Source organism: Phocoena phocoena, chromosome 4 (genome assembly GCF_963924675.1).
Source record: "Phocoena phocoena chromosome 4, mPhoPho1.1, whole genome shotgun sequence".
In the NCBI taxonomy this organism is placed as follows: Eukaryota; Metazoa; Chordata; class Mammalia; order Artiodactyla; family Phocoenidae; genus Phocoena; species Phocoena phocoena.
Genome location: NC_089222.1, coordinates 145,635,236 through 145,775,162, shown reverse-complemented (window position 1 = coordinate 145,775,162; position 139,927 = coordinate 145,635,236). Strand labels below are relative to the sequence as shown.

At 57.6% G+C, this 139,927-nt stretch overlaps 2 protein-coding genes across 3 annotated transcripts; one reads left to right on the top strand and one right to left on the bottom strand.

The window, feature by feature from the left end:
* The first annotated feature begins 53,595 nt into the window (after positions 1-53,595).
* On the top strand, positions 53,596-70,266 carry SLC19A1 (solute carrier family 19 member 1). Its single transcript, XM_065876365.1, has 5 exons — positions 53,596-53,808; positions 57,830-58,598; positions 58,676-58,868; positions 61,656-61,797; positions 70,042-70,266. The coding sequence occupies exons 1-5, from the start codon at positions 53,620-53,622 to the stop codon at positions 70,264-70,266; spliced, it is 1,518 nt and encodes a 505-aa protein (XP_065732437.1). The 5' UTR covers positions 53,596-53,619.
* Positions 70,267-74,573: 4,307 nt separating this feature from the next.
* On the bottom strand, positions 74,574-122,108 carry COL18A1 (collagen type XVIII alpha 1 chain). Of its 2 annotated transcripts, none has more exons than XM_065876760.1 (41): positions 120,707-122,108; positions 110,638-111,185; positions 103,896-103,985; positions 103,078-103,137; positions 100,966-101,095; positions 98,551-98,627; positions 98,007-98,183; positions 97,657-97,683; positions 96,475-96,537; positions 96,302-96,388; positions 95,942-95,995; positions 95,629-95,787; positions 94,748-94,810; positions 93,852-93,878; positions 92,586-92,717; positions 92,171-92,233; positions 90,897-90,923; positions 90,052-90,087; positions 89,534-89,605; positions 89,190-89,225; positions 88,837-88,926; positions 88,330-88,359; positions 88,222-88,248; positions 87,976-88,038; positions 87,656-87,730; positions 86,750-86,776; positions 86,502-86,555; positions 86,175-86,249; positions 84,825-84,893; positions 84,242-84,284; positions 83,697-83,759; positions 80,268-80,311; positions 79,900-80,022; positions 79,174-79,327; positions 79,017-79,090; positions 78,498-78,626; positions 78,051-78,083; positions 76,714-76,959; positions 76,275-76,472; positions 75,679-75,794; positions 74,574-74,787 (listed from the first exon to the last, which is right to left on the bottom strand). In XM_065876760.1, the coding sequence occupies exons 1-41, from the start codon at positions 122,106-122,108 to the stop codon at positions 74,574-74,576; spliced, it is 5,277 nt and encodes a 1,758-aa protein (XP_065732832.1). The 2 variants fall into 2 exon arrangements, with proteins under 2 accessions (XP_065732832.1, XP_065732833.1); XM_065876761.1 differs by having other exon boundaries at positions 121,415-122,108.
* Positions 122,109-139,927: the final 17,819 nt, after the last annotated feature.

The window sequence follows — 139,927 nt, the reverse complement described above, 5'->3', positions numbered from 1 at the left end:
TCTTCAGCAGAGGGATGAAAATGAAAGCCACGGTGAGACGCCACTGCACACCCACCAGGATGGCTGACGTGAAGAAATCGAACAGCAGCACGTGCAGCAGGGATGCGCGCCCATCGCTGGGTGGGGTGAACGGCACGGCCACGCTGGACGCACCGGCGGTTTCTAGTGTCGTCAAATCCGCCCGATGGCCCAGCAATTCTCCTTCTGGGCATTTACCCCAAAGAGACAGGTGCCTGTGTCCACAGAAAGCCTCGACAAGGGTGTGCAGAGCGGCCTGCTCATCGCACCCCCAAGCCAGGAACGAGGCCAGCGTTCAGCAAGAGGGAAACAGACGCACTCGTGGTTCGTCCCAGGGCGGGATGCGTGGACGGAGCTTCACGGCGTTCTCCAAGGTTAGGCTGAACCAAGTCAGGCCCAACAGAGAGCAGGCTGTGGGCTTCCGTTCACCTGAAGTTCAAGGAAGACCGCGCTGCCCGCGGCGCAGCGCCGGGCCCACGGGAAACCACGAGTTGGTGTGGGGAGGAAGCGCCCACCCCTCGGGGGTGTGGTGGGGGTCGCCCCCCTTTGTGATGGATCCTAACCACAGAGGCGCCGGTGGGGGGAGGGGGACCAGCCACGCCCTCAAGGTGGGCCACAGACACAGGACAGAGCTCTTCCTGGGACCCTTCCCTGCCGCGTCCCTGTGCCACGCTCGTGGGCCGTGTCCGTGAGTCCCCACACAGTCACCTGAAGCCCCTCCTCCTTTCTCCCTGTGCTCCCACTGCTGCCTTTAGGGAGGTCATGAGGGAGAGCTTTAGGGTGCATCCCAGGACACAGATGATGGGAAGGGGTCTCGATGGAGCCAGCAGGGATGCACACCACCCAGAGCCCCCGAATGAAAGCCAGTGAGGCCTGGGTGGCCCCTCGCTGGGGAGGGGGCTCTGGGCTTTTCAGTTACAAGAGGATGGCTGCTTTGGGCCAGGCAGGAGGCCCATGAGAGCTCGAGCCTGGGAAGGAGCATGGGTGCCGGGCGGTCACGGGTGGGTGCCCTGGCTTTGGCAGTCTGGACCCCTTCCTGCCTTAGGGGGTCCCGTGTTTTGGAGGCTGGAGCCAAAGCCAGCCTGGTGGGAGCAGCGCTGTGTCCCCAGGTCCCCTGAGCTCTTCCTACACCACACAGGCCTCCCTGCAGTGTCCTCTGGGTGGCGCTGTCCACCAGGGGCCAGGGTCTTCGGATGCACTTGTAGTGCCCTAGAGCTGCGCGGTGACACGGCACGTGCACACGTGTCCGTATCAAGACACTGCTTATGACCGCATGTCCCCGAGCAACATGGACACTCACGCCTGTCCTGCAGTCTGTGCACTCCTGCCACGTTGCCAGTTTGAGACACAAAATACTGCACCATTTTGTCTCCCAAACTTTGCTCATTTCCCCCTAATTGGGGTGTCTTTCTTTATATAAAACCACAAGCGGTAGCCTAGATTGGCGGTCAAGCCAACAGTGACGTCTGCTTGGAAGACAGAAGAGGATGTGAGTGCCTCTGGGTTCTGAGAGGCCTGTTTCTCACACTTTGGCCTTGTGAGACTTGGGTGCACTTCACATGTGCTGACAGCAGGTGGCGGCCTGGGGCGGCAGTGAGGACCTGGGGACTGGGGAGGTGGGACAGGGTGGATGAGCGCGTCCCCCGCGTGGCCGACGCGAATCCTGTGGGGGGATCATTGCCACACTCAATAGTTTTCCGGGAGCGGTCAAGGTAGCGGCGTATCTTCCGAAGACTCGCACGGCCTCTAGGCGAGCAAGGGCGCATCCCCAGCCCGAGTCTACAGCTGGGTGTTCTGTTCACTTTTGCTTTAAATATTTCATGGGCCCCTTTGCTCCAGAGGCTTCAGAGGAAACGCATGCTGTGTCCTTGTCAGCAGCCTGGACCTCCTTTCAGAGCAGGACGCGGCTGCTTCCACTCAAATCAGAATGATCGGTCCTGTCAAGCAGAAGCTGGCTGTCAGGAGTTTGTGTTTCTAAAGTATTGCCTGAAAATGAAATTAACTGAGCACTCTCGCAGTGCGGGAGGGGACGCAGAGGGACGGACGGGCCGTCAGAGGGCACAGCCAGAGTGCTGGCCCCTCCCCTCCCCATGCGGGATCCCACGAGTCTGGGTTGGGCAGGGCATGCTTCTCTGGGTCTGCAGCACAGACCCCAGCCAGTGCCTGCTTGGCCAAGCCAGCTACAGGGGGGACTCCCCAAACTGGGCCCACAGCTACACGTCTGGTCCGAGAATGCCTGCCGGGGCCTCTAGTCCCTGGGGACCTGCGGGGGGGGCGTCTGCCCAGGTGGACTGAAGTGCCCAAGCCCTGAGATAAAGGGGAGAGCTGTGGACCCCTCCTTGTGCCTCAGGAGGGAACAGCTGGACGTGTGGCCACCACGCCCACCCTGCAACGTCCACCTCTGCCCAGAAGTCCCTGCAGCTGGATCTCCAGGAGCTGATCAGACCCGTTGCTGCTCCCATGGCTCCACCAGAAGGGCCCAAGGCAGAAAGACAGGTCAGCTCACATGCTGGGGCACACACACACGTGCACGCACACACGCACACAGGCTCACGTGCAGACACACGGATGAAAGGGAGTGCTTCGGGCGAAGGAAGAGGACCCCAGAGGGAAGCCTGGGGGTTGAGGAACAAATGAAGAGGGAGAGAAAGGGTGAACAAATAAATAGAAGCGAAAGTTGTGAACAGTGGTGAGTCGCACTGCGTGAATGTAAGTAGATTTACAACACAGAAGAGCAGGGCTTCCCCGGCGGTCCAGTGGTTAAGACTCCACGCTTCCAATGCAGGGGGCGTGAGTTCGATCCCTGGTCGGGGAACTAGATCCCGCATCCCGCACAGTGCAGCCAAAACAAAACACAGAAAAACAATACGTGTGGGGCAGGGGTGAGAACCGCGTCCTGGCGTGGCCGCCCGGGAGGTGACGGGACAACAAGCTAGACTTTAACGAGTCAGAGACACACGTAATCCCAAGGTGACTCCTGACAGAACGGTAAGTTATAACTGGCCAGCTAATAGAGGATAAGCCTGGACTAAAAAAGAACCAATGAAGAAATGGGGAACAGGTGGGAAAAACCAAGACAAACGTAGCGTGGTGGATCTGAACCCAAGTAATTAAGCTAAGTGTGGAACAGCCGAATGTTTCAGTGACAAGGTAAGGCTTTTGTCAGACTGGATCTGGTGGGAGACACACCCTAAATATGAGAGAGCAGACATGCGTGACCCCAGAGAAAGCTGGCAGGGGCGCGTCACCACTCTAGCGCATGTGTGTGGGGACACGGAGGCCAGGGCCCTGCTGGAGACTCAGGGGTCCCTGCACAGAAGATGGGCACCCACCACAAGAGTCGCTCCCAGCCCAGCCGGGAACCTCAGCTCGCAGTCCCAGCATGCGGGAAGAAAAGCCACAGTGCCGACGGCAGGAAGGATCCAGCGGGCAGGACATTCAAAACATCTCCCTTCGTAGCTGACAGACGTGCAGAAACACGAGTGCGGCTTGAATGGAACAGCGGCCTCACCGGCGCAAAAACAACTGTCCCCGAGGCATGACGGCAGCCAGACCTGCAAACCGGTGGCTACGCAGGCAGGTTTTCCTGCCGTGAAGTCATCCCACCCTCTCGGGACCACCACATCTGATGGCAGGTGTTAGTTTTTAATTCGTTGTCAGGTTTATGTAGCTACTTTTTAAATTTTAGGCTTTTGCCACCCTCTTTCACGCGTAAAATCGCTACCGGTTTTCTTTTGCTCGTGAACGGGTCCCACATATGACAGCTGCCTCCTCCACCCCTCACCTGTGCTTCACCTGGGCTTTGTTTACGGCCACAAGTGTGCCAAGGTGGGTGTGACCGCAGAAGGCAAGGGACATGGTTTCCCTTTTCTTACTATTTCAAGCACTATGGTAATGCGCGTCCTCATGCGTCCGTGTGTGTGCGTGTGTGTGCGTGCACGTGGGCGAGTATTTCTCTGGAACAAATACTGGAAACAGCAAGCACCGCTGCGTGGAGAACGGGCGTGTCTGTGGGTTCCCGCCCAGACACCTGGAGGTCAGGGGCAGAGAGGAGGGCCTGGGCTTCCCAAAGCAGAGCGGTGAGTGAGGACGGGCCCAGAAGAAAGGCCGGCCGGGGAAGCAGAGCCAGAAGTATGGGGGCAGGGAGACGGGTGTGGGGAGGTCGGGGTCTCCCCGCCGGGAAACGAAGGTGTGCGGGACGACCCGCCGGCTGGTGGGGGCTGACCCCAGGGGAGGACACAGTCTCCTGCCTGCCACTTGGTAGCCAACCACACCAGACCAGAGACCTGAACACGGAAGCCGCCCATGGGGTCCCCGGGTCACTGTGAGACACCAAGGAGAGGGACGGGCAGCAGGACACCGAGGGAGGCTGAGTCTAAGTGGGTCACGTGGTCAGCTGTGTGAATACGGCGGCCTGGGCCTCCCTCCCAGCAGAGCGGCTGGCCCTCCCCTCTCCCGGATGCATTCTCGTCTGAGGACCCGTGCTTCCCGCCCTGCACGTGAGCCCGGGACTCTGCCTCGGGTCCCTCCTCACCTCTCCACCTGCGGCCCCGCGGTACGCGAAGGCCCGTGCTCCCAGCAGAGCCTTTTCTCCCACGCCCGGAGCCTAATCCGCCAACCCACCCAGTTGCCCGTCTCCCAAGCTTTCCCACACCCCACCCTGCCCGACGTCTTCCCTGCACCCCTGGGCCAAGCCCCCATCAGGGCTTCTGGATTATTCCCAGAGCCTCCCAGGCCCCCACCCTCCCCCTACAGTCTGCCCTTAATGCAGTGACCAGAAAGACCCTCCTAGAACTTAACTCAGATGATACCCCTCTGCCCCCGTCCCCTACGTTTTCCCAGTTCTCAGAGTCAGCACCTACATCCTCCCTGAGGCCACGGGCCCCACATGAGGCCCAGGCGCCCACTCCAGCCACACTGGCCCCGCCGTGCCTGCAGCCATTGCTCACACCTCGTCCTGCCCAGCAAGACCATTCCCAGCCCCAGGCTGGCTGTCCTGCTGACCCCCCGACCCACGGAGCCCCCAGCAAGCCCTCGGTCTTCTCTAGCTTGGACGCAGCCTCCCTGCACAGAGCCCTGGTGGCTCCTTCACCTTTACCCCAGCACGGAGAGCCCCCCCCCGCACCACCGAGAGCAGGTGCTCGGGCAGGTTGTGGGGAAGGACTGGACCCAGCCCCTCTGCTGGAGACCCTCCTGACCTGCCCCTCACCCCACCCTCATCATGACCTTGCCCCTGCCCGTGCAGCAGTGCAGGGGCCAGATTCCCACCCCCACCTGTCCTCAGTCGCCAGGTGGGAGAAGATGTACTCACCCTTCTGGTGGCCTCTGCGGGCAGTGTGGTCCCAACGCAGCCAGGTGGGTTCCTTCCTGCTCCCAGCAGGGGGTGGGGTCTGCGGCCAGGGCAGCAGAGAGGGAGGGACAGCATCAGCAAGATGGGCCTGTACCAGGGATGACCTCCCGGGTCTCCCAACAGAACCCTCAGTGAAGAACCCCGGGCTTCAAGCTATGGGACGAGCCAGGACCTGGGGCCGGAGAGGTTGGCTGTCCAACCCCAGCAGGTGGCCCAGCGGTGCGGGGGTGAGAGACCCCGGCTGTGGACTGGGCAGCTCCACTCTACCCCTTATACCTGGAGCCCCGTTGTGGGTCCTCTTCTGCCTGAGGCTCCCTGGGGCTGCCTCTACTGCCCCAATCGGAGCCTTCCTCTCAGAGGCCCTGGCGCGTCTGCCCGGCCTCCCTGCATGCCAGCATGGGTTCCACAGTTTGACGGAGCAGAGAACCTTCTGTGGCCCCATCAGACCATCCAGGCAGTGCTGGGGTATGAATATTTTATCGGGCCGTGCAAACATGCCAGGCTGCATTTGCAGCTGGGGGATGACGGGCAGAAAGAGGGAGCTAATACCTCGTCTCTGCATAAATCACTTCCGGTCCTGCTGCAAGGGCAGGTGGGGGCACCTGGGGGCCACAGTGGGAGCAGGACCCCAGCATGTGACATACCCCAAGGGGCTGCAGCCTTTGAGGTCAGGGAGGGCCACACGAGAACGGGGCAGGCGGCTAGGAGGCCAGTGTCCTCACCCCAGTCGGGGTGCTCTGCACAGCCCATCCTTCCCAGGTGGCTATGGTCACTGCTGTGCAGGAGGTGTCGATAGTGCAGCGGGCTCTGCCAGCTCTGAAAGAACATGCACAGAGTCCTGAGGCCCTGAAGCAGGTGTAGCTGGGTTTCCTGCTCCCCAGTGGCCTGCCGGGCCTGCCCCTCAGAGCAGGGCTGCGAAGGTGTGACCTTCAGGAAGGCCTGGTTCAGTCCCGCTCTTGGCCAGGTGACCAGGGCCGGCTGACCAGCCTCGTGAGCCCTGCTGTCCCCATGCATAAAATGGGCGGAGGGCACCCGAGGATGGTCCACGCAGACTCCCCAGCGGCTACTCCTCCTCCGGGGCAGTGAACGCCCTTCTGTCTCCATCTCCACTGGAAGAAAGTGGGAAGGGAGCAAGGACGTTTCCCAGGAAAACAAGTGTCTGCTCTTCCCACTGAAGACACCCTTCCCGTACCGAGCACCCAAACATATTGGAAACGTACTTCACGATATTTTTAAAGCACGGCCAAACTGGCCACGCGCAAGGGAAGCAGTGGGAACCCAGAAGCAACTCGGTGAGCATGCACTGGGGTCAGAGGGCCCTTGTGACCTGAAGCCCAGGCTGCAAAAGGCCCTAGTGAGGGAAGGGAGGCCTGGAGCCTGGGCAAGGATTGGGGTCCAGACAGAGACCCCCACACAATACCAGGTGTCCCAAAGGACCACTCACTCAAAGGAAAACCCTACCCCCAGAAGGATCTGGGTGAAGCAGGAAAAGAAAGCAGTCAGAAGAAGGAGAGAAGACAGAGGTCTGCCCTGAGGACTATCACAAGAAGCCCAGCTCACACAGCTGCAGGGCCAGCAATCACGCCACCTCGAGGCAAACCAAAAGCCCAGACAAAGGTGTAGTGCAATGTGGTCCCAAGTTGGGGGTGACTTGCTTAAAGAAATGAAAGAAGGCATTGGAAATAGGTGGGCAAGAGATATCAACATTGAGGAAGCAGATATGGGAAAAGTTATAGAAATAAAAAAGGATAAATGAAATAGAAAACACAGTGAACAGACTAAACAGCAAATTAGATGCAGATGTGTGTAAAATTAGTGAACTGGAGACCATATTCAGAGAATCACCCAGAATGCAGCACAGAGAAAGAAAAGAGAGGAAACAGTCCCTTGTTGGTAGTTAGCATTTCATGTGGAGTAAAAGGCTGCATGTGGCCTATCCGGGCTCCAGAATAAGGAAGCAGGTAAAACGGGGCTAAGGAATGTTATGAGATTGTGAGCAAAAAAGACATCATTCATCTGACTCCAACATTTTAGTGGATGTAAGCAGGGTAAACATGGAGAAAGGCATGCCTAGATACACCATGCTGAAACTGGAAACTTTCAAAGACAGAAAGAAGATTATAAAAGCAACAGAGAGAAAAGAAACAGAAACACAATTAAATAAAAATGAGACTAATGTCTCAACAGCATCAGTGGAAGCATAAGACAGTGATCTTTTTAAAGGCGGGGGAGAAAATAACTTTAAACCAAGAATTGTTCCTCCCATAAGACTGTCTTTCAAGAATGAGGGCAAAACAAAAACACTTGTAGTTAAACAAAAACTAACCACGATGAGATACCTGGGTCCAGGTTTACTCTCCCACCTAAAATAACTATAAAGCCAGACAAAATAGGAAATAAATCTTTTTTAGACACTGGACACTAGGAAGAATTGGATAGTGATCTCTGGGATCCCAGGAACAAGTGAGGTGAGCCCTGCAAGTCCCCCTGGCTTACTGTCCTGCCAAGTTGGAGACTGAGTTAGGAGTTGGGAGGCCAAGGCAATTAGAATATGCAGTGCTGAGTACAAGAGATGAGGGGGGGGCTACAGAGAGGGGGAAGGGGAGGTAACTGCAGGGGGTCCCCCCACGTCCAGGGCTAAGGTGATCTGTGCACACATGTGGAGAAACTGTCTGTACCCAGGAAAGGGGCACTGCAAGGGGTAGGCAGAACAAACCCAGGAGTTCACACAGGGCCAGGGTAGTTCCTGTTTCCTCTAGCCGGACAGCAAAGACCTCCTAACCGATGGTGGGGGGTGGGGGCTGGTCATAGGGGCCTTCACAAGGGTATCCCCTCAGCAACAGGGCTAAATTAGCCCCAGATGAAAGGACCCACATTAATGAAGCTTCAAAGCAAGCCTCAGAATGACCCCAACAAAACCCCCAAATAGTTAAAGTAATATCGATAGTTCAGCACCCAACAATATCAACCCTACAATGTCTGGGGTTCAATTTAAAATTACTGCCCATGGAAAGAAGCAGGAAACTGCGATCCATAACTAGGATCAAAGTCTACTGACAGAAACAGACCCAGAAAAGACATAGATGATAGAATTAGTATCTGAGGACATTAAAATGGGTTTGATAACTGGATCCTGTATGTTCAAGAAGGTAGAGGGAAGTATGAACGTGAAGGGGCGATTTTAAAAAAGACCAAACCAAAGTTCTAAAAATGAAGAAAACATGATATCCTAGACATAAGATAAAAATCCATCTGACAGTCCTGAGTCCTTTAATGAGTGTGAATTAATTGGCAGCATCCCTTTCTTTATTAATGGCACATAAAAGAGTGGTGCTGTCCTAAACTGAGTGAAATATGGCCATAGTCTATCTCAACCTACGTGGCATTTACTTATCCCCTTTAAGATATAACTGGCGGGCTGCCCTGGTGGCACAGAGGTTGAGAGTCCGCCTGCCGATGCAGGGGACGCGGGTTTGTGCCCCGGTCCAGGAAGATCCCACATGCCGCGGAGCAGCTGGGCCCATGAGCCATGGCCGCTGAGCCTGCAAGTCCGGAGCCTGTGCTCCGCAACAGGAGAGGCCACAACAGTGAGAGGCCCGCGTACCGAAAAAAAAAAGATGTAACCTGCACTTTGCTTGTTTGTTTATTTCTTTTTCACTTTAGGGTCAGGTTGGGAGCAAGAAGGAAAGTAACCTCCCTCCTTGACACTTATTCACTCCAGTGGGTGCTGAAGGGTCTGAGTAAACCCCAGGCTATGTAAAGCGGGGACTCTACACAAGGCTCTGCGGGAGAAGGGGAAGGTGGAGTGAGACAGGAGCTTCAAGGCAAGAAGTCAAGTTTGGCTGAGGAGGATGGAGAGCTTGGGCTGGGCTTGGATGAGGACCACTTGACCGGTGAAAGGTGGGGCTTTCAGGTGAGAGACCTGGCCTCCACCAGCCCCAGTGTGAACGAGGAAGGGCAGCCTCTGTGTGGCCCAGTCCCGCAGGTACACAAATTAGCAAGTGGGCAACGCCTTTGAAGTGAGGAGCTACCAACCCCCTGGCCCATCAGGGAGCTGCCGGCGAGGGGGAAGTCAGCGGGGGCACATGGGAGAGCGGGGAGCATGGCCTCTGTTCCAGAGCAGCAAGAGGAAGCCACTCCCGGGGGAGATACAGTGCGTGAGCTCGTGGGTCTGAGGAGAGAGACTTCCAGGCAGAGTGTCACGAGGGCTAACTGGTTTCTCCTAGCTTCGTAAAATAAAGTATGGATGAAATAATGAAGGAACTTTCTGGTCTTGAGCAAAATTTAGAGGAAACATAAAGGAGTCAGGATTTGGCTAGGTTCAGTGTTGTTTCTTACGTGAGTCCTTAAACCAGCAAAATGTGCTCAAAGCAAGAAAACGCCCTGTTACAGACTGAGTGTGTCCCCTGCAAGTTCACATGTTGGACTCCTAATCCCCAGTGTGATGGCAGAAGATGGTGGAGACCTTGGGAAGTGATTAGGGCATGAAGGTGGAGCCCTCACGTGAATGAGATTTGTGCCCTTCTAAGGAGCTGAAAAGACTGGAGCTCTCCCCTTCCACCAAGCGAGGACACAGCAAGAAGACTGCTGTCTATGATCCAGGAAGCAGGTTCTCACCAGATGCTGAATCTGCCTTGACCTTGGACTTACTAACCACCAAAACTGTGAGAGATAAATTTCTATTGTTTATAAGCCACCTAATCTATGCTGTTCTGTTACAGCCGCCTAAACTGATTGAGGCATGACCCACGGCAAAGATCAAATTCAGAGGCTAGCCAGTGAAACACGGCCCTGGGCAACAATCAGATTGAGTGTGGCTTTCATACCATTTACTGAGCCTGCAGAAGGACTGAAGGCTGAGAGGAGTGTCAGGACATCTTTTGTCCAGTGGAGCAAGCCCTCCCACCATAAGATGCATAGGTAATCCACAAAGTTTTTAAGAGCATTGTAGTGCCAGAAGTGCTGTCACTTGCAATAAAAGGGACAGTTTAAAATGAAAAGAGGTATCTGGGACATCAACCACCTATGCTCAGGAAGCAGGTTAAGAAAGGTGCTCAGGGGCAAATGTGGGCCATTTCTCCTGGAAAAGGGAGAATGACTTTGAGAGTCAAGAACACGGAGGCAGAGGCAAGGACAGAGGAAAGCCCTTCTAAGGAGAGCACTCAGCCCTAATCAAGGTGCGTCTCCTGCGTCTTGAGCAGGGGCGCCAGTGCCCTGGCAGCTGGATTTCAGCTGTGTGGATCGTGGCTCCTGTGTGTCCTCACTTCCTGGCGCTTTGATTAGGAGTGTCTATCCTGATCATCCTTCCTCCCCAGTAAGCTGGGTGTGGAACAGAGAATTTGACCCTTGTAGTTCACAGATCTCCAGATCAAGATCAAGGGAAACTGCACCTGAGGAAATATCTCAGAAATAAACTGGAAGCTGTCGACTGAAAAAAAAAAAAAAACCACAGCCTAAAAGTTGAGAATTATGTTTTTTGTTTGTTTTTAAACAGTATGACACTTTTTAAAAAAATTTTATTTATTTATTATTCTATTTTTGGCTGTGTTGGGTCTTCCGTTTCTGTGTGAGGGCTTTCTCTAGTTGTGGCGAGCAGGGGCCGCTCTTCATAGTGGTGCGCGGGCCTCTCACTGTCACGGCCTCTCTTGTTGCAGAGCACAAGCTCCAGACGTGCAGGCTCAGTAGTTGTGGCTCACGGGCCTAGTTGCTCCGCGGCATGTGGGACCTTCCCAGACCAGGGCTTGAACCCATGTCCCCTGCGTTGGCAGGCAGAGTCTCAACCACTGTGCCACCAGGGAAGCCCGAGAATTATGTTTTATTTGGTGGCATACTGAGGACTTAAGTCCAGGAGCCAGCCTCTCAGATAGCCCTGAGGGACTCCTCCCAAGAGGTAAGGGAGGAACCTAGATGTATAGGACTTTTTGTCAAAAACAAGCAAACAAACAGGTAGTCAGAACTTCAAAAGATTACTGTTAAAGAAAGACATCTCAAGTTAATGATTTAGTGCTTTACTATGTATGGGAAGATGCAAGAGTCTGGGCTCATTGAAACCATTCCTTTGATATGAACTTTAGCTATCTGGGGCCAGTATCCTGCTTTTCTCCATCCCGAGTCCCCTCAGGGTGCACAGTCGGGCGGCTACAGTGGCTTGATGGCCGCAACATTCTTTGTTTACTGGTATGGCAGGGGACATTCTGTGTCCACAAGGCACTTTGTGGACCTGCACTTGTTTTATATGATGAGACTCTGGACTTAAGCTGATGCCATAATGGGATGAGACTGGGAGGGGGGGTCGATTGGGGGAAGCATATATATCACACATGGAATGGACCTGAATACTGTAGTCTGAGTGTGGATGTGACATACTCTATTTTTCAAAAGTGGCCACAGGAGCGTCCAAAGCCACATGAAGAAACTTGCCACACCCTTGTCCAGACGTGGGGCTACTTCTCCACCTTACAAACAGTCCGATGAGGCAATAGAACAGGTGTTCATGGTTTGCCTGAGATGGACGTATAGGAGAAGACACATGAGTGAACGCAGGGAGCCTGAAATTGACCCAGTGGAGGAAAGCACGCTTTACTAGAACAAACAGATTTGGAAAGTGACATGAGGGGCTATATTTTCTAGGAGACTCCTCAATAAAGTCAAGCTCTTCAGATTTATGGTATTTTAACTATATTCTATTCGTCTGCCACTTACAAAGTCTTCAAAAGTGACCTTGAATGTTTTGAAGTATTTCCTTAAAAGATCTGTGTGCCCTCAGGCTGGGTCACGGGCTTCCTTTACTCCATTCCAGTGACAGTGTGCTGTGGCCATCACTGCCCCATCATCGACAGTCTTGACTACCCAGATGGACGAGAGGGTCAGCGGCCCATCGCCATCCAGGAGCTTGGGTTTTTAAAGTCCCCGTTCTGTATAAATACTCTCTCTGTTTGTTTGCACAAATGCTTTGTTTCAGGTAGAACCCCCATAGGAAAATAGATGTCAGAGAAGGTCTCCAGCCCAGTCAGAGGTCAGAGGGTTACAGCAGGCCCCTGAGTGTCCCAACTCCTGGCCCGAGGTCTCCCAGGGAATGTCAGAAGGAGCCCCTAAAGGGATCCAGGACCTGGGACCACAGATGAAAACTCCCGGAAAAGGCAGCCGGGGAGGGGAAGGCCCAGCACAGTCAGGGGTCCTCTGAAGGGGAAGGACCCTTGGCTGCCGGGTGGCCTCCCTGCAAGGCCACCAGGATCCAGCCATCAGAAGCTGTGTGAACCACTCCTGAGCCTGGGCTTAGCCCCGCAGCCAGGTCAAGAGCCCCACAACTGCTCAGCTCCAGTTTCAGGACGGGGAGGTCATGAAGTAGTACCTGGGGGTTGCAGTGGGTGCTGCATGGGTAGCGGAGGGACAGAGATGGAGCAGGTGAGGGGCACATGGGGGTGGGGGGTGCCTGTGTGTGTGGGAATGCATGGTGAATGTGTGCAGAGGTGTTAATCCGTGTGTGTGTGTGGGGGGGGTGGTTAATAGCTTGAATAGTGGCCCCCAAGTTCATGCCCACCCGGAACCTGTGAATGTGACCTTATCTGGAAACAGGGTCTTTGCAGATGTGATCAAGCTACGACGAAGTCATACTGGAGCTGAGTGTCCTGATGAGAAGAGGGACATCTGGACAGAGAGACACAGATGCAGGGAGGAGGTCATGAGAAGATGGAGACAGAAACTGGAGTGATGCTGCTATAAGCCCAGGAGCAGAAAGGGACGCCTGGAGCCACCAGGAGCTGGAAGAGGCAGGAAGGATCGTCCCGCAGCCTCCAGAGGGAGTGTGGCCCTGCGGCTCCTGGATTTGGGGCATCTGACCCCCATGGGTGGAGGGGCTGGGGATCCAGCCTGCTTAGGGCCGGGAAGGCCCCCCTGGGACAGAGGCGGGCTTGCGGCAGGGGTGGCGGCCTGTGACCGGCCGAGGCAGGTGGCCTGCGATGCCCAGCTCACTCCTTTATTTTGTGGCTGAACCCAGGTCCCTGTGCCGGTCACACAGTGAGGCCAGACAAACCGAAATGTAGGAGTTTGGATCAGAGAAAGGTTAATCACAGGGCTGAGCAAGGAGAGTGGGTGGCTCGTGCTTGAAAGACCCAAACAGCGACGGCTTTCAGAGAGGGCTTTTTAAAGGCAACATTTGGGGTGAGGCCTGCAGGGTGTGCGGCTTTCTTCTGATTGGTTGGTGGTGAGGTCACAGGGTGGTCTTCCAGGAATCTCAGTCATCGCCTTCTGGTTCTGACCGGTCTGGGGGCTGTGTGCTCGTGGCCATCATGCAGTTAACGTCTTCCATCTGGTGGGGATTTTAGTATCTGCAAAACCGCTCGGGAACGTACGTCAGACACTGTTTATCTAGGTACCTCAGAGAAGAACTAAGGATTCTGTGGCTGCCGTATGGCTGCTGTATTGTTTAAATTGTCACCACTTCTTCTGACCCAACCGCTCTTTTCTGTTACTACGTGTTCACATCCGTTCAAGCATTAATTCTCGATCCAGGATTTTGCGACTCAGGGGAGGCCTGGGAGACCACAGCTTTTCTTTTCAGGCAAGAGGCAGGTGGAGGACATGGTGGGTGGGGTCTGTCCCGGGAAGGCCCCAGGGGGTGTTGCTTGGTTACAACGTCACTGTCCCGGAGGAACACCACGAGCCCCCGCCCCCTGTCACAGGGCTGCGTCAGGGAGATTGCTCCACGTCGGGGACGAGCAAACCCAGGAAGTGGGGGAGAAGCCGTCCTGCGGTGGGGATGGGACCATCCCGAGGCCCCATCACCGCTGCAGGCAGAGTGGACCCCACCCCAGACGTGCTCGGCTGCAGAAGAGGGAACAGTCAGGCGTCCCGGTCGTGGGGGAGGGGACTGTCCTTCCAGAAAGACAGGAGACGGAGGTAAAGAGGGAGGGTGCATGTGGGTGTCCCAGGAAGTTCAAGTGTGAGAGTCTGAGGGGGTGGTCGCAGATGAGACATGGTGGAGACCAGGTCAGCGAGTTGGGTGCCTCCCACCCCGCCCCCGCCCAGACGCAGAGGAAAGTAAGCGCCGTGAAAGTTCTTAGAGACACAATCCCACACGAGTAAGGACTGTAGACACTTGTGAAGAATAAACAGAAACAATGTAGATGGAAGAGAAAATAAACAAAGACCTACTGGGAAGATTTTCCCTGGGCTGAGAAAGGCCCTGTTCATGCAGATGGAATGTGAACTGCGTTGCTTTAAAGAATCAAAGCAGAGAAAGACAGACCTGTGCTGGGAATGTGCGGATTACAGGAGCTCCAAAAACATCCCGCATGGGTCCAGTGAAGGAGAAAAAGACCAGAGAAGGGAACCAGCTCATCAACAGGTGCTGCAGTCCGCCCGGCGGCCCTCCCCCCGCATGTGTGCCGTGCAGGGGCCTGTGGGGGGGCTGGGTGTAGCGCCCCGGCCACCCCTCCCGGCTGGGGACCCAGCAGGTGGCCCAGTGTCTCCCCCTCTGCAGGTGAGGGGATTACAGCTCCTACTCGTGACGTTGCTGGAACACGAAGTGAATTCCTCCCATGAGGATTTGGCAGGTGCCCATCACATGGTAGATGCTCCCCTGCAGGGCCAGTCCTGGGTTATTACATTATTGTTCTCTGTATGAACGAACCGGCACAAGGTAAGCTTCAGTGGCCTGAGAGTTCAACCAGCTCTGGTTCTAGAAAACACACTTCCCAGCCGGTGTCAGATGTGACCCTCTAAGTTTCAAGAAACAGGATGCCCAACTCAAACTGGTCTCAACATGAACCTGCTAATAAATCCTGCCTGCTGCGGCAGGAAAGGCCAGAGCAGATCAGGCTTCAGGTGTGATGTGGTTAGGTTTCCAGACCCATCCCTGCAAATACCTGTTAATGCAGCCCTCCACCTGTCAGGCTTATCCTCCGGGTGGCTGCCCTCATGATGTCAAAGTAGCTGCTAGTTCCAGTCTTCACACCCACATCCAGGGCCTGAGCGTGGGGTGGGGTCTACCTCTTCCCGCTCTTCATCCTCAGACCCAGGAGACCAGGAGCTGCTCTCAAACTGCATCCCTTACCCCTGAGTCCAGGTGAAATCTCCTGTCTCTGCTGAAAACAGCCCCTGGTGCTGTTGTGTCCTGGCGTGTTCCCAAAAGCCTGACCTTTGACTTTTGACCCAGCAGCACAGTTCACACTAGGAGAGATTTTGCTTCTTCTCCCTGGAAGCAAAGCTGCGGGGACCCACGCAAGGCTTTCAACCTTGCTGGTGTCTTCACCGACACCTAACTACTTTTACATCATAGGAAACAAACATCCTTTCTTTTTTTAAACGTTATGAAAGCAGCATATCAGGGTGCAAAGAGCCCTAGAATGTTCAACTGGAGGGGAATCCTCAGTGCAAAGAAGAGAAGGCTGGGCCCAGGGAATAAACTGTGTCCTCAAGGTCAGGGCGGCAGGAATAGAAGAGGATCTTGCCCCAAACGAGCTCATTCGCAGGGACCTGTGGGCACAAGCCATTTCATGAGTCAGAGGCACCTGCGCCTTCCCTGCTTCTCACACTGAAAGGAGGAAGAAAGCCCGGGCTTTACGGAGGGCACACTGCGGGTGCTGCATGTTCGTCCCTGCAGGAACAGGGCAGGCACCTTGCTCCGATGAGCACGCCATGGGGACCCCACCCCCATCAGACTCCCGCGGGTCCGGGTCCTGGTCCTGGACGGGGTGGCAGGGCCACGTGGGTGGAAGAGGGTCTGGTCTGACTCCGAGATTGAAACTCCTCCCTGGTATATGCTGGCCAGCTCTTGCCTTGGCAGCTGTGTGAACCTGGCAACCGGAGCGAGAGAGGCCCATTTGACAAATTAAAGACGTGACGAAGGAAAGACATCTCTGGAAATTTCCACCCAGTCGCAGGGGACCAAATCCGGTCAGCCCCATCAGGGCGGCGAGCAGGTGGCCACGTGTTGCCAAGAAGCTCAGCGGGGTGCGTGTCCACTCGGAGGGCTCGGGAAGCCAGTGCTTAGCAGGCTTAGATTTTAAACACGAGACACGTTCAAAGACAGAACTCAGAAGACATGTTTGTCTTAAAAATTATGACTCACTCTCTCTGAGCTCTTTGCTGTGCAAAGAGGTCGGATGGAATTGAATCAATGGCACAGTTTCCTTAAGTTATTATTTATGTTTGCAGATTTGGGCATTTTCAAAGTCCATTTATCACTTTAAAGCCCAGAGAGAAATTTTACACACTTTGGGGGTAAAAGCAAGAGGCAGCACTGTGGCCTAAAGCTCCTCCAGCCCTGTTCCCATGCCTGTAACACTGACAATTCACAGATTTTTACCAAAAAGCCAAAGTTCCAACTTCTTGGATCGTTTGTGCTTCCGCCCGCGGCTTTATCGAGAACACAAATAAACCGCCCACTTTTTTTTTTTTTTTTTTTTTCCCGGTACGCGGGCCTCTCACTGCTGTGGCCTCTCCCGTTGCGGAGCACAGGCTCCGGACGCGCAGGCCCAGCGGCCACGGCTCACGGGCCCAGCTGCTCCGTGGCATGTGGGATCTTCCCGGACCGGGGCACGAACCCGTGTCCCCTGCATCGGCAGGCGGATTCTCAACCACTGCGCCACCAGGGAACCTAAACCGCCCACTTTTAAAGCGTGGGATGTGATATGTCCAGGCTTGTGAGTCGAGCACTGGAGCCAGGATCGTGGACGAAGTCACCCCAGAGCTTCTCCCCGCCCCTGAAACCTCCCGTCCCCAGGCAACACCTACCCACTTCCTGTCACCACGGTTACGCTGTATTTTCTAGAAGTTCACATAAACGGAGTCATCAGCACGTTCACCTTTGGGTCTGGCGTCGTCACATGACTCAGCACAGGCACTCCAAGGCCCCGCTGAGGGTCAGCCGTCTCCTCCCTTATGGCTGCTTGGCCTCCCCACCTACGGCTGCCCCATGTTCAGGGTCACCTAGTGATGGACACCAGGCCGAGGTCGGGTTTGGGACGATTACAAAGCTGCTAAGGACGCAGGCTTTGTTTGGACGCCCGGGTCCCACGGAAGGTGTACCTTGAAAGTTAATTTGAAGGAAGAGCCGGGTGCTTCCCAGAGCAGCTGTGCCTGCTGTGCTCCCACCTCCCCGCCAGCAGCTGGCACAGTCGGCTTTTTTGCCTTTAGCCTCCTAGTGGGGTGTAGAGTTATCTCACTGAGCTTTTAATTTGCTTTTCCCAAATGAATGATAACACCTTTCCATGCGTTTATTTGCCATAGGTACAATGCTTGTTCTTTCCCCTAGTATATACTTTGTTCTTTTTGTAAAAAAAGAAATTTTATTTTTGTAACAGTTTAAGATTTATAAACTGTAAAGATAATATAGCAATTTCCCACATACCCCCCGCATTTCCCCTGTCATTAACATCTTACATTAGTACGCTGTATTTGTTACATTTAATGAACCAATATTAATAAACTATTATTGATGAAACTAATACATCGTAGTTTATTCAGACTTCCTCAGTTTTCCTTGGTGTCCTTCTGCTGTCCCAGGACCCCATCCAGGTCCCCACATGATGTGTAGTCATCATGTCCCCTCAGAGCTCCTCTGGGCTGTGACAGTCTCTCAGACCTCCTGTCTTTAATGACCTTGACAGTTTTGAGGACCAGTCAGGCATTTTTCAGGACGTCCCTCAGTGAAGACCACAGAGGGGAAGGGCCCGTCTCATCACGTCCCCTCCGGGGTGCGTGCTGTCACGTGACCTGCACCGTGGACGCTGACCTCGGTCACCTGGCGCAGGTGTGTCTGTCAGGTCTCTCCGCTGTGCAGCTGCTCCCCCCTTCCCCACTGTCCTCTGGAAGGAGGTCGCCGTGCACACCCCGCACCCAAGGACGGGGGACGCTCCCCTCCCCTCCCCGAGGACGGAGCGTCTGCAGAACCACGTGGATTCTCCCGCAGAGCAGATTCCCTCTTCCCCCGTTTCCTTATCAATCACTCACCTACGTCCGTTTGGACCCGTGGGTATTTATCTTACGCTTCGGGCCATGATCCAATACGACTTTGTCCTGTTGCTGAACCGGCTCCAGCTCTGGCCCCTGGGAGCTCCTTCGGTTGGCTCTGCTGTTCCCCCGACACACCCATCCGTGGAGGCTGTTGTGTTTCGTTTCCGAGCACTTTCCTCCCTCTCTGGCACGAGGTGCTCGAGGCTCATCCCGGGCATTTCCTGCTCCTGTCCGAGAGTCGGCGTTTCTCCAGGGAGCCCGGGTCCCTTCCGTTGGAAGTGGTGTAAGGAACCAAGGTCTGGGCGCTGGTGTGCCGACCGCGGCTGCGGTGTGCTTGCTTCTCGGCCCTCTCGGCTGACAGCAGGGACATGCGTGTGTGTCCTGACCCAGGTGTACACAAGCACACCTCGTTTTATTGTGCTTTGCAGACATTGTGTTTTTTGGGTTTTTTTTATATTTTATTTATTTATTTTTGGCTGCGTTGGGTCTTCGTTGCTGCGCGCGGGCTTTCTCTAGTTGCGGCGAGTGGGGGCTACTCTTCGTTGTGGTGCGCAGGTTTCTCATTGTGGTGGCTTCTCGTTGCAGAGCACGGGCTCTAGGCATGCAGGCTTCAGGAGTTGCGGCACACAGGCTCGGCAGTTGTGCCTCGTGGGCTCTAGAGCACGGGCTCGGTAGTTGTGGCGCACAGGCTTAGTTGCTCTGCGGCATGTGGGATCTTCCCGGACCAGGGATCAAACCCGTGATCCCTGCACTGGCAGGTGGATTCTTAGCCACTGCACCACCAGGGAAGTCCCAGACATTGTGTTTTTGACAAATTGAAACTTTATGGCGCCCCTGTGTCAAGCCATTCTCTTGCCACAATTTTTCCAACAACATTTGCTCACTTTGTGTCTCTGTGTTACATTTTTCAAAACTTTTCGTCATTATTGTATTTGTTATGGTGATCAGTGACCTTTGACGTTACTACTACAGCCTTCTGAAGGCTCAGGTGATGATTAGCAAGTTTTATCAATAAAGCATTTTTAAGTTACGCACATTGGTTTTTATATACATAAAGCTATTGCACACTTAATAGACTGCAGTATAGTGTAAACATAACTTTTATACGCACGGGGAAACCAAAAACTTTGTCAGTCACTTTATTTCGATGTTCACTTTGTTGTGGGTGCCTGGAACCGAACCTGCAGTATTTTCGAGGTATGCCTGTACACGTACCTAACATTCTTCCATGTGTAGCCATCTGCACCCTCATTAAGCTAAACAGGAGTTCATACTGATGCCTCTAACTCTAATCCACCACCACATGGATCGTTTTAGCCTTCCCCCCTTCCTTAGTTGTAACCTCCCCCTCAAACAATGAGACACCTGGCTCCCACAATCTCATCCACTTAATTGTTTAATTCCAGTGTTGAAACCAAGCGGGACCCTGCAGGGCATTCCCAGGAACAGACCCCTGTGTTCCCTGTTTCTTGTTTGTAGAAAAGCCTTAGCCACCTAAGCCTCTCCTGACTTCCAAAAACCAAATTTAATCAGAAAAGTGAGAGGGACTTCACTGGCAGTCCGGTGGTTACGACTCTGTTTCCACTGTGGGGGGCACGGGTTTGATCCCTGGTCAGGGAACTAAGATCCCACATGCTGCGTGGCATGGCCAAAAAAAAAAAAAAAAAGAAGGAAAAGAAAAGTGAGAAAACGCAGAAACAAAGGAAAACAGTCAAGCAAAACAAAATAATAACACTTTAGCCATAAAACAATGTCAAGGACACTTCCTTTCTCCTCAAGGGCTGTAGATAATATCCTGATGAATATCCTTGGGCTGTTCTGCAGAAACTAAACCCCACCAGGTGGAGGAGGTTGACTGCAGGCTGACCACCAGCACGTAGACTCCAGACATGATGGAGTCAGAAAATTGATATTTGAGGTTCCTGAAATATCACCCTGTTACCTCACCACCAACCAGTCAGAAGAATGTCCCTGAGCTGACCATGCTCCCTGTGACCCTCACCCCTAATGTTGCCTTTAAAAACCCTTCTCTAAGGGCCATTGGGGAATTTGGGTCTTTTGAGCAAGAGCTGCCCATTCTTCTTGTTTGGTGTCCTGAAAATAAATGCTGTACTTTCCTTCACCACAACCTGGTGTCAGTAGATTGGCTTTGTTGTGCATCAGGTGAGTGGACCCAAGCTGGATTCAGTAACAGTATTCACGGACAGCAGTACCAGAATTGTTAACCCATGCCTGCAGGAAACAACTTTATCAAACTATGCATAGTTTCTTTGGCCTTTGGCCTTACAGATTCCACTTGTCTATAACATTGGTCATTCCTAAGGAGGTCAGTGTCCCACCCTCCTCAGTGAGGATGCTTTATACATCTGTGATACAGTTAGATTGTTTCATCACATTCTGGATTCCATCCTGAGATTCCCCCAACCTCCTAAATGATCTTTTAACTTGCATACAATAAGGTGTACTCTTTGTGCTGTAAAGTTCTATGGGATTTGACAAATGCATAATGTCGTATATCCACCATTACAGTTTCATACAGAATAATGTAACCATGCTAGAAAAAAATCCCCTTTGCTTCACCTACCCAATCCCTAATCCCTCCTCACAAATTCCTGGCAATCACAGATCTTTTTACCATCACAAAATTTTCACCTTTCCCAGAACGTCATGCAATCATAATTACATAGCGTGTAGCTTTTTCAGACTAACTTCTTTCACTGAGCAATATGCATTTAAGATTCATCTGGAATGCTTCTCTGTGGCTATTGAGATGACCACATGGTTTTTCTTAATTTCTGTCTGTTACTGTGTTGAATCACATCAATTGATTTTCAAATGTCAAACCAAGCTTGCATTCCTGGGATAAACCTCACTACATCACCATGTATTTTCCTTTTTACGTACCGTGGGGCTTGATTTTCTAACATTCAGCTGAGAATTTGTGCATCTACATTCAGTCAAGGAGAGAGTGAAGTGAATATTTAAAGTATTGAAAAAAAACCTCCACCAACCTAGAATTCTATGTCTGGTGAAATTATCCTTTAAGAGTGAGGGAGAAATAAACACTTTCTCAGACAAACAAAAATTAAGGGAATTCATTGTCAGCAGACATGCTCTACAAGAAAATTTTTTGTTTTTAAACTTCTTCAGGGAGAAGGGAATGATATAGGTCAGAAACTTGGATCTACATAAAGGAATGAGTGTTTAAGAAGGAATAAAGGTAAATTAAATCCTTTTCACACTTATTCTTAATTGATCTAAAATATAACTGTTTAAAGTAGTAATAATAACAATGTTTTAGGTGACTCAATATACGGATAAGTAAAACAGATGACAGCAGTGGTATAAGGGATGGGAGTGAAATTTGGGAACACTCTGCTATAAGGCACCGCCACTGTACGTGAAGCAGTACAGTGCTAACTAAAAGTGGGCTTAGGTTAACCTTAGATAAACCTCACTAGGTCATGTTTTAATGTACACTGCAAACTCTAGGGCTAACACTTAAAATATTTTTAAATCAGAAAAATTGATATGCTAAGAGAGGACATAAATGGAATTATGTAAGATGTTCAATTAAAGCCGAAAAAGTAGAAAAAGAAAACCTCACATTTTGACAAGCTGTGTATTCACCTTCATCCTGGTTAAAATACTCGCTAATTTCCCTATACATATTTTTCTGACTTGTGGGTATTTAGATATCTGTTTTTAGTTTCTGGATATTTGGAGGTTATCAAGTTTTGTTATTGATTCTTAATTGATTTCCACTGTGGTTGGAGAACATACTTTGAATGACTTGGATCCTTTAAATTTATTGAGAATTGTTTTATGGCCCAGAATATGGTCTATTTTTATAAATTATCTATGTGTGGCAAAAAGATTGTGTATTCTGCTGGTGTTGGGTGACATATTCTATAAATATTAATTTGGTCGATAGTATCATTCAAGTCTGCTATGCATTTAGATGTTCTCTGTCCATTTGTCCTCTCAGTTTTTGAGACAGGGTGTTGAAATCTCCAACCATAATGGTTGATTGGTCCACTTTTCCTTCTGGTTCTATCAGTTCTTTCTTCCTGTGTTTTGACACTTTGTTATTAGGTACATAAATGCTTAGGGTATTAAGTCTTCTTAATGAATGGATCCCTTTCTTATTACAGAATAACGCTTTTTATTTCTTTCAGTGTTCCTTGCTCTGATATCTACTTTGTCTGATGTTATGAGTCGCTCCAACTCTCTTTTAGATAGCATTATCATGGTATGTATTCTTCCGTCCTTTTATTTCTAACCTATTTGTATCTTTACATTTAAAGTGTTTTTCCTGTTGTCAGCATAGAGTTTGGTCTTGCTTTTTTATCCAGTCTTACAATTTCTGTTCCAATTGGAATGTTTTGGTCATTAGAGCCTCAATGTGATTATTAATATGGTTAAGTTTAAATCTATCATCTTACTATTTATCTTAAATTTGTCTCATCTGTTATTTTTTCCTTTTTTGCTTTCTTTGAGATTAATAGAGTTTTTTAATTTCATAGATCTTTTATGTTGGCTTATTAGCCATAATTCTTGTTTTTTTTTTTCTTTTATCTGTGGCTCTAGGGTCCATAGAACACATCCTTAATTTAACACAGTAATATTATGTTACAAGAGTACATTTCCACTTCCCCCTCCCAGCCTTTGTGCCATTGTTGTTATGCATTTTGCTTCTATGCTTGTGATAAACCCCATAATACACCCTTATTTTCTTTAAGAAGTCAGTTATATCTTTAGAGATTTTAAAAATACATCTTTTCTTTTTATCCATATATTTTCCATTTCTGATGCTTTTCATTCCTTTGTACTGATTCAGATTTTCCTTCTTCTCAGAGGACTTCCTTTAATATTTCTTATGATGTATGTCCACTGTTGTGAAGCCTTTCAGTCTTTGCATGTCTGAAAAAGTCTATTTCACCTCCATTTTTGGAAGACACTTTTCTTGGGTGTAGAATTCTTGGCTGAGTTATCTTTTGGCACTTTAAAGATGTTGCTCCGTTGTGTTCTTATTTGCACTGCTTCTATGAGAAGCCTGCTGTCATTCTTTTCTTTGTTCATCTGTGGGAAAGTGCTCTTCCTCCCTCTGGCTGGTTTTAAGATATTTCTCTTTGTCACTAGTTTTGAGCACTTTGATCATGATGTGCCTTGGTGTTATTTTCTTACTATTTCTTGTGCTTGAGGTTTATTGAGATTCTTGGTTCTGTGCATTCATGTTATTCAGATATTTGTCCTTGTACCTTTGGGGACTTTGGGGACAATATTAGAGGACTTTAACTTGTCACATAGCTCACTGTTTTCTATTCATTTTTTAGAATATTTTTCTGTTTCATTTTGTATAGTTTCTAGCACCGTATCTTCCAGTTCACTAATCTTTTCTTCTGCAGTGTCTAACCTGCTGCTCTTCCCCTTCAGTGTATTTTTCACCTGAGACATTTTAGTTTTCGTCTCTCGAAGTTTGACTTAGGTCTTTTATATCTTCCATGTCTCTCTTTATCATGCTTCCTGTTTTGTTCTACCTTCTTGAATATAAAAATATAGTTATAATAATAGTTTTAACGCCCTTCTCTACTAAATCTGTCTTCTTTGTCATTTCTGGATGTTTCTATTGACTGATTTTTATCCTCGTTTTCAGCGGTATTTTCCTGCCTTTTTGCGTGCCTTGTAATCTTCTATTGGATGTCAGGTATCTTGTTTTCCCTGCATTGGATGTTTTTGTGTTCCTAGTTATCATGCTTCAGCTTGTCCTGGAATGCAATTAAGTGACTTAAGTTTCTCTCAAGACTTGCTTTCAACTTTTAATGCAAAATCAGAGCAGCCTTTAGCATAAGGGTTGCTTTTCTCCTTTATGGAGGCAAAACCCTCTGGATGCCCCATGAACTCTGCTCAGTGCCCCATGAATTATGAGGTTTTCCACTCTGACTGGAGGAAGCAAGCACCATTCCTTGAGCTGTGTGCACTCTGAGGGTTGCCCCCTCTTCTCCTTTGGCGGTCCTCTCCCTGGCTTTGTGTACTGTCCTCGCACACACACGGATCTGTGCTCACCTCAATTCTGGATGGGGATCCTCTGCAGATTTCTGGAATTTCCTCTGTGCAGTTCGTTTCAAAGTAGGACCCTGTGCTGTGGTTCCTACCCGCCCTCACCTCTTGGACTCCCAGATTTTTCATCGATGGGGAAACCTGTGGGCTCTGCCTGGACTTCCTTTCCCTGTGCTGCAGCAGGAACTCTCCTGCCCTGACCTTGGGCACTTCTGGGTCACACCTCTTTTGTTTCTCATCTCAGGGAACACTTATGCTTCCTGTTTTCCAGTGTCTGAAAACTGTTGCTTCCTAGATTTGTCTGTTTTTTCCATTGTTCCATGTGGGAGAGTAAGTCTAGGCTCTGTTAGTCCATCTGAACTGGAATTGGAAGTTGTCAGAGCTGGTCTCTTGAAAAACCTCCCAGAGGCCATCCTAAGTTTCACACAGTTATGGGACTTCCCTTTGGCATGTGGTACGTGTGGTGAGAATGTGTGTGTGGGGTGTGGGATGTGTGTCTGTGTGGAGTGTGTGTGACGAGGGCTGCCTGGATGTCATTTTCCACAGAAATGGCTTTTGGTTCAGGCCTGATAATTTGCCTTCGAATCAGAGGGAAAGCCTGCTGACTCAGTGCACACTTCTGCAAGCTTTGTCTTCCTTGGCTATAGGTGCTCCCACCCCCGTCCTAGCACAGGGCCCAGCGGGGCAGCTCACACCCACTGGGCAGAGTGGGGACAAGGGAGGTGGTCCATGTTCCAGACACGCCATGTGCAATCCTGGTCAAAGGGACCCTGTAAAATCAACATGCCAGGGTCATGAGGAAGGACAGATGTGACACGAACAGAAATTGCTTTTACTACAAAAGGATGGCAAGCTATTAAAACAAAATACTTACATTTTTATTTTATTCTTTGCTATTTTCAGCACATAAAGAAGGTCGTTAATTGTTCCTTCTTTCTACCTCAGCCATGATTATCAGAAGCCATTTACCCAAAGCTGCGTGTTATCCAGATCTCACCCTTCGGCTGGCAGACAAACGCCACGTGGCTCATGTAGCCATCCACACTGCGGGGCTGATTCACCACTGCAGGGGCACCACCGTGAGCACCCAGCACGTCTGCCACTTCCTTCTCCAGGTGGTGGCGTGAGCCCATCCCTTGCCTGGGGCGCCACTGTCTTGTGGCCTGTGTCCGGAGTGGCTCTGGAGGAGGAGGCCATGGGGGAGTGACCCTGGAGAGGGGCGGGGGGCCACAGTGTCCCCAGGGCTTCATCTGACCATCAGCGCCAGGCCCCTCTGCAGGACGGCTGCCCATTTCACACTCCACCGCCCCCGAGGTGTCCCAGCAGCCCACATCCCGGCCAGTTTCCCACACTTGCCAGTGAGCCAGGTGAAAAGCGCTGTTTAACCTGCACGCTGGTCCTCCAGGTCCCCCTTACTGCTCTGCTCACACACGTCCCTGACCACTGGGGCTGTGCCCTCTCTGCTGACGTGTGGGTGTTCTCACACCTGCAGTGCTCTTTGCTCTGACTGTCACCAGAACTGGGCGTCATGGTTAAAACAAACCTCTCCATGCACCCCAGTCCCACCTCTACTAGGGCCACTTTGACAGCAAACTTTATTTCCTTGAAAGGATTTTATAAATATCCTTGTGCACCAGTGAAATGGTGAATGTTCAAGGTGGTTAGTTCTTCACTGCTGTTCAGAAGAGAACTTGAAGCTCCTGTGTGTGGGTTTGGAGCTGTCTCCCAGGCTTTACCGAGGGAAGGGGGAGGTGGACACAGTCCGCCAGCAGCCACGCAGAAGACGAGGGGGCCATGGACGCGTGTGCCACCTGGCACATTTGGGGTGGATTCTGCCCCTGGACCCAGGCTGTCTGTCGGGGGCGGGGTTGGGACGGTGGGACCCGGGCAGAGAGGGGACAGGTGGGAGGGAGACATTCACCGCATCACCTTTTATACTTTTTGACATTTGAATTATGCAAATACACTACCTATTCAATAAAAGAAAGACAAAAGAAAAAACCTGAAAAAATAGGTTAAACTTTTAAAAAATCTTTGCAAGTTGGATTGTCAAAACACGGCCTTCTCATGACTTTTTTTTTTTGCTGTACGCGGGCCTCCCGATGTTGTGGCTTCTCCTGTTGCGGAGCACAGGCTCTGGACGCGCAGGCTCAGCGGCCATGGCTCACGGGCCCAGCCGCTCTGCGGCATGTGGGATCTTCCCAGACCGGGGCACGAACCCGCGTCCCCTGCATCGGCAGGCAGACCCCCAACCACTGCGCCACCAGGGAAGCCCCTTCTCATGACTTTAAAGTGACTCTTTTTAGTTCTTGTTTTGAGCTGCCGCCATCTCCATCGTGTGCGCGTGTTTCAGCACGTGTGCTCCCCTTTTCGTCCTTGGTCCAGCAATGCTCATCAAACACGGGAATGCTCAAACACGTGCAGACACACCCACTGCCTGAGGACAGCAGCCCCACCTGGCGGCCCCACGCAGACCTATTCCCAGGGAGCCGGGGGCTGCAGTCCCCTGTGGTGCTCTTTGACCTAAAGATGTTTTCAGGTGAATGTAGGCACTCCCGACAGTCTTTTCCTCTGTGATTTCTCCCTTCGGCCTCCCCAGATCCATTATTGATGTTTATGTTAAAATTCGATTTACCTGGAGTTGTTTTCTGTGTGCTGTGAAGTTTGAGTCTACCTTCCTCTTCTTCCCAAGGGCTGAGCGTCCCACTGCTGCCCCTTCCCCGGGGACGTGTGGCAGCCGCCTCCCCACAGCCCGTCCCAGCTCCTCACATCAGCACCACTCTCTTCCCTGAAGCTGCTCTTCCGCAAACAGAAAGTAATTCCGTTACACACGTTTATTCGGAGACATGAGCTTTAGAGACAGCTTTCCGAGTTGAGAAAAACACATTCCTTGTATCCTGATGGACCTTGTACTGACTCTACAGATCCGTCCTGGGGGAAAGGCAGCTCGGCACCCCGAGCCTTCCCCTGGGCTCCGGGTACATCTTCTACTCACGTAAATGTCCGTCCGAAAACTTTATTGTTTCCCCATATGTGTTCTGCACATTTCTTGTTAAGTTTTTTTCCAAATATCTTATACTTTATTCTGGATATGTCCATACATATACATATTTTTTTAACAAGTTACTTTACTTAATTCTCTTATGATTCTAACATTTTTCCAAGTGTCACACTTGGCTCTCGCGGGTGGTCTAAATCTGCAGCCAATGGCAGGGGAGTAGCTCCGGTGTGGGCCACGGGACTTTCGGACTCTGCCCGGCGTTCCCGCCCGGCCACACGTCGGGGGCCCCGTCACGCCCTCTGCTTGCCACCGCTGCCTCCCCGGGAGAAGCCACAGCCCAGGGATGGGGCAGAGGCAGGAGTGGCAGACCGTGACCTCTGGGCTAACGGCTGCACCTTGAAGGCCAGGGACCAGCTCCTCGACCTCTTTCGCCCTAGGTCCCTGCGGTCGCCTCCGGCACGGTGTCCATTCTTGCCCTTTCCGCTGCATGATGCTGGGTGGGGATGCGTCAGATCCGGGACAGGGGAGGGCTGGAATGGCTCGAGCCTCGAGGGAGTGTGTCTGGGCAGCTGAGGAGGGGGGCTCTGGCCAGCGCTGCCCGCAGATCTGTCTGCGGTGATGGAAACGGCCCACGTCTGCGCTGCCATTCACATGTGACCGAGGGCCTGAAACACAGGAACTGGACTTCAAGTACTGCTTAATGCACTTGGCGGGACGCACACAGCTAGTGGCCACTGTGGTGGACAGAGCAGGTCTGGGGATGACAGGAAACCTTAGACAGCCGGCTGGTCCAGGCAGGACCACAGTCGATGGGGCCCCAGCTGGGTTTGGGCTGAAGGAAGATCTGCGCACAGGATACCCCATGAGGAGGGCGGAGGGGACCCCAGTGGGGGTCGGCAGAGAGCAGGGACGCTGCTCCTTGTCTCGGGCCACGTCTAGGGCCCCCAGGGGACCGTGGCAGGCCAGCTGGTCCTCAGGTTCCCCTCCGTGATCTTGTTGTGTCTGGATGGCCCCTGTCACAGCCCTCATGGGAAGTGTGGATTTGGGACCACCATGGGGCAGGGCGGGTTCTGTATACGAGCTGGTGGGGAGGCCGTGTCACCCGCCAGGGTTGACAGTGGGGTCCCCGGGGCACAAGGCCTGGGGTTGGAGGCGGGGACACGGCCCCGGCGGCCGGTCCATCCTCTGCTCCTCTGCCCTATTTGAAGAGGCGAGAGTCATTTTTCCAAGTTGAAAATGCAGCGCTCCCTGGCTAAATGCACGCAAGCGGCTCAAGAGAGACAGGACAGCACCGTGAGGGACATGGCTTCATCCCCACGTCCAGGGGCAAGCTGGCTGGTGTGCCCCACGTGGAGGTGGACGGTGGGGGCTGGGTGGCCACCCCGCCTGTTCTCGCCCCCGGACCCGCTTCACTGCTTCCAGCCAGACAGAGCCCCGGAGCAGAGGCAGAGAGATAGTGGGACCCTCCCCTGGCTCCACGGCCGGACCCCCCTCTTGGACCAGGGCAGGGCAAGCAGAGCACGGCCATGGCCAGAGCCCCTCGGAAGGAAGCCGTGTGGACACACAGGCCGTTCCATGCTGTGTTCCAACTGCCTAGCGAGGTCTTTTTACCTGAGAGCTGCCACCCCAACTGGGTCTCAGGAGGAATCAAGCGATGTCACACTCCACCCGGACGGACCCCTGACCCGCAGCCAGGCTTCAAGGTCTCTTGTCACGGATGCCCGGCAGCCTCAGTGGGCCCGTCTGGTGCCGGGTGCCCAGAGACAGCCCCCCAGCTTCCGCCGGCGGCAGCCTAGCCAAGCAGGGCATAGCCCACACCCCAGCAGGACAGTCGTGCCCACAGCTGCCCCAAGAGAGCGAGAGAACTCGGGGCTGGGCCTTGCCCTCTGTGTGCCAGCGCCTCCCTGCACCGGGTGCCTGGAGAGGAGAGGCCCAGGGTGGTCAGAGCACCCTAAGAGGAGGCTGGGCCGGCCTGGAACCGTCTACTGTGGTCATGTTATGCCTCCAATTAGCCCAGTCGGCCTCCGGGCCCCATCACTACGTGTGGGTCTCGTGCTGCCTGTCCAGGACCCCCACTGTCTCCCTGGGGCTCTCGGGGCCCCCAGTGCAGTGAAGCAGCTGGGGTGAGTCCTTCCCGCCCTCTGGACTCAGTTCAGGATTTCTCAGTGGCTGGGCCTGGAGGCCGGGGGCTTGCAGAGTGGAGCCGGCAGCACCTGAGTCCCAGGGTCACCCGGCTGAGGTCCTGCCCGCCCTGCCCGCCTGGGTTTCGAGAGACCAGCTTGTGAGCCATAAACCTCCCCGGCAGCAAGGAGGCCCTGGACTCTCTCATCGGAGCAGGGCGAGCAGCGATCTGCCGGCAAGGCTGTAAAAATATCCCAGGTAGGTGTCCCCAGGGTGCACCTTCCAAGGGCGGAGCTGGTGTTGAAAGTGTAATGAGTAACAAGTGAGACACCGGAGGCCTTTCCCCGCCCACGCCCTCAGGGAACCGAGGCCGGGGCAGCGGGGTGCGGTCACTAATGCACCTGCTTTCCCGTGGCGGCATCTTCTGCTCCTGCTGAGGGTCTGTGTTGTCAGCTAAGCCCCAGCTCCTCGTCTGAGCTGGACGCGCTTGCCCCTCTTGCCACCTGTGGACCATCAGATTCTCCCAGGACAGGAGGGCAGAGGGCGGTGAAGACGGCGATCACTAGGGCCCTGGCACCTTCCGGGGTGAGTGTCGCCATCCTGTATCTGGTGGCCCACCCTGTGCCAGCCTCTCCCCACCTGCCGTCCACCTGCCCCAGGTGAATCAGGATTGAGTCACCTGAGGGGCAAGGGCGCTCACACAGCTCCATCCGCACCCGTGGCCTCCATTGGCCCTAGGGGCCACAGCAGGCGGTCAGCCTGGAGACCCAACCCCAGGCCAGCTCAGGACACAGAATGAGTCCCCACCCCTGCGCCAGCCCTGAGCATCCCTCTGACTGCTTCCGTGAGCGACCTCGGGACGGGTCTCTGCACCTAACCCCTCTCGGCTCCTCTGCTGTGGCCACACCCCTCTTGGGGACCAAGGCCAGAGCTGGTCACTCTCGGGCAGACGGTCATGTGCCAGTGGACCCCCGCCCCACCCTTATGCTTGCTGCCTTCCCTCCCCTGTGAGTGAGCAGAGACCGAAAGGTCCCCCCTGTTCCTGGTGGGGGGCACGGGGCACGGGGTTTGGGACCAGGCAGGGACAACAAAGCTGCCAGCCGGCCCCTGGATTCACCCCGTGTGGACCAGAGGCCTGGGGCGTGTGGCAGGGGTGACAGGGTAGAGCCGTGGGGGGAGGGGCAGGGGTCCAGGGGCACAGAGGGTGCGGGGGACCAGGCAGCGGCGGCGGGCTGACCCCCAGGAGCCTGCGTGGAGGGGTCTGGTCTTGCTCCCGTCCACCAGCAACTCCAGAAGGCCCCCGTTTCCTGTCCAAGCAGGACTGGGGGAAACTGGCCATGAGGCACCTTTTAAATACTTGGCAACGTGGAGAGACAGATGGGTAGAGGCCGAACCCAAATCGTTTCTCCTGTACCCTCCGGGCTCAGGCCCTTCCCGCTGGCACCGCCACCCACCCGCCAGTAGACGGCGTGTCCGTGTGTCTGGTGCTTTAGTCAGCTCCGTGCTTTGAACGGAATTCAATTAGATTTAATTAGTACAAACTTAATCAATTTTAATCAGTTTTAACTAATTTAAAATTTTTATTAGTTAAAAATCAGGGCTTTCACATAAAAATGTCAGATAGCAGACCCTTGGCCCCTCTTTTCCCCTGCGCCAGCTTCTTCCTGCTTCGAGGCTCTGACCCACGACCCGGCTGCCCTTGGGCACCAGGCTCCTGCCCACAGACAGCAGAAGGGCCAGAGAGCTCACCAGGCCACTCTGCTGTGCCCCGTCCCCTCTGCCCCCAAAACAGTGGGAAGCAGCCGGAGAGATGGCCCCCCTGCATGAGGCTGGCCAAGCTCTGAGGCTTCTCCTTGGGCAGAGGCGAGGGGTCACCTGGGGCAGGTGAGGACTGATGAGGGCCAGTGAGGGCAGGTATGGGCAGGTAAGGGTGAATGAGGGCCAGTGAGGGCAGGTATGGGCAGGTAAGGGTGAATGAAGGCCAGTGAAGGCAGGTATGGGCAGGTGAGGGCAGGTGAGGGTAGGTGAAGGTTAGGTGAGGGCCAGAGAGGATAGGTATTGGCAGGTGAGGGCAGGTGTGGGCCTGCGAGAGAGGTGAGGTGGGGTGAGTACAGGTATGGGCACGTGGGGGCAGATTAGGGCCAGTGAGCACAGATATGGGCAGGTGAGGGCCTCTGAGAGCAGGTGAGGTGAGGGAGGGTAGGTATGGGCGAGTGAGGGCCATTGAGGGCAGGTGAGGGCAGGGATGGGCCGGTGAGGGTCACTTTGGACTCCCAGCCTGCACTCGTCCAGGCCCTTGTCTTCCTGCAAACCCTGCTTCCAAGGTTCTGATGACGCTCCTGCCCGTGGACATTTCTGGTGGGCGTCATCTCATATCTCTGAGCACTGTTTATCCACTGACCCCTCTGCCGACAGATTGTCCCCCCAGTGTCCTGTCTGTGACCCCCAGGGCAAGGCATGTGCAGAGCCCACGACAAGCAGCAGTGTAGCGTGGTGGGGTGGCCCAGTCCACCCTCCTTCCTAGAGGCGGGATACGCACCTCGCTGGGCCCCTCGGCTTGAGGAGAATTCCCACTTGGCTACTGCCTTGAGCAGAGCCCCCCGAAAGGCAGGCACGTGGTAAGCCTGACTCCCTGACCCCCCCCTGGCATCCACAGGTGTCCCTGCATCTGCCTTTCGTGGGGCCACTGCTGCTTGTGAAGCAGGTGATGTCTGCACCCCGCCCACTCTCCACTTCCCACGGCTACGCCCCTTCCCTCCCGACCCGCCCCCACGGCCTCTCCGCACCTGCCTCCTGCTTGCTGGCTCCAGGACCCAGGGCCCTCACGGTGGGCCTGCCTGGCACCCCATCCAGCACCCCTTAGGCTCCCCAGCGTGGCTGTCGTGCCTTGCTGCCTGCGAAGTGGGGCCCCCGAGGCCAGGAGCCGCCTGCCACCTGGTGGTCACGTCCCAGGCAGGGCACGTCTCAGCCACCTTGCTTTCAGAAAAGGTAGTAGAAGAGAAGCCAGCTCCAGAGCCGTTTACTTAAACGTTTTAAATGGGCCAAATAACAGGGTACCAGGTTTTGGAAACATAAACCACGGACTAGCCCTCTAAATCCGGAATTCATGACCGGGCCCTTCAGGGAGGAAGTGTGGGCTGAGATTAGGGAGTGCTGACCCCCCGGATTTCCCATCGAAAATGATAAGAAGGTGTCATGTTAGGATTTGGTAAATCTGGACGGTAGGTTAAAAGTGAAATAAAATAAAGTAGGGAAAACCCCAAACACTAGAAAGCAGGTTCACCTATCAGCGTGTCAGTAACAATAATAGGAGTCAAAATAATGGCGGCACAGCAGCCCGAAGTGGAAGCTGCCCCATCACGGACAGATGGACAGACAAACAAAACATGGTCCGTCCACACAACGGAATATTACGCAGCCTCAAGAAGGAAGGACAGTCTGACACCTGCTATGACGTGGATGAACCTCAAGGTCATTGCGCTCAGTGACGTGAGCCAGACACAGAAAGACAAATGCTCTCTGATCCACTTACATGAGGTCCCGGGAGGAGCCAGATTCGTCGGGACAGACAGCAGGATGGTGGGGGCCAGGGGCTGGGGGAGGGGATGGGAGGGAGTGTTTCATGGGGATGCTCCAGTCTGAGGAGATGGAAGTTCTGGAGACGGATGGTGGTGATGGCTGCACAATTGTGCAAATCTAGTTAGTGACCCTGAGCTGTGCCCTTAAAAATGGTTAAAATGGTGCATTTCATGTTATGCATATGTTACCACAATAAAAAAGTAATAATAATGGCCAGGCCCAAGGGTGTTGGTGCGATGCGGACCCAGCCCTGCTGGCGGGGTGGGTGGAGACAGTAGGTGTGAAGGGGCAGCCCTGCAACCGTAACTCCTCTGGGACTCCGTCCTGGCGGGTTGGCAGGGGGATGTGGCCTCAGGTATGGCCACTACAACCTGATGCGGGGCCTGTCACTCAGACGAAGCTTACACGTGCGGCGTCTCTGGTCCCCGTGGCCGGGACGAGCAGAGGGCGCCCGCAGGACGATCCCAGGGTGCGCAGGGCCCGCTCCCGCCCCTTCTGTGGGGACCGGTACCCCACTGCCCTCTAGCCACGAGGCACCGAGGGCCCTTTCCTGGTCTGGGGCTGGGGCTGGTCACCCGCCCAAGGCAGACACCGCCGGCCTCACACACAGAGGGTCAGGATTTATCCCCAAGGTCGGGTGGGCTCCTTCCCTGGGACGGAGGAAGACAGCGGACGGAGACTGCTGGTGCCGGGAATACACACGTTTCCAACGTGGGAGAGTCTGTTGGCTCAGCTCTGTCGGGAGGAAAAGCTTCTTGTGCCCCAGGTCTTGTGTAAAAACCAACAAAGCAGGGGTACATGTCATGACCTGTCCCGCCACCACCTGGGTGCTGGTGCAGGGTGGGTGGACGGGCAGGCCCCGTGTCGCGGAGAGCCCCGAGGGGGCGATGAGCTCAGCCCGGGCCTGAGGCGCACAGCGGAGGGACCCACTCGGGGCTCAGCTCAGGGGGCCAAGGAACGGCTCGGGGATCGGGGCTGCTCTGGGCAAGGCACCTCCTCCTGTTCTGGGGACGGCGGCGACATGCTTGTCCCTCCCCCCAGATGCTCAGGAGGTCTGCGCCCCCGGGCCGGGTCTCTGCTCGCTTGGACACTGCCGGGCGCTGGCCCTGGGCCGAACTCCACGTGCGCAGCCTGCCCTTCCAGCAGCGCCCCTGGGCAGCGGTGCCAGCCCGGTCCCCCAGAGTTCCCTAAGTGTCCCCAGGACAGACACAACACACAGCGGCAGGCAGAGCTGGTTCCTCGTTCTCTGAACAGAGGAGCGAACCACACAGCACAGAACTGCCAATGACACTCACTCTGCCTGAGGGCCCGGCCTCGGGGCCGCGCCTGCTCACTTGTGCCGAGTGCCCCCTCTTCTGGGTCCCGGGACGTGGAGGGGGGACAGTCCCTGCCTCCTGGGGCTGCAAGAGGGGCCGGGGTGGGGGGGACCAGCAGGTGACAAAGACACAGATCCACAGGGGAGAGCACCTGGCTGTGCACCTGGGAGCAGGGGGATGGGAAGGCCTCAGGGGGAGGGGCAGGAACGGGGAGGGGCGGGGGAGGGGAGGAAGCACGACTGACCCTGGAGTCTCTATGGGCTGGACCCAAGATCTGAGCTCTCTCAGTTTCTTTACGCACTCACACTCACGCACGTGCGTTTACACACACCCTGCACACAGGAAGGTATGAACACAGCGGCCATGTGTGACCCCGAGTTTGCTCTCTGCCTCTTCCAGACACAGCAGTTTCTGTGTCAGGATGTGGTTCTAGCAGCCTCGTGGTGTCTCCTGCAGCCCTGCCCCCACCCCCAGCTTGTACAGCCCAGCCGAGGTCCCGCTGACGACTCAGGGTTTGCTTTCTGAACAGCACAGTGCTTCTGTCTGATCAGGGGACCCCTAAGTAGCCCTCTGTCTCCCGAGGGTTTGGATGCTTTGAACACAGAGGAGAGAGCAGTAGAGGGGCTGTGTTGCCCCTCGTCAGTGAGAAGGCCCGGCCCCCAAGCAGACCTGAAACATCCAGCAGGAGGGTGGGCGGCAGCGAGCCCCAAAGGTCTGGGGTGGGGGGGGCACTGATGCCCAGGAGCAAGTCCCCTCCCCACCCCGGGCTTCCAGTCTCACCAGGCCCCGCCCCCACCCCCACCCTCATGGAACCTGGGGAGGTTGGGCCTCGTCTGGCTGCCTTCCCACCTCCCCATGAAGCCCTGAAGGCAGGCGGTAGCTGAGCTGGTCATCCGTCTTCCCGGGAGCCTGCGAGCTGAGGACCACGCTTGTCCCCTCTCTACCTGGCTCGTCCGCCCTCCATGGCCTAATCCCTAACCCTCCCAGAGCAGGGCCCACTGCAGCACTCTTAGAGCAGCACCCCTGCTGGGGCAACCCCTGGGCAGCCACAGCACAGCGTCGGGGGAACCCCAGGCTGCACACACTGACCCCATCCTCCAAGTCTTCCGACAGTCACTGCTGCAGACTGATGGCTGAATAGCCTGTCTAACGAGAGGTGAGGGACTTTAGACCCCTACAGAGTCACAACGAGGCTGTTTAGAAGAAGAAGACTATCAAGTGATAATAAGAAAGTGCTCAGAAGACATTAAAGTAACCAGCAGGAAGAGAGCCAGTACAAGGTAGAATTTGAATGTGACCATTTCAGAGACTGCCCTGCCTGGTTCTCATTTCCACAACACGGAAGAACCCTCTCGCCCTCTAGAAGCACTGGTGTCCTTAGCCTTCTCTCCCACATGGAGTGACACCCTCGCTACATGAAACATCTGGGGGTAAGAGGAAATCACTGGCAGTGGACACTGGCTGCAAACAAGCTATTTTTAAAACTCCCATATAACATAATTCTTAGTGGCCAGAGACCGGATGCTTTGCCTCTGAGGTTGGGAACAAGGAAAGGATGTTTGTTCTCACATGAGACTTAAAGTGATGAGGCAAGGAAAAGAAATAGAGGCATAACAATTGGAAAGGAAAAGTCTCTATACACAGATGGCACGATTGTGAGTACAGGAAAGTCTAAGAAAGCAATCCAGAAATACCAGGATCAATAAGTGAACTTAGCAAGGTTACAGGATACAAAGTTCATGCAAAAGTAAACTATATTCTAGGAGCAAATAATAGGTAGATAAAAATTTTAAAACACCATTTACAGTACCATTAAAATCATAAAATATCTAAGAATTAATTTAATGAAAAATTGCATGTTCTTTACACTGAAAACTACAAAACATTGCTGAGAGAAATTTAAAAGTATCTAAAAATGGAGAGATGTACCATGTTCATGGATTGGGAGGCTCATTGCTTGGGTGAAAATTCTCTCAAAGTTGGTCTATAGACTCAATGCAATCCAATCAAAATCTCAACAGGCTTTTTATTTTGTAGAAATTGAGAAGCTGATTCAAAATTTATATGACAATGTAAGGAACATTGAATAGCAAAAACAATTTTCAGAAAGAAGAGGAAAGTGGGAGGGCTCAGACACACAGAAAATCAAAGGAAATGAATAGAGTCCAGAAAAAGACCCACACATACACAGACAACTGACTTTCAACAAAAGTGTCAATATAATTCAGTTGGGGAAAGAATAGTCTTTAGATCAGATAGTGCAAGAACAGCTGGGTACCCACTGGGTACCCATTTCCACAACACTCGTCTGAAATGGGCAATGAACCTGATGACTAAACAGTCATTCGCCACTTGGTTCTATGAGAATTAGGTCACCGACCGCAGCAGTCCTGACCTTTAACACAGCCTGAAAGGAGTTCAGGGCAGAGATCAGGAATGAGGTGCTCTGGGTGAAGGGCTCTGGGAAGACTGGAAAAACAGGATGCCAGATGGTTAGATATTTTCAGGAGAAAATTTTATGAACCCAATCCTTGCATCTTCCTGTACCTAGAAAAGCAGTAAATCCATTAACACAGGCAAATTCTCCTCGCGACCAGCAGCAAACTTCTACCGAGATAGGTGCTTGATCGCACATATTGCCTTCACCAAAATCACGTATATACTGAGCTCCCCGCTTTACCTCTTCAGAGCGGCTCCTCAGAGCTACTGAGAGGCTGTCTCCTGGGCTATAGTCCTCAGTAAGTCCCCAAATAAAACTGAACTCACGACTCTCATGTTGTGGTTTTTTTTTTTTTTGCAGTTAACAAACCTCAGTTTAAAAGCTAAATCTGTAAAACTTCTAGACCTGTGTTGTCTGTTTGGGGAGCCATTAGCTATACATCGTATTTAGATTTAAATTAATTGAGGTTAAGTTAAAAATTCAATTCCTAGGCATACTTCTAGTGCTCACACATATCTGGTGGCTGCCTGTCGGATGGCACAGACATGGGACATTTCTGTCATCACAGGAACATCTATGGGACTAGGTTGTTATACAAGAAAACATAGCAGAAAAATTTCCCAAACATGGGATGGGCAAATATTTCTCAGGATACAGCAAGCAATATTCATGAAAGGAAAATGGATGGACTAGGCTTCATCAAAATTAGATCTTCTGCTCTTTAAAGAATACTTAAGCAAACAAAAGGACAAGCCACACCTGGGGGAGAATATTAATATCCTATGTATCTAACACAGAACTGGTATCCAGATACATAATAATCATTACAACTCACCATAGAGAAGACAGATATCCTGTTTTTAAAATATGCAAAAGATTTGAATGGCACTTAAAGATACACAAACTACTAATGAACACATGGGAACGTGCTCCATATCACAACAGTTTGTTAGAAAGGCTGACATTTAAAGAGATGACATCACTCAGTGTTGACAGGGCTGTGGACGGGGCAACGGTACAGCCTCGGAACACAGTCAGGCAGTTTCTCGCAAAGTTAAATGTGCACCTACAATCAGACCCGGCAGTCCTCTCTTTTTTTTTTTTAAATTTATTTTTTAGATCTTTATTGGAGTATAATTGCTTTACAATGGTGTGTTAGTTTCTGCTTTATAACAAAGTGAATCAGTTATACATATACTTTTATGTTCCCATACCTCTTCCCTCTTGTGTCTCCCTCCCTCCCACCCTCCTTATCCCACCCCTCTAGGTGGTCACAGAGCACTGAGCTGATCTCCCTGTGCTATGCGGCTGCTTCCCACTAGCTATCTATTTTACGTTTGGTAGTGTATATATGTCCATGCCACTCTCTCACTTTGTCACAGCTTACCCTTCCCCCTCCCCATATCCTCAAGTCCATTCTCTAGTAGGTCTGTGTCTTTATTCCATTCTTACGCCTAGGTTCTTCATGACACTTTTTTTTCTTAGATTCCATATATATGTGTTAGCATACAGTATTTGTTTTTCTCTTTCTGACTTACTTCACTCTGTATGACAGACTCTAGGTCCATCCACCTCACTACAAATAACTCAATTTCGTTTCTTTTTATGGCTGAGTAATATTCCATTGTATACATGTGCCACATCATCTTTATGCATACATCCGATAATGGACACTTAGGTTGTTTCCATCTCCTGGCTATTGTAAATAGAGCTGCAATGAACATTTTGGTACATGACTCCTTTTGAATTATGGTTTTCTCAGGGTATATGCCCAGTAGTGGGATTGCTGTGTCATATGGTAGTTATATTTTTAGTTTTTTAAGGACCCTCCATACTGTTCTCCACAGTGGCTGTATCAATTTACATTCCCACCAACAGTGCAAGAGGGTTCCCTTTTCTCCACACCCTCTCCAGCATTTATTATTTCTAGATTTTTTGATGATGACCGTTCTGACTGGTGTGAGATGATATCTCATTGTAGTTTTGATTTGCATTTCTCTAATGATTAATGATGTTGAGCATTCTTTCATGTGTTTGTTGGCAATCTGTATATCTTCTTTGGAGAAATGTCTATTTAGGTCTTCTGCCCATTTTTGGATTGGGTTGTCTCTTTTTTTATTATTGAGCTGCATGAGCTGCTTGTAAATTTTGGAGATTAATCCTTTGTCTGTTGCTTCATTTGCAAGTATTTTCTCCCATTCTGAGGGTTGTCTTTTGGTCTTGTTTATCGTTTCCTTTGCTGTGCAAAAGATTTTAAGTTTCATTAGGTCTCATTTGTTTATTTTTGTTTTTATTTCCATTTCTCTAGGAGGTGGGTCAAAAAGGATCTTGCTGTGATTTATGTCATTGAGTGTTCTGCCTATGTTTTCCTCTAAGAGTTTTATAGTGTCTGGCCTTACATTTAGGTCTTTAATCCATTTTGAGCTTATTTTTGTGTATGGTGTTAGGGAGTGTTCTAATCTCATACTTTTACATGTACCTGTGCAGTTTTCCCAGCACCACTTATTGAAGAGGCTGTCCTTTCTCCACTGTACATTCCTGCCTCCTTTATCAAAGATAAGGTGACCATATGTGCGTGGGTTTATCTCTGGGCTTTCTATCCGGTTCCATTGATCTATATTTCTGTTTTTCTGCCAGTACCATACTGCCTTGATTACTGTAGCTTTGTAGTATAGTCTGAAGTCAGGGAGCCTGATTCTTCCAGCTCCATTTTTTATTCTCAAGATTGATTTGGCTATTTGGGGTCTTTTGTGTTTCCATACAAATTGTGAAAGTTTTTGTTCTAGTTCTGTGAAAAATGCCAGTGGTAGCTTGATAGGGATTGCGTTGAATCTGTAGATTGCTTTAGGTAGTAGAGTCATTTTCACAATGTTGATTCTTCCCATCCAAGAACATGGTACATCTCTCCATCTATTTGTATCATCTTTAATTTCTTTCATCAGTGTCTTATAATTTTCTGCATGCAGGTCTTTTGTCTCCTTAGGTAGGTTTATTCCTAGATATTTTATTCTTTTTGTTGCAATGGTAAATGGGAGTATTTTCTTGATTTCACTTTCAGAATTTTCATCATTAGTGTATAGGAATGCCAGAGATTTCTGTGCATTAATTTTTTATCCTGCTACTTTACCAAATTCGATGATTAGTTCCAGTAGTTTTCTGGTAGCATCTGTAGGATTCTCTATGTGTAGTATCATGTCATCTGCAAACAGTGACAGCTTTACTTCTCTGATTTGGATTCCTTTTATTTCATTTTCTTCTCTGATTGCTGTGGCTAAAACTTCCAAAACTATGTTGAATAAGAGTGGTGAGAGTGGGCAACCTTGTCTTGTTCCTGATCTTAGTGGAAATGCTTTCAGTTTTTCACCATTGAGGACCATGTTGGCTGTGGGTTTGTCATATATGGCCTTTATTATATTGAGGAAAGTTCCCTCTATGCCTACTTTCTGCAGGGTTTTATCATAAATGGGTGTTGAATTTTATCAAAAGATTTCTCTGCATCTATTGAGATGATCATATGGTTTTTCTCCTTCAGTTGGTTAATATGGTGTATCACACTGATTGATTTGTGTATATTGAAGAATCCTTGCATTCCTGGAATAAACCCCACTTGGTCATGGTGTATGATCCTTTTAATGTGCTGTTGGATTCTGTTTGCTAGTATTTTGTTAAGGATTTTTGCATCTATGTTCATCAGTGATATTGGCCTGTAGTTTTCTTTCTTTGTGACATCCTTGTCTGGTTTTGGTATCAGGGTGATGGTGGCCTTGTAGAATGAGTTTGGGAGTGTTCTTCCCTCTGCTATATTTTGGAAGAGTTTGAGAAAAATAGGTGTTAGCTCTTCGCTAAATGTTTGATAGAATTTACCTGTGAAGCCATCTAGTCCTGGGCTTTTGCTTACTGGAAGATTTTTAATCACAGTTTCAATTTCAGTGCTTGTGATTGGTCTGTTCATATTTTCTATTTCTTCCTGATTCAGTCTTGGCAGGTTGTGCATTTCTACGAATTTGTCCATTTCTCCCAGGTTGTCCATTTTATTGGCATAGAGTTGCTTGTAGTAATCTCTCATGATCTTTTGTATTTCTGCAGTGTCAGTTGTTACTTCTCCTTTTTCATTTCTAAATCTATTGATTTGAGTCTTCTCCCTTTTTTTCTCGATGAGTCTGGCTAATGGTTTATGAATTTTGTTTATCTTCTCAAAGAACCATCTTTTAGTTTCATTGATCTTTGCTATCTTTTCCTTCATTTCTTTTTCATTTATTTCTGATCTGATTTTTTATGATGTCTTTCCTTCTGCTAACTTTGGGGGGTTTTTTGTTCTTCTTTCTCTAATTGCTTTAGGTGCAAGGTTAGGTTGTGTTTTCGAGATGTTTCCTGTTTCTTAAGGTAGGATTGTATTGCTATAAGCTTCCCTCTTAGAACTGCTTTTGCTGCATCCCATAGGTTTTTGGTCGTCGTGTCTCCATTGTCATTTGTTTCTAGGTATTTTTTTATTTCCCCTTTGATTTCTTCAGTGATCACTTCGTTATTAAGTAGTGTATTGTTTAGCCTCCATGTGTTTGTATTTTTTACAGATGTTTTCCTGTAATTGATATCTAGTCTCATAGGTTGTGGTCGGAAAAGATACTTGATACAGTTTCAATTTTCTTAAATTTACCAAGGCTTGATTTGTGACCCAAGATATGATCTATCCTGGAGAATGTTCCATGAACACTTGAGAAAAATGTGTATTCTGTTGTTTTTGGATGGAATGTCCTATAAATATCAATTAAGTCCATCTTTTTTAATGTATCATTAAAGCTTGTGTTTCCTAATTTGTTTTCATTTTGGGTGATCTGTCCATTGGTGAAAGTGGGGTGTTAAAGTCCCCTACTATGAATGTGTTACTGTTGATTTCCCCTTTTATGGCTGTTAGCATTTGCCTTATGTATTGAGGTGCTCCTGTGTTGTGTGCATAAATATTTACAATTGTTATATCTTCTTCTTGGATTGATCCCTTGACCATTATGTAGTGTCCTTCTTTGTCTCTTCTAATAGTCTTTATTTTAAACTCTATTTTGTCTGATATGAGAATTGCTACTCCAGCTTTCTTTTGATTTCCATTTGCATGGAATATCTTTTTCCATCCCCTCACTTTCAGTCTGTATGTGTCCCTAGGTCTGAAGTGGGTCTCTTGCAGACAGCATATATATGGGTCTTGTTTTTGTATCCATTCAGCCAGTCTGTGTCTTTTGGTGGGAGCATTTAATCCATTTACATTTAAGGTAATTATTGATATGTATGTTCCTATTCCCATTTTCTTAATTGTTTTGGGTTTGCTATTGTAGGTCTTTTCCTTCTCTTGTGTTTCTTGCCTAGAGAAGCTCCTTTAGCATTTGTTGTAAAGCTGGTTTGGTGGTGCTGAACTCTCTCAGCTTTTGCTTGTCTGTAAAGGTTTTAATTTCTTCATCAAATCTGAATGAGATCCTTGCTGGGTAGAGTAATCTTGGTTGTAGGTTTTTCTCCTTCATCACTTTAAATACGTCCTGCCAGTCCCTTCTGGCTTGCAGAGTTTCTGCTAAAAGATCAGCTGTTAACCTCATAGGGATTCCTTTGTGTGTTATTTTCCCCTTGCTGCTCTTAACATGTTTTCCTTGTGTTTAATTTTTGACAGTTTGATTAATATGTGTCTTGGCATGTTTCTCCTTGGATTTTTCCTGGAGACTCTTTATGGGGCTCTTTGTGCTTCCTGGACTTGATTAACTATTTCCTTTCCCATATTAGGGAAGTTTTCAACTATAATCTCTTCAAATATTTTCTCAGTCCCTTTCTTTTTCTCTTCTTCTTCTGGGACCCCTATAATTTGAATGTTGGTGCATTTAATGTTTTCCCAGAGGTCTCTGAGACTGTCTTCAGTTCTTTTCATTCTTTTTTCTTTATTCTGCTCTGCAGTAGTTATTTCCACTATTTTATATTCCAGGTCACTTCTCCATTCTTCTGCCTCAGTTATTCTGCTAATGATCCCATCTAGAGCATTTTTTATTTCATTTATTGTGTTGTTCATCATTGCTTGTTTCCCCTTTAGTTCTTCTAGGTCCTTGTTAAATGTTTCTTGCATTTTCTCTATTCTATTTCCATGATTAGGATCATCTTTACTATCATTATTCTGTATTCTTTTTTAGGTAGACTGCCTATTTCCTCTTCATTTGTTAGGTCTGGTGGGTTTTTATCTTGCTCCTCATCTTCTGTGTGTTTCTCATTTTGCTTAACTTACTGTGTTTGGGGTCTCCTTTTTGCAGCCGGCAGGTTCACAGTTCCCATTGTTTTTGGTGTCTGTCCCCAGTGGCTAAAGTTGGTTCAGTGGGTTGTGTAGACTTCCTGGTGGAGGGGACTAGTGCCTGTGTTCTGGTGGCTGAGGCTGGATCTTGTCTTTCTGGTGGGCAGGTCCACGTCTGGTGGTGTGTTTTGGGGTGTCTGTGGACTTACTATGATTTTAGGCAGCCTCTCTGCTAATGGGTGGGGTTGTGTTCCTGTCTTGCTAGTTGTTTAGCATAGGGTGTCCAGCACTATAGCTTGCTGGTCGTTGAGTGAAGCTGGGTGTTGGTGTTGAGATGGAGATCTCTGGGAGATTTTCGCCATTTGATATTACGTGGAGCTGGGAGGTCTCTTGTGGACCAGTGTCCTGAAGTTGGCTCTCCCACTTCAGAGGCATAGCACTGACTCCTGGCTGCAGCACTAAGAGCCTTTCATCCACACGGCTGGGGGGCTGTAAGTTTTGCATTTTAAAACATCTCTGTGATTATATCTCTCTGCACCTGTGTGAGGGAATCTGAGTTCAGACATAAGAAGAGTATTTGCCTTCTCTCCGTCTTTGTCCTGTGCGCCAGCAGCGCCCTCCAGCCTGGGATTTCTGTGGGCTGCCACATCCAGGGCACGGCACTCAACAGTGAGAAAGAGGACTACGTTTGTCCAGTCCACTCCTAGGCATCTACTCAGATGGCGTGAAAACATACATTCACCAGAAAAACTCGTGCACAGATGTTTGTAGCATTTTTATCTATAACCCTTAAAACTGGCAACAACCCAAACGTCCATCAAGGAATTAAGGATGAACACATGAGGTGAATCCATATAATGAAAACTATTCAGAATAACAAGGAAAGAACAGTTGAGTGAATCCTAGAAGCACCGCTGAGTGCACAGCCCACCTTGAGTAAACCCTCTGCCCTTAAAACCCTGTCCTGAGGGAAGCAGCTCAGTGCTTGCCTGTGGCTGGGAAGGGGCTGTGGGCTCTCTGGGTGGATGGACGTGCTCTGTATCCGGGTGGGTATAGAGGTGGGCTGGGTGCTGTCAGAACACATTGAACTGCATACTTCAATTTATTTCACTGCAACTTATTGCATGTGAATTAAACCTTAATAAACATGATTCTTTAAACCCTGCACTGCCCTAAGTGCTTGAAAGGTCATGGGACCCCCATCTCGCTCCCTCATCTCCTGGGGTTCCAGCCCCAGCTTGTTTGGACAGGGGAACAGGCATCGGGAGAAGAGGGTAGTGAGAAAGGGGGTCCGAGGGAACAAGATGCTGATGCCGGGAGCAGCCGTGGGTGATGGGGAGGGCTACTGCCTGGACCCTCCCCAGCCAGGAGCACAGGCTGCCAAGTGGACGGGGCGCTGGCACCCCGGCCCTCGGTCTCAGGTCAGTCCCGGTGCCCTTGGAGCCTTGAGGTGCGTTGGGGGGAAGGTCAGGTGCACTCCATGTGACTTATATGCATCTCCCACGGAGACCATCCCCCCCCCCCGCCCCTTCTCAGCCCCAGGGCCGCCCTCCCAGGCCACAGACCCCCGAATCTCTCCTGCACTTTGGGGTCGATCTCTCCCCAGAACCCAGGCTGATGCACTCGGATTTCCAGGGGTGGCCACGAGTGGTCGGGGCAGAACACTGAGCGGTGCCTGGCCCCACCTCACTGCCCTCCCTGTCCCCGTCTCCCCAGCATTCTGACAGTGTCCCCCAGTTGCCCTCCTGCCCACCTGGCCCTGGGGATGCCTCCTGCTGGTCTGAGTCACCCTCCTGGTTTGGGGCCTCCCACCTCCCGGTGTGCCCCAGGGGGCACATGGGCCTGGCTCTGGGGACCCCTACCTGAGCCACAGCCAGGGGTCCTCGCCCACTCCCTCCATGGGCTGGATCCACTGCTGACACCACTGCCATGTGGAAGTGAGTTATGAAGGGCCTTTCTCCTTGGAGTTTTCTTGGCTATTTTATCTTATTTAGTCTTAGAAATGAACTTAAAATTTATTTGCCAAGTTTCATAAAACAGACCACTCCTCCTGAGATTTGGAGCAGACCTGCATTAAATGAAGAGGCAGTGTCTCTGCAGACTGAGGTTTTGCCAGACATCGTGGTCTCCCTCAGTTGTCACACTCAGGGGGAGGGGCTGTGCACAGACCCCCAACTGTGAGCACCGTCCTCCAGCCCAATGGGGACATTTGTTTTTACTGTGTTTCTTGGTCAAATTGACAAGCATTTGACAAGCACTCCTTATGCCATGTTATTTTGATTTTTTGAGGAACTCTCTTTTGGATTTTTAAGAAATCAAGTTTTATTTGCTTTCCAGTTAATGAATTTCTGTTTTTCACCATATTTCATTCTTTTTTTACTTTCTTTTGTTCATTTTGTTCCATTTTTGTTCTAGCTTCTGAGTTAACTGCTATGTTTCTTTAACTTTAATAGTACCGTTAGGAAACGATGAACATGATCTAACAGGGAATTCTCCTGGGGCCCTTTGTCCGGGCCCCACCCACGTTGGTGATGGGTGTTTAGCCACAGAAGCCTGATTTCCTCTTCGACCTGTGGCTCACGTGGAAGAACAATTGAAAATTTTCAACCAGTCGGATTTGATTGCTTTTTTGATATCATTAATATTTATGAATATTAGTTTTATGAAGCTAAGATCTGAGAATATGGCCGAAGCGAGTTTTCATTTTTTGAAATTGGTTTGAGCTTTGATTTGCATCTTGATTTTGGGTCATCTTTTAAACTTTTCCGTGGGATTGTGGGGAAAAAATGTCTATTCTCGCTATGCATACTGCACTCTATATAAAAAATAGTATCAAAATTGCTCATAATGGGACTTAAGTCTTCTACACACTCACTATGCAGGTTCCATGGGGATCTCTTGAGTTTGGTCACAAGAGTCAGCGTCCCCTCCATGGCTGGATGTGGCCACATCCTCCCTGCATATTCCTGTACCCCGTGCAATACCATGTGACTCTTAGGACTTCTGCACCAGGCGGGGTCTGGGTGAGAGGCAGGGGTGGGCAGGGCAAGTCCCACGGAACTCAATGCATAGCTCAGACCTCCGCCTGTTGTCACCTCTCATCCACGGGCCAAAGCCAAGGGGCGATGACTCCCCCACCTCCCCCTGGGCCACGTACACCTTCAAAGAGACCTCTGTTCCCAACAGCCCGGCACCCACCTTGGCTGACATGTCTCAGCTTGTTTGCTCCTGTCCTGACACAACCCCGCCAGCCAGAGGCTCCGTGACTCTGGAGTGGAGCAGAGGGCACTCAAACATCCATTACACCCCTGGGGGAGGACAAGGTCCCTTCCCTGATGTCCTGAACCCCCAGTGAGGACATTCCTGGTCTCCATCTGAAAGCAATGCTGCCCACAACCGTGGGCCCTAAGCCTCAGAGGTGCCCTGACTCCCAAGTCCCTCTTCCTGTGAGTGGCCTCAATCCTCCTGAAGTCCTCATCCAAGTTTTCTGGGCACCAGATACCGCAGTACACACTTCGTTGGTGAGGGCTGAACAGATGCCCAGAATGCGAGGCAGCAGGGGCCGATCCATCGTGCAGACCAGTGCCTCAGGGCGAGAGCCTGGGCCCCTGGCCTGACCCTGTGGTGGATGCGTCCTTGGGTGCCTTTCAGGGAATCTTTCCAGAAGGTGTTTGTTAGAGTGCCTGTGGCATGCATGTGTGCCCGTGTGTGTGTGCCTACGTGTGCTGGCATCTGGTCTCAGCCTTGCTTCCAGAGGTGACACATGATACCGAGGCCGAGGCTTGGGGGAAGGCACGGTCCATCCCACTCGCCAACCAGGCCAGAGGCCACAGGCTCCCCAAGGGGCCCTGAGCCTGGGGCGGCCCAGGTGTGCTGGGCGGGTCCAGGGCCCTGTGTCCCTCCCACGCCGAGCACCTCCGGTGTGTCCTGGTCTCCACCCCCCCGGTCTCTCTGTGTCTCTCCATCTCTCTTCCCGCTCCTCCTTCTCTCCATGCTCCCACACCTCTCAGTCTGATCTCACTCAGCCCGGGTCACCGTGGCTCCTGTCTCCTTTCCATGCCCCCTTGTTGGGCATTTTGCAGTCGAGGACAGTCAGCTCCTCCGGTCTGTGAGGATCACATTCCTTCCCCACTGTCTCCTCGGCGCAGCGCAAGGCGACCCCACAGCCCATCCCTGGGCCCTCCTTTCGGGGATGGACCATTTCCCTGGGTTAGGCGAGGGTTTCCCCGCAGAGCCCAAGGGGCCTGGGCAGGAGCTGGCAGTGGGGAGAAGTCCACCACCAGACCCCCGAAGCCTGGGCGAAGCCCTTTGGGAGACTGGGTGCCACAGACCCCCAAAGATGAGCCTCCCTTGAAGTCTTCCCAGGGGGAGTTGTGCCCCGGATTGGGACCCCGGCAGGCTGGCCTGCACAGCGGTGAGCAGGCCCCTCGCTATCTCAACCTGGACTTGGGGTGCGGGGCTCTACGTGGTGGTGGAGAGGGAAGGGGATGGAAGGGGGATGGGATACACTCTGGGGGGGGTGTCCCAGGAGGTGGTGAGCTGGGGACACCTGGAGCTGACAGGCTGGGGCACCCCATCGCGGGGAGACAGGGCTGGGTGGGCCAGGTATGGGGTGGGGGCTGTCATTCACTACAACTGCTGAGCGTGCCTGAACTCCCCTTTGAGAGGGGAGGGGTCTCGTGGGGCAGTAGACCCTGGACATCTCTGTGAGCAGGCATGACTGGAGCCTGCAGCCTGGTGAGGCTGTGGTTCAGCGCTGCCGGGCCCATCCTGACCCCTCCCGACCATTGGTCCACCCAGGGACCAACTCTCGCTCCCTCTACGACCCCCGCGGCAGCTACCCCGATCCTGCATGGAGCCGGCACGTAAACATCTGACGAATAGACTGTTAAAGCCAAGAGAACCACTTAAAGCTACGATGACTGAAGCACGAGATCCATCCTCCAAAATGGCCGCTCGCCCCAGGCCACTTGATTCTGCACGTCTCTGCTTGGCAATCCCACTTTCCAGCCAGCTGCACCTGCGGGGCCTCTGGGACCCTGTGCCCTGGCGTCCGGGCTGCTCCTGGCAGCAGGATCATATCCTGGACTCTGGAAGCCCTTCCCTCTTCCCGTGGAGGAGCGGCCTTCTGGTGACAATGCCCATGGCGTGCCGTTGGGCACCATGGCCCAGCCAGACACTGCAGCCGCAGCTGGGCTGAGCCCACCCGAGACCCCTTCGGGCCAGTGACACCCCCCACCCCGCCCCAGGCCCAGCTAATGCAGGATCCCTGAGCTCTGTGTGGCCAGGGATCACAGCAAGGCTTGGGCTCTGGTACTCGGACTCCACGCATGCCCACATGCCAGAGAGACCACCGGGTGAGGGACTTGGGGGACGGAGCTCCGATTCTCACTGTGGGCCTGCTCAGGGGCAGCTGATCTCTGCACACCTGTGCACACCTGTGTGTGCCATGGGCGCCCACCCTTCCTGTCCCGGTCCCAGGGTGCTGTCCTTCCTGCTCCCCAAGGGGCCGCACTGCTGGTCTGGGCCAGTTCCCAGACTTGGCCAATGGCAATGGCTCACTGGTGCTGGGTGCCCTGTGGCCACGCTCCTTTGTGCCATCCTTTAGGGCAGCGGGAGGGCGAAGCCACTTTCTGAGGTTGTGAGGCCAGCTTCCGGGTTCTCCCCCTCCCAGCAGAGAGGAGTGGGGAACAGTGGGGCTGCCAGAGGGGCTGCTTCCCACTGCTCCAGCCTGAGGGTCACAGCCTGGGCACCTGCAACCTCCCTGCCATGACTCAGAGGCCGGCATCCCTCACTTTCACGGGCCTCACTGCACCAGACAGGTCAAGTCCAGGGGGGTCAGTCCTGCCGTGAGGAGCGGGGAGAGACCTTGGCCTGTCGCCTTCCTGGGATCCCTCCAGGGGACCTTCTGCTAGGTCCAAACAGACCTCTGGTCCGTTCCTTTGTCTTTGTGCCCCTCTCCCAATTTACTCTGCCTCCCTCGGGGAAGCTGAGCCTGTGCCTTGTTGGAGTCCCCAGTCAACCACCAGAGCAAGTGTGGGTCAGGGTGATCCGCACAGACGGCTGCGTGGGGGGGAGGGTGCCCCTTCCAACCCCACAGTCCTGTCTCCTGCTGGCTCAGTGACCCACGTCCCTGGCTTGAGTTTGCGGGTTGGCTAGGAAAGGAACATCTCAGAAGGAATGAACCGAGAAGAAAACGCACAGGGTGGCGGCGGGATAGGCTGTGCAGAGTCAGGGGCTCTGCACTCGTCGAGGGGCGGTCACAGCTTGCGGGGCGCGGGGGGGCGGGGGGCGCGTCTCTGTCCAGGTCCGTTCCCGGAGGCCTCCAGCACAACCCCGAGCTGTGATCAGTATGACCAGAGCCAGGCGCTGCGGGGGTAGGCGCCAGGGGTGCGCGAGGAGTTCGGGAGGGGGCTACGGAGGGTGCGGCCGGGCGTTTGGACGCACGGGGAGTAGCCCGCGCTGGGCGGCCAGGGGCGCGTGATCGGGGGCGGCGACGCGATGGGCTGGGGTGGGGACTGAGCCCCGAGTCCCGGGGCGCGGGGCGTGCGCGCGGGGCTGCTGCGCCCGTCCCGCGGGGACCTCGGGTGCCACGGTGGGGCGCGTGTCAGAGACCGTGCAACTGCTGTCCGCGGTGACGTGCGGCGGGGGCGGGACCAGGTGCGCCCCCTCCCCCAGCCTCCCGGAAGCGAGCCGCCGCGGGGCATTGTGGGCAGTGTGGTCCCTTCTAGCGCCAAGCAGCGGAGGCCGTGAGCGCGCAGGTAGTGGGGTTCCCCTGTCTGCTGGAGCTCCGGGGGCGAGGACCGGGGGCTGCGGGAGGAGTGTCGGGGTGGACGGGGGCCGGTGGCTCTGGGGCCCGGGGAGAGCACAGGGCGCATGGGCCCCTGGTGCCGGGCTGGGCGCGGGGGCGCTGGCGCTGAGTGAAGGGGCGGTGAGTCCCACGTGCAGCCTCGCCCCATGTGGGAACCCAGGCGCACGCTCCAAGCGTCTGTCACCTTCGGTCTCCGCGCGGGCCTGTGGAGAAGCCCCCGGTGCGCTTCTGGTCTCCAGCCAAGCCACTGTCGTTTCCTGCGCCTGGAGTCTGTAATTGTGAACAACTTCCCCTTGGAACACTTCCTGGCGCGGTTGGAGCCCAGCGCTGGAGGCTGTCCAGAGCAGTGGGACGCTCTACACATCTACGGGAGGAAAGCTATCCCCCGGGTCCTATCCGAAACACTTGTCCTGAGTGTCCAGGTGTCCGCCAGGCACACACGTGTGTTCGTGGGGTTCCTCGCCACGTGGGGATCCCCGGCCGCAGGTCTCAGATTACAGGCTGGAATCGGGGCCAGCTCGGAACTCCGGAAAGCATGCAGAAGCAGCCGTCTCCCAGGCTGCCCACAGTGCCGGAGCCGGAGTCCTTGGAGCTCCCTGAAGGGGGCCCAGCCTCGCTAGGGGAGAACCTTGCTCCGCGTCCGCCCTTTCCTCTGCACCCCCATCCCAGGCCCCAGTACAGGTGGCCTTTCCTCCCGGGGGCCCTGCTGCTCCCGGGATGGGGCCACGCAGCTCCCCGTGACCCTGCGGTCCAGCCATGGGCCCATGAGCTGGCAGCCCTCCACTCATTTTGGAAGCTTTGGGCAGCGCGTCCGGTGGTGCGGAGCCAAGTGTGGGAGACTGTGGGAGGGACGCACCTTCCAAAGTGGGCCCCGCCTGGTGTGGCGGGTGTCCCTGTAGTTCAGATCAGTGCCACCGCTCACGGCCCCGGGTGGTGGTCCCGCAGCGGCCACAGTGCCGGCTCCTTGAGGCCTGGCCCTCCTCTCTTCAGTGAGGCCTGTAGGGGCGTTTCCGCCTGTGACTGGTGACAGAGGTCGGCGCTGCCTCGCGGCCCCCTCCCCGCAGTTCTGCCCTGGGTGCCCCGGCAGGGGCCCCCTCACCGTGGGGAGCCAGGGGTGCTGGTGAAGGGCAGGCCCAGGACTGTGCCCCCCACGAGAAGTTGGAGGAGGGCCTTATGTGGGTGGAAGGGACAGATTTTAAAGCAACGCCCAGGAAAAAACGTCAAGCAGGAATGAAAGTGGCCATTTCTGAAGGGAGCCCCGGGGGTCTGGTACCTTCTGTGCTCCTTGGCATCCTCACTGCTGTGTCTGCTCCCCTGGCACGGGGCAGGGGGAGGCTGGCTCCAGGGGTCACTGGGCCGCCACGGGACGGTAGAGGTTTCCTAGGATAGGCAGCTGCCTTTGTCCGGGGTGGCATCTTCACTCACGTCCTTGGAGAGCGGGTCCCTGGCACCCGGGCTGAGTGAGAAGCACAGAGGTAGTTTGAGTCCCTCTTTCTGGTGCGTGTAATGGCCCTTCCCAGCCCCGGTGAGAAGGCTGCCTTCCTTCGGCCACCCCTTCTGGGTGGCAGGCCTGAGGCTCAGGGGCTCCTTGAACAGATGTTTTCGGAGACAGCAGGTAGAAGGCTCCCCGTGCAGCCTGGGAGACCCGCCAGCCAATGGGCTGCAGCCCAGAGGCGAGACCATGTGCATGTGAGCCCAAGGTGAGCCCCTGGCCCTTTGCTTCCTGTGATCCAAGAGCAGAGGAGGCCTGGGTTTCTCCCTGCTGGCTGGGGGAGGCCCCTCCTTCCTTCCAGCTGTCCCGTAACTCAGGAGGAAGGTGAGGGACTCCAGCACTGAGCACAGCGTCCCCAGACTGTAGGGGTGGGGCTGGGAGGGAGGGGGCGCAGCTCGTGGGACATGTAAACCCCGTCCTTCAGCCCTGCTCCCCGGGTGTCAGCAGACACTGCCCCCTACCCCTAACCCCCCCGCCCCCTGCCACAGCTCCCTGGCCATTGCAGGGTGTGGACCCTTGCATGTCCTTGCTTCTGGGGGTGGCGGTGGTCCACCACAGTGTTGTGACCCTGGAGGACTCCTGGGACCCTCAGGGCTGGGCCCCGGGGCCCTGGGGCCCATCTGCGTGTCGGTGGAGGTGGAGGCGGGATTGCGGTGTTGGCCTGAAATGCTGGAGGCGGAGCTCTTATCGGTGACGAGCTGGGAATCCCGAGGCAGCAGCTCCCTGCGTGCTCACCTGTTTGGGCGTGTCTGGGGGCCGTGTCAGGGTGCAGAGTCCTGGAGTGTGTCCGAGACCTTCAGACACACTTGTGACAAGCTCTCACTGCAGTCTCAGAAGCACCGCCTTGGGGTTTCAGAAGCCACGTGAGTCCAGGAAATAGAAAGAAGAAGCTGGTGAGCTTGCGGGGTTCTGGTATCTGAGACTTCCGCCCCGGGATTCGGGGACGCCAGGTAGGGAAGCCTGTGTCGTCTCTTTGAGCGCAGGGGCCCCTGGGGGACAGGGAGGGTGGGGCGCGCTCCTGGGGACCCTGGGCTTGGTAAATTCTCGGCTGCTCGCCCCACACGGGGTGCTTGTCTGGCGGACAGTGTGCATTTCTCTGGCGCCCAGGGGGCAGTGCCCTGGGAGTGGGAGAGTGAACTTGGGGGACTCCTGGGGCTGGAGTGGGGGACCGTGTGTGCACCCCCTGCCCCAAACATCAGAGTCTTTCTGCTGGAGCCATTTGGCCTGTGTGCTCTTGGGGACCACACCTCCCGGGGGGAGGGGTGCCGGGGGAGGGGCCGGGTTCCAGCCCCCGTCCTAGCTGGTGTTTTGCCTGGCCCTTGAGAACGTTGGGACCTAGAACCCTGTAACTCCTGGGCCACTGTTGACCCCCTCACCCGTACCCTGCCCCCATTGTAGCTTCACAAACAAACCTGCCAGCCGCAGCTTCTTCAGGGGGTTACTGCTGTCACACAGCAGCCCCCCATTTTCCCTCAGTCTCAGAAATAAACACAGGAGGAAATAAGAACAGCCGGGCTCTGACTGTCATAGTTCCCCTTGCTGAGCAAGGGCCAGGCCTGTGTTGAAATCGTGGTACTGGGGTGAAGTCTTACTCTGCCCTCGGTGGCCCCTGGGGGTTCTCGGCCCCCATCCCCGACCCTGGACCGTGGTCTGGTGTGTGCCTGGCCCGGCAGGTCCTCCTCCTGCCACGTCCTCTGGGCCATCGCGGGCGCGACTGCTTCTCCTCTGGGCCTGGCACTTGGACGTGCCTGGTGCTGGGACACAGTGAGGATCAGGCCGGCAGACCTTGCGGGGGAGGTGCGCACAGCCCAGCACTCGCACGTGAGATGAGCCCGGTGTCCCCGGGGACCTGGATCTTAAATTGCATTTAGTTTTCATTACTTAACATTTCTGGGCCCCACGTGGTTGGCAGCCACCCTGTGGGAGCTGCAGCCCTGGAGCCCCCAGAAGTGGTGGCAGTGTGGCCTGGCTGGGCCTGGCTCCTGGGTCGTCACAAGCTCCAGGTTGGAGCACGGGGCTGGGACTGGGGCTGGGGCTGAGGCCTCTCCACCTTGTGAGGTTGAGCCCGATTGAATGACAGGGGGAGGAGCCCTTTGCAGCCAAGTTTCCGGGGGTGGGAGACGGCTGCGTGCTGTCTGCTGAGCTGCCCTGACTCTGGCTCTCCTTCCCAGGTACAGAGTCCCCTTCGGTCTCCTGCAGGGCCACCGGGGACCTGGGCAGCATGGCCCTCTCCGGCCCGGAGGTGGAGAAGCAGGTCCCGGCGGAGCCCAGGCCGGGCCGCAAGCTGCAGTCCTGGTGGAGCCTGGTGTTCTGCCTCTGCTTCTACGGCTTCATGGCCCAGATGCGACCCGGGGAGAGCTTCATCACGCCTTACCTCCTGGGCCCCGACAAGAACTTCACGCAGAAGCAGGCACGTGGGTGCGCGTGTGGGCGGGACGGGCCGGAGTGCGGGGGCTGCTCGGGCTGCGGGCGCTGGCGGCTACCAGGTCCCCGCTGTTAGAGGGATGACGGGTCCGGCAGAGGGGTCCATGCCTGCCGTGGGCCTCTGAGGGGAGAGCGCAAGGGGGCCCCCGCCCGCCCGCTGGGCCCTTGCTTCCAGCAGAGGCCTGTTTGCCCAAAGGGATTACGGAAGGAATTTGCCTTTTGCTCAGAACAAGGACAAAGGATCTCATTGGAACCTGACTAATAAGCTTATACCCGACGGGAGTTTCTAGGGTCAAACGTGTAGTAGAAGCAGCAACAGGCAGTGTCCCTCCCTGTTTCTGTCTCCATAAAATAAAACAAATCCAAAGGGCTCAGAGGCCGTTGGTTGATGAAGCTCACGGTCAGGGCTGTGGTCACCACACCTGCTCGACCTGCCTGAGGACCGCCCGCCACCCCAGAACCTGGCCCCGGCCCGCCAGCCCTGTCTGTCCCCTCCAGGGTGGCCGCCGGCCTCCACACCCCCTGTCGCTGGCCCCCGTTGGCTCCCACCTGGATTTCCCACTTGATTTCTTCAGGGAGCCCCTGCCTCTCCCTGGCCCAGAGCTCGGCCCCAACCCCTCACCGACCCCAGAATTAAGTCACATGGAGTCGCCGTGCAGATGAGTCCTGCCCCCTCAAAGTAGTCCTCTTGGAAAATGGACACACCAGGGTGCCCGGGCCGCGTGCACAGGCTCAAAGCTGTGTGTGTGTGATTGTGTCTGACCGCACGGCCAGCACTGCAGCCAGAGGGGTCACTTCCCAGGTGAGTCCGGGGTGGGGGCTTGCCTCCCTCGAGCAGCCGGTCTGGCACATCCCTCACTCACTGATTGGCCAGTTCCCTGGACACCACTGTGTTCTGCAAGGGGCTGTCTTCCACTGCGGAGATGACGTAGGAGTGAGTGGGAAGCTCCGTGAAAGTAACAAGAAGGAAAACCTGTCATGAACTCCCCCCACCTGCCCTCTTAGCTCACACAGTAACTGATTAAACAGTAGGTCGCAGAAATTAAGCCACCCCCCAGGCCTTGGGCGCGACCAGAGGATGGCAGAGGCCCGTCTGGGAAGAGCCCAGTGGGTCTGTGGCCGTCCCACACAGATTCGGGCTGCTGCCACCCAACTTGCATTCAGGGCCTCAAACCTCAAACAGAGGGCCTGCCCGCCCCTGCCCCAGGGGTCTCCGGGGCCTCCAGCTCGTCCCTGGGGGGAGACGCTGCTGCTGGTGGCCTCCTGCTGTGACCCCCTGAGCGCGAGGCCGCTGCCGGCTCCTCGGGCCAGCACCCGCGAGGCGCTGTTGAGTTCCTGCCCATCTGATAGATGGGAGAGCTCGCTGCCGGGTTTGCATTTCCTCGATGTCTGCCGCGGTCCCGTGTTCCTGGCTGTCCCCGGAGCGAGGCCTCGGCCGGTCTCCCCTCCCTGCGGGCGTCTGCCTTCCTGTGCCTGGCGGGCTCCACCGCCTGTGGGCAGCGGCTTCTCCTGTCTGCGCTGGCCGCCTCCCCGCTTGCCGTGTCCGTTGATGCCACAGCTTCGCCTTTGAATTCTGCCGGATTTTCCTTTCGGTTTGTGCTGAGGGTTTCCCCGCGTGCCGCCGCCCCCGGTTCGTGGAGCACCTCCGGGAGGGTCCGAGCTTTGCTTTGCGCCTTTGGGCCTGTGATTGCTCTGCATCTGAGCTGCCTGGGTTGGGTCAGGCCCCCACCCACTCCGTGATGACCCCTGCCCTTCACATCATGACCCCTGCTGTGTGAAGGGCACTTCACACAGCAGTCCTTCCAAGCCCGTGGCTGACCCTGCCGTGCTGGCGGGATCCTCTGTGACGGCCCCTGTCCTGTCCTCCCTCCCCATCAGGCAGGACTCGGCGCCCCTCTGGGTGCTGCCAGGTGTTGACTCTAGGGGCTGCTCCTCTTGGAATTCAGGTGCCCTCTGGCCTGGCCTGGCCCTGCCCTGCTCCCCGGGTCCTGCCGGTCCTCAGGGCCCCCGGCGCCCCGTCCTGGTCCTGGCTGCTGTGGGGCCCCAGCCAGGCCTCCTGACTTCAGAGCAGCTGCTGCCCTGAAGCCACCTGGGTCATGACCTGGGCCCAGCTCCCACGTCCTGCCCGTCAGCCTGGACCCGGCCCGTCCAAATCGAGGTGTTGAGAACGTGGCCCAGCGATGCTGGACCGAGGCCAGTAGGAGGCCGTCCTCGTGCCAGCTGCCCCAGGGACTTTGTGGGTGCCCGTGTGCTTGCCCAGCCTGAGAAGTGTGGGCAGCGGCAGCAGGAGGGAAAGGCCAGCTGGTCTCCCTCGGCTCTGACCCCGTGGCCCTTGCAGCTGTGCAAGCTGTCTGCCAAGAGGTTTCGTCAGCTAGCTGAGGGATGGTTTGGCGTTCCAGGAATTTTCCATAAACAAGGCTCTGACCCCTCTGGGACCAGCGTTGACTATTCACCCTGCCCCCGGGGACGGACTTGCACCAATGCCGTCTTGGACTGTCCTGGGGCATTAGTGCTCAGTGTTTGGGGGACCACAGCCTTTGGGGTCAGCCATGGCTTCTGGTGGACGTGTGGTGCAGGAGGCCACCGGGCAGGGGGGCCCTGGAGGTGGTGGATGTGCGTGCCAGCCCAGGGTCCTGGGCACAGCCTGGGAAGCGCTGCCCTGGGGCTGGCTGGCCAGGTGGCACATCCTGGGTGGACAGATTCGAGGGCTGCAGGAACCCGCAGGTGAGCCGGCCGCTAAGCAGTGGGCTTGGCTGGGCCCCACGTGCTGGCCTGGGCTCGGCCCCGGGTCCTCGGCAGCGTCTGTGAAGTGGGCCTCGGTGCCTGCTGGCCTTGCAGGGCTGAGGGCCCCCTGGGCTGGTGCAGGGATCGCCCCATGGTGTTAGCAGGTGGTCAGGCCTGAGTCAAGGTTAGCGCCCTGAGTCAGGTAGGACCCAAGGGAGGCCAAAGGCTCTGAGAGCCCAGCAGGGCCCGAGGCTCACCTGGTGCTGACCTGGCTGATCTGAGCCATGGCCGGGCCCTGGGCAGCGTCGGGTGGAATCCCTGGGTGGGGCTCTCAGTCGGAGCCCCTGGGAGGTGTCGGATGGGGTCTGGTGCAACTCCTGTGAGGGGCCACCTGCTGAAAACCCACCTGGGGCCTCAGGAGAGGCTCTGAGCACAGGGTGCCTCCCGTGTCCATCCCCCAGGAAGGGGCCAAGGCCAGGGACCTGGGCCTCTCGTGAGCTGGGACCTCTTGCTGGGGGCTGGGCCCAGGTGGGTCCAGGATGGCCCTTCCTGGGTGGCCAGGGACACAGCTGGCTGTCATCCCAAGTGGGTCTGTGGCTCTGGCCTCTGCCCTGTGTGCCCAGCAGGGACGGTCCTACTGGGCCAGCCCTCTTTGAGTGGAGAGCTGAGTGGCCGAGGCTGCGGGCGGCTCCCTTGGTGGAGCCGGGAGTCCTGGGTCCCATGGACACATCCCCCTAGTCCTGCCTGGCAAAGGGGGGTTGAGGGCCCGGTCCTCTCCTGCATCCCCTGTGCCCTGGGACCGAGTGGGACCGGCCACTGAAGGCCTTCCTTGGTGGCCAGCATGAGTGTAGATTGGTCACAGCTCTGTTTTCTGTATCGGTAGACTTCAGGTGAAATCATATCATGTTTTTATTTCGTTAGAAACAAGCCTGGATCAGCATGGCTTAGCATGTAGTTACTGATTATTTTCAGCGTACTTACCAGCTCTCTGTGTGTGTCAGCACCGAGCTACTGTCTGAGAGGCACGCCCGTGGGAGATGGGGTCAGGGTAGAGCACGGTCGGGGGTCGGGCTGTGCTTTGCTCCATTTCCCTGGCTGCCCTGGACAGGCTTAACGGGCTGCATGTTTTTGGAGGACGGCGCTCCCCACGTAGTCCTGGGGGCGCCGCGCTGAAGGGGTGCGTGGGGTCCGGGTGGGGCTCCCAGGCGCCCGGCCAAGCCCGGTAGACGTGATGGGCGCCGGGCGCTCCCGGGGCTCGGGGTCACACGCCTGCCGTCCCGCAGGTCACCAACGAGATCACGCCCGTGCTGTCCTACTCCTACCTGGCGGTGCTGGTGCCCGTCTTCCTGCTGACCGACTACCTGCGCTACAAGCCGGTGCTTCTGCTGCAGGGCCTGAGCTACGTGTCCGTGTGGCTTCTGCTGCTGTTCGGCTCGTCCGTGCTGCACATGCAGGCCATGGAGTTCTTCTTCGGCGTCACCATGGCGGCCCGCATCGCCTACTCCTCCTACATCTTCTCGCTGGTGCCCGCCGCCTGCTACCAGCGCATGGCCGGCTACTCGCGGGCCTCCGTTCTGCTGGGCGTCTTCACCAGCTCCGTGCTGGGCCAGCTGCTGGTCACGACGGGCAGGGTCCCCTTCTCCACGCTCAACTACATCTCGCTGGCTTTCCTCACCTTCAGTCTGGTCCTCACGCTCTTCCTGAAGCGCCCCAAGCGCAGCCTCTTCTTCAACCGCGGAGCGCCCGCGAGTGCCGGGGCCTCGCCCTCCGAGCTGGACCGGATGAACCTGGGCCAAGGGCAGCCCACGGGTGGGAAGCTGGGCCGGCTGCCGGCCTCCTGGCGGGACTCGGTGCTCGCGCACATGCTCCGCGAGCTGGGCCGCACCGCGCGGCTGCCGCAGCTGCGCCTCTGGTCCCTCTGGTGGGTCTTCAACTCCGCCGGCTACTACCTGATCATCTACTACGTGCACATCCTGTGGAACGTGGTCAACCCCACCACGGACACCACGAGGGTCTACAACGGCGGGGCGGACGCCGCCTCCACTCTGCTCGGTACGCCCCGCCTGCCTCACCCAGACAGCGGTGACCCGTGAGGCCGAGGACGGCGCTGACGCGTCTTGTCTCCCCAGGTGCCGTCACCTCCTTTGCCGCCGGCTTCGTGCAGCTCCGCTGGGCGCTGTGGGCCGAGCTGATCATCGCGGTGGTGACGGTGCTGCAGGCCGGGCTGGTCTTCCTCATGTACAGGACCAGCAGCATCTGGCTGTGCTACTCGGCCTTCGTGCTCTTCCGTGGCTCCTACCAGTTCCTGGTGCCCGTCGCCACGTGAGTCGGGCCGGTGGGGGGTGGCCACGTGGCACTGCTGGCAGGAGAGCCCCGAAAGACCGCAGCCGAGGGTGGGCAGCTGGAGGGTCGTGCGCCGTGTGTATCGAGAGGCCTCCTTCCGGAAGGTTCCACGGGTAGCTGCAGGGCTATGTGCCGGGCAGCGTGGAGCGGGTGTGCTGGCACGTCGCTCACATCAGGAGGCGCGTGAGCCCTGGGTGCCTTTAGCCAGGGCCCCGCTTGTCCACAGCGTGCCCCGTCCTGGCCACCGGGATCGCGGGGCTGGGCAAGGAGCCATGTGGGCATCCCCTTTGCTCCCCTCTTGAGCCACGGTGTCCACAGGGACCGGACCTCGGGAGGTCCTTTCTTCCAGTCTCCTGGCCCTGCTGTCCCATCCTGGGTCATTCCCATCCCCTCCCACTCCTGCTGCTGGGCACAGTGGCCCACAGCCCAAGAGTGACTGGGTGACCCAGCTTGCCTTCTGCCCGGGGGAGCCCTTCCCCTGACGCCCTTGTGTTCCTCACACTCCTGGGGATGCTCCAGCACTGGCCCGGGGACATCCCGGGAGCTGCCTGCCGACCACCCGTGCCTTCCAGACCCTTCCTCAGCCCGCATCTCGCTGGCTTCTGACACCCTCGTACACCCTTTGCATTGGACCTGTCACGAAGCTGCACACGTACACCATGTGTTCACCCCAGACACGTGCTCACACCGTACGTGTTCACACCGTAACATGCCCTCATGCCACACACAGCACACATGCTCAGGACACCTCCTGCACCTGGCAGGTGGCCTGTCATTGTCTCCCGCTGTTTGGCCCTAGCTCCGCTCCGAGCCCCGTCTCCCTGGGGGCACCTCCCGCCCCACTTGGACTGCCCACTCCGGTCACGCCCAGCGAGATCTGTCCCTGCCTGGTGCTGAGCTCGGACCGTGTCCTCGAACTCCTGACCCTCTGCAGCCGTCGCCCCGCAGTGTGGTGGCCTGATTGCCCTGAGCCGTCTCACAGGAGCGCCCGGCACCCAGCGTCCCTCTCCTGCCCTGGGCTGCGTCCTTCCTTTCCTCCCCGTCAGGGTCAGTGCTGCCCAGACACCCCGACTACCCTGGCCCTGCTCTCTTGATTTCTGCTCCTAATGCCCCCCTGCCCGCGTGGCCATGGCTGTGGCCTGGACTCCGTGCACACTGGACGCTGTGTCCTCCTCTCCTGACACTCAGCCTGGAAACGTCCCACCTGTCCCGTCACTGTCAGCGTTTCGGAACGGGCGCCAGGGCCGTGGGTGTCTTTCCCTCCCTTTCCTTCTCCCAGGACCACTTAGTGTCTCACGTGTTCTTGTTAATTGTAAAAGCCATAGATGTTCGTGGCAAAAAGATCCGATACGATGCAGAAAAGGTCAAATGTGAGGCAGAAAGGCGTGAAGGAGACAGCAGACCTCCTCAGACCCCAGCCCCCGTGGCTGACGTGGGTATTGGGCTGCCTGGAGCGAGCCGGGGTCACTCTGCACCCCTGCCCCTCGTAACCGCGTGGCTCCATGTCAGAGGGCATTGTCGTCTGTCCTCCTGGTGATGAGGCCCCTGTCTCCGATATCTTCCCGTGACAGACAACATGGGAGCCACCCCCTCTCACCTACATTTTTCTTCCCAAATTCTGACAATGGCCTCAGGTGGGTCCTGGAAGGGAGCCGGCCAGGTCAGAGGGTACGTGCTTTGGAAGGGGGTTTCAGAGACGTCGCAGACGCTGTCCAGGCAGGCACACAGCCCCTGCGGGTGGTGGAGGGCGGCCCGCGGGCCAGTTGCCTTCCCCTGGTGTCCTGCCCAGTTTATACCTGTGGCTTCTTTTTCTGCCGGGATTTCTTTTTTCCCGATTGTCTGCAGTGCGCTTACCTCTACCACATGTGACGGGAGCCTTTTATTATGTGTTGCCGTGTTACCGTTTGCTTTAATCCGACTCTCAGAGTTCGCGCAGCACTGCCTGAGTCAGTTGTGTGTGTGGTGTGGCGTCCTGCCCCCGCCTGCGGGACCTGGCCCAGCGCCCGCTTCCCAGGAGTGAACCTGCCGTTAGGGACCTTTGATCCACCGGCTGTCTTCTCTTAGTTAGTGCACCGTTTGTCACGTGACTGCTCATCCTTGCCCTTCGTGTACTGCCCCCTCTCCCTGAGCCCCCAGCAGAAGCTCCTCGGTCGTTCTCTGTAAAGGCTTCGTGGGTATTTTTGTTCATTTATTCTTCAGAACTGACACTTCTTGATCAGTTTTTTCTGTTTTTTTTAAAGGCACTTTGGGGCTTTTAATTGGAAGTACGTTCAAATGCTAATTTCTCTGCCGGGCACCGCAGGCTCTGAGTGTATTAATTCCTCTTGCCTTCTTTATTTGTTTTACGGTTCTTTCTGTAATTTACTGAATCATTTAATGACAAAGGACTTTAATCCCGGAATTTTCCTCGTACTCTGTCCGTGCAGTGCCCCATCTGTTAATGCCCGGCTCTCATGAGGCTGATTTTCTGGGAACGCTGTAGTGATTATGACTTACTCTGTCCTGGAGTTACCAGGAGACTTCAAGCATCTCCCGAGGTTGCCTTCTGCACCTGGTTTTGCACTCGCTTTGTGAGTCGTTGCAGGAGGACGTGCCAGGTCAGGACGCAGCCCCAGAGTGGTAGGCAGCCTGGGCACTGGGCGGGTCTCGCCTATGCCCCGCGGCTGTTCCCGGTGGCCCGGGAGCGCTGCCCCGCACCTGGGCCGTCTGCGCCTGTGCGTGCACCTCGCTCCCAGCAGGGTCTGACCTCGCCGCTTCCCCGTTAAGTTTTCAGATCGCGTCTTCTCTTTCTCAAGAGCTCCGCGCCCTTGTCTTCGGAGTCAACACGTTCCTCGCCACTGTCCTCAAGACCATCATCACCCTCGTTGTCTCCGACAAGCGGGGCCTGGGCCTCCCGGTCCGCTCTCAGGTGAGCCCCCGTTTTGGGCTCACTTCCTTGAGGAGGGAAGGCTCTGGGGCATGTCCTGGCCAGGCCTCCTCGTGGCCACGCAGCCAGTGGTGTTGCCTGTCCCGGGACCCAGACCACAGACCCGCTGAGGGTGGGGCGTCTCCATCCAGACCCCCTGGACTGAGCGGGAGCAGGGAGGGAAGGGTCAGAGGGCCAGGTGGCAGGGACCACAGTCCGGCCTGTGCGGCTCCCTGCCAGGGCTGAGTTTGGGGCTGTAAGTGCCACCCGCATCTGGGCAGTGCGGTGGGCATGCGTGGTCGAGTGTGGCGAGACCTCTGGGGCCTCCAAGGCTGGCCTGGGTGCAGGTGGCTCTGGAGGTGCTCTCACCGGCCCTGGGCGCCCCCTGCACTGGCTGAGGTTCCCGGAGGGACAGAGGCGTGGCCGAGCATCCCCTGTGCCCTCGTTCAGGTCCCTGCCTGTGACGGGTCCTGGCTCACGTGGCAGCCGTCTGTCTCCTCTGTGGAGGGTGTGCCCTCGTTCAGGTCCCTGCCTGTGATGACGGGTCCTGGCTCACGTGGCAGCGGTCTGTCTCCTCTGTGGGGGACAGCAGGGAGTGGAGCTCGTGGGGTTGACGTTGGCGCCTGCTGGCCCCTTTCCCGGCCCCTCCCTCCATCCAGTCCTAGGCGGGTCCTCGGTCTTCCAAGAAGAACTTGAGAATTCCTCTTCGCTGTGAGACTGGGGGCCACTCGGGCATGTGACTCCCAGTGGCCTCACCCAGGGCAGGACCAGTCTTGAGTGAGCTGGAATTAGCCAGAGGATGGTCCCGTGGGAGGGATTGTCACCGGGCTCCCCCGGGGATCGTGCCCCGCCCTCTGCCTGTGGGACGCAGCCTCCATCTGCTGGGAGCCCAGACCTCCCTGGGGCTTGTTCGGCTCCGTGGAGAAGTCCCAGCCCTCCGTCCGAGGTGCCTTGGTGATCCCAAAGCTGGCCAGGAAGGAAGTCCCAGGCATGAGAGACCCTCTTGTTCGGAAACTGGCTGTCTGGATGGGGTTTGGACATCCATTTTGGTGAAGGACATCAGAGCCTCTGGTCCTTTGTGTCCACATGGGCAGGCAGGTCTTGGCCCTTGGTCACCAGTGGGGCCCTCCAGGGACACTGCCCCATCCACCCCAGGCTGAACACTGGGGACTGTGGCTGAGCAGGGTGGCCAGGCTGGACTCAGGTCCACAGGGCCATGTGCCACTGCACCTACGGGGTGGACGGGAGGGGTTGTCCGGAGAGCACAAGGCCTGTTGTCCAGAGGTGGCGGGCTGGGGCCTCCTTCCCTGGGGACCCTCCAGGGGAGGCCTCTCCCCGAGAGCGGTGGCCTCGCAGGGGAGCATGTTGTCCCCTGGCCTTTCCATGGGGCCTTGCCTGGCAGCCGTCCAGCTGGCCTGGGAGGGGCCCCAGTACCTGGGGGAGCCTCTCCGTCCCTGGAGCCCTGGGTGTCCCGGCTCTGGGCAGTGGGGCTTCCGAGGGCCCAAGGCGGGGGGCAGGGGCTGGGCCTTCCTCGCCTGACCTGGCCCCAGCCCCTTCCACGTGACAGGTTCTGGCCACGCTGGGTCAAGCTGACGACAATATATTGATTTTTCTCCTGCTGGATTAATTTCCTGGTTAAAAGGTAACTCTAGAGGTTGGTTCGTAGCTAGAAATCCTGGTGGCATCCAGAAGGAAAGTCGCCCCGGCTCGTCCTACTCACCTTCCCTGCACGTGGTGTTCTGGGTGCCCCCTCCCTCCGTCCCGGGTGGCGAGAGTGGGGCAGAGCCGGTGGTGGGAACCAGCACGGAACAGGCAGGGAGCTGGCCTGGGCTGGCTGGTCTTTTAAGTTGAACTCTACTTCTGGGTCACCACACACTCACCTGTGGGGTAACAGGTGATGCAAAGACTCACGTACCTGGTGTGGGCCCAGCCTCCCCACCGGTCACGTCCTGCAGTTCTGCGGTGCGGGCACTCTCGGGATACGGACCGTGCACAGTCGAGACGGGAGTATCCCTCCCTGCCCCCTGCGGCCACACCAGGCCCCCACCCTGCCTCCTCCCTGACCCCTGGCCACCACGGTCTGCCCCCCATTTCTATAGCGTTGTCATCGCGAGAGTGGGACCCTGCAGCTGTGAGTCGGGATTGCCTTCCCCACTCAGCCCAAGTCCTGGAGATGCATGGCTACTTCACTCCGATCCTTTGCTACATGGGGCTCCGCGGTGGCTGGACCACGGCTCATTTACCCACTCACCGCCAAGAGCCCTGGCTTTATCCAGTTGGGGGCTGCTCTAAACATTTGTTTATAGCTTTTTGTGTGAACGCAGTTTTCCATTTCTCTGGATAAATGCCCTGAAGTACAGTTGTTGAGTCACGTGGTGGCTGCCAGACTGTTTTCCACGGTTGCTGCACCATTTAACATTCCCACTGGCCTGCCTGAGGGATCCGGGTTCCCCACATTCTCATCAGCGTTCAGTGTGGCCACCGTTTCTGTTCGGCCATTCCGAGCCGTGTGGAGGGCTGGTGGTCCCTGTGGTTCCATTTGCATTTTCCCTGGTGGCTGTGACGCTCTTCTCCCCACGTGCAGCTGCCATCTGTACATCCTCTTTGGTGAAGTGTTTCTTCACTTTTCTGCCCATTTCCTAATTGGCTCCTTTGTTTTGTTTTTTTTTTTTTGCGGTACGCGGGCCTCTCACTGTTGTGGCCTCTCCCGTTGTAGAGCACAGGCTCCGGATGCGCAGGCTCAGCGGCCATGGCTCACGGGCCCAGCCGCTCCGCGGCATGTGGGATCTTCCCGGACCAGGGCACGAACCCATGTCCCCTGCATCGGCAGGCGGACTCTCAACCACTGCGCCACCAGGGAAGCCCCTCCTTTGTTTTTTCACTTGAGTTTTGAGAATGTCTGTGTATTCTAGGTAGTAGTCCTTTGTTGGATGTGTGCTTTGCAAAGGCTTCTCCCTGCTCGTAGCTCACCATCTTATCTTCCTAATAGGGTTGTTTGTAACATAAGTTTTTAATTTTGATGAGGTCTGATTTATTCATTTGTCCTTTTGTGGATCTTAGTTTTGGTGTCACATAAAATAACTCTTTGGCCCTGGGTCCCAAAGATTTTCCCCAACATCTAAGTCTGTGACCTGTTTTGAGTTAATTTTTGTGTAAGGTGTGAAGCTTACAACATTTCATTCCTTTGTCTGTGGATGTCTGGTTGCTCTAGCACCATTTGTTGAAAAGACTGCATTGCTTTCCACCACTTGTGTGAGTCTGTTTCTGGGCTCTCTGTCTGTTCTGTTGAGCTATGTGCCTACCCTCCCTCCACTACCACACTGTCTTGCTTGTGTAGCTAGGTGGTAAGTTTTTGAAATTTGGTACACCGATTCCTCCAACTTTGAAATTAAAAAAAAAAATTATTTTAGCTATAATAGTTTCTTTGCCTTTCCCTATAAATTTTAGAGTAATCATGTGTATATCTACAAAAATTTTTGCTGGGCTTTTCTAGGAATTGCATTAAGCTTGTTTATCAATATTGGGGGAATTGACATCTTCTACTATGTAGAATCTTCCAACCTGTGAACATGGTATGTCTCTCCATTTACTTAGAACTTTGATTTCTTTCAGCATTTTGTAGTTTTCAACATGCAAGTACTGTAGTGCTGTGCGTGTTTTGTTAGATTTATTCCTAAGAATTTCCTTTTTTTTTGAGCAATTGTAAATGATACTGTATTTATAGTTTTGGTGTCTGCATTAATCTTCTAGGGCTGCCATAACAAAATATCACAGGCTGGGTAGTTCATGCAGCAGAAATTTATTCTCTGACAGTCTGGAGGCTGGAAGTCTGAGATCAAGGTGTCAGCAGGTTTGGTTTCTCCTGAGGCCTCTCTCCTCAGCATGCAGACGGCCGTCTTCTCCTTGTGTCCCCATGTGGTCTTTCCTCGGTGCGTGTGCACTCCTGGTGTCTCTCTCTTATAAGGAGTCCTACTGGATTAGGGTCCCACCCTCATGACCTCATTTAACCTTAATCATTCCTGAAAGGCCCCATCTCTAAATACAGTCATAGCAGGGCTTGGCGCTTCAACAAATGAATTTGGAGGGACACAGTTCATCTCATCACAGTGCCCAGGTGTTCACTGCTAGTACAGGCAGACCTCATTTATTGTGCCTCACAGATACTGACTTTTTTACAAGTTGAAGGTTTGTGGCAACCCTGCATCGTCAGATGACAGCATCTTTTAGCAATAAGGTATTTTTATTAAGGTATGCACACTGTTGTTTTTAGACATAATGCTATCGCACACTTAATAGACTATAGTATCGCATAAACATAATTATTATATGCCCTGGGAAACCAAAAAATTTGTGTGACTTGCTTTATTGCAATATTTACTTTATTGCGGTGGTTCGGAACTGAACAATATCTCTGAGGTCTGCCTGTATAAGAAATACACTGATGTTTGTGAGTTAACCTCGTATAGTCTTTCTGAGGTCACTTATTAGTTCTGGGAGGTTTTTATTTTAATGTTTTTTATCTATTTTTCTTGCCTTACTGTTACTGGCTAGAACTTTTGTCCTTATTATTTCCTTCTTTCTACTTGCTTTGGATTTATTTTGCTCATCTTTCTCTAGGTTCTTTAGATGGGAGCTTAGATAAATCGTATGAGAATTCTTCTTTTCTAATATTTCCATTTCTTGCTATACATTTCCTTCTCAGCCTGCTTTAGCTACACCCCACAGATTTTGATATGTTGTATTTTCTTTTTCATTCATTTCTATGTATTTCTATCTCCTTTCATACTTTCTGGTTGACCTATGATTATTTCAAAATGTGTTGTTTATTTTCCAAGTGTTTTGATATTTTCCTGTTATCTTTCTGTTATTGGTTTCTATTTTGATTATGTTCTATTGTGAGCAGAGAACACAATCTGTATTATTTCAATTCTTATAATTTGTTGAGGTTTGTTTTAGCGGCCAGGACATGGCCTATCTTGTTATAAGCTCCATGTACACTTGAAAAGAATGTGAATCCTGCTGTTTTGGGGTGGAGTGTTCCATAAATATCAATAAGGTCCTATAGTTGATGGTGGTATTGCTTTCTTCTCTATGCTTATGGATTTTTTTGTCTGGCCTATTGTTGAGAAGGGGTGTTGAGGTTTCCATTTATAATAGTGACTTTGTCTATTTCTCCTTTCAATTCTGTCGTGTTTTTGCTTCATGTTTTTGCAGCTTTCTGTTGCATTACACATACACTGGATGTCTTGGTGGATTGAGCCTTTTATCATTATGTAATGTTCTTCTCTGCCTGTGGTCATTTTCTTTTCTCTGAAGTCTACTTTACCTGATATTAATATAGCCATTCTGCTTTCCTTTGGTTAATGTTTACATGACATATTATCTTCCATCCTTTTACTTTTAACTTGACTATATTGTTATACCTGAGTTTCTTGTAGATAGCTTATGGTTGTCGTCACGTTTTTTTAATCCACTCTGCCAATATCTGTCTGTAATTGGTTTATTTAGACCATTTATGTTTAGTGTAATTGTTGATGTATTAGTCCTTATGTCTGCCATTTCAGTTTTTGTTTTCTTTTTATTCTCTCTGCCTTTTGTTTCTGTTTTCCTTTTTTGTGCCTTCTCATAGATTATTTACAGATTCTTCAGAATTTCATTTTGGTTTATCTGTTGTATTTTTGAGTGTATCTCTCACGGTAACTTTTTTGATGGTTGCTCTGTGTATTAAATGGCCAGTTGTAGCGAAGTATTGAAATCTCGCCTCCTTTAGGTCACTTTTCTCTCTACTGCTTAAGTACAAGTGTCTTACTTATTTCTTCTGTATACCATTAGAGCCACCTAAGATAGGATAATAAGTTTTGCTCCAGCTGTCAAACATTTAGGAAACTGAAGAGAAGGAAAGTCTATTTACCCACAACTTCAATCACTGTGTTCTTTCTCCTTCTTGATGTTCCAGGTTTCTTATCATTTACTTTCTGTTTAGAGAACCTCCTTTAAGCATTCTTTTAAGGCAGGTCTGCCGGTGACAAATTGTTTTTAGTTTTTCTTTATCCGAGAATGTCTTGATTTATTTTTCATTCCTGAATTTTTCAGTATGAGAAAAATTTGTCATATCCTTGTGGCCTTCCTGGTTTCTGATGAAAAATCCACTGTCGTTCTAATTATTTTTCCCTTAAGGTGTCATTTTTTTTTTTTCTGGCTGCTTTCAAGATTTTTCCTTTTTCTTTAGCTTTCAAAAATTTGAATATGGTGTGTGTTGGTCTGATTTGGGGGTGTTGTCTTGTTTGGGGTTCTCTCAGCTTCTTGAATCCATAGGTTTATGTCCCTTACCAAACTTGGGAAGTTTTCCCAGTCATTATTTCCTCAAGTACTTTTTCAGCCCCATTCTTTTTCTTTCTTCTTATTTTACACCCATGACACAGTGTTACATTTTGTCCCCTGGAGAATGAGGCTCTGCTTTTTTTCCCCATCTGTTTTCTCTTTGTTGTTCAGATTTGGTGATTTCTATTGTTCCATCTTCTAGTTCACTGATTCTTTTCTCTGTGCCCTCCATTCTGTTGTTGAGACCATTTGCTGAGTATTTATTTTGGTTATTATATTTTTCAATTGTAGCTTTTCTTCTTTATCTCTTCTGTTTCTTTTCTGAGACTTTTTTCGTTTGTCTCAAGCATGTTTGTTATTGCTTGATGAAGCATTTTTACGGTGACTACTTTAAGATCCTTCTCAGATAACTGTAACATCTCTGTCATCTTGGTGTGGGTGTGTGCTGATTGTGTTTCATTCATTTAGAGATCTGTGTGGTTGGAAGTGTGCTGAGTGATGTTTTTTAATGAAACCTGTACACTTTGGCTATAATATTTTGAGACTCTGGCTCTCATTTAATCCTTCTGTTTTAGCTAGCTTCTCCTGACACCGGCCTAGCAGAGGACTAGGGGCATGCACCTCATTATAGCCAGGTGGGGTGGGATTCTAGGCTCCCCACTCAGCCCTCCTCACGCTGAGGGGTGGGGTGGGGCTTCTCCTTACTGCTGGGCAAGGAAGGGAGTGCCAGCTCCGCACATGGCCTGCAGTGGTCAGGAGGGCCATGGTTGCCTCATTACTGCTCCCCACGTGGCCTCCAGTGACACTGGTGGGGGGGGAGCATTCTCACTGCGGCTGGGTGGGGTAAAAGTCCTGACTCTTCAGGGAGGGGGGGCACCACCTCGGGGGAGTGAAAGTCCAGGCTTTCCATGTGGTCCCTACGGGGATGGACATTCCAGCTTCCCACTGGGCCCTGACCAACACCACCCGACGGGGGTGGGGGGTGTACAGCCTGGGTCATGAGGGTGGGGTCTGGCTGGAGGAGCGGGGCTCCCACTCATCAGGGTCCTGTCCTGCTGGGCGGGTGGGGGTCCCTCTCCTGCTCCTTTGGGCACAGCAGCTTTTGTTGAGTGTTTTTTTCTGTTTCCTGGTGTTTCTGGTTTGTGGGCTTCTTTGGTTCCTTTAAAAATACACGCAGCAGAAAGAAAAGAAGCCCAGGGAGCACACGGCCGTGGTGCTCCTTGGATTCCAAGGCCCCAGCTAGTCTGCCCCCAGCCACTTTTCAGAGGCACCTTCTGTGTGTCGTCTGTGCAGTGTCCAGGGTTCTAATCGTACTTGCGGGGAACAGGCAAGTCACGCCAGCTCCATCCTCCCGGAAGCCAAGTCCCCGACGTTTCATTGCCTGGTTTTGCTTCTGAAAATGAGCTTTCCCAGAAGGGCTGAGCACGCAGTGCTGAGGGTTTCTCGGGGAGGCCACTCGGGGCAGCTGAGCTCCGGGGCCGTGGGCGGGACTCACGCTCGTCTGGCCCACACGCGAAGGAGACCACCCTGGACCCCCTGCCCCCTGCGGTCTGAGAATCGGGGGGAGTTTCCCGTGTGCTGGGCACTCCTCCCTGTGCATCACCGCTGTTCAGCTTCACTGGTCCCGGGGTGCAGGGCTGCACTGCCCTGGGGCCACGGGGGCTGCGGGGGCCGGGAGACCTGGGCGGCCTGCTCTCCTCCGCCAGCCTCCGCCCGCACAGGTGTCCTCCGTGAGGACTTGGCCCCAGAGCCAAGTGCACATTTGCTGTCACACAAGGTGATCGAAGTGCTACGGGGCAGATGGCGGAGGCGCAGAAGTGCTGGGTTTGCAGAAGCTCTGCTGGGTGGGTGGAGGCTGGGCCCTGCTCCGGCCTCCACGACCCCTGGGTGCCCCCGCCCGCCTCACCTGCACCCTCTCTGTTCCAGTTCCTCATCTACTTTGTGTACTTCCTGGTGCTGTTTGTCGCCTATGTGCTTGCGGCCTTGCTGACGGGCCTGCGCCACTTCCGACAGGGCCGCCGCCAGCCCCCGCCACCGGCCCAGGAGCTGATGAGTCCGATGCAGGAGCCGGCCGCGCAGGACGGGCTCGCCCCAGAGGACGGCGTGCGAGCCGTGGGGGAGCAGAGGCAGCAGCCCGAGGCCAAGGCCTGACCCTGCGCGACCTGCTCTCCCGGCCGGTGGGCGGCCAGGTTCCTGGCACCAGACGCAGCGGGCCTGGGCCTTGACCTCAGAGCTGACACGTCCCCAGCAGCTGCCTGTCTTCTGGGTGTCAGCAGCCAGGTTTCCGGCATCGTCCACATCGTCAGATGGCGGCACCGGTGACTGACAGGCCCCCGGTGCTCTGTCGCTGAGACCCAAGCCTCGGGGGCCTCCAGCCTCCGTGAGGGGTCCTCGGCTCACCCCGAGCGGGGCACTCCTCAGCCCTGCTTCACGCCCTGGCTGTGACCCGCAGCCTGCTGGGGATGCTCAGGCAGCTGCCCGGCCATTGGGGGCTGCTTTGCTGTCCCTGCCTACACGTGGCCGGTGCGGGGGGTCCACGTGCACGCCAGACCTCCCTGCTTTCACCCCCTTGTCCCAGGGAAATGGCAAGGTGGTCCCAGATGCGAGCCCAGGGGACCCGGTGCCCACGGGGTGACCCGGGCCCTGGGGGTGGGGGCCGTGTTCCTGAGCCTGTGGCTGAACTGTGACGTCTGCAGTTGTCCAGGTACTTTCGTTGTAAACGACGCTCTGTTCCTTTTTTTGGAAAAAAAAACCTGACAAAAATGAGGACCCTGTTCTGGCTTGTTTCTGGGGGAGAAGTGGGGCGCTGGGGGTGGCGGTTCCGTTGGGTGGAAGCCTGGGAGCACCGGCTCCTCCGCTCTGGGCTTCACCCCAGGTCCTCTCTGCCCTGCGATCCGGAGCTGGGTGGATGCTGACCCGCTCCCGGTGGTGGGGGCCGCACACGCGCCAGCCCCCGGGGGACTTGCCCACGTCACCCGGGCACTGCCACCGGGCCTGAGAGCCGGTCGTGCTTCCTCTGACACGTGACACCATCCGCTTGGCCCCAGGCACGTGAAGCAGACGCACAGCCCGAGTGAGGGGACCCCTGACTCCACGCATCCATCCGGTCGAGAGGGTCTCAGCCCTGCCCCCCAGCAGGTGAGGACCCAACCCCGTCCTGATCTGAACCCGTCCCCTCCCATGGCCTCCGGCCCTCACCCAGGGTCTTCGGGAAAGGCCGCTGCTGTGAGTTCAGAGCAGGACGCCTGGTGGAGGAGGGGCCGGAGCTGGCTGCCCCCTGGGACCCCTGAGGTCGGGTTGGGTGAGCAGGGCGTCTCGGGGCACCCTGAGGGTCAAGGAAGAGGCTGTACACGCAGCTTGACTCAACTCACGGCCGTTGGTGTGGGTCAGATAGGTCAGGTGGTCCCCAGGCGCCTCCACACAAGACACCACAGCCGACCCCAGGGCGCTGCTGGGAAGGGGCAGCACCCCCTCCACGCTCAGGGAGCTGGCGGGGCTTGATGGGTGGAGGAGGCTCGCCTCTGGTTACTGACCCAGGAGGCAGGGCTCTGCTCGGTGCCCCCCGTGAGCACGACCCAGGGCCCTGATCTCCCGCCTCTGCCTGCTCCCCCTGCAGCCTCCCCACAGGTGCTGGTCCCCCCACTCGGCCTCTGCCACCCCTAGTCCCGAGCCCCTGGGGCACCACTGAGCCCCTGCTCTGTGCAGTGTGCACGGCCCCTCGGGCTCAGACATCTGCCACAGCTGTGGGGGCACGGGGGCCGGGGCCGGACCACCTACCCGGCTCCGAAGAGCTTGTGAGGCTGCTGGCCACTGCCAGGGAGACCCTGAGAGAGAAGAAAGGTGTGGGGCGCCTGTGGCATCCGTGGACAGCCGTGTACATCCACGTGTATCTGTATCTCACATCCGTGTACATCTGTGTACACCCGTGTGTATCTCACACCCATGTATATCCACTCACATCTATGTGCCTCTGCGTGTATCCATGTACACCCTTGCACAGATGTGTATATCTGCACACGTGTGTCTATCGGTGTACACCAGCGCACACCCATGGTGGCCCTCCATATCCGGGCATTCCACATCTGAGGATTCAACCAACTGTGGATTGAAAATATTTTTTTCTAAATTCCAGAAAGTTTCAAAAAGCAAAACTTGAATTGGCCATGTGCCAGCCACTATTTACATGGAATTTACATTGTATTTACAACTGTTTATATAGCGTTTTTCTTGTCTTAGGTATGATAAGTAACCTGAGATCAATTAAAGCATACAGGAGGATGTGCATAGGTTGTATGCATGGGTCCTGAACACCCGCAGGTTTGGTATCTGAGGGGGTCCTGGAACCAACCCCCCACGGGTACAGAAGGACGACCATGCATCTGGGAACCCATGTGTGTTCATGGGCATCCGTGTACCTCTGCACACCTGTGTCCTGGGCACACCTGTGTGTATCCGTGTACCTCTGCGTATACCTGTGCCCACCTGTACTCTAGCAGGACTGGCCACCTGGGCCGTCCAGAACAGAGACTCCTGAGGACTCGTGACAGTGAAAGCCGCTTGCAAACCAAGTGTCAGTGTAAATGGTCATTTTTATTCGGCGCCTGTTTGGAAACCACAGACACAGTTCACAGGACCAGCCCCTGCGGTTTACAGTCACAGCGCCTGGACAGCAGACCCTGGGGCAGCTGGGCTGTGGGCCACCCCGCCAGCTCCCCTGGAGATGTCCCCTTCACTCCTCCCACGAGGAGGGCAATGACGTGGGTTTGCCCCAAGACGTGCTGCTACAGACAGTGGTGAGCGGGGTCCAAGCACGCGTGGCCCGCCTGTGAACACGGCCCAGCCCCTCCATGCAGCCTCGCCCGTCCCGGGGCTCAGCTGGGCAGCCCGTGGGCTCTGTCCTGGCGGGGGGCACGTGTGGCCTTCTGCCTCCGAGGGCTCCTGCCTCTCTGTCCTGCAGAGGTGAAGCCAGGGCCTTGGTGCCAAGCTCAGGAGGCAGGTCTGACCCAGGACTTGAGGCAGCCTGGGTCTGGGCTCAGCTGGGTCCCCAGACATGCTGCTGGGCAGAGCTGGCCAGGCATTGGAGTCAGGGAAGGAGCGCCCAGTGTGAGGTCTGGGCCCAGGGACCCGGTGCTGGTTTATGGACCCCAAAAAGCTCCCCCAGTACAGTCCGGGCCGGGCCAGGCTCTGTGCCGGTGGGACCTCAGGGGACACGGGAAGCCAGAGTGGGACAGAGAGGACCGCAGACAGGCCCACGTGGTGGGGCTGGCCGCACACAGCAGCACCAGGAGCCCCGGGGGTGTGGGGGGGGGGGCGGGGGGGGGGCTTGAGCTTGGAACCTTGCACCCAGGGGAGTTGCTGCCAGAGGCTGAGAGGAGGTGGTCTCCCCTGGCGCCGCGCGTGGCCCAAGAGTGGGCCGGCCAGCTCGAGAGAGGGCAGGAGGGAGGCCCCAGCGCCTCGTCGCGGCTGCCCTGCAGACAGGCCTGGCATTGGCGCCACAAGGCTTTCTGGGCAGGAAACAGAGCCACCAGCACCTGCCCGGGCGGTTAGGGGCCCCACTCGGCACCCGGGAGGCCTCTCCCTAGGCCTCTCCTCTTGCCTAAATGGGCCAGGCCCACCGCCTGGTCTGATTCGGGCCAGGAGGGCAGCACAGGCACCGAGGCTCTGGGGGAGAGGCGGGTGGGGGGAGTCCGGGCACCAGGCTGTCTAAGGCACCGAGGCTCTGGGGGAGAGGCGGGTGGGGGGAGAGTCTGGGCACCAGGCTGTCTAAGGCACCGAGGCTCTGGGGGAGAGGCGGGTGGGGGGAGTCTGGGCACCAGGCTGTCTTAGGCACCGAGGCTCTGGGGGAGAGGCGGGTGGGGGGAGTCTGGGCACCAGGCTGTCTAAGGCACCGAGGCTCTGGGGGAGAGGCGGGTGGGGGGAGAGTCTGGGTACCAGGCTGTCTAAGGCACCGAGGCTCTGGGGGAGAGGCGGGTGGGGGGAGAGTCTGGGCACCAGGCTGTCTAAGGCACCGAGGCTCTGGGGGAGAGGCGGGTGGGGGGAGTCTGGGCACCAGGCTGTCTAAGGCACCGAGGCTCTGGGGGAGAGGCGGGTGGGGGGAGAGTCCGGGCACCAGGCTGTCTTAGGCACCGAGGCTCTGGGGGAGAGGCGGGTGGGGGGAGAGTCTGGGCACCAGGCTGTCTAAGGCACCGAGGCTCTGGGGGAGAGGCAGGTAGGGGGAGAGTCTGCGCACCAGGCTGTCGTAAACTTTTTAAAAAATACACTCTTTGGCTTCTTTTTATTTCTGGAGGATTACATGAAACGTGAACCATAAAGGAAAGTGTCCCAGCCAGGTCCCCGCCCTGGGCGCCAGCAGAGGCTCCCCGCGCGGGCCGGGGGCATGTCCGCTCCCCTGCCTGCCGCCTGGCTCTTCTCCGGCCCTCTGTCTGTGCGTCCATCTGTCCATGGCGCCAGCAGAGGCCCTACTTGGAGGAGGAGGTCATGAAGCTGTTCTCGATGCAGAGAACGATGAAGGCGTTGTAGCAGCTCGCCGCTTTCTGCTCCAGCAGCCGGCCCGCCAGCAGCGAGGAGGCCTGGCCCGTGGCCGCCCTGGCCTCGGTCCGCCACGTCTCGCAGTAGCTCTCTGTCAACCGGCGCCCGCTGGGGTCCGAGCCGTGCCACAAGCTCTTCTGGGGCCTGCAGGAGGCAGCGGCCGTCAGTCTCAGCGGGGGCCACCCCCGCCCCACGCTGGAGGCCGCCCCAGGCAGGACAGGGCGCCTCCCAAAGGCGGAGGTTTGGCGGGATGCGGGGGCCGCTGGGAGGGCAGGGACTCGGGTGGCTGGGAGTCAGGCCAAGCTCGTCCTGGGCGCTCGGCCTCCCAGGTCACACCCCGTCCTGCTGCTGCTTTTGGGGGCACAGCCTGGCCAGCAGCGTCTGGTGACCTCGAGGGCTGACCCTTCGGGGCCTGGCTGGGCCTGGCTTCGAGGGCCCATGCTTCGTAAAGCCCATCTCGGTGCGGCCTCCTCGCTGGGAACGAGGCGCAGGCCTGGAGCCCACAGCCCTGCCCGAGGCTCCCACACGGACCGGAGCACGGCCCTGGGCGGTGCTCCTCGGTGAGGGCAGGGACGCGGGCTCGGCTGAGCCCCCGAGTGTTGGGGAACAGGGGCCTCACACCTGCAAGCAGGGGCACGATGGGCGTGAAGCCGACCTGAGGGCAAGCTAGCGACTTCTGTCAGCGTGTCAGGTAGGCACGCGTGTTCTCCGCCCCAGAGGTTCCACGTTGCGGAATTTATAGAAGTAATTCGCTGTGATGTCTATGTGACAGACAGAGGGGGCTGGAGCCCGTCTCCCCAGCAGGAAGTTGGGGGCACTTGCCCGGGAAGCAGGCCAGGTGAGGGTGTTTCAGGTAACACCACAAACGATGCTCTACTCTTCCTCCTGTGCTTTTGGATTTGGGGAGTTTTAAGCCGCGAGCATGTTCCAGGATTGGGTCAGCCTGGAGGCTCAAAGCCAGGAGCGTCGCCCCTTTGCTCAGGGCTCTTGCATCCAGAGAGGCCCCGAGCTGCTGCGCCCACACAGCGGACCTACCAGGCGGGGTGCTGTAGGACGTCTCTGCCGTCGAAAGAGAAGATGCGGGCACCGGGCTTCAGCTGGCCCTCGGAGCCCGAGAACAAGGCCTCCCAGCTGGGAGACAGCACCTCATCCTGCGGAGGGAAGCGGGGTCATTCCGTCTCTGGTTATCTCCTGCCAGAGGGACAAGCGGCCGAAGGGGTCTCGGTAACGCCCACGCCTGCCCAAGGGGTCTCCCGCCCTCTCCCAGGAACGTGGGGCACCCGCCCCCAGCCCTGGACCCTGGGCCAGAGCGAGTCCACCGCCTTTGGTCCCAGGGAACATCGGCGCATCCAGAGAGCACATGGTTCCGCTCGCGGGAGGAGCCATAGAGTACATCCCCGTGGACAGCACCGTGCAGGGACGCCCAGCCCTGGACTGACACCTGAGTGGTGAGGGCCCGAGGGACCGGGCCACCTCCGGAAGCTGGTGATGCACCAGCGCGCCTGGCGGGCGGGGGCAGGGGTCGGGGGCCACGTGGGGCCTCCATGGGGTGCCCGGTGGTCCTCAGGGGCGAGACCTGCCCAGCGCCCACCCGACCCCCGGGCCCGGCCCGGGTTGGGGCGCGCACGCACTCTGAGGTTGACGACGGGCAGGGTGGCGCGGTCTGCGCGACGCACGATGCTGTAGAGGTCCTGCAGCCGCGAGGACAGGAAGGCGCGGAAGGTGCCCGCCAGCCCCGCGGCGCGCGCCTGCTGGAAGCACTGGAAGTCGGCGCCGCGGATGCCGCGCAGGCTTCCCGACTGCGGGCTGTTGAGCGCCACCAGGTGGAGCTGCGGGCGGAGCCGCGTGTCAGCCCTGGTGGCCCCCGTCTTCGCCGCCCCCCCCGCCCCAGCCGACCCCGGTGGGTCTCTGGGATGCAAGCAGGGTGAACCCCGGGGCAGCGGCGGGGAGGGGGGGGGGAGGGGGGGAGGGGAGGGCGGGTCCCAGCCCCAGCCCCAGCACCAACACCCTCCCCGGCTGCTCTGGGCTCTCGACTCTCCACCCCCATCGCCGCCCGGGGTGGTCACTCACCACCGGCTGGAAGTCGTGGTGAGTGTGGGCGGGTGAGGCTGTGGGGGTTGCCGGCCGGTGGTGCGCGTAGGCGCCGCGGTGCGGGGCCCCAGGGTAGGGCTGGGCGTGTGTCAAGCGCGGGGCGCTGGCCAGGATGTCGTCGGCCCGCCAGGACCGCGCTGTGGGGTGCGGGGGCTCCCGGCGGGGGTACGGGTTGCCCTCGTGCAGCTGCACCACGGGGGGCTGCAAAGCGGCCACCTCGTTGTCCTGCAGGCGGAGAGGCAGACAGCGCCGTGGGGCCGGGCCTCCTGCATCCGCGTGTCCCGCTACCCGGCCCTGCACGCCCTTCATCTGCACCCGGCTGTGCTCTTGGGCCGGCGACGCCGGACTGGAGGTGTCGAGCTGGACCCGGGGGCGCCCAGCGCGTCGGGCCAGAGCCGGCCTGGTGACACCTCAGTCGGGCTGGGTGGCCCTCTGCGCAAGCCCCCGGGTCCATCACCCTCAGGAGCCAGCTCCTCCCTGTGGCCCTGGGCACCCTCGGGCCGACCGCATCTCCCTGACCTCCCCCTGCTGCAGCCGTGGTACCAGCAGCCCCTCAAGCCTCTGCCCGGTTCCTACCTCCAACGGTGACCTCGACCTCCAAACGCCAGCCCCTGTGCCCCACCCGCTTCCCAATGCCATCCCTTTCCCACAGCATCCAGCACCTTTGGACACCCGTTACCTGAATACCTGTTACCTGGTACCTCCTACCTGGTAGTACGTCTAATGCAATCGTAAGTTATAGAATGAATTCATGTATCTATCTGAAATGTTTATATTTATATAATTATATGCTATTGCCTATTCACCTACTGCCCTTACTGCCCGTCTCCCAACACGCTGTCACCTCCGCGGGGCGGGGGCTGTGCCTGTTTCAGGCACAGCTGTCCCCGCACCTAGAACAGCACCTGGGACCAGGTGCTGCGTGAGAGAAGGGACTCCCCGAGCCTGGTGTCGGGACAGACCAGCCCACACTGACCCCGGACCCCCGAGACCTAGCACGAAGCCCCCGCTCTTGAGCCGTCTGAGAGGCCATGACTTCTACTCAGAGGAGCCACCGCCGGGGGGATGTGACCCCTACTTAGGGAGACTGGAATATCCTGGGCACCCTCCCGCCTGCCCCCCTCCTTCCTTCTCCCCCCACAGCCTGAAGGGTCTGTCCCCGTGCCGAGCCCTCCGGACAAGGGCAGACAGACGAGGACTCAGAGGAGCCCCTCGCCTGGGGAGGGTGATGAGCACGGTCTGCACCCCCTTCCCCGGCTGCACCCCTGCCCACCGGTTCCCCCGAGATGGTCGTGGGAAGAAGGGACGCTCCTTACCGTCCCGCGGGGAAGGGGCGTGCGGGCCTCCAGCTGGAAGAAAACAGGGGGTCACCCCGGGACCTCTGACCCAGCCAGCGCCACTCGCCCTGGCCGCCCCCCACACTGGGGAAGGCCGGCATGGCTGCGTCCCAGTGTCCCCCACCCGGTGCCCGGCACACAATAAGCATATCTGTTAGTTTAAAAACAGAGTCACTTCTCTGTGAACCTAAAACTGCCATAGAGCAGCTTCTAACAAAAGAGAGAAGTGGAGGGAAGCGGGTGAGGATGGAGGACGGCTGGCGGCATGTCCACGAGCCCCGCCCGACTGGTCCCTGCCGCTCGCCAGGCGCCGGGGCCCCCTGCAACGCAGGTCCTCTGCCTGCCGTCTTCTGTGTACCCTTCGCCCCAAAAGCAAAGTGGGAAGTCCCCCCACCACGCGCAGGGATCGCCCTGTTCAGAACTCACCAGAACCTTCCGGAACCCGTTCCGGACCCGGACGTACAGCTCCTCTCTGTCGGCCACATAGATGAGCCAGCCCTCCGGCACTGCGGGCACCTGGTCCAGCAGGGTCTGGTACGTGGCCCAGACCCTCACCTGCTGGAAGCCCAGCCCAATGGGGTCCCCTGTACACAGGGGGCCTCTGGGCTCATGGGGAGGGTTGGGGGCTGCGACAGTCTGAAGACCTACGTGGCCGCCTCCTTGCCAGGCTGGCCCCATGAGCGCCACGGGGAGACCTCAGCCCCCGAGTGCCTGGGCCACTGCAGCCTCTGCACAGCAGACCCGCCCTCAGGGACCTTCTCAACGCCCCTCCTTCGTCCTCCTCCCCTGCCCATCTCAGACCCCAGCCACGCCTGGGTCCCCCACTTCTGCTTTGGGGACCTCGTCTCAGGGCTCTTGGTGCTGGGGTACCCACCCACATGCCTCCAAAGGGAAGGGCAGCTGGGCAGTGAGGGTCCGACAGGTCAGGAACAGGGTGGCACTTACCCCTGAGGAGGTGCCCATGGATCCGGGCGGTCCTGGGGGCCCAGGTGGGCCTGGGGGGCCAGGAACACTGATAGCTACAAGAGAGAAGCCAGAGGTGGGAACAGTGGCCCTTCCTGGATGAGGCTGGAGCCCAGGGCCCACTCTCCACCCGACTTACTCTGCCTGTAAGGGCCAGGAAAGGATGGGGGTCCCGGGGGCCCTGGAGGTCCAGGGGGCCCAGGAGGCCCCTGGCGTCCCTCATAGCCGATACCAGGGGGTCCCTGAGGTCCAGGAGGGCCAGGCTGGCCCTGGATGCTCTCTCCCTTGGGCCCCTAGTGTGAAAGACAAAACACAGGGCGCTGTCACCTACGTCCCCAGGCTGGGGATGGGCAAGCTTGAAGGTCCTGGCTGCATCGGCCACGAGCCCCTGCAGGGAGCACAGCCCCCAGGCCCCCATCCCCCCACCGCCCACGCGGGGCCTGGGAAACTCAGCCTTCCCACCCCGTGTGTCCCGCACTGGGACGGGGCCCTGGGACGCAGACGAGGACAGCCACCCACAGAGGTGCAGCCCCGAGGGCCCCCAGCCCTCCTCCACTCCTAGATGGAAGCTGGGGGCCACGGTCCCCCAGACGCTTTCAGGACAGAAGGTCTCCCGAGGGGACTTGGTGGAGAACAGCGCCAGCAGGAGAAAGGAGGAGCAAATGCCCAATCCGGGAGAGCAGCCACTACGCACCCACCAGGCTTCCCTCGTGGGTGCCCCGCAATCGGGCAAGGAATCGGGAGGGGGATGCTCGGGGCCCAGGCCGCAGGGTGGACCTGCCCTAGGCCCCAGGGATGCAAGCTCTGGTACAGGACGGGCCTGGGCCCGTGTGTGGCACCCACAGACGGCTGGGGTCAGACTCACCGGAATCCCCGGGTAGCCTGGCGGGCCGGGGGGGCCGGGCACACTGGAGCCGAAGAACCCGCCGCCCCCGGGCTCGCCCCTTTCTCCTTTCTGCCCGGCGGCCCCTTGGTCGCCCTTCTCCCCCTGTGGATGGAAAAGCCTGTCGGGACAGCCCTGTTCCCGGTGCCGCGCGGGGAGGGGCGGGCACTGACCCCCAGAGGCCCACGGTGAAGCTTCTGCGGCCCAGGCCTGGCCAGCCCGACAGGACGGGGCTCGGCCTCCCGCTGCGTCAACTGAATTCCCGAAAAACTGAGCCAGGGGTGCGCGTCCCGGGTGGTGCCCTCTGGGGCCCCGTGTGGGGGGCAGCGTGAGGACCAGGGGTCACCCACCTTCATCTCAGCGCCCAAGTGGAGGAGGTCCAACGGGAACTGCCCTACGGGGGGGGTAGAGTTTGGGGGGGGTCCAGTGAGGTGCTGTCTTCCTGCCTGGTCCACCCGTCCCCCCGCCCTCGAATTTCCCTAAGTCTCCTCTGTCTAATTTCTGTATTTCTGTGGAGAGATCCCCTGCATGTTTTGTTACACTTATTCCCAATCACTTGATATTTTTTGGTGTTTCTGTTCACGGTGCCTTCTTCCCTTCAGTTTTTATCACTGACACACAGCACTGCAGACGGTCAAGGGGGACCGCTAAACGACGACTTACCGTTAGCTGGGAAATGACCACCATAGGGCGTTTAGTCAACAGCCACCACCTCACAGAGACACACACACAACGGAAAAAACATGCTTTTCCCTCGCGTCGAGGGCTTTTCTCTCTTCGCACCTTCAAGTACACTGGGCAGGGGTGTTGGCCATAGCCGCGTGCCCCTGGATGCTGTGTCCTGGAACTGGATGTTGGTACCTTCGACCCCCTTCACCCACCCTGCATCCCACCTCTGGCAACCAACCTGATCTTTTTCTAAATGGAGCCTTTTAAAGGTTTCATTTAGTCTCTGACCGGCCAGCGATTGTTGTGAACTGCCCCCGTGACTTTGGTGAATTCACTCATTAATTCTGACGCTTTATCTGCACATCGCTTTGGTTGTTGGCATTCACAAAGGTGTCCTCGTGAGAACAGCAGGTTTATTTCTTCCTGTGCTTGTTTCTCTTCCTGCCCCCGCACCCGGGCTGGGCCCCGCGCCGGCGACGACCGGCCACCCCCCGTGGCCCCGACCCGCCACTGCGGATGGTGGAGAGAGGGTGCCCGCTCTTTCCGGAGCACGGGGGTGCCATCTTCAATGTCTCCTGCTGTCTCTTTCCCTCATCAGTCCGTCGAGGGGAGTATTATTAGTCTTTTCAAAGAACTAACATCTGAGTTCTTAGCTTTCGTGATGCTTCCTCTTATGTACATTTTTTTTTTTCCCCCATTCACTGCATCTCCCATCTGTTTTCTGGGAGTTAAATCTATTTGTTTTCTAACTTCCGGGGCTGGATGCTTGAAGCGCAGGCTACTTAAGGCTGTGACCTTGCAGACAAGGAGCTGACAAGACCCTCACTCCTTCTGGGTGGGACAGCGACCTTGGCTTACCCTTCTCCTGTGGCCTTTCCCCTGGAAACCTGATAAAGGTGGGGGTCAGACCCCCAGGGTGAAGAGATGCCTGCTAAGGGAACCGTGGGCCTGGGAGGCTGGGGGAGCCCCAGATCTGGGCTCCGCCACGGCTGCTCCGGGAAACCCCCGCCCGCCCAGGGCCACGAGGCTCATGTTCACGGCCCGGAGCTCCTGTCCTGGGTCCCTCCTCAGAGCGGGGTGGCCCCACCGCCACCGCGGGCCACGGAGTGAGGGCCGAGAATCCCAACCCCGGCCCTGGCTGCACCCTTGCCCCTCAGACACATCCTTGGCCTTCAGCTCCAGGGTTTCCAGTTCTCACCATGGCCTCTCCTCCCCGCAGGTGCCCTGCCTGGTTGTGTCTTTGATGCTCCCTCGAGGGGAGACAGGCCTGAGGGACTTGCTGTGTGCCCGGCGTGGGCCTGTGGCCTCCCACGTTGGTGCTGGGATTGGGGGCCAGGTTGTCACCTGCTGTTCAGACCTTCCACCTCCCAACTGACCCGGTCTTTTTTTGCTTTTCACATCTTGAATCTATGTTATTACCGGCATAGAAATTTAGAATCGCTGTACTTTCCTGCCAGGTTTACCCCATTATCATTATGGAGTTTAAAAAATTTGGCAGTACTTCCTGCTTTAAAATACACTTGTCTGATTTCTCACGAGCACACACACACGGCTCCCTTCTCACCAGACTCCCACCCCCTTCCCCCTCAGCTCTCACGTCCTTACACTTGGGGGCGTCTCTTTAAGCAACTCAGCTCCGTCTTTAGACAGGAGAGTGGACCCACTCACTGAACATACGTGCCAACGGCTGTGAGTTTAATCAACTTCACTCCCTGTTTCCTGTTCCTCCACGTGTCCCGAGTTCCTCTTCTCCTTTCCTGCCGTCTTCGGGTCGGGTTTTTCCTATGCTGTTCTCCCTTCCTGCTCGGTTATCAGGGGCACGTTCCCTCCTGTTCTTGGCTGGACCCTGAGGTGACAGGTGCATCCTTCACTTGGGTCTGATGTAACATCCTCGGGGCCAGGCTGGGGTCTCGGGGATGTGACCCCTCTGCGGCGGGGCCGAGCGGGGACGCGGGTCTCACCGGCCCTCCTGCTCTACCTCCGTCCCCGTGTCATCAGCACCACCTCCTTCTCCCCAGCGGCCCTCGCGGTCCCCACTGAGGCTCGTGTCCCGAGAGGCCTCGCTGCCCACTTGCTCTTCCTGTACAAGACGGACGTCTTTACCAGATGCAAAATTCTAGGTGAGCGGTTACTTTCTTCCGACCTTTGGGACCCTGTGTGGTCTCTGGCTCCTCTCAACCCCGTGAGGAATCAGCTCATGGCTCGTGTTGACCCTTCGCGTGAAGGGCTCCTTGAACCTTTCCCGGTTTGGAAGCGCGGCCGTGACGCCTTCAAATGCTCTTCTGCCCCAGCCCCACCGCGTGTCCTCACCCGCACGCGTCTGACCTCCCTCAGCGTGTCCTGCAGACTCCGGGCTGACCCCTCCCCTCCTCGGCTGTGTCCCGTCTGCCCGAAGTCGCACGGAATCCTCACGTCCAGAGGCTGCGGGTTTTCAGTCCCAGAATTAAACCCGACTCTGGCCCATGGGCTCCAGCTCTGTGCCGCCATCGCCTCTTCTCTACGTCTGGGCATCATCGTCGCGGCTAAGGCCAAGCCTGGAGACTCCTGTCAGTGCTGGCCGGTCGCTTGCCCGCTTGGGAATCCCAGGCCCTCAACGAGCTCACCTTCCTCAAGGGGAGGGTTTGCTTCTGCTTCCGGCAGCTCGTAGGGGAACCGCGAGCTCACGCACACTCTGGCAGCGCCCGGGGGGCCGTCTCTCCTGGCTTCTGCCTGGCCTGCGCCCGGCATCACACTTGTTCTCCTATTTCATCAGCTGCAGAAGCAGGATTCAGAGGGAGATTCTCGCCGTCCCAGGGGACAACCGAGGTGCTGGGAGTTCATCCCCTGGATGATCCGGGCCGATGAGGCCCCCGCGATGCGCTGGGGGTGCCGGGTCTCCCCTGGGAGGTGCACACTGGGGCCCAGCCCTGCTCCTCAGCGAGTGGGGGGCTGGGACATCCTGCCTGGCCACCACCTCAGGCCCCTGTCCTTTCAGCCCCCAGCCCTGCCCCGAGACCGCGGGGCCAACCAGGCGTCCCGTCAGAGCCCCCTGAGCCCCGAGGGCCTCCTTCCTCCGGGAGCCGGGTGGGCAGGTGCCCACACACAGCCCAAGGCCCCCAGAGCGCTCTCACCTGGTGGCCCGGGTGGGCCCACTTCTCCTTTGTCACCCTTCGGTCCAGAGGGCCCCTGGTGCCCTGGAGGAACAGAGACCCCGATGCCTGTTACTAACGATGTGACAGAGGCGCCTGGGACAGGCCCTCCTGCCCACGCATGGCCCTACCCTGGTGGGCATTGTGTGCACTGCAGGCCTGGACCAGGGAGGGGGCAGCGTGTGAACCCAGGGACAGTCAGAGCAGGAGCTCGTGACCCGCGGAAGTGCCCGGTGGTCGCGCCCCAGGGGCTGCTCCCAGAGGCCACACCACTCCTGCAGGGAGGGGCTCGAACAAACAGCAGCCTTGGAAGGCCGGTGGGTGGCCGCTCGGTGTTCACTCCCATCCACGGCTGGCCCTCCTGGAAGGTTGTGCTGGGAGGACCCAGGAGCCCAGCAAAGGGGGCCGTGATCAACCGGGACTGGGGGGCCTGGATCATCCAGCACCCCCGTGAGGGCCGCCCACACCCTGCTCTGAGCTGTGGCTGGAAGGGTGACCTGCCCTCCCCGAGGCCCCAGGACCCTCACCTGGCAGTCCCGGGGGTCCAGGGCGGCCAGACTCCACAAACGCCTGCAAAGAACAGGCCAAAGATGGCCGTTGAGGGAGACGCTCTGGAAACTGAGGCCACCACCCACCCAAGGGTCTGCAAGGCCACACCCCCAAGCACCCCTGTCCCCCAAGACAGAGCAGCAGGGAGGGGGAGGGAGAGGGCACAGGATTTGGAGTCAGGAGCCCCGGTCACGACATGACTGCCCCACGTGGTCACTTCACGTCACTGAGCCTTGTGAGGTAGGGGGTGTTCACCCCCCAGGACCCCAGGGCTCGTGCTCAGAAGCCCAGATCCAGAGAGCCCTCCCTCGACCTCACTTCCCCTGGGGGCTTGTCTTCCAACCAACGGCCCACCAGGTGCGGCCTACGAGGCAGGTGGGCCTGGGTCCCACCACCGCGCCCCTCCCAGAAGCGCCCCCCCCCCCCCCGCCAGGGGCTCGGCCGTGGCTCCGGCTGCCCTGCCTGGGGTTCAGCCCTCCCGGGTCAGCGGAGGGGAAAGGAAGCCAGTGCAGGGAAGAGCGTGAGGACGCAGTGGAAAGAGCAGGTGTCGTGGTGACTTACGTTGCTGTCATAGACAGGAGTCCCGGGAGGGCCTGGGGGCCCTGGGGGCCCAGGTGGGCCGGGCGGACCCTGCGTGGGGGGGAGAGAAAGCCTGGTCAGTCCACACTGGACGTCGACACTGGCCAGGACAGCAGATGTGGGCGGGAGCGTCTCTGAGAATCACGGCGAAGTCAGAAAACATCAAATGGAGAAGGCGTCCAGTTTACTCTGTGGTCGTGGGTCCCGAGGACAGAGCTGTCCCCTTCCCGTTTGCAGAGCACAGTCCCGCTCTAATCCTCCCACGGAGACGTGCGGGCGGCCGTCTGGGCTGGACGCGACCTCGGACACGGCTCGTGTGGCTGCCACCCGTCAGCTGGGTGAGGGTCGGTTCCGTTCATTCACCCGCTCGCAGAGAAAGGACAAGCGGCCGATTCAGGCGGCGTCAGAAGAGCCTGGTCTGAAAGCAACGGCTCACTCGCCAGAGGGCTGGCCTGAGTGATGACGATGCCAGGGGACAGGGTCCCGGGACCTCACGGGCACCTGCTCTCGGGCCCCTGGGCACCTGCGCCCCTACCCTGCAGCCGAGGAGAGAGGGCTGGCAGCGGAACAGAGGCGCAAGCTCAGGCCCACGAAGAGGCCGGACGCGCCGGACGCCTGACCGGGGCGCGCGCACAGCGGCTGGCGCTCCGCCTGTACAACTCAGAACCGGGAATTCGAGAGCCCCCCGTCCTGCTCGACGGAAGTGGCCCAGTCCACCTCCATCTCAGAACTCTGCAAGACGCCGCCTCGTGTTCTGAGATTTCACGAAACCGCTGCAAGGAGGAGGGAGCCCGAACGAAGACACGCGGTGACGGAAAACCCGGAAGACCCGCGGCCTGAGCCACTGCCCTCAGGGCCCGGCGTCGCTCGGCCAGGCCGCGTGGGAGGGGGTCCAGGAGGAAAGGCACCGGGTGCAGCCGGCGAGCCCACTGGGTGCCCAGCGGGGTCAGAGGCGAGTCCTGCGTCTCGATGGCACCGTTTCAGGTAGAGGTGATGACAGGGCCCCACCCGGGGACTTTACTGAACCCTCGGCTCCCGAGGCGGCAGTAACTACAGTGTGAAGGCGGTCGGAGCGAGAGCCCCACGGGCCAGAGGCGCCCACCCCAGAGCCCACGCGGCCTACAAGCCCTTCTGAGAAAACCACGCCGGGGCACTGTCCGGTGGCCTTGGCACGTGTGTGTGCGTGTGTGTCTGCACACGTGTGTTTGTGTGCACGGGGGTCTGCGTGTCCGAGGGCCACGAGGCTGCTCAGAAGCTTCCCACAGGTGAGCTCTGGGACCCAAGCCGCCGCGGCCAGGCCTCCTACCCCCGCCTGCCCCGCAGGACACTCACCCTCGCGCTGAATCCCACGCTGGCATCTCCCGGCTCTCCCTTCTCCCCTTTCAGTCCGTTCATCCCGGGGCGCCCCTGGGGCAGAGCACGGTGGGTGGCAGCTGTGAGGGCTGGCCCAGCTGCTCCTGTCCCCACCCAGGGCCTCCTCGGGGGGCCCGTCCCTCTGCGGCCCAGGCTGCCCGCGAGCGGGGCTGGAGAGAGCCACGCTCTGGCGGGGGGTCCCCAGGAGGAGGACAGCGGAGAGACTGCAGCCCACTCCCCTCCGGACCCATCGTCCACGTGGGCCTGGGCTGCTGTCCACACCCGGCACGAGACCCGGGGACTCACCGGCCGTCCAGGGAAGCCAATCTCTCCCTTGTGCCCGGGCCGCCCGTAGGGACCCTGTTGGGGGAGCCAGGTTTTAGGTGAGCCGTGACCGGCCCACTACCCCGCGGTCGCCCTCCCGACACCTGCCCCCGCATTTAGAGGCGCAGCTGGTATAGAAGCTCGGCTGCCACGCCTGCCCACAGCCAAGAAGGAGACGGTGCCCTCCGCACACGCGCACGTGCACTGCGGGGAAGCCTGGGTCTACTCACCGGGGGTCCTCGGAAGCCAGGCTCACCCTGAACAGAAAACCAGAAGGTACCGTGAGGTGGCCGTAGGTCGCACCCCCCCAGCCCCCGAGGGGTCCCCGTGCCCCTCTGGATGCCCCTGGCGGCGCCCGAGGCACTGACAACACCCAGGAAGAAAAGGAAGCAGCAACAGGGAGAGAGCTCTGGACGGGGTTTTGTGTCCCGGGGCCCAGCCTGGGGGCCCCGAGACCCAGGGGGTCGGCCCCACAGCGCCCGGGGTTGGAGGGGTCTGTGGGCCCCGACCTCAGCTGTGACACACGGCGGGGCCGGCAGAGTTCTCTCTGCCCTGCGGTCCCTCGGCCCATCCGCCGACAATCCTGGGGGCCTTTGGGGACCCCCTGCAGGCCTGTCCCCAACAGCCTCCTGATCCAGACCCAGCTCTCCCCAGGGCTGGGGGTCCCTGTGGCGGGGGGGGGGGACCCAGGGCACAGGCCCCCGTGGAGCCCATTCCCGAGCCCAGCCATGCTTGGCCCCCTCCTGAAGAAGGAAGGCCAGGATCCCTGCCCCCAGCGGCAGTGCCCCCAGAGGGCCAGTCAGGCACCACAGGGGTGCAGCTCCCACAGGCGAGGCCCAGGCCGGGCCCCCCAGAGCCCCCGGCTCCTCTGCAGTGTGGGCTCCACTGCCGGGCAGAGGAGAACGAGGGGCCCCGAGGACCCTCCCACCAGCGTGGTGGGAGAGGAACAGATGGACGGGCGAGGGGCCCAGGCTGCGGAAGCTTCCAGAGCCCAATCAGCAGAGGCTCCCATGCACGGGCAGGAGCTGCCCCTCTCAGGAGGCCAAACCCCTCTGTGCCGTCTCCACGGCCCCCAAGCCCCGCTGCCCCGGCCAGGCAGGACGGAGGGTGCCAGCTGGGCCCAGACGCCCCCTCACCTTGGCTCCTTTCTGGGTGGAGGTCAGCGCTCTACCGTCAGGGCTGAAGACCATGCCCGGCTCACCCTTCTCGCCCTGGAACAGGGGGGTGGGTAAGGAAGGCCAGTTCCGCAAGAGCAGGCCTCGCCCCCCCCCCCCCCCCCCAGCCCTGCAGTGAACCGCCCTCGGCACCGACCCGACAGACCAGGACGCAGAGCCGTGAGCGGGGCCTCTGGCAGGTCCAGGGAAAAGACCAGAGGGGCGTCTGCCCCAAGTTCCCGGGCACGGCCCCCCTCCCCCCGAGCGGTCACCCGGTGACCCTGGACGGCCCGGCCCCTCACCTTGGGTCCCGGGAGGCCCTGCTGGCCTCTGGAGCCCAAGTCTCCCTTCGGCCCGGCTGGTCCCTGCAGGAGACACAGAGCGCTGCCCAGAAGGCCCCTGCCTCAGGGACCCCGCCCCGCCCTAGACGCCCGCCCGACACCCCTGTCCGGATGGGGGCTCCGGCTCCGGTTCCTCGGCCTCACGGGGGCCCACCCGGCCTCCTGCCTGCGAAGCAGAGGCCCCGCGCCCGCTGGGGAGGTACTCACGGGGAGGCCTGCGAGCCCCACCCGGCCCTGTGGAGAGAGAGACAGCAACGGTCAGGACCTGCCGCGGGGAGGTGCACGGCGCCCAGCCCGTCCCGGGGCCGCACGTACCTCGGGGCCCGGCACGCTCGCCAGCGCTCTCTGTGCACGAGTCAGCAGAGCCAGGGTCCCGGAGAAGGAAGGAAAAGGACCACGTTTACCATGAACACTCAACTCCCGTGACATTACCCACACAAGACCCACAAAGAACACCAGGCAGTCAACGTGAAAGACATCGTCCTGGCTTTGGCCTCAAGGTCCCTGAGACGAGAACTGAAGCACCCCCGGGAGTCCGCTCCCGCACCACAGAACCGGCCCGGGACCCTGGGACCAGGAGGCAGTGCCCCCCACTCCCCCGGGTGCTGCGCACGGGGGCCGGAGGAGGCCTGTCACAGCTAGAGCGGGTGACATGCGAGCAAACAGCACGACCAAAGGGCAGCTCTGGAAGGGCCACAGCTTCGATGCCAAGAAGCCCCATGGAACCAACAGACTGGGACCCCCGTGTCTCTGGAGGTCGCCCTACAGGCGGAGGGCTGGGGACCTGGGGCAGAGCACATGTCCACCATGCAGGGTTCTTACGTCCTGCTCCGACACGTAGACGACAGGCCCTGGGGGTCCGGGGGGTCCCGGGAGGCCTGGCTGCCCCACTCCATCCTTCCCTGGGTCGCCCTGGAAGAGAGTTTCCCCTAGGGTTGAACTGCAGCCCAGCCCGGACTTGGAGGAGCTTCCGGTGCCCACGGGGTGTGAGGAGACGCCTGAGGGCTGAGCACAGTGGCCCACAAGCCCCCACCCCAGGCAGGGCAGGCTCTGAGCCCGGATCCCGCCCAAGTCTCTGCACCACGTGGGCGGGCACGGGGCAGAGAGCAGCACGCCCGGCCCTGCCGTGCACCTGCCACCCGTCCACGGACACCCGCCGACCCCTGCAAACTCACCTTCTCTCCCTGGGGCCCTTTTTCTCCTTTTGGTCCCTGTGGAGACAGGAGGGAAATCGTTCATCATAAACAGCACACGAGCCCCGCTTCCTGGAGACCCCAGGCCCCCGGGACTGGCCCTGAGTGAAGATGTGGTTTCCCTACATTGACCAAATGGGGCCTGGAGGGTGGGGGGTCAGCCACGCAGGAAACCCCCTTAGGCACCCTGGACCGCCGGCTCACGTCTCACGGAGCTGGGGTCTCCGGGCCCTGTGGGGACCCTGAGATACACACTGGGCGCCAGCTCTCACCCAGGCGTGGCTACTTTGGGGCTGTCAGTGCAGCAGCCCTGGGTGGCCACTCACCTGGAGTCCGGCTGCACCCTCCCTGCCAGGAAGGCCAGGGAACCCAGGAGCTCCGTCTGCTCCAGCCTCTCCCTGCAGTGGACATAAGGAGAGCACGTGCGTCAGCCACGGCACCCGGGTGCCACGGTGACCCGGAGCTGGCCAGGCGGGGCTTTCTGCTGGCCACCAGCTCACACCCGATTCAACCTGGTCTGTTGACCAGGTTGAGGGAGATCCAACCTGCTCGGCCTCCTGGGGAGCGCCGTGGGGCAGAGGAAGGGGCAGGGGTCAGAGGACTCTGCTACGGAGCCAGGAGGGAAGGAAAGCTGTCCTGTGGGCAAACCCGGGGGGGCCCGTGGGGGACAGGGGGACAGTGGGAGAAGGACGCTGGGCCTGGCACGGACTCACCCATGTTTCCTGAGGCCCCAGGCAATGGGGACAAGCCAGGCTCCTGGTCTCAGCCTGGGGACCCCGCCCTGCACCCCAGACCAGGGCTGCTAACGACTGTGGATTTCCTGAACCCGAGGTACTGTTCTTACCTTGGTCCCTGGTGGCCCCATGACTCCAGGATCCCCCTAAAGTGGACAAAGCATTCTGTGGGGCCGCGAGCGCTGGCCAAGCCCCCGGGCAGCGCCCACCCGTCCTCAGGTCACCAGATGGTCCCCACGCCGCAGCTCAGAGCTGAGGGCCCCGGGCCCCGCGCCCACCCACGTGCTGAGCGCACGTGGCCTGCACTGTGCTGGAAGCCAGGCCACCACTTCCCGCAGAAGCAGGAACACGCAGGTGACTTCACCTTGCACGGTTCAAGGAAGCTAAGAAGTACGTCCTTCTAAAGAAGCCGTCTTTCCAACTGTCTCAGAGGTTTGCAAATCAAAGCAGAACGCTCTAGGAGGCTGGGTGGCACAGCTGGCCCGCGGGGGAACCCTGCACTCCCGGACCACAGCGGGGGCCGGAGGAGCAGGGTGGGGCTGCTATGGCCCTCGCCACGCCCCCCCCACCACCGGGAAGGGTGGGAGCTGCTGTACCCCAGGGGTGGGGAGGGGGCAGGGCCAAGCAGGGAGGCGGGGCCGGTGGCAGCGAGAGAAGCACCCAGGTTCTGCCGGGCGCCAGCCACCGCACCCCGGGCTGGGGGCTCCTTCCCTGAGCCCCTCGCTCTCCCCACGTCCGCACACACCTGGCACGTGTGGAGCCAGAGATCTCGACTCACGGGGTTAGAAAGATGGGACGGCACCACCCCCTGAACCGAGCTCTGGGGACCGTCTCCCCGTTAGGCTTTTCTGTGTTTTGCAAATTTCCCACGAGGAACTTGGGGCCACTGAGCAGTAGCTCCTGGCGGGGAGGGGGTGAGCGGCGGGCGCCCCGGGCTAACACATCTCTCACTGACCTGGACTCCAGGCGGGCCAGGCGGTCCCTGTGGGGGCAGAGAAGGAAAAGGGCCGGGTCGGTGCTGTTCCCGCCCCTCGGGGGACAGCCTTTCCCCGCAAGAAAACGAGCCCCTCTTATAAAAAACGGAAGAAAAGGGCGTTTGTGTCAACAGGGGCCCGCACACCCCGAAACCCCACCAGAGGTGGCCTGTCCTCAGCACCACGTGGCGTCCCACAGATGGCACACAAGCCGGCAGCGGGGTGGGCGTGAGAAGTCACCCCAACACAGAGAAACCTGCGTTTCATTAACTAGAAACAAATGCATGTGAACCGATGGGATGCTGCCTTTTGGCCTCCCCAGGTCACTGGCTGGTTTAACCCCACCCGAGGGTCTCCATCACCCTGAGGCCACGAAACAGCCCACAGACCCCTCCGGGGGTCAAGCGGCACTGGAGCTGTGTCCTGACCGAGAGGAGGGGACCCTGCCCTGCGACCTCGCCCGGTCACCTTGGCTCAGGTCTGACCTGAGGCCGAGGCAGCCGACTGCTACTGCCCCACACTAAGCCGATAGCGCATGAAGGGAAAGGCGCTAAACGCAAAGGGGCAAAACCGCTCTGTTTCACCAGAGTTACCTCCTGCCCAAGTGGAAATCCTCATCGGTGGTGCTCAGAACAGGAGGCCCGTCCCACCACCCTCTCGCTGGGCTGAGACTCCAGGGGCCAAGCTGGACACACTGGTTCGAGGTCCCCTAAGGACCCTCAGCGGGGTCTGTGTCGGCCCCACGGGCTCCTGGGGCAGGGAGCCCTCTCTCTGCCCGTCCCAGGCGTCCTGCCCCCGGGACGGCCCCTCGTGCGTCCGTCCGGTCTAAGCCTGGTTACCTCTGGACACCAGGAGCGCCAGCTGGACCTAATCCTGACCAGTGCACATGTCGATGGCACAACAAGGTGGGATTTCACAGGAATCCATCCATTTTTCACAGGAAAAGTGTCCCCATTTTTCTTTAACTAAAGTTCTGCTCAGGGCAAAACTGTGCAGCTTCCCCAAAGTTAGGGCCATAAGGAGAACCGGACTAGTATTTCCCAGGAAGACCTGGCTTTGGGGCGCATCCTGCCCCGTGGTCATTCAACTCGACCACCCGTGGCATTCCCCACAGTGGAGACCAGTGGCCCCAAGGTGGACAGTGTCCTGGAGGCAGGTGGCTCGCTGGCTCTGCAGGGCTGCTCCTGGGACGCTCCCCCGGACCCCCCAGGCGGCCCCGCCCCCAAGCTGACCAAGCCCAGCTCTGGGGCAGTACCTGCGGCCCATTGGCACCTCGGGCCGTCGACCAGAAGGGGCCCCCGGAGCCTTCCATGTCGTCCTGGAGGAGAACACACAGGGACGCCAGGGTCTGCGTGTCTTCTCATAGGAAGAGACCTGCCCCAGGCTGGGCAGGGATCCAAACGCCCGAGCGGGTGGATTCTGAGGGTGGGGTTGCCGGTTGCAGGGCCCCTGCTAGGCAGGTCATGGGGACGGCAGGGCAGACACGCGGGGCTGCCAGCGCCCCCCATTCAGCGCTCACATGTGGGGACTCTGTCACCAGCCGGGAGGAGCCCAGGCAGGGGTGGCACCAGTCTGGCTGCTGCCCGGCAGTGCCGGTCAGCGTGGGTGCCCGAGGGCACCTGGGGCCGCAGAGCTGGGCTTTCTGGGGGCCGGGAGCAGCGGGTACTCACAAACCCCGCAGCAAGTCCTGGGCCTGGAGGCCCGGGGGGGCCCGGGGGCCCTGGCGGTCCTGGTGGTCCGGGGCGTCCTGCCAGGCCGTGCTCCCCAGGCGTGCCGATGGGGCCGGGGTCTCCCTTGCTTCCCTGCACAGGTGGGAGAGGTCATCACCCTTGGCCCTCGGGGTGTCCCTAAACCCCAGGCACCACTGCACTGCCGGTGCACCTGTGTTTTCTCACGAGAATCTTACATCTGAAGAGCCAGGGGGGCGAACAGCCAGCCAGGAGCTACACAAACCCCAAGCACCTCTTTCTTTTGGCCTCACCGGACTTCATCCACTTAACGCGAAAACAACAAACAAGACCCCCAGGAGGGCGCCTGAGACGCTCCTTCCGGGAGGGGGCGGACTCCGCTGGAGGAAGCAGGGCAGGGGGCCCAGCACCCCACTGCCACAGGGACGAGGGAACCATGAGAGCACCTGTGACTGGAGCCAGCCCAGGCATCTCAGTCAAGACACTCGAGAGCCCTCTCTCAGGTCTGAGTGGCCTTGGTAGCTGAGCATTCAACTCTCGTGTCCAGGATCTCCAACTACAAGTGGAGTCTGGCCTCACCTCTGCTGAATTTCACCCCCGGCTGCGGCCTTTTCCCTCGCTGTAAATCTCACCAGCTTTCCCCGTTTATCCCCGAAGCCCGTGCCCGTGTGTGCGTGCACGTGCTGTGTGTGTGTGTGCGTGTTTACATACCTGAGTCTCTACTCTGAACCTCGTCCCTCCCTCCAGGCCCCTCCAGTCCCACTGTCATCCTCCCCCTTCTCCCCATGGGTTTTCCCGGCGGACAAGTCTGGAGCTGCACCACCACGGCGGCCTCCCCAGTGATGGGCCCTCCCTCCTGGGAAGGCTGCCAGTTTGGCTCATGGAGGGGCTGGGGCGGGCTCCCTAGGACCAGGCCTGTGTGACGGTGCTAGGGACCCACTCGGACCACACTGGGGCCCCAGCAACACCTGACCGCCAGCAGCCCAACTCCCCCGCTGCAACCCCCGGGACCCCAGGGTTGCCTGCCTCTGAGCACATCCGCTCGCGTTTCATCCCCGAACCAGAACTCGGGTGGAAACGGTCTTGCAGGACAAACGTGGTGCCTGCTGCTAGGGCAGTTCCTGGCTGGACCCCACGATCAGCGCCCGGGAGCTCCATCTCTCGGCCACCATGCCCTCACCCCCACCCCCTCGGCTGGCGGGCCCATTCTGCCCAGGAAGAGCGGCGGCACTGGGACTTTGTCTGTACCTTGGGTCCTGGGGCGCCCGCCTCGCCCTGCGGGAGAAGAGAACAGTTACTACACAATCGGACCAGGGTGCAGGCAGTAAGAGAGAGCAGACAGCGTCTCACTTGCTTTATCCCGGCCCATGAGGTCAAGTTTTCCCCTTGTACCAACTACCTCTAAAACTCCAAGTGTCTCCTCTTGGCCCTGGCGCACCCCTGACTGTTTCCACCATCACCCCTGTTTCCGATGGGGATGGAGGCTCCTGGGAGGCTCAGCCGTGGAGGGGGCAGGGCTGACCTCGCTGAGCGGCAACCCTCGCCCCCCGCCCCCCCTGGAACCAGGAGGAGAGTCCCTCTAGCTCAACGGCTGCAAAGCAGCAAGCTAGGAGCACAAACGGTTCCCTTAAAACTGGCCTCCTCTGCTGAGCCCCAAACAGCCAGGTTCTCGCTGAAAGATCACAGGGAAGTATCATCTCCAGGTGACTGTGGGCATCTCCCGTGGTCCACCCCCGAAAAACCACATGGAAACCACGGGCCCCGGTTACAGGTGTGTGCAGCCTTGAAAGTTTCTCCGTTATCAATGCAACCAAAACGGAAACTAGAAATAAAATGTCCAAATCAAGTAAAGCGTCGATATTCTTCAAAACCATTAGGCCAACTGTCATCACGGAGAAACAGCATCACGTAGCGAAGTCCTGGACTTTTACAGGAGCCCCAGCGGCCGGTTCTGAGCCAGCGTGGGAAGCCCAGGGTTCCCCGGCTGTCCGGCCGAGAAGACGGCGGCTCCCTGTTGAGTTAAAGCCGTCACCGCCCTGCCCTGTGGCATTTCTCCTCTGCTGACCCGGGGCCACACCACCCAAATACCCACACGCCACGGCGCTAGGTCAGATCCGCCCTGGACGCCGGGGGGAGTGACTTACAAGGCTGCCTTTCTGGCCGGTCTGTCCTGGTTGCCCATCTTTTCCTGGAGGACCTGGGGGTCCCTGGGGAGAGAAGAGCAGAGTGTGAGGCCAGATGGAGAATGATTTGGGTTAGCAGAAGACCATCTGTGCATCCGGCACCCGAAACACTCCCGGGACACGGCCCAGAGTCCCACGGCTCACGGGAGACCCACCCACGTGCACGGTCAAGGGCGTCGGACAGCTCTGTTCGGGTTTTTATTTCTTTCTTCCCCCTTTTTAGTTTAATTTGAGTTGCCAATCAAATTAGAGAGGATGAGAAGGGCCACCAGCCCCACGGGGAGGGGGTGGCCTCGTGTGCAGAGGTTGGGGCTGGTGACCGGCCGTGGACTCTCAGTAAAGGGTCATCACGCCTTCAGCAGGAAACCGCATGGCCCACGGACTCTGTGTCCCGAGCACATTTCTGGGTGAAAACCAGGTGCACACCCGTGGTTCCTGGGACCCAACAGCGACACCTCCAGGCACCTGCCAGGCCACGGTGCGGTGTCCCCAGTGCCAGGAGGGGGGCCCGCAGGGCCCAACGTGGGCCCCTCTCAGCCTCCCATCCTCCAGGCATCAGGGCCAACCCCGTCCCACGAGTCACCCCCGAGACGGCCTCAGCAAGGGCAGGGAGGTGAGCAGCTGTCATGTGGGCACCAGCGGCTCGGCAGCCGGAACCACAGGGCTGCCCACACAGGTCCCTCCCACCCGGGGGCCCAAAGACGGGTGCCCCCCCGAAAGGTTTTGTGGGGGGAGGACGGAGGTGGTGAGGGAGGCTTTCACCTAGACGGAGGAAGACCCCACGTTCACTGTCCCCCCGACCCGGACGCGGACACGGGCAGATGAGGGGAGGCGGGCCTTACTGGGGTCCCGGGAAGCCCGGGGGGCCCATCCCGCCCAGGCACTCCGGGAAGGCCTGCGGGTCCGGGGACGTCCGAGCTGTTCATCCCGAAGCGGCCTGGCTCTCCGGGCAGGCCTGGGACGCCAGGGGGCCCAGGTGGGCCGGGGAAGCCTCGAGGGCCCTGGACATGGAAAACACAGAACCGTCACGGCATGCAGCACCGGCCGAAGGATGCCCACTGCCCCCCACCCCGCCAGGCCTCGCCGCCGCCCAACGGGCTCTGCTGGTGCTTGGGGACGTCAGGGCAGCGGCCACCCCGGCCAAGGGTCACTCACGCGGAGGCTCTCCAGGTCACCACCAAACCCGGACCCCTCCATGTCGATGAAGGTCTGAGGGGAGAGGCTGAGTCACCAGAAGCCCAGACGGCCCACCTGTGGTCAGCCGGCAAGGCCGCACCCCTGCGCCGAGCTCCCCCTCGAGCACCGGCCCTTGGCGCTAACTGTGCAGGACTGTCACAGTGACCTCGAACCCCCCGACCCCCAAGTGAAAACGCCCGAGGCAGGGCAGGGACCAAGTGCCCAGGGCCTGCACACGCCCCCGGGAGGCCGGTTCCGGACCCGAGCAGTGTGGCGTCGGAAGCCAAGCACGACCAGAGGCCCCTTAGCTGGGACCTGGGTGGAAGAGGGAGGACTCACCAGCCTGTCAGGTCTGAAGGAGGGTCCGGGTGGCCCCGGAGGCCCTTGGGGTCCTGGGGGTCCCCTCGGCCCAACCCCAGGATCCCCCTGGGAACAGAAGACCCCTGTCACACCGGGGTTCACAGCCCCACCTCGGGTCGCGCCCGCCCCACGCCCAGCCGGTTACCTCTCACCTTCTCGCCCTTGGGGCCCATGTCTCCCGGGGTTCCTGGGAAGCCCTGCGGCCCGGTGTCCCCCTGGAAGCCAGAAGCCAGAAGGCTCGGTCAGGAGTAGGCCCTGTGCCCATCACCGGCCAAGCCACCACCGACACGCGGCTCTGTGCCTACGGAGATGGGGCTGTCATGGGGGCCGCGGGGGGGCACCGCCAACCTCGGAGATGCGAGGCTGCCACCAGGGAGCAGCGACCTGCAGAGGTGACCTCGGCGTCCCGGGGACACCAGGCCGGAGGGTGGCACCCTGCCTGTCGCGTGTGCTGCGGGGGCGCTGAGGAAAGGAGTGCCTCCGTGGGTGCTGCCTGGGTGAATGGGTGGAGGCCGCGCGGCCGAAACGGCCCTCTATGTGTTTGAGCGTCCGCACACAGGGTGCGTCGACTCGAGGCCCCAGCGCACCCCGATCCAGGAGCTGGCTAATCCAGTCGCCGGACCCTGGATCCCACACGTGCACACACGCACCGTGCTCCCCAGAGGCTCCCCGCAACGACTGCGCCAAGCTTGGTCCTCAAGCACAAAGAGGCCGATGAAGGACAGGCTGAGTCCACATGAAACGTCCCCGCCGTCCTCCCTGACGTCCCCCCGGGCGTCTGCTGTGTCTCCGCTCAGTCCTGAGAGCCTCCCTCCCTGCCTTCCCGTCACCATTTGTGGGTCTGCCGTTTCCCAAATCTTTATTTGAACCCTCTTGTGTCATTTTATTCTTTTATTATCAAAGAATAGCATTTGTTGATCTTTAAAAATCCAAACTGTCTTAAGATAGAAGCTGTCTTATCCACCGTGACGGCTGACGAGCCTGTGGTTTCTCCTGCGAGCGTCTCTCCTCTTCTCTACGTGCTGTGTCCCCACTGCACCGCCCACCCCTAACTTCACGCTGCTCCTCTCTCACCTCTAAGAATCTGGAAACTTTACTTTCACTTCTTTCCTGGTAGCCTAAACGTCCCAATACACACGCATAACTTTATATTTTTCTATCAACCGTTAGACTTATATTTTCTTAACAAAAGTTGCATTTTGAAAATGGCTTCATTTTGAAATCTCTTCAGCTTGTTGAGCTTGAAAACAGTCACTGGGTGGGAAAGAGGGGGAGCCTGGGGACTCATGCCAACGGCACAGACCACACAGGTTCCGAGAGAAAAGGCAACTTACAGGTTTCCCATCTTCGCCAGGATCACCCTGGAAAGTGTGAGAGAAACCATCAGTGACAGAAAATCACACCTGATCCCACCTCATGCTGAACGTGGAAATGGACCCCTGTCCCACCAACCCCTCTGCTCCCACGAGAGGGTGGCTCTCTGCACGGGGCTGGAGAACCTTCCGTCCAGGGCACTGTGGCCGCGTCCCTGCCCGCGGCCCTGGGCTGGCTCTGCCTGCCCCCCGGCTACCCTCCCGCTGCACCCAGGGAAGGAAGTGGCCGTCCGGAGCCCCAGGACCCTGCTGCCCTCTCCCCTCTGGCCAAGCCCCCACCCCCGGCTGGACGAAGCGGAGACAGTACTCACGGGCTCGCCATCCCTTCCGGGGGCGCCATCCTTCCCCGGGGGCCCCGGGGGTCCCTGCGGCCCAGGAACGGGCTGTGCATCGGGGCTCTGCACGGCCGGCCCTGAGGGACCCTGGGGACCGACCGGGCCAGGGGGACCCTGAGCGCCTGGTTCTCCTTTCTGCCCCTTCAGGCCTTGCTGGGGACGAAGAGGAGAGGGTACAGGCTGGGACGGGGGCACACACGCTCGCCTGCGTCCTGGGCCGGGCCCGGGATCACACAGCGGCGAGGGGGGGCACAGACAAGACAGGCGCAGGGGACAGGCAAGGGGACATGCTTGTGGACGCACACGGGGCCGGCATGGTGGTGCCAGGACGCCCAGCGTCCCCTACACCCGCCCTAGTGCTCTGGCTGGGAAGCGTCCCCAGCCGTGGACACCCAGTGCTGCTGGCGCCCGCGGGTTCAAGGGGGCACAGAGGACGGCCGGGAGCCCCAGAACTCTGTCAGGGTCCCCGGTGAGCAGAGCAGGGGCTCCGCCTGCTCTGGGGTCCCCGTGGTGACCTCACCTCTTTCAGGCCGCCCCCAGGGCTCCACGCGCCCCTGTCCCACGTGGCGACTGTGCTCAAGCTGGGGAGGGTCTGAGCTGTAGGAGGCAGAGGTGGCCGTCAGACCGTCCCAGGCTGCCCCCGGCCTGGCGCTCAGTCCTGGCCGGGCCCTGAGCCCAGGCTCCAGCTCCGACCCTGCACTCGCATTTCTCCTCCGGTCTGAGGGTCTGCGGCATCCTCGCAACCCTTCCCCCGAGTGCCAGGCGGCGGCACCTGGGAGCGAGGGCCTCCGAGACTCTGGCTCACGTGTAGGAAGTGCAGCACTGTTCTGTGCGGTGACCTAACCCAAGTCTCCCCTCGCGCCCAACCGCGTCCCTGTGGCTTCCTTTTGGGGGATGGTGACGGTGGCGGTTCCAGGACCTGTGGAGGGTCGGTCCACCCGCCAAATCTGGCCAAAGCCAGCCTCAGCCCAAGCTGAGGACGGTTCCCACAGAGCTGGGAAAGCAACAAAACGGCACAGAGAAGAGTGCCTGCGACACGGACGCCTGGCCCCAGCACATCATCCTGCATGTCCCCCCGCCCCCGTCTGCGGGTTTTCCCTCCACTGGGGGCAAGATGGCGCCTCCCCTTTGTGATGGACAGGAATTTGGGGGTGGACTTTGAGGCTGTTCCCCCGAAGCTTTCATCCAATAGCGTCAGCACCACTGAGTCAATTACAAAACGGGATTCAAGCCGCTTTCCAACGTCCCGCTTCCTGAGGGGTCTGTGCCCTTGCGAGGTCCTGATCTCACTCTGACAGTGCCGGGCGCTGAGCTTGGGGGCTGGACAGGACCTAAGTTTCCAGGGTCGCGCAGCTCTGGGGGACGTCCGTGCCCGTTTCCAGAAGAATTCGGGGCCACAACCCCCCACGCCCACCTGCAGCCGCCCCTGGGCTCGCCCTGCTCCGTACCCGAGCCGGCGGTGCCTGCTGGAGGCACTGTGGCCTCAGCCAGCCCCATCCCACCCCGCCCCCCGCAGACCCGCCAAATCACAAGTCAGCCACCGGAGGGCACCCCATCCTGCCCCAGGACACCTCCCAGGCCTCTTCCTGACTTCAGGCAAAATTAAAATTCCTGCCTCAGAAACGTTTAAAACCGCAAAAATGTTGCTCAGAGAAAGCAAAGGCCTAAATAAGCCAGAGGAGACAGGTCCTGAGTCCGGGGTCAGAAGACAGCATTAGCTGGACACCCAGGCCGGTCCCCACGCTGACCTGCAGCGTCCAAACCCTGGCAGCCCTTCTCGGAGAAACTGACATAAGGATCGAAAATTCACACGAGACCGCGAAGCACACAGAACGCCAAAGCAGCTCCGTAAATGCAGCGCGAGGCTGGAGGCCGCACACCACCTGAGCCCAGGCTGATCATAAAGCCAAGCGATCGGGACCGTGTGGAACAGCTGTGAAGACGGGGACACAGGGGCCGCAACGGAGCAGAGTCCAGACAGACTGGCACACACGCACAGCTGCTCTCAGCAAAGGCCCCGGGCAACGCAGAGGCAAAGCACACTCCTTCCAACAAACGTGCTGGAACCACATACGAGAACCACGTCCTGTGCATCGCAGGCCTGAGTGAAAACCTAGGACTGGGCCGGCTTCTCAGACGTGACACCAACACCGAGACCCATAAACAACAAACTGATAACTCCAATTTCATCCAAGTTAAAACCCTGTGCTCTTCTAAGTCACTATTAACAAAATGCATAAGCCGCAGACTGAGAGGATATCTGACAAAGGAGTCGTGTACACAAGATAAAAGCTCCCAGAAGTCGATAACAGGAAAACAAACGGCCCGTTAAAATCCGGGCATGAGACTGGAACAGATTTTTATTAAAGAAGATAAGGGAATAGCAACTGAAGGGAGACGTGGGCCCTGTGGCAAGCGGCAACCTTCGTGGGCACCGGCACGTGGCCACGGGCAGCTGGGCACGAAGACACGGTCCACTTCCCAGGGTGGCCCGGGCGTCCGAGCCTGTGCACCCTCTGGGCTGTGCGTGGGGGGAGTCCCTGAGCCCCCAGATGCTGCCCTACTTTGCAGAGGGCCTGAGCAGAGGCACCTCTGCGCCTCTTCCCCAAAAACCAGCTCTCACATCCTCCTGGTGACCCCGCTGTCCCCAGGCTGGGAAGTAGCAGCACCCTTGGGACGGTCCCACAAATCCCTCAGGAGCAGCAGAAAGTGAGAAACAAAACACAGGAGAGACCACGTCCACGGAGCAGCTGAGGACCCGCAGCCGGGGCAGCGAGGGGGCGGGGCAGGCACGGGCCCTCCCCAGCGGGGCGTGCGTGTGACGGACGGGAGCCCCTCCTCTGCCACACGGACACAGACACGCGCTGGGCGCACACACTGAATGCACACGCACACCCCACTGACAGACACTCACACCACCCCAGCAAAGCCTTACCTCCTAACGAAGACACCGTGGTCTCCTCCTCGATTTCCTCAGTTCTGAAATCTTCCTGGCTGCCCACTCCAGCCAAGGGTGGAGAAGTGACTGGAGGGGCCTCAGGCAGCCCGGGTCCCAGGGGTGCGCCCTGGGGTGAGAGTGGGAAGCAGCTCTATTATTCAGCGACGCGTGTGGCCCGTGAGCGCTGGCAAAGCTGTCAGGTTTACGTGCGTTCGGTTGTAAAATGAGATGTTTATGGACTGCAGGGAAGTTATTCTTAAGCCACCAGAGACTCCGTCACAGACAGGAAGAAGCTCTGGCCCCTCCAGAGCCATTTTCTCCTGGAAACTCTGTCACAGACAGGAAGAGGCTCTAGACCCTTCCGGAGCCATTTTCTCCTGGACAGCTCAGGGGATGGGGGTCTCCTCGCCCTGCAAGTCGGCAAGTCCCCAAACCGCCACACCTGGAGGGATGGCTGAGCGCCGGCCCTCCCCCGCCCCCTGCAGGGCCCAGGACAGCCCCTCAGAGACTCAGGGAGCCCCAGTTCCTGCCTGTGGTCTGGACAGTGACGGGCACGTAGCCATCCCCATGTTGGACGCCCACAGAGGGAGGGAGCCTCTGCGTTCACTGCATGAGGGGAGGGGTGGCCCTGCTCTGTAAGCCCACTTCCCTGTCCCCAGAGGCACCCGGGAGCTGCGAGGATGTGGGCACAGGCGCAGTGAAGACGCTTCCCGTGACCAGCCGTCCACACCTGGCACGAGCTCCCTGGCAACAGTGCTCGGGAGATGGTGCTGGTCTAGGTGCCCGGGACGGCACGCCTGTGAGGCCTGTCCAAGGGCTCCCCCACTGCCCGGTGGGCAAGCGGCACCTGGTGCTGGACACCAGGACTCCCCCCTACAGCCACAACCCTCCGATATGGGGAGGGTCCCCAGGGACCCGGAGCTGGTCAGCCGCTGACACCCCAGACCCCGTGGGCGAGGGAGAGAGGAGGCACGGAGGACCACGGAGAGTGCGCAGGGGGTGCTGAGAGGGCGAGGGTGCCCTGGACCAGGCTGGGCCCCGCACAGAGGCTTCCCCACGGCCCCTCATCCCTCCCATACTGCGGCCTCGGCCAGATTTTATGAAGCAGGAGCTGGCAGGGATGGCTTCCTAGCGCACTGCAGGCCAGATGACTCTTTCCACCTCTGGCTGCCCCCGCCTCCAGTCTGTTAAGAGAGGCCCCGTGGGGCTTCCCTGGTGGTGCAGTGGTTGAGAGTCCGCCTGCCGATGCAGGGGACACGGGTTCGTGCCCCGGTCCGGGAAGATCCCACATGCCGCGAAGCGGCTGGGCCCGTGAGCCATGGCCGCTGAGCCTGCGCGTCCGGAGCCTGTGCTCCGCAACGGGAGAGGCCACAGCAGTGAGAGGCCCGTGTACCGGAAAAAAAAAAAAAAAAAAAAAAGAGAGGTCCCGTGGCTGCAGCGCTTCACGCCTTGGCACCGGCACAGTGGGGACGCCGCCGTCACTGCAGTTTGTGCCCAGGGCCCCTGGGTGGAGATGGCTGAGGAGTGGACGGGCCACATGACCCCCAGCAGGGCCAGCGTGGGCAGCACCCTCTGACACCCTCCAGGGAGCGGCCGGGCGCCAGAGCTAGCGCGGCTCCCCGAGAGCTGCCCTGGCCAGTGCAGGGAGTCCCGGCGTCCCTGGCATGCGGGGGACCGCCAACCGTCCACCCCAGGGCAGCTCAGCACTCCGTCCCATCATGGCCCCGCAACACCCAAGCCCTAAGAGGAGGCGATCTGTCCAAACAGGAGAAGGCAATGTCCCTGTCACGCCTGAGACAAACCCAGCCCTGTGTGTGGCTTTGGGCCGTGTGCGCTACAGAGCGGGGTTGGCCCCTTAGTCCCTTACGGCCCCACAAGCTGACAGGAGACGCAAACAGATGCCAAGGTCATTCAGACAACCGCATGAGGTCTGGACCAGACACCGGATTCAAGGAGGCTCAGCCAGAAGGCGCGCCGGCCACTCAGCCAGAGCTCTAGTCCCCCGTCTCCAGCGGGAATTTGTCTTGGCCGCCCAGGGAGCCCTTAGAATTCACACACGCGTGTGCACACGTGTCCCCGACACCCCACCCTGAGGGCCCCGGCACTCACCAACTCCTCCCCAATACGCTCCCAGGTCTCCGCAAGCCCGCTGCCCAAGTCTCCTGACGCCTGCAGGGTTGACAGGAAACAAGCCAGTGACCAAAACCCCCAGCCCCCCGGGAGCTCGGGGTGGGGGGAGAGGGCGGGCTGGGTGTGGGGGTCAGGGTGGTCCTCGACAGGGCACATGTCCATCAGACCACTTAGAACGAAAGGCCCGTGGGAAGCGAGCTCAGCGACTGGCCGGACGCACAGACCCGCACGAAACGCATTCCTTCCTCTCGACGGGTCATCCTGTCCCGGGACGCTGTCCTGGGAAACGGCCAGGGACCCTCGGGGGCTGGGACTCAGCGTGAAGGTCATGCCCCCTCTCGCCTGCCCTGCTCCCTGCACACGGCTGAGACCTGGGTTTGCCCTGGGGACACAGGTCTCCTGCCCGTCTGTCCTTCACACACCAGAAGTGGTGTGCTTTCTTCCTTAGGTGCCACGGGACAGTGTGCACACACAGACACACATTTTTTGCTCTGGTGAGTACTAGTGACTCTATCGCCAACTGGCTATTCTAGGGGTGATTTTTAACCTTTAGGTTCTGTAAGTGTTTCTGTGTGGAAAGTTCTAGGCAAGGGAGGTTCTTTCTCAGGTTACAGGTAGATAGAAACGTAATCCCAAGTAACATCGACCCAAAGTGGCATCTTGCAAAAGAGACCTTTCTGGCCCCGTTACTTTGGGTTTCCAGGCGAGGCCACCCCACTCCCAGCCTTGAGTCCCTCCTCCCACAAGGTGGGGGCGGGGACGGAGCCCCTGCCTGAGCCCGGGCAGCGGCCACTCACCCTATCGTCATCGTCCTTCTCATCCTCATCCAGGCAGTGCAGGGGGCTCACCTGCGGGTCCTCACGCAGCCTCAGGTCCGAGATCAGGCCCTGCACAGAGGGGAAGGTCAACAGAGGTCCCAAGGCAGGAGGCCCAGGGCGCAGGGAGACCCTGACTCAAGCTGCAGCCAGCTCGGAGCCTGACACGTCTGAGGCCAATTCCAGGGGTGGCACCACAGCGGGGGATGCCACAGCGGGGGACGCCACAGAGGGTGGCATCACTCCCTCCCTCCTTCCCTCTTTAGCATGAATGCTGATCACCCGCTCGCAGGCTCCGCGCTCCCTCCGTGGCCCCAGCCCCACACTAGGTGCCAGGACACAGCACAGACACATCTCTCGGGTCCCAGTGCAGAGAACAGGTCAGCAGTGTGCAGTGTCCTTGGAGGTGGTGTCCCCTCGGGGCACGAGGCAGGCAGCACTGGCCGGGGGGAGGTCAGGGCAGCAGGCACGGAGAAGATGCGGGAACCCCGCTCCTACAGAAAGCCCAACGCTGGGGCAGGGCCACCACCAGCTGGAACGGCACGATGGCCGAGGACCTCAGCCTGGCTGCGCCGGGGACTTTGCCATGAGGTCTCCTGTTCCCCAGAGGGTGACACAACCACAGGTTCTGAATCGCGGCCGAGATCTCAGAGACACGTGCGTGAGGCCGCTGGACCCCGGGCCTTTGGTGCTCTTTCTAGAAGCCTTCCCTGCCTGGGAGTTATGAGTATTTACACACGCTTGCCTGGTATTTCTTTTGTTTTCATTTTAATCCACGGGATTTATCAGTGCATCTTCTCCGGAATAGAGACCACGTTTCATCAAGTCTAAGACGCACACTTTCACAGCTCTTAATTCAGACCAGCTTAGGTCAGGAGCAGGCAAACTTTCTCAGTCAAGGGCCAGATGGTGCATATTTCCAGGTCTTTGCTGCCGCTGCTCTGCGGCTGTGTCGGGAAGCCGACCACAGACGGCTGGTGGACGCTGGACGCAGCTGCTCCCACCAGACCGTACAGGACACTGAAACACTCACACCTCACAAAGTACTCGTCTTCTTTTGGTTTTCGCAGCCACTTAAACATGCAGAAGCCTTTCTAGTCGTGGGCTGTATTAAAATAGGCAGCGGGCAGGATGTCCTCAGGCCGTGTGCCGACCGGTCAGGTTACTGTTTACCCCCTAAGTGCCCTTCACACTCCCTTTATCACTGATCCCCCGTCTCACGGCCATCCTGCTCCACGCGTGACCACAAGCGTGTCCCCGTGAGCCCTTGCCTGAGGGCTCCACGCCTCTCTCTGGGCCCAGCTCAGGCCACCTCCTCCAGGAAGCCCCACGGACTCCCTCCCAAGGACCAGCACCTCCGGACCCCAGTTCTGCCTGGCTCCACACTCCCCCTGGCACCTCCACTCCCACTGGTGGAACACCCCACCTCCCTGCGTGTGTGTTTGTGTGTACACATCGCGTGTGTCACACGCACGTGGATGTGCACGCGTAGACGTGAGCGTACAAGTGTGTCGCGCAGGTACGCGCATCATTGTGTGTGAGCGTGCACACGTGGGTGTGCATGTTCAGGCGAATGAGGTCAGCTGGCCCAGGTGGGGGGCTGAGGGAGAGCCCCACAGCCCCCAGTTACACGAGGTCCTCATGTCTCCAACACAACTCCCAGCCAGGCCTGCGGGGGGGGGGGGGGGGGGCGGAGGCCAAAGACACAGGCGGAGAGGAGGTGCGGGCGGGGGGTTTCAGCTCCGCAGCGCACGTGGACCGCCCCCCTTTCTCAAGTGAGCACGGGGGCTGGCCTCAGGGGCGGTGGGCCCTGCTCGGGGCTCCCAAAACTGCCGCGGCCTCACCAGCCGACGGGGGCACCAAGTCGCCGACAATGGCGTCCTGTCGCTGGTTGATCTCCGAAGGTGGCGAGAACAGCGTCCATTGGTGGGAGCACGGGCCATGTTCACTGTTTTCCCCACCTGACCGCAGCTCATTTCAGAAGCTCTAAGGCAGAAGTGCCCGTGGCTTCGTGGCCAAGGCCCATCCTGCCTGGCGAGCCCCTCCTGCAGCTCCGACCCTCACACCATGGCAGGAGGCTGCACGCTTCTCACAGTCAGGATGACCAGCGGTTCCAGAAGGTTCTGCAGGACGGCCTGGCGCGGACCAGCACCTGCCTGGTGATGTCTGGGCCTCCAGGGGAAGCCGACAGACCACAGGGCTGGGGGGCAGGGGTCGCGGTCAGCACTGCCGTCCAGGAGCCTGTCCCCTGGCAGGCGGGAGGGAGGTGGCAGCGTCTTCCCGGAAGTGACCGGGCATGTGGAGCGCCGCCTCCCTCAGTCTGAGGTTAGCCCATTGCTTCAGCTGGACCAGCGCAGACACCTGTGTCCAAAGCTGAGTCCAGCTTTTCTGCCCTTCACATCCAGCTCCATCCTTGCCTCCCCTGGGTCCCCCGTCACCGGCCCCCTGAGAGCAGAAAGCCACGGTCTTCTCTGGAGCCTTGAACCAGCCTGCAGAATCCCCGCAAGGCCCACAGTCAGGGTGGAGCTGGCTCCTTCTCACGGCAGCCATTGGGGACCTGAGGCTGTGTCCAGGGCTGGAGATCACTGGCGGGACACAGGATGGCCTGACTGACCACGGGACTGTGTAGGCATCGGGGTCCCTGGGCCCTACGGGCAGAACCTGGTTGTGGGTAGAGGAGAGGCTGTGAGGGGCTGGCGGCCTGCAGACCACCCAGGGTTGGAGCTCCGGTCTGAAGAGGGACGGTCCACCCAGCCGTGATGAGGGGATTCGGCCATACTGTTCCCCGCTGGAATCCTGAGATGCTCCAACCACCAGGGAGGGCGGTGAGCTGCTGGGAGGGGCGTGTGGAGGGTCTGTGTGCGGGAGGGCACACGTGTGTGCATGCACGGGGCTTGGTCACTGGGCTCGGGTCAGTGGCAGGAGCATGTTGGGGATGGAAATTCTCGGCCCACCCACAGCCCTGCTGGAGGAGGGACAGGGCGTCTCCAGGCGACAGAGAATCACGCCAGGGGCGGCACGAGGGGCCAGACGTTCCATTTCTAGAAAGCCACACTCTGAACGGCGCTGGGGGCACTTCATGTGTGACAGCGATGCGGGAAGGTCACGAGGCTCCCGGCAGGCAGAGGGCGTCTGGGCGTGACCGTCCCCACACGGACGCTGTCCCGTGAGGCGAGGGTCCCCACACCAGCCGGCATCAGGCCAGCCGGGAGGAACGGGGAGCAGGACACGCCCGAGGCCACGCTCAGCTGGGAAGACGCCAGCAGCACAAAGGCCACAAGACCCGCTGCACACACTGGACGGACTTGCAAGCAGAGGTTGTGAAATCCAGACCGTTTGAAATCTGTCCTGTTGCTGCTTCACTAGGGCCACTGGGCTTAGAGTTGTGTGCAGACGACCAGAGCCCCACGCCGTGAGAGCGCGTCCCTAGTCACTGGTGCTGGGTCCATGTCCCTGGGACCCCAACTCCGGGCACCCCAGCGTTCTCCAGGGGGCCTCCCACACCCCTGAGGGGTGTCTGCTCCATCTGGAAGGGCCGTGTCCCGGCCCAGGGCAGTGCGGCTGAGCGAGCCTGGACAGGGGGTGGGTGGGCCGCAGCCCTCCTGGGCCTGCTTCGCCCGTCCTCACCCCCGGCCCCTCCCTCCTCCGCTGGCTGACCCCCAGGTTGCCTGGTCCCTTGTCACCTACCCCGGCTGTCTCTGTGATTGGCCCACACCACCACCGTCCCATGTCCCGTATGTCCTGAACTGAGTGGCTTCTGACCAGCTTCCCGTACCAAGCCCCAACTCCTCAACCATTCGCGTCAAATTCTATTACAAGGAACTCTCTCCCCATTTCTCCATTTCGTGAAGTCAGGGAATTGCGTGACTGCTGCAGGACTGTGACCAGTTACAGCACGGGTCCAGGTCAGTTCAGATGACTGACAGAGGAGTATTGGGAGAAGCTGGTGACAGTGACCTCTGGTGCCCCGAGCTGTCCCTCAGTCAGGGGCAGCAGGTCTGGTGTGGCTGGACTTGGGGGCCACAGCGAGAAGACTAAGGGGTGTCAGAGGATGCCAGCACTTTCCCTGCCCGCAGTGCTCCATCCTTGGGGCCAAGCCTACCCAAACCTAGCGTGGCTGGTGGGCACCCTCTTGGCTTCAGTGGGCCAGTCACTTATTCCTTATATAACGTGGCCAACAAAGCCGCCCGCTGAGGAAAATTCACAGCCTCCAGTGCCCTCATCATAGAACAAAAGCAGTGAATGTTCAACACGAGGTGCACAGCTGGGCCGTGTCTCTTGTTCCCAAGTACAGTCTTGCCCTGGCCCAGTACCAGTTTCGGACGAGGGTCCCAGGAGGTCTGAAAAAACAGAAACCTGGGTAAAGAGGGAGGTGGCTTCATAAAGAGAAAAGCCAACGGGAATGAGAAAACAGGAACACTTTCAACAAAGAGAGATTAAGTCGAGAAAATTCAACTACATAGTGTTTGAAATAGTTAAAAAAAAAAAGAATGAGGTCAATAACCACTGTAAAAGAATTGGAAGTAACATTTTAAGCGGAATGCTGCAACAACTGGGTGGAATTGGGGATTTCCCAAGAACTACTTATTACGAAATAAGCTGAAGAATAAGAATGAACGTGAAAGACCAAGGACGTTCCTAACTTTTGTGATGGGAGAAAACAACAAAGGGTCTGCAAGGACCTCAGGAGGGGGGCCGGGCTGAGTGCTGGGTGGTCGGCGAGGGGCTGAGCACCCTGCTCTGAAGACCATCGGTGGGGACACCCTGGCTCATTCCGCACCCGAAGCTCTGTGCTCATCTGGGCCAAGTCTTCACAGTCACACGTGTGTGATGTTTCCCCAGGAGTCTAAATTCAGAAAGGCTGACAAACCCTGTCCTAAACCCATCTTGTCTACTCCTCCCCCCAGACAACACGCTTCACCTCTCACTTGGCTGGAGTCTGATCAAACTCCCAGAGAGAGATTCCTGGAACTGGAGTCCGAGGGGACAGAGAAGCCACACCACACTGGACCCAGCTAGAAGTGGCATGTTACAGCAGGGGGAGGGGCAGCACCCTAACCCTGGTAAGCAGGGCTCCAGACAGAGCCGGACAGTCCCCTCTGCTTCTGTCTCTCTAATCTTCAAAGATTTTTCTGGGTGTCTATTCCAGGCCAGATTTAACCACATAAACACTTTAAATATCCCAATGGTTAAAAACAATGACTAGGTGAAAAGGCAAATGAAAAACTGGGAAATAAAATCTGCAGTGTATAAAACAAATGATCAGTGTCTTACACACATAAAGAGTTCATATAAACCAATAAGAAACAACTGAAGCCATTAAAACAAAAATGCAAAGGACATAAACGGGCTAGTTACGAGAAAAAATACAAATATCCAGTAAACACAGGCAACATTAAAGTTTGTTTTCACTCACAACTAAGAAATGCAAATTAAAACACCCAGACACTGTTTGCCTACGTATGTAACTGGCAAGTGTGTTTTGCACAGATGACCCCAGCCTGGTGAGCCCCTCTGGCTGTCCTCGATGCAGGAAGGTGGTGACCTCTGTTAGCACCGTGAGACAGGCAACCCATCCCCACCAGCACCTGAGCAACTTTTCTTTTAAAGTGTTAAAGAAACACGGAACTTATGGGAGAGATCTCCGTCTAGAAAAGCGTGGGAAGGCTCACGACTCGCCAGTCTACACAGCCCCTCCCTAGATAGAACGGCTCTCTCCAACTTCTCTCCAGTTAAACAAGTTTGAGGATCAAAATGAAAACACGAAGAGGCCCAGTCTGGTATCAAAGTCCTGCTGGCTCCCAGACCCCACGGGTGAAAGTTCCTGCCAAAGGTGAAAGGTCAGCTTTCAGAACCGAGTCACCAGGACTTAGAACAACTTTAACCAAGCAGCCTTTGTCTGGGCAATAATTAACTTTCTGTCCCCTGGGGACACATCCCCCATCGGCACACACAGGGACCCCTGTCTGGACCACCGGGCGGGGCGAGCCAGCTGCAGAGTGGTTGCAATGTTAGAATTCAGGGACTTGTGGGTCGGCGCCTGCTGGGGGTGCCCACGCACTGCTTCCAGGAGGCGGGCTCCAGCTAAAGGTTCCAAGAACTGCGAGGACTGAGGGCCCAGGAGAAAGACCCCACTAGGATCTGGGATCTACCTCCTGCCAGAAGTGAAGGCCAGGGCCAGGCCTAGGGGAAGGGGCTTCCTGGGGACATGGTAGAGACCGCCATATGCCGGTCACCGCTGGGGAAATTCTGTCCATGCTGCTCTGAAGCGGAGGCCTGCCCTGGGCTCACCGGCCATGGGGCCACTGCACAGTTTGGCACAAATAATAACCAGCACAATGAATGTTGGTGCGTGGCAGGAACCCCTGGCCCACACTCAGCGCTCCACTGCCGTCTCGAAATTCTTAATTTTCACTGTGTGTGGTCTGCTGCTGGGCCTGGACAAAGCCCCCGCTCACTGACTGGGGGGGCACCACACCCACGTGTAGACACACATATGCACACATGGGGTGGGGCCCCTGATGGTGGCAGAGGTGGGTATCCAGTGATGAAGGCAGTCCCAGAGCAGCAGGGGAATAAAGCCCAGGGGGAGCTGGGTGGACCAAGGGCCTGCTCCCCCGGGGTTTTCCTGTCCCCGGAGCCCCTGCCGCAGCAGGTGGGAGCAACCATCGTCCCCATCCCCAGCCTGCCCCCTGCCCTGGGTGCTGGCGGCCATCGCGGTTACCTGGAACTTGTCAGGGTCTGCTCGGCCGGCCTGGGCCACGAAGAGGCGGGCGTCGGGCTCCAGCTGCAGGCCACGTGGGGAGCGCACCAGGGGCTGGCGCTGGACCTCCTTGCAGTCCACGAAGAGCGCGGCATGCGCGCCGTCCACGGCGACGGCCAGGCGCGTCCAGCGACCGTCCAGCGTGGGCAGCGTGAAGCTGGCGGCCGTGTGTGTGCGGGCGGCACCGGGCTCGGTGTAGAGCAGCTGCACCTGCTGCCAGGCCCCGCGTGCCGCCGCCAGCTTCACACCCACCAAGACCACCGCCTGCGCCGCGTCCGTGACCGCGAAGAGCACGCCCGCGCGCGCCGAGGCCGGCCGCACGTGCACCAGCAGGGAGAAGTGTTGGAAGAACGTGCTGGGCAGGAGGCTCCGGGCCACCCAGCCATCACCACCCACGTCCGCGCCGAACTCGTAGGCAGGCCCCACGTCGGGGTCGTGCACCAGGGCCACCTGCTGCGGCAGGGGCTCCCCGAGCAGCGGCTGGAGCCCCACCTCCATGACCTGGCTCTCTGTGGAGAGAAAGACAGCAGTGAGGCCGCGCACCCCCAGGGAAACCGAGGCCCGGCTGGCCTCCCGCCCGCCAGCGGGACACGGCAGCCACCTGCCCGTCCAGGCGCACGCCCGCCCCCACAGGCTTGTTGCTTCCAAGTGGGGCGCAGAGACCCTCCCAAATTAGTGTGGTGGGAGGGGCAGGGGCACAGCCCGCTGGGGACCCCGTCCCCCGTTAGCACAAGGAGCCACCACCAGGTGCCAAGGGCTCGAGCCCACCCCTGTTCCCACACTGGAACCACAGGAGGAACGCACCAGACGCTGGTCAAGGTACCCTCACCCACCCCGGCCACTGGTGTAACTTCAAGACACGGAAACGTTACAAAGAAGAGAGAGATGTACACAGGGGGTGCCCTGAGCTGTGTCTATACTAGGAACGTCCCGGAAACGAATTACACTTCGAGGAAGGGAGGCCGTAAAAGGGGCTGCGTTTCCTGGGGGGCCCTTCTTAGCTGTGGTCTCCATGTCTGCTCACACTTGGTACCGCAAACTCCACCCCCGCCTCCCAGGTTGTTGGGGGTCCTACCAGCTGGTGGCTGCTTCACGGGGCTCCTCACTGCCCAGTGTCCACACCAGGCGCCACACATGACCGCCCGACCTGGACAGGGCTGCCTGATGGACCACCCTGGCCCCCTCCCTCACCGACCATCACACTCTCGGCCCCACACCGCTCCACCCATCCTCTCAGTTACCCCGCGGGCTTTCGTCCCTCTGCCTCCTCGTGTGGTCAGCGACCCCCCACCAAACGGAGCCCACTCGGCAGCACGGGCCCAGGCTGGGACACAGCCACGGCGCCTGGACCCGCCCGAGCTGTGGATACAGCAGGGACAGTGCTGTTTCCTGGGCATGTAGGGGCCACTAGTGGCCTGGACTGATGATTGCTGGGACCGGGGGTGTCCAGGGCTGGGGGCGGCAGGGCCCACCTCTCTGTACAGGGGACGTGGTCACTGGCCACCCCAGGATAGGGAAACACCATTGCGAGGAGAGGTCGGTTCACCAGTGGCTTCCCTGAACACCCACACTGCCGTGCAGAGTGGGGACTTGGAGGCCGTGGTCAGGCCAAGGGCCCCCCCAAGGCCTTTTCTCTCAAGACCCCCCGTGGGGCTTCCCTGGTGGCGCAGTGGTTGGGAGTCCGCCTGCCGATGCAGGGGACACGGGTTCGCGCCCCGGTCCGGGAGGATCCCACGTGCCGCGGAGCGGCTGGTCCCGTGAGCCATGGCCGCTGAGCCTGCGCGTCCGGAGCCTGTGCTCCACAACGGAAGAGGCCACAACGGTGAGAGGCCCGCGTACCGCCAAAAAAAAAAAAAAAAAGACCCTCATAATCTGGGCGCGGTCTGCCTCCAAAATGAGGTCCATGGGGAGACGCTCTCCTGGGGAGCGGCTGCTGGCGTGTGGGTGTCCCGACCACGGCGCGGATGAGCCCGCCCGTGTGCACGCGACTATGTGTGCAGGTGACAGTGTGCCTGCGTCAGTGTGTGGTGTGTGTGGTGGGCGCCTGGAGTCTGGCCGACCCGGAACTTCCTGGGACAAAGCAGAGGGAAGAAAAGCTGGACCCCAACTTCCTAAGACAAGCCGTGCCTTTCACAGAGCACCCTGAGAACAAAATATGAAAAGAGAAGAGACAAGAGGTGCCCACACGAAGACCAGGGCTTTGGGTACCCGCCAGGCTGGTCCCTCCCAGATAGCGGCGTCTCTGTGTGGCCCCGACTTCCCACAATGTGGGCTCCCCCTCAGCCTCACCCTGCCCCTTGCAAGTAAGAACCCTATGCAGATGAGAAGTGGGGAACAGCCAGGGCAGTGCAGACAGCAGCATCCACGGAACAGTGGCCTGGCCTCAGCACCTGCCCAGGGTAAACGGCCCCCCTCACAGGGGCAGGGGATCTTCCCCAATACCCTGGGCTCTGGGAGGCCAGCAGTCACTTCCTGCTCAGAGACAGACACTGCTGTCCACCCAGATGGCGGCTGCTATATGGTCCCTTTGTATCAGAAGTACCCAGGGCCCAAGTGTCCACTCGGGGAGATGCTCTAGGATTAGGAAACAGGACCCTCACCAGCCTGAGTGCCAGTGGCCCCCGTGTCCCAACTCAGCTGCCCCCAAAGTTAAACATGGATGTGCCCCAGCAGCGCCCTTCCTCCCAGGCAGCTAGAACTTTTCCAGATTAATTGAGAACACAAGATGCAGCAGCCGTTGACGTCCTGGGCTGGAAGACAATAGCGTGTTATAGGGACAGCCCAGGGACCCCAGAGATGCATGGGCAGTTCCTTTCCAAAGTTCTCCCATTTCCTCTCCATGAAATTCTCCACGGTTCCATCGGGAGTAGGCCTCCGAATGCCACAGCCTTAAGATCACTGCTCCATTCTCCAGTTACAGGCGTCTTGGGCGGGGGATGTGGCCACACCTCCCTGCAGATCTGGCAGCTGTCGTGCTGGAGGTGCTGGCCTGAGGCGCTGGCCCGAGGCGCTGGCCCAGCTGTCTCGGGAAGGGAACCAGTACCTCTCCAGAGAGCGAGTGCCCAAGCCAAGCTCTGGGAGCTCAGAGGTACGCCTTCGTGGGAACACAGTGGGTGGCAGCTACATAAGCCAGGGCCTCTGGTCTGCCGCACTCACTTCAGATCAAGGAATCGGGGACTTGCTAGTTGAAGACAGTTTTCCCTTTCAGCAAACAGGCCAGCCAGGACCAAGTGGGATTTAGCCCAGGTACTTAAGGTTAGTTCAACATTTGAAGATCAATTAATGGAATCCATCACATCAACAGAATTAAGGAAAACCACATGGTCCTATCATTAGATGCAGAAAAAGCATTTTATAAAATCCAACGCACATTATGATAAAAACTCTTAGTAAACTAGGAATAAAGGTGAACTTCCTCAAGTTGAGAGACTATCTACTAAAAACCTACAGTGAACGCCATACTTAATGGTATACTTAACAGTGAGAAACTTGAAGCTTCCTCGCTAAAACCAGGTACAAGGCAAGGATGCCCCCTCTCACCACTCCTTTTCACCATAATAGCTAATGTCATAAGACCAGAAAAGGAAATAGAAGCACACAGATTGGAAAGGAAGAAATAAAACTGCCAATCTGCAGATGACATGAAAATCCAAATGCAGAAAAGCCAAAACAATTACCCAAAAAATACTCCTGGAACCGCTGACAATGGCAAGCTTGTAGGATATGAGATTAATGTACAACAGTCAACCACTTTCTACATACCAGCAGTGAACGAGTGGAATTTGAAATTAAAAACACAGTACCACTTACATTAGCACCCCCAAGATGAAATATTTATATTTATACCAGGTATAAGTATGACATATATGTATACAAGATCTACATGAGAAAAGCTACAGAACTCCGACAAAAGAAATCAAAGAACTAAATGAATGCAGAGATATCCCATGTTCATGGATAGGAAGACTCAATGCTGTCAAGATATCAGTTCTTCCCAATTTGCTATAGATTCAGTGCAATCCTGATGAAAATCCCAGCAAGTTATTTTGGGGCTATAAACAAGTCAGTTCTGAAGTTTATACAGAGAGGGAAAAGACCAACACACTACTGAAGGACAAGAACAAATTTGGAGGACTGACAGTGTCTGCCTTTAAGACTTATTATAAGCTACAGGAATCAAGACACTGTGGTATTGGTGCAAGAGAGACAAACAGATCAACGGAACCGAACAGAAAGCCCAGAAATAGACCCACATAAATACAGTCAACTCATCTTTAATTAAAAAATCAAAGGCAATACAATGGGGGAAAGATAGTCTTTTCAACAAATGGTGCTAGAACAACTGGACATCACATGCAAAAAAAAAAAAAAAAAAAAAACTCACGATGGATCACAGACCTATATGTAAAATGCCAAACTCCTAGAAGATAACACGGGAGAAACTCTTGATGACCTTGGGTTTGGCAATGACTTTTTAGATACAACACCAAAGGCACAATTCATGAAAGAACTGACAAGCTGGACTTCTGTGCTCCAAAAGACACAGTTATGACAACGAGAAGACAAGCCACAGACTGGGAGAAAAAATTTCAAAACATGCATCAGATAAAGGACTGTTATTCAAAATATATAAAGAGCACTTGAAACTCAACAATGAGAAAATGAACAGCCTGATTAAGAAATGGATGAAAGATCTGGACAGACACCTCAGCAAAGAAGATACACAGATGGCAGTTAAGGACCTGCAAAGATGCTCCACATCAGCTGTCATCAGGAAAACGCAAATTCAAACGACGAGGGAATTCCCTGGCGGTCCAGCGGTTAGGACTCGGCGCTTTCACTGCCGAGGGCACAGGTTCAATCCCTGGTTGGGGAACTAAGATCCCACAAGCTGCGTGGCTCGGCCAAAAAATATATATATAAAAATAAAATAACAATGAGATATCACTGTACACCTGTCAGAGCGGCCAAAATCTGGAATATAGACAACACCAAATGCTGACGAGGCTGTGGAGCAATAGGAACCCTCATCCCTGCTAGTGGGGACGCAGATGGTGTGGCTGCTTTGGAAGACAGTCTGGCCGTTTCTTACAAAACTAAACAGACTCTTACCATAGGATCCAGCAATCGCTTTCCTTGGTATTTACCTAAAGGAGCTGAAAACTTATGTCCACACAAAAACCTGCCTGTGGGTATTTATAGCAGCTTTATCCACAGCTGACAAAACCTGGAAGCAACCACGCTGTCCTTCAGTAGGTGAACACATAGTCTGTGGCCCATCCAGACAATGGAATAGTGTTCAGAGCTAAAGAGAAATGAGCTATCAAGTCAAGAAAAGCCATGCAGGAAACTTGAATGCATGTTCCTAAGTGAAAGAAGCCAATCTGAAAAGGCTACGGACTGTATGATTCCAGCCATATGACATCCTGGAAAAGGCACAACTGTGGAGACAGTACAAAGATCACTGGCCGCCAGGAGTCGGGGAGGAGGGACGAACAGGTGGGGTGCAGAAGATTTGGAGGCAGTGAAAATACCCTTTGTGATACTATAATGGTGGATACATGTCATTGACATTTGTCACACGTACAACGGAACATATAACACTGAGTGAACCCTGAACTTTGGACTCCGGGTGATAGCGATGTGCCAGGGCAGGTTCACCAATAACAACAAATGTACCACTGGGTGGGGGTGTTGACAGTGGGGAACTCTCTGGACCTTCCTCTCAAGTTTGCTATGAGCCTAAAACTGCTCTAAAAACAAGTCTGTTAAAAAAAATTAGGCAAATGATAACAAAAAGTAAGTAAATATTGCAACCCTATTATCAGATAAAACAGAATTCAAGATGAAAGGCATTAAGTGGGACAAAGGGGATGGTAATTTTGACGATCCACCGAGATGTGATGAGCCCGGTACCACCCCGTGCACCCAGGATGCATGGCAAAAAGGGGAGAAAGTCCTCATTCACGATGCAGACCCTGGGTCTCTCTCCTGCCCTACTTTCCCGTTAAGATGGGACATAACCACCTCAGTAAGACAACCTGATCACGTGTCTAAAGAAAGTCCATCCTGTCCCTTCCTCACACATGGCAGTGGTCACCAAGTCCAGACAGCTGCGGGGTCGGGGAACCTCATCTCAGCACCACAGAGAAAACCCACAGAGAACAAACATCTCAGAAACATGCAGGACTGGGACGCATCCTAAACAAATGGAGAGGTGACCCAAGTCCCTGTGGATGTGCCGACATGTTTACAACGTTCAGATCTGCGCACACGTCCACCATGACCAATCATAGCCTCGGGGCATGTTTCTGATGACCTAGGCGAGAAAGTGCCCAAGGGCATCCGAGGCATCTTTGAAGAATGCTATGCGTTCCAAGTGAGGCCTGTTACCCAGCACCCAAAGCTGGGATGCACAGGGGCTCTCGGGCCGCCAGTCATTAACACAGACTTGAAGAGTCGAGGGACAAAGAAATCGGGAGGCCGAGCGGGGCCACTGGCCCTCCAGCGACACAGGGAGGCTTCCCAGACCCTGTGCAGGAAGAGGAGACTTTCAGGTGCACAGAACGTGATCCCACGTCCACAAAGCAGGACTCACGAGTATGTGTGGGTGCACACACGTGCACGCACACGCTATGGCAGCAGGATAATGGGCCCCAAAGGTGTCTGTCCCGCAACGCCTGGAACCTGTGAGTTGTCGCTGCACTCGGCAAAGGGGACTTTGCCCGTGTGGTTACGGTGACGGCCCTTGGGATGAGACCATCCAATCTAACCACGAGCTGAGCAGGGAACCTCTCCCAGCCAGGGCAGAGAGCCAGAGAGACGCAGCCTGAGAAGGGCTGGTGGCACCACCGGCTTTGAATGTGGAGGGGGGCCGTGAGACAAGGAACGCGGGCTGCCTCCAGAAGCTGGAGAAGACAAGCCGAACCTTCCCTGGAGCCCCAGAAGGAGCGCAGCGCGGCAGGCACCTTGCTTCTGGCCCAGAGACACTGACTTCAGACTCCTGACCCCAAAGGTGACACACTAGTGTTGACTTGAGCCCCTGAGTTTGTGGTCTTTTGTCTCGGTGGCCACAGGACACTCACACACCACATGTGTGCAAATCCACAGAGACGCCCCGCACAGGGAGCTGTGTCCGGCCCTCCCTTGTGAGGCCCGGAATTGATGAACGTGTTCACGACTAGCTCTGGGATGAAGACCTAACACAGGGGAGAAGCAGCGGAGGACGCGATGAGAGCAGGGTGGCCCTCCGGGGCGAGAGAGGCAGGTGCAGGCGGTCCTGGGCCAGCACGTGCATGGTGGCAGGAGGACGGCCCGCTCTGAGCAATGGCCATTCTGCACTCTCCCTCCTCGGGACTGAGGCCGCTCACCTGCAGGACCTGCCCCTTCCAGTGGGGCCTCCCCCGACACCCCAGGCGCCCTCTCCCCAACCCCAGCTCCGTCCTCGCTCCCAGGGGTCAACCCCCCCACCTGCTGGCCCACCCAGTAGGGACCCGGGAGGACCTGGGACGGACATTGCCCCACCCGCCCCTGTGTGGAGGCCTCACTCCCCAATCTCTGGGGCCTAAGGGACAAGAGACCCACCCGAACAGTGCGCTCTCCCCACGGCGCCACAGGGAGGGGAGGGGGCCGGGAAACGCACGGCCTGACCGCAGACACCGACGGAGCTGGCGGGGCCTTGGTGGCGGCAGCCGCCCTCCCCTCCCCTCCTGGCCGCACGGTGCTGGGGGCCCCGCACGGGGGTCCCTCCCGACCACCTCCCCGAGCCCCACACCGCTGGCCGCGCATCCCCCCAGCCGCGAGCCGGTGCCAGGGAGGAAGCAGGTCCAGGGGGAGGCGCTGTGATGGGCTGGACAGGGCCGCGGCCTCAGGCTGCTGTGCGCCCGTCCACGCCCCACCGGCCACCGTGAGGTGAGGGTGCCCGTCTGTCCTGGGGTCCGCCACCGCCCTGCAGGACACACTTGAGAGCAGGGACGCAAGTGGTGGTACTGTAGGGGGTGGGGCCCCTGCGGGCAGCTCTGCTGGGGCCTGGGAAGGAGGCGGCACCCACGGCTCGGGCCTCGCCCACCCCGCCCCACGGCCGGCACAAGCAGCCCCAGGACCTCACTCGGCCAGAGCCAGTTTCATCCCAGGGTCGCCCTCCCCGGCCAGGCCCCCGCTCCCGCCTGCCCCTCCCCCACTGCACACAGGGCTGGCCCAAGGGACTGACATCGGGCAGAGGAGGGCAAGGGCACTCCAGCCCTGGCCCCGTGGGACACCCCCGGCCAGGCCACAGCCAGCAGGGTCCCTGGTGTGGTGGACGTCCGAGCGGCTGACAGAAGAATCCCGCAGGCTTCTGCTTTGAACACGGCCTCAGGCCGTGGCCCTGCCAATGTGTGCCCACGCCCAGTGAGAAGTCCCCCGGAGGCCACTCCACAGACCAGGCCAGCTGCAATCAAGGGAATTCCACACCCCGCGCAGCCCTGCCCGGGCCCTGCCAGCACGAGGCCCATTCTGCACCGGCCCCAGGCCCCGGGCCCACTGTGGCTGAACCCGCCAAGCCAAAGGGGACCTGGGCCCAGCAGCGGGATGTGTGTGCCCAGGGCTCTGAGCGGACAGGCCTGGCCTTCCCCGCTCCTTGCCCCTGCCCCGTGGAGGTGGGCCTTTGCGTGGCACCGGGGGCCCTCCTGGCAGGACACCTCCCTGCGGTGCTGCCCCTGCCCCACGCGCGTGGTTGGGGACAGGGCAAGGCTGGCTGGGGGACGTGGCACAGAGTCTGGAGGGGCCCGGGCTGGCCCGGTGTCGGGTGTACCGGGGGCACTGACGGCGTGGAGGGTGAGGGAGCACGCAGCTCGCTGCAGCCCCCTCCCTCGGCGTGAGGTCGATGCCCTCCGTGCCAACAGCCGGGCCAGGCCCCTGCCCCCGCCCTCGGCCCCGCTCTCAGGGACAGCCACAGGGCCCATGGGCTCCTCATGCCCCAGGCCCTCCCAGAGGGGACCCTGCCCGGGCTGCTCCTCGGACACCCTCCTGGCCACCCTGCTCACACGCAGGGCTCAGCCACCGCCCCACTCAAGCAGCGTCCCCATCCGTCTGTCTGCAGAGGCCACGGTCCCACCTCCCTCTCCTTCCCAGCCTTTGCTTTCTTCTTCCTTGGGGTGGGCACCACCCGTCATGGGCACTTGATCCTGTCCTGCCGCGGCCTGGGCACCGGCAGCCACCTCCTCACTACATCCCAGGCCTGGCCAGGGAATCGCCCATGCACATCCCTCAGGGGCCCAGCAGAGTGACATCCCCTCTCGGGGTCCGGTGCAGGCGGCCCACCCCCACTGGCCCAGCTCCAAAGCGCAATGACTTCAGAGACCAATGAGTGGGTCGAGGCTGCTCCCCATGGCACCACGGTCGGGGGCGGGGGGGCGGTTAGCAGTACACACACAGCAGGGCACTCATGGGCCCGCAAGTGCAAACGGGGAGCAGGCTCTGCTCAGGGGCCCAGCCACACCGAGGACGCAGAGGCAGCTGGTGGGCCCTAGGAGGCTGCGGCGGCCCGTCCCTCTCCCCTACCAGCCACATGGTGATGGGGCGAGTCCATGTGGGGGGACGTGGCCCCCAGGAGGGAGTGGCCCTTTTGCTGCCCCGGGGTGGAGAGGCTCTGGAGCTCACGGACCGGCTGCGGGACCCCCGTGAGCCCCTCAGACTCACTGGTCGCTACATGGTCAATACCTGTCGACCTTAAGAGCTGCAAGCCCCCCGTCCCTTCCGCCCCCTCGACCGTGCAGGCTGGGCACAGTGGCTGGGAGCCGTGGGCAGAATTCAGTGGGAAGTCCCGTCGCTGTCCTGTGCCTTGGTTCCCCCTCCGCGACAGGTGTGTGGCAGGCGACCTCAGAGCGTGGGGGACCTGCCGTCACACACAGAACCTCTGGTCTTGGGCACGCCTCTCAGCCTCCCCAGACCTCAGCCTGCCCCCCAAAGGAAGCAGCGCACGCCGTCCAGCCTCCCGAGGGCGCTCACCCAGCAGGACCGACGGGAAGGCGGGTGGCGGGCCGGCCGTTACCTGCAGGCGGCCCAATGAACACGCAGTGCCCGTCCTCGCGGGCCGGGAGCGAGGCGCAGGGGAACGGCAGCCCGCGCCCGTCCAGGCGACTCCAGCACGCGTCCTCCAGGGCCTCACAGAACTGGCGGCAGGGCGGCGGGCCGGGCAGGGCGCCGGGGCCACAGGGGGGGGCCAGCAGCAGGCAGAAGAACCAAGCCAGGAAGCGGTGACAGTGGGTCTGGAGGAGCGCCCCCCAGGCCCGGACCGCGGCCTGCACCTCCTCGCCGCTCGTGTGGTGGAGGTGGTTGGGCAGCCAGAAGCGCCCGATGCCCAGGTGGCCGCAGAGCGCCAGGGAGGGCAGCAGGGGCAGGCAGCGGCCGGCAGCGCCCAGCAGTGCGGAGCTGGCAGCGAGACCAGGCCCCGCAGGATTAGCCACGTGGGGAACCCAAGCACCCCTGTCCCCACTTAGAGCCAAGAGTGCGGCGTGAGACAGCTTGGCGGAGGGGTCAGAGGAGAGAGCCCAGGGGCCAGCGTGCACTCCCGGGGAGCCCGTCACCAAGGCCAGCGGAGGAGGCGTGTGCGTGCGGTCAGCAGGGCGTCGGTGCTGCTGGCCGGGACGGGCTGCCGCGGGCAAGAGTCCCTTGCTGTCCAGCTCCTGGGGCCAACCTGGGGGCGGCTGGCTTCCCTGGGGAGGGGCCCCGGCCCGCGCGGAGGACGGAGAAGCTCTACCTGGGGATGGCGGTGGTACCGCGGGCTCCCTGAGCAGGGCCTGGGGCCTGTCCGGGGAGGGCGGCGGCCGGGTGGGCGCTGGCAGGGTGCCGGCCTCGGTCCTCTGGGTGTCCGGAGAGCTCGGGGCCCCGGTGCTCAGCCAGAGAGTGGTCCGGTCGTCCTGGGGGCCACTGGAGGGTCCAGGGGTGGTGAGGGGGTCCGTGAGGTTCTCGGGGCCTGGCGTCCCCGCCCTGGCGGAGCTCTTGGTGGGGGTGGTGTCGTCCCACAGCTGGACGAAGCTCCGGATGCCCAGAGCCACGTTCAGGATCTTGGCTCCGACGCCGGCAATGTTCTCCTCCTTTGTGTCCGGGCTCGCGGTGGAGGCCGCCGAGGGGACAGTGGGGGCCTGGCCCTGGCCCACCTCCGGCCTCTCCAGAGGCGGCTCGGGGCTGGCAAGGGCTTTCCACTGCTGGGTGGGGTCATCCTGGGGGGCCACGTGCGTGGTGGTGTCCTCTGTGGGCCGCACAGGTGAGGTGTCCTCTGTGGGAGGCACAGGTGAGCTGCCCGGGGGCTTAGAGGCCAGTGTGACCGTGGACCCGGCAGTGTCAGCGGACCACAGCCAGGACATCAGGTCAGCCCGGGTGGGCGCGAGGCAGCATGCAAGCAGAAGCAGCAGGCCACAGTGGCCGCGGCGGCCGCTGGGGTCCGGAGCCATCAGGCTGTGTGCACCGCAGAGCGGGCGGCCTCTGCTGTCCAGAGGCGGGGCCGGCCCGCCCCCGCCTCCCGCCTCCCGCCTCCCGCCTCCCGCCTCCCGGCCCCGGCCCGCAGCCAGCTCCCCATTCATGCATCCAGGCGGCTCCCCCTCCTACCTCCCCGCTCTCAAGGGCTCTCGAGGAGGGAAACGGACAGATGTGCGCCTCTACCCAAAGTGACAGGCCCCCTGGAAAACGCCTCACACTTCGTTGAAGCAGCCGCAGACGCTCCCTCCACCAGAGGCCAAGGGGCACTGACAGAGCAGACGACTTCCCAGCTCCCTCCCCGGGCCCTCCCAGACTGCCGCGGAGTCCCTGCTCCGAAGCGTGGGCACGGTGGGCTCCGGGCCAGCACCCCGAGGTCCCCTGGGGGGGGGAGCGCTCCTGGGTGCACTGGAGCTTTGGGAAGGACCCTCCTCCTCGCCCTGCAGCCTACAGGGCCCAGACCCAAGAGAAAGCGCCGGGCACAGGTCCTCGGGGCGTCCGTCCTGCGCGGCTGGGAGCCTCAGGAGGCCGGGGTACAGCCCCGGGCCCCCCGTGCCCACGATGCTCTGCACTTGGAGTTTCTCTGACTGAGAACAGCCTGGAAGCCTGGCCTCAAGCCACGGCTCTGGGGCGAAGCTGGAGCTTAGAAACCACTGGATTCGCTGTGAGTCCATCCTTCTTCTGCAGCTGCAGCCCGGAGACGGCAGCGCCCAGTCCCTGGGGGGCCTGCTCGAGTCACCTGCTCCGCGGCCTGCCCCCTCTGTCCCCCGCAGACGCCCGGCCGCCCTCCCTCCATCTCGCCAGAGAGCACGGCCTCTTTTCAGCTTTCGCTCTTAAAACCTGCTCAAACACACCGGCCCTCTGTCTGACGGGCTGGTACCGCGCTCCCCGGCTGACCCCGCCAGTGTCCGACTTCTCCTCAGCGCTTAGCTGAGGCCTGGGGGAGGTGCTGCTGAACTCCCGAGAATTGCTCCAAAGGGACAGAGCACAGCAGATGGGAAGCGACAAAAGGCAGAGAAGATTAGGGACTCGGTGAGACCAACGGTAGACAGACAGACAGACAGACAGAGGTCCCCCCTGCCACTCCCACACCTCAGAGCTCAGCCCGTGTGCAAGCCCTTCACGCAGCCCCCGGGCGCCAGCCTCCTCCAGACATCACTGGGCGCCCCTTCTGGGGGTGTCCCAGTCTGCGGACCTCTCCGGAAGCCAGGTTAGCCAGGCCGGCCTGCAGCTGGACTCTTCCCACCGAGCCCCGACTCCTTCCCTTCATAAAACTTCAGACGACACCATCCCTCTGTCCAAAACACTATGGGATGCTGCCCTGTGGCCTGAAGTCCTGCCAGCACCTCATCGGGGTTTGGGGAGAAGACCTGGGCACGGGGAGCAGCCTTGCCTGGGACTCACAGCCTGTGCGGGTGTCTGACCTGGAGGCTAGCTGCTCCCTCCCCACCTGGCGCCTGCCTGCAGGCGGGGACCCAGCTCACGCCTTCACTGTGGCAGGCACACCGTGTGGCGAGGAAACCTCGACCCGGAGACCAGAGGCTCTGGGTCACAGCCCAGGAGAGGGGGATCCCGAGTGGAATCCAGGCGGTCTCTACACGCGCCCACACACGCCTGCACACGCCCGACACTCGCTTATGCAAACACACGTGTTCCCTCCCGCAGGCTCACATCATCACATGCACCCTCACACAACCACACACACACGCACGGGTCTCACCACACCTTCCACGCTAGACCCCACGCGTGCCCTGCATGCCAGCCACCCCTTCTGTCTGAGTCCCCTCGGAACCCCGTCCTCTCCAGCCTGTGGCAGGGACCCCGGCTCAGGAGGCCCAGGGTGCCATGGACGAGCTGAGCTGCTTGCGACCAGAACCCACGTTTCAGGACAGCTGAACAGCGGGTCCCCTCTCGAAAGGCGGGGGCACCCTGTAAGCCAAATCTGGGTGCCACCATCCATCCCAGAATTCTTAGAAACGCCTCGAGAACCGTCTCTTGCTAGTTACTGCCGCTAATGTGATTTTATGCCTAAAAGTCTCTGGAAAATCTCAGGACAGATATTCCAAAGGCGCTTCCCCTTCTCCAAGCACGTTCTGGAGAGGGACTCTGGGCCCTTTTGAGGTAGAGCCTCTGAGCCCATCAGGGTGGGACTGCCCTTGTCCCCCCGATGGCCCCGTGCCCTCAGTTACTCCCTGGGGGCCACTCGCCAGCCCCCAGTCCTGCATTCACTCGCTCAATTCACGCTTCCCGGGAGAGCCAGGAACGCGGAACCGCGGGGCAAAGGGGGATGGTAGCCGTGACCCCACTGCACTGAGCGACACACCACCATCCAGTGGGCAGCCCCCACCCTCCCCGCTCCAGACCTCACCCTTCCTGCCCACCTTCTGGAGACCGCGGTCACGCCCCGGCACTCCTAGAACGTCACACGCCCACCTTCTCTGGAAAACGTCAGCGCAGCTCTGCCCCAGGACTCGGCTCCCATCAGGAAGCAACGTGCCAAGGTGCTGGTCGGTGAGGCTCCCTGCACACACGTGCCCACGCGTGCACAGGCTCGCACGCACACTCGCACGCACACTGCAGCATTCAGAAAGCCTGAGGTGTAGACCGGGCTCCCCCAGCAGCTGTGGCTGCAACAGGCCCCCCGCCCGGGCCCAGCCCCTCAGGGACACACGGGGCTCCGGTCCGTCCATGCACAGGGCCCTGTCAGCACTGGTCCCTATGGAGTCTGTGCTCATTGTGGAGGTTGGATAATCTCCCTGTCACTCGTGGGGATGGAGAAGGAGGGGAAAATGGGTTTCGAGGGAAACCATCTGAAATGACTGAAACACAGATCCCTCTGGGTCAGGTGCCACGTTTCTGAAAGCACTTTGTCCTCCAAGGCCGGGCCCGGAGAGCCCTCAGCCCTCCTCAGAATCGTCACAAACGCTGTGCTGAGGAGTGACCCCAGGCCCGGGGTAAGGTGCCCCCTCGTGTACAGAGCGGCCCCTCGGCCCCTGGTCGCTCCCCCACCCATTCATCCTCATGGCCTAGAGGGAGAGGGGTCAGACGAGACGCTGAGGGGTGCACAGGCGGGCGCGTCCAGCCCAACATCCCCTCGCCCAGCCCCCAGCGGTGACCTGGCCTTTCCTCCCTCTGCCCACCCTCGGGGTATCACAGAGGCATTTCCGTGCAATCTGAGAAGCTTCCCGATCAGAACTCGGAGCACAGCCTCCTCTGGCCCTCCCAGCCCTCCACCGGAGCAGCCCGGGGGCCCTGTTCCCCGGGTCCCAGCCTCCTTCCTGGCGGGGACTTGGCTAGCTTCCCTGCGGCTCCTCAGGCCAGATTAGAGAGCAGAGGCCCAGGTCTCAAAGGCACTCGCCCCATCGCCTCGGGGCTGAAGTGGACCACCCACCCACCCACCCTGTGTGCCCTGCCCAGGGTTCCCAGCCGCTCCCGACAAGGAGCACGGAGGCCGTGTCCTCGGTTACTTCACGGGGAGCTCAGGAAACAAAGCAGCCCCTAATCACACACCCCCAGCCAGCATGTGCAGACGGGTGGGCCCCCGTGTAGCCCAGAGCATCCTGGGACCCCTTTGTCGCCCTCAAGGGTCTGTGGTCTCCCTTCAGGTTTCACTTATGAGAACAGCCGGCAAAGGGCCGTCCAGCTGACCACAGGGTGCCCAGCAACGTCTAAAGCCCTCCTGGGCTCCTATGACCTTTGGTGACTCTCTAGTCATCCCCTGGTAACCTGGGCACTGGTGTCGGTGGGGACAGTGGCGCCTGAGATGCCAGCCCCTTGGTAGCCATCGCGGGGGCTCCCTGCATGCAGTGACTCCATGCTGGGCAGGCCCCTGGTGGGACCCTGGCCGAGAAGCCACCTCCCATGGGGCCTAAGGCTAAAGGTCCCTCTGCCCTGAGGACTGGCTCTCCCCCTCAGGAGCTGAGCTCTGTCCCGGGCCCTCCAGCCAAGTTTGGCCATGAGGGTTCCAGGAGTCTGAGCATCTACCTGGCCCTGGAGGACCCTGAGGGCACTTCCCCACCAAGAAGTGGCCTCGATGTCCATAGACCCATGCGTGGGCTCGCCACTGCCTGCCACCAGCCAGCTGGGCTCAAAACTCAGAAGCAGGCAGCAGCTCGGCACCCAGGTGGGATGGGCTCTGGGGAAGCCTGAGATGCATCCGAGAAGACGCATGCATTGATCTAAGCTCCCAGAGCGGCCCCCTTGAGGACCCTCTGACCACATACAGGTGCCCAGAAGGGAGAAAGCCCAAAACTGCCCAGAGGGCCATCCTCTGAGGACCCACGGCAAGTCCTGCCCGTGCAAGGAGCCCTGGGCCCGCAGCACCCAGTTCAGGAACAACCGGGATCCAGGAATTCCTGGTGAGCTGGGAATTCACCAGGTCCAGGACCAAAAGCCAATGACAGCACAATTGGTGCTGTGGTCTCCATCTGGCAAACTCTTACACATCCCTCAAGACCCCATCCCCTACACTTGCTGTCCTGCGGCTCCCAGACAGGGCTCACTGTTCTTGCCTTGGATCCTTCCTTGGTGACGACGCCCCACTCTTCGATGGTGTGGTAGCTTCTGTTCTTTGTTAACCTGGTGTCCACCTGTACTCACATTTCATGCTGTGTCCTGACTTAAGGCAAGTTCTCCTGCGTGGGTGGGTTCCTCCTCCCACCCAGCCTTCCCCATGCCTGCAGAACTGTCTCTGGTGGCTGAAAACTCCCCTGGAGGACATCGGCTTTCTGTCTGAAGGCTCCTGGATACTATCCAACACAACAAGGGTAATTTAAATTATAGAAGAGAATTCTGTACCCAGAGGAGACATGCGGGTGGCACTGGCAATAACAAGGAGGCTTTCTCTTTCTTGGGAATGAACTGGCCAAAACTCCTGTAGATGCCTTGTAGGTGCCAGGTGACCCCTAGCAAAGCTTTGGGTGGATTCCCGATGCCCCTTCTCCCCTCATGCCCTCACTCCTCCCACGCCGACTTCCTGAAAGGTCCCCCTCTCTCCTCCACCCCCGACACACACAGCGGCTTGTGGTCCAAACCAGCGAACACCTTCACCCTTGTTAATTCACCCCAGGCCTCGCCAGGTACACGGGTGCATGTGCGTCTATAGGTGTGTGTTTGTGTCTCTCTGATGGGCGTGTGATTACGTCTCTATGTGTGTGTACACACACGTGTGCACACGTCTTGGGTCTGTGCCCACATGCGTCCACTCACTCCCGTGCACACTATCGTCTCTCGGTTCCTGGACGCCGGGGAGACTGCAGGAAAGTCCCGCAGGCCGGGGTTTGCCGGCCACCCCCTGGGGTCTGCACTACCGGGTGACGGGGGTTAGGACTTGCCAACTCGTTAGCCAGTGTTTGCACGTTCTCGTTGGAATGACGTCCCAAAGCCGCAAATGTCTTAAGTCGCTCCCTCAAACGCCTGCCTCGGGCTCCCCACGGGGACCCAGGCGCCGGGCCTCATCAGACGGGTCTCTCTGGCTCAGGATCACTCCCCCTACAAGCGCCGGGTGGGGGGGGGGCGAGGGGCTGGCCACCCCTTCCGAGAGGACCCAGCACCCACAACTTCCAGAAGGTTCTGCCCTCCTGCTGCTGGGAGACCGGCCAGCCTCCAGCCCTTCCCTGCGCTGTGCCAGGGTTTGTTCTGTGTGGCCCTTCTGGTTTGGATTCCTGAAAAATGTGGTCTTTTATTTTCATTTTTTTCAAAAGCACAAAACACCCACATGTGAGCAGAGCAAATGCGAGGAACAAAGCGGAGAGCATGTCCAGGACTGAGGCTTCGGGCTGTGAGCTCAGAGGACGGCCTTGTCTGCCCGGGTCTCAGGGATGCTGCCGCTGGGGCCTCAGCCGTCCTGGGCCCACGGCGGGGTCTCTCCTGGGCCCCTCCGGGTGGTCTGCCTGCGGCTGCCCACACATGGCCGAAAGGCTGGCCCTGATTCCTCTCTTCAGCCCATCCCTCAGACCATCCCCACCCCCACGCTCCCCAGGCCAGCAGTGTCCTGCAGGGACCCCTCCTCAGGTCGCCCAGGGTCACCTCTCCTGCTCCTCCCTCGAGGACCAGGTACTAGAGACCATTCAAGACGCGTGGGCCTGCGAGGAGCTGGCCGGCCTCCAGGGAGCAGGGCTGGGAAACCAGTCCCAGCATCCAGTGCTGGGGACAGCCCCCAGGGCGGCAGCACGTCCAGTAAAGACCCGTACATTGTGGGGACTTCCCTGGTGGCGCAGTGGTTAAGAATCTGCCTGCCAATGCAGGGGACACGGGTTCGAGCCCTGGTCCGGGAAGATCCCACGTACCACAGAGCAACTAAGCCCGTGCGCCACAACTACTGAGCCTGCGCTCTAGAGCCCGTGCTCCACAACTACTGAAGCCCGTGCACCTAGAGCCCGTGCTCCGCAACAAGAGAAGCCACCGCTATGAGAAGCCCGCGCACCACAAGGAACAGTTGCCCCCGCTCGCCGCAACTAGAGAAAGCCTGCACGCAGCAACGAAGACCCAATGCCGCCAAAAATAAATAAATATTTAAAAATTACAAAGAAAAAGACCCATACGTTGTGGACACGTTTACAGCCCTTCCAGAATGGAACACACCTTCTCATCTTTCTGTTTATAATTGTCCAAAGTGTCCAAACGTTCTGCCCCAGCCCTGTGTTTCATGGTGACTTTTTTGAGCCACAGTGATAAAGGCCACAGCTCCTGAGATGCCCATTGAAGGCCCTGGTGCTGGGCCCGCTGACGACAAGCTCTATGCGGACCGCTGGCCAGGTTCCCGCGCTGGCCGGGCCTCTCCTTGTGGCCACTGCCCGCCCTCAGGTTGCTGTGAAGATTAACTGGCACGAGGTGGCCGGGCAGCCGGGGCTACAGGTCAAGGCCCACGGGTGCCTCCCCTCCCCTCGAGTGTCGGTCACCCGAGGACCCGCCTGGCCACACCACCAGTGAGAGCCGAGCACACGGACATGAGGACCGTGGACAGCGGGGACGTTGCAACACCGTCTAATCTTTAACCACCAGGCTGTCCAGCCCCCCTCCTCCGCCCTCAGGTGTCCTTTAACCCACTTCATCCCAGTGTGGGAAAGTGGAGACCCGGGCTCAGGTCTCCAGGTGCATGCCCTCAGCGGAGCCCCCAGCTCCCGCGAGGGCCGAGGCCCCGCTGCCTGGGCGGAGCGGGCCGGGGAGGTGCTGCCTGGTGGGAAGGAGGCTGTCCCAGCCCAAACCCAGATTCCTCTATGGTAACAGCGGAGCCCACAGGAGCCCTCTGGTTCCCAGATCAACACCAAGCATCGCCCCGCACTCAGCTGGCCGCACTGTTCCCACAACCCCACCACTGGTCTGGGGTGACAGAACACAGGGGACCCTCCGACCCCCACAGGGCCGGCCCCTCGGGAGGCGAGCGTGGCAGGTGGAGACCCCCGGCTGGAGGGGTCGGCAGTGGAGGTGAAAGGTGGCTGGGAGCAGAGATTCTCAAGACGTCGACACATCTCGGGGAAAAGGCACCTCCCCGGGGCCACCCAACGACCGCCAGACACGCACGCCCTCCCACCTCCCAAGGGAAGGCCACGCGGGGCACACGCGGTTGCCCGTCCAGGGTGCGCAGCCGAAGCCTTAATCCAAACACGAGGAAACAGCTGGACAAGTCAGACAGCGCGTTTCGCGGGACAGCGCCCGGACTCGCCAAAAACGGCCACGTCAGGAAGCATAAGGAGCAAGGGACGGCTCTAAGCTAACAGGCTGAGGGGTCACGGCCACCAAGCGCCGCGCGGTTCCTCGATGCTCCCGGGGCCGCCGGGCAGAGGCGGGGCCAGCTTCATAAAGGCCGTTATTGGGACCTGGAGGACCCCTGAATGTGGCCTGTGTGATAGAGGACAGCTGGACGGGAGGCGCACACGAACAGCAGGCCACGGGTCAGGATGCCGCGCCCATGTCCCCAAGGAGCGTGTGCACCTGCACGGGGATGTGAGTGTGGATGCACACGTGGACACGGTGTGCAGGTGTGCACGGCCCTGGGTACAGACAGGGACAGACCAGGAGACCAAGGGGAACCGCGATGAAGGAAGTACGTGAGCAAACCCCACACTGTCCTTCGACTTTTCTGCAGGTTTGAAACGTTCCCATGAGAGAAGTTCACGGGGAGAGTAAAGCTCTCCTCCTGTGTCCGCCTGGAGCACGCTCTCCACCAGCTTTGTCCCTGGAAAGGCAGGTGACGCAGCAGAGGGTGGTAAGAACTGCTTTCCAGGCACGTCCCGTCCCCGGGGCCACACGTGAGCCTTCAAAAGCCCCTGGCAGGAGCCTCTCCCACACGGCTGGGAGAGGCTCCTGCTTCCCCGAGCGCCCAGCGGGCGGCAAAGTCGCCGATCTCTCTTACTGGGCGTCATTTCGGTTCACTTTCACAAAACAAAGATCTAAACGTGCTTCTCTCAGTCAGGTTTCAGACTCTACAGGAATCATCCAAGCTACACCCCAAGGCAAAGCAGATACGTTTACAGGCTCTAAAAACTCCTTTAAGAACCAAGGATAAGCCACGCACATGTGGTCACCTTATGTTTGATAAAGGAGGCAGGAATGCACAGTGGAGAAAGGACAGCCTCTTCAATAAGTGGTGCTGGGAAAACTGGACAGGTACATGTAAAAGTATGAGATTACATCATTCCCTAACACCATACGCAAAAATAAGCTCAAAATGGATTAAAGACCTAAATGTAAGGCCAGACACTATAAAACCCTTAGAGGAAAACATAGGAAGAACACTCTATGACATAAATCACAGCAAGATCTTTTTTGATCCACCTCCTAGAGTAAGGAAATAAAAACAAAAATAAACAAATGGGATCTAATGAAACTGCAAAGCTTTTGCACCACAAAGGAAAACATAAACAAGACGAAAAGACAACGCACAGGATGGGAGAAAATATTTGCAAATGAAGCAACTGACAAAGGATTAATCTCCAAAATACACAAGCAGCTCATGCAGCTCAATAACAAACAAACAAAAAAAAAAACAAACAACCCAATCCAAAAATGGGCAGAAGACCTAAATAGACATTTCTCCAAAGAAGATATACAGATTGCCAACAAACACACGAAAGAATGCTCAACATCATTAATCATTAGAGAAATGCAAATCAAAACTACAATGTGATATCATCTCACACCAGTCAGAATGGCCATCATCAAAAAATCTAGAAACAATAAATGCTGGAGAGGGTGTGGAGAAAAGGGAGCACTTGCACTGCTGGTGGGAATGGGAATTGGTACAGCCACTACGGAGAACAGTATGGAGGTTCCTTAGAAAACTACAAATACAGCTACCATATGACCCAGCAATCCCACTACTGGGCATATACCCTGAGAAAACCATAATTCAAAAAGATTCATGTACCAAAATGTTCATTGCAGCTCTATTTACAATAGCCAGGAGATGGAAACAACCTAAGTGTCCATCATCGGATGAATGGATAAAGAAGATGTGGCACATATATACAATGGAATATTACTCAGCCATAAAAAGAAATGAAATTGAGCTATTTGTAATGAGGTGGATGGACCTAGAGTCTGTCATACAGAGTGAAGTAAGTCAGAAAGAGAAAGACAAATACCGTATGCTAACATATATATATGGAATTAAAAAAAAAAAATGTCATGAAGACCCTAGGGGTAAGACAGGAATAAAGACACAGACCTACTAGAGAATGGACGTGAGGATATGGGGAGGCGGAAGGGTAAGCTGTGACAAAGCGAAGAGAGAGGCATGGACATATATACACTACCAAACGTAAGGTAGATAGGTAGTGGGAAGCAGCCGCATAGCACAGGGACATCAGCTCGGTGCTTTGTGACCACCTAGAGGGGCGGGATAGGGAGGGTGGGAGGGAGGGAGACGCAAGAGGGAGGAGATATGGGAACATATGTATATGTATAACTGATTCACTTTGTTATAAAGCAGAAACTAACACACCATTGTAAAGCAATTATACTCCAATAAAGATGTTAAAAAAAAAAAGAACCAAGGGGTTACTCTACTTTGTTCTTCTTTTTTCAAGAGTGTTATTCTGGGTGCCTTGAAATTCCATATGGATATTAGGATCAGTTTGCCAATTCCTACAAAGACATCAGCTGGGATCGGGTAGGAGCTGTACTGGCTGGAGGTTGTTTGCGGGAGTGATGCCGTCTTAACGATGTTAAGTCTTCCAATTCGTGAACACGGGATGTTTTTCCTGAATTTCTCTCTAAGTTGTTTTTTTAAGTTTTCAGAGTATACATTTCGCACTTCTTTGTTAAATTTATTCCTAAATATTTTACTCTTTTTGATGCTTTTGTAAATGGAATTTTTTCTCAATTTCATTTTTGGATTGTTCATTGCAAGTTATCGAGAAATACAATTGGTTTTTTTATATTGATCTCGTATTCTACAACCTTGCTGAATTTATTTGTTAGTTGTAACAGATTTTTAGCAGATTCCTTAGGACTTCACACATATAAGATCATGTCATCTGTGAACAGAGTACAACGCTGAATAGAAGTGGTGAGAGCGGGTGTTCTTGTCTTGTCCCCAATCTTGGGGGGAGCGTCCAGCCTCTCACCAGTAAGTTCGATGTTAGGTATGGGTTTTTCGAGATGCCTTTTATTGGCTTGAGGAAGTTCCCTTTTTTTCCTAGTTTTTTTAATGTCCTTATCACAAAAGGGTGTTGGATTTTCTCTAATGCCTTTTTGTGTCTACTGCGATGACCATGTGATTTTTATTTTTTATTCTGTTGATTTGATGTATTACATTAATTTTCAGACATTAAACCAAACTTGCATTCCTGGGATAAAGCCCACTGGGTGATGATGTATAATTCTTTTTCTATGTGGCTGAATTTGGTTTGCTAGTATTTTTTGTGTTGTAAGAAACGTTGGACTGTAGTTTTCTGTGTTTGTGATATCTGTATGGTTTTGGTATCCAGGTAACACTGACCTCATAAAATGAGCTGGGAAATGTTCCCCCATCTCTTATCGTTTGAAAGAGTTTGTGAAGAACTGGTTTTAATTCTTCTTTAAATGTTTGGTAAAATTCAGCAGTGAAGCTGGTCTTTTCTTTATGGAAGTTTTGGGATTACTAATTCAATCTCTTCATTTGTTATAGATATATTCAAATAGTCTACTTCTTATTGAATTTCAGTAGTTTGTGTCTTTCTAGGAATTTGTTCATTTCATCTAAGTTATATAATTTGTTAAAATACGGTTGTCCACAGTATTGGGTTAGAACATTGTAACTGGAGGAATCACGTTTCCTTACTTCAAACCTTTTATAATGCTAAGTAACCAAGGCAGCAGGTACTGGAACAAAGACAGGCAGATAGATGCGTGAAACAAAATTGAGAGCTCTGAAATAAACTCACACATCTATGGTCAACTGACTTTTGACAAGGTTGCCAAAACTATTCAGTGGGGAAAGAATAGTATTTTCAACGAATGATGCTGGGACAACTGGACAGCCACAGGCAAAAGAAGGCAGTTAAACCCTTACCTCACACCATATACAAAAATTAGCTTAAAATGGATCAAAGACCTAAACATAAGAACTAAAACTATAAAACTCCTAGTAGAAAACATAGAATAAATCTTCATGACCGAGGATTTGGCAAAGGACTCTTAGATATGACACCAGAAGTCTGAGCAACAAGAGAAAAAACATAGATAAATTGGACTTCATCAAAACTGAAAACTTTCGTGCTTCAAAGGACACAGGAAAGTGAAAAGACAACCCACAGAATGGAAGAAAATATCTGCAAATCACATACCCAATGAGAGATGTGTATCTAGAATACAAAAAGAACTCCTACAACCCAACAATAAGAAGACAATCCGATTTTTTTAAACTGGCAAAGAATCTGAATAGACACTTCTCCACTGAAGACATACAAATGGGGACTTCCCTGCGGTCCAGTGGTTAAGACTTCGCCTTCCAATGCAGGGGGTGCGGGTTCGATCCCTGGTCAGGAAGCTAAGGTCCCACATGCCTCGAGGCCAAAAAACCAAAACAGAATCAATACTGTAAGAAATTCAATAAAGACTTTAAAAGCAGCCCACATCCCAAAAACAAGACACACAAATGCCAACAGGCACATGAAAAGACGCTTAATAGCACCAGTCATCTGGGAAATGCAAGTGGAAACCACAATGAGATACACGTCACACCCACTAAGATGGCTAGAATCAAAAGCGTCATCACAAGTGCCGGCAAGATGCGGGGAAGTCACAGCCCTCATCCTCTCCTGGCCGGACTGTGAGATGCGGCGGACGCTGTGGAAAATAGTGCGGCAGTTCCTTGAACGATTAAGCAGAGACACCTTATGCCCCAGAAATTCCACCCTAGATACACACCGAGAGAAACGAAAGCAGACGTCCACACAAAATCTTTACACTAACGTTTACGACAGCACTATTCACTCCAGCCAAAAGGTGGAACGATACAAGTGTTCCCCGGCTGGCGAACAGATACACGAGGGGGTCCGTCCACACTTTGTGGAGTGCGACTCCGCCACCAAAAGGACTAAGGTCCTGACACACGCCACAACACGGATGCAGCTTGAACACATGACGTTCAAGTGAAAGAAGGCACACACAAAAGGTCACATACAGGTGATGCCGTTTACATGAAAGAGAATAGGGAAATCTATAGAAAGTAGATTAGTGACTGGTCAGGGCTGGAAGTGGTAACTTATGGCTGGAAGTGGTAACAGCTAAAAGGTTTCTTTCTTTTACTGAAGTATAGTTGATGTGTCATATCATATAAGTTACAGGTGTACAATACAGGGATTCACAGTTTTAAAGGTTGTACTCCATTTAGAGTTACAAACTCTTGGCTATACCCCTGTGTTGTACAATATATCCTTATGGCTTCTTTGATACCTAATAGTTTGTACCTCTTAATCCTCTATCCCTATCTTGCCCCTCCTCCCTTCCCTCTCCCCACTGGTGACCACTACTTTGTTCTCTATATCTGTGGGTCTGCTTCTTTTTTTGCCGTATTCACTGGTTTGTCACATTTTTTAAATCCCACATGTAAGTGAAATCACAGTGTTTGTCTTTCTCTGTCCGACTTACTTCACCCAGCATAGTGCCCTCCGAGTCCATCCATGTTGCTGCACGTGGCAAAATTAAAGGCTTCTTTCTGAAGTGACAGAGATGTTCTAAAATCGACTGTGGTGATGGTTGCACACGTCTTTGAACATGCTAAGAACTGCCGAACCGTACACTTTAAGTTCCTGAATTTATGACATGTGAATTACGGCTAAGTAAAGCTGTTTAAAAAAGAACGAAGGGAGACTGTGTCACCTTTTTCAAACCACACAACCCTAAATGCTACTTAATTTGCGTTTATTTGATTGTTCCTGAGATGGAGGTTTTGAATATATCAATGAAAATATCTCTTTCCTTTATAAATTCCTATGAACTTTTACTCATTTTCTAGGGGAGTATTTGCCATTTTAAAAAAAATCAGGGATGTGGTCACTGGTCATCTTTGCCGCTAATGTTGTTTTTCAAGCTTATCACAAAGCCTCTTTCACAAAACCCAGGTTCTTACTTTTAATGAGCTTAAGGTTCCCCTCCCACTCTTTCTGTGCCCGTGGGGCCTCTCTGGGCCCAGATGCCCGGCTCATCCACAGAGCTGCCTGCGCTCAACTCCGCGGGCTCGTGGCTGACACAGGGTGCGCCTTCTGCACAAGGCACGTCGGACCACACTCCTGCCCTGGCAGGCGTCAACCTCACTGCCCTCCTCCATCACATGAGGAGCCCAGGGAAGGAAAGGAGGTGGGCCGGCCCCCGGCGGGGAGCAAAGTGTAGCCACTCCTCTAATTCTTCACCTCCTGAGACATCGTCCCTTCCTTCATTCAACAAACACGCACTGAGCTCCTACTGTGTGCCCAGCCCTGCTCTGGGGGCTGAAGATGGGTCAGCATCGGAGCAGGGAGAGTCCACCACAAAGAGGACGTGAAGGAACAGAACCAGCTGGGAGAGCACGGGACACACGGGGTGAGCGCCCAGACCAGGACGCGGGGCAGAGGGAAGGCACCTCTCGGAAGATGATAAACACAGCAGCATCCCCGAAGCCCCGGGGAAGCGGGCTCCCCGCACGTGGACGCCAAAGTCCTGTGCAGTGAAGTGGCCTTCCCCATGGAAAGGCCAGACACCTGCTTGGCTACCCAGGAGGGGACAGACAGCCCCTGATGGCCAGCGGGGAGGACGGTCCCTTTCCAGGAGGCTTGAGGTCAACCAAAGCCGATGTCACCGTGAGACCTGGGTCCTGTAGCAGCTGCAGAGTCCTCTAGCGTCTGCAGCTTCAGTCTGTGACACACATGACGGGGCACAAGGGGGCCAGCGTTTCAAATGAAGGCTCTTGACCCAGGAAATTAATATGTGACTAGTGTTTCCACCAAGCGTCCCGGGGACTCGGAGCCGCAGAGCGTCACGTCACCACTCCATTCTTCAGTGACACGTCCCCACCACCCCCTCATACAGGCACAGGGCAGCCCCTACCCCCCGTGACCTTCTAGAACCCATGAGAACACGCTGCGGGGGCAGGAGGCCCCGGCCAGGGGCTCCCAGCATCTCGAGGGCCCCCCAACACCTGGGAGCTGGGCTCCTGCAGGCATGGGCCAAGGGGGGAGCAGAGAGGACGCAAAGGACCCGAGGGGACCTTTAAAGCAGCGAGCAGCCCGATTAGTTTTTAAGGGCCTGGCAGCTGCTCATTAACTGGATTTTTCACGGAAGGCTGCAAGGCAGGCTCCCGCGGCCAGCTTCCCACGGGGAGGGGCGGGGAGGCGGTGGCCTGCTTGGCCCCCACCTGTGACCAGCCTGGTCAGGGTCACGCTCCCCGCAGGCGCCACGCTCTGGGACTCACGGCCCGGCCAGCTGCCCTACTGATTTCACGTCCACAAGCACCTCCTCGACAGTGGGACCCTCACTCATCTCACAGAGCCGTGCCCTCAGGGAAGAAGGCCCAGGCGTGCTCATCTACCGGAGGGTCGGCCCAGACGCTGCTGCCCGATGCAGGAGGACCCCAAACCACAGAGGAGGTGCAGGGGGCCGGGGAGGAGGGCCGAGGACCCGGCCAGGCCGGAGGGTGACAGGCAAGGACGGGGCATCCCCGCGGTGACTGCGACGACACAAACGGGGCTCAGCATGGCCGCGGGCTACCTGCTCCTTGCTCTTGGCGTACGTTTTTGAAAATTATGAACGCAGAACTCACGGACAATGAAGAAGAAGGAGAAAGCGGAAGGTGCGGGGACTGGGAAAGCTGATGGTTTGCTTCCCGTGGGCGCCGTGCGGTCGAGCGTGTGAGCAGTGTCCAGTGGTGTCCAGACTCAGGGTAGTGGCCCAAGGTGGCCGGGCGGGGTGCCTGGGCAGGACCAGCCCACGCGAGGGCAGTGCATGGATTTATTTTAAGGACAGGGGTGGGCGCACCTCTGTGGGACGGCTCCTGTGTTCTGGTGCTACACGTGAGCTGGGCCCTCCCCTGCCTGGACTGTCCTCGGGGTCAGCCCTGGCTTAGCCACCTCCCACCCGGACCCTCCATCCCACACCCCCGGCCCTGGGCCCACGTCCCCCCTCACCTCCAGCAAGGCCCTGACCTGGAGCAGCTTCTGGCCGGGGCTTGGGTGCCAGCCCCGCAGGGCTCTGCAGGGTGCCGGGGGCAGGTGGGCGAGGGTGGTGGCCAGGCCAGGCTCCGTGGAGCACCTTGGGCTCTGGGAGGGCGTTTCTTGTCCTTCCTGCACTGCTTGGCCTCTGGTGGCATGACCCACAGGCTGGCTGAGTGAGCACACATGCCATCACACCCCAGGAGCTGGCAGGGCTCACAGGATGGCAGGAGAAAGTGTCACAGACACCCCAGCGCCTGTGGTGTGCCCAAAAGACATGCCCACCTCCTAAACCCCCATGGTACCCATGAACATGATCTTATTAGGAAGAAGGGTCTTTGCAGGTGTAATTAAGGATCTCAAGACAATATCATCCCAACCGGGCCCCAAATCCACAACAAGGGTCCTTACAAGAGACACAGAACAAGGAGAAGCACATGGAGATGCAGGCAGAGACAGGAGGGATGCCAGGGTTAGGGTTAAGGTTAGGGTTAGGGGTTAGGGTTAGGGTTAGGGTTAGCTGGAAGAGGCAGGAAGGACCCTCCCCTGGAGCCTCCGGAGGGACCACAGCCCTGCGACACCCTCACCTCAGTCTTCTGGCCTCAGATCTGGGAGAGAATAGTTTTCTGTTGGTTTAGCCACTACAGTGTGTGGTCATTTGTGATGACCATCCCAGGAGACCCCCAGGGTGGGAACAGTGGGGGCAGGCAAGGGACGGGGGTCAGCAAGCCCACCCAGAGCACCACGGCTTTCCCCTGCGGTCGGGCTGCTGCCCTGTGACCTGCCTGCCCACAGCGCTGGTCCCACATCTGTGGTGGAACCGGTCCCTGGTCGGGCGCCTGTGCACTGGGTCATCATCACCCACGGGACGCCAAGGTCCTCAGGGGCAGAGCGAAGGCTGGGGGTCACCATTGCCCGCGCTGTCCCCTCCCCAGGTGAACCCTCGGCTGGGCAGGAGACGAGGACGTGGTCTGGTTACAGCCGCCTATGCAGGCTGCCCAGGCCCCTGACAAAGTTCGAGGCGTCACAGTGGCGTCTCCCAGAGGCGGCCTCTGGTCACCGTCCAGCTGTGTCGCGAGAACGTGACCTCACCTACAGGGGCCTCAGCTGTCCCCTGGGGTCAGGACAATAGGGTCGCTTTGCTCTGGCCTCAGGTGGGGAAGCAGAGAGAGCGCGTGGCCGGCTGCCCGTTGGGCTCCATGCAGCTAAGACCCCAGCGGAAGAGTCGGCCCTGGTCGGAGCGCGGGGACCCCATGCCGCCCTTTGCACGGGCCACCCACTCAGGGGTCCACTCCACGGGCTGAGAAGCCAAAGGGAGGGACATCGCAGCCCCTGACCCCCATGGCTTCGGATCCTTTGCTAACCCGCCCCCCCGCCCGCCGTGCCCCACCATCGAATGGCACTTGCTTGGAGGGTACAGTCAAGTCCACCCAGGATCCAGAAAACGTCACTGGTAGGTTGGCGCCTGCGCAGTTACGGAACAGACAGCTGGTCTGGGCCACGATCTCCTTCTCTGCCGCCTGAGATGTCCCAAGAACCAGGGGCAGGAGACCCGGCAGCCCACCCACGGGCCCTGCTTCCTGCCCTTTCAGGGCCGCCGGCGACATGGACGGGTGGAAGGATCAGGTTGGGGCTCCACTTTCACAGGCAGGCGTCCAGACACCGTGGTCCACCAGGCTCCCACTCTCCCTTCTGGCTGAACGCATGGCGGGAGCCTGTAAATCCCTTCTCAGGCTCATTCGTACTGAGCACCCTTCAAACACCAGAATCTGTGCAGAAAATCTGCCTCCCAAGCCCCTAGCTGAGCTCCCCCCGTGCGTCCTGAACTGTCCCACGCTCTGCTGTCAACAGGCTTTGTGCGTGGAAGACGCCCCAGGTCCCGCGAGCGCAGGGCTGTCATGAGGGGGACCGGCCACTGGGGGGAGCCACAGACCCAGGGATGGGAGACCCAGTGGCGATGGAACCAAAAAGTTCACTTTGTGGGGTCCTTTCAAAGAATAAAAGTTACCGTACATGCTGTGATGCACAAAGGCCCAGGAAGCGGCCGCTCCCGCCCACAGCTCGGGGACACCCACTCCTCTGTCCCCACCCTCGGACCCCCGGTGACCGGGAGGCACAGGCGCTGGGTCCCAGTGGGTCTCATCTGGTCTGGCTGCTCTAATGCTGCTGAACTGACGTCCGACAGGAAG

Coding starts and splice junctions, on each gene's coding strand:
- SLC19A1 (XM_065876365.1), top strand. CDS start 53,620: ATGGCCCTCTCCGGCCCGGAGGTGGAGAAGCAGGTCCCGGCGGAGCCC. Junction 58,869..61,655: donor TTCCTGGTGCCCGTCGCCAC/GTGAGTCGGGCC, acceptor TTCCCCGTTAAG/TTTTCAGATCGCGTCTTCTC. Junction 61,798..70,041: donor GCCTCCCGGTCCGCTCTCAG/GTGAGCCCCCGT, acceptor TCTCTGTTCCAG/TTCCTCATCTACTTTGTGTA.
- COL18A1 (XM_065876760.1), bottom strand. CDS start 122,108: ATGGCTCCGGACCCCAGCGGCCGCCGCGGCCACTGTGGCCTGCTGCTT. Junction 94,811..95,628: donor CCGGGCTTCCCGGGACCCCA/GTAAGGCCCGCC, acceptor TTCTCTCCCCAG/GGACCCCCAGGTCCTCCAGG. Junction 90,924..92,170: donor GAGGTGCCAATGGGCCGCAG/GTACTGCCCCAG, acceptor CTGCCCCCACAG/GGACCGCCTGGCCCGCCTGG.